This window comes from Battus philenor, unplaced genomic scaffold, assembly GCF_028537555.1.
Source record: "Battus philenor isolate CCGP_79_NKW_IND1 unplaced genomic scaffold, ilBatPhil1.0.hap1 SCAF_12, whole genome shotgun sequence".
Lineage (NCBI taxonomy): Eukaryota > Metazoa > Arthropoda > Insecta > Lepidoptera > Papilionidae > Battus > Battus philenor.
The window spans coordinates 9,181,375-9,287,352 of record NW_027181674.1 but is presented as its reverse complement, the minus strand read 5'-3'; the positions used below and the strand labels follow the sequence as shown (position 1 = coordinate 9,287,352).

General features: G+C 33.0%; 8 protein-coding genes and 1 long non-coding RNA gene across 12 annotated transcripts; 5 read left to right on the top strand and 4 right to left on the bottom strand.

The window, feature by feature from the left end:
- Nucleotides 1–17,470: 17,470 nt before the first annotated feature.
- LOC137932799 (uncharacterized) lies at nucleotides 17,471–21,780 on the bottom strand. Of its 2 annotated transcripts, XR_011109110.1 has the most exons (4): nucleotides 19,726–21,780; nucleotides 18,785–19,035; nucleotides 18,077–18,250; nucleotides 17,471–17,789 (listed from the first exon to the last, which is right to left on the bottom strand). It is a non-coding gene; the product is annotated as an uncharacterized lncRNA (long non-coding RNA). The 2 variants fall into 2 exon arrangements; XR_011109109.1 differs by lacking the exon at nucleotides 18,785–19,035.
- A 215-nt stretch (nucleotides 21,781–21,995) lies between these two features.
- mRpL48 (mitochondrial ribosomal protein L48) lies at nucleotides 21,996–23,655 on the bottom strand. The gene is made up of 5 exons (XM_068776660.1): nucleotides 23,518–23,655; nucleotides 23,330–23,434; nucleotides 23,129–23,262; nucleotides 22,905–23,007; nucleotides 21,996–22,449 (listed from the first exon to the last, which is right to left on the bottom strand). Exons 1-5 carry the CDS (start codon nucleotides 23,542–23,544, stop codon nucleotides 22,246–22,248), a joined length of 573 nt encoding a protein of 190 aa, XP_068632761.1. The 5' UTR covers nucleotides 23,545–23,655; the 3' UTR covers nucleotides 21,996–22,245.
- A 471-nt stretch (nucleotides 23,656–24,126) lies between these two features.
- Tom70 (translocase of outer membrane 70) lies at nucleotides 24,127–29,392 on the top strand. Its single transcript, XM_068776221.1, has 2 exons — nucleotides 24,127–25,754; nucleotides 26,382–29,392. The coding sequence occupies exons 1-2, from the start codon at nucleotides 24,262–24,264 to the stop codon at nucleotides 26,533–26,535; spliced, it is 1,647 nt and encodes a 548-aa protein (XP_068632322.1). The 5' UTR covers nucleotides 24,127–24,261; the 3' UTR covers nucleotides 26,536–29,392.
- Nucleotides 29,393–31,806: 2,414 nt separating this feature from the next.
- Nucleotides 31,807–40,833, top strand: LOC137932911 (zonadhesin-like). Of its 2 annotated transcripts, none has more exons than XM_068776596.1 (3): nucleotides 31,807–31,931; nucleotides 38,370–38,463; nucleotides 38,553–40,833. In XM_068776596.1, the coding sequence occupies exons 1-3, from the start codon at nucleotides 31,923–31,925 to the stop codon at nucleotides 40,472–40,474; spliced, it is 2,025 nt and encodes a 674-aa protein (XP_068632697.1). In that variant the 5' UTR covers nucleotides 31,807–31,922; the 3' UTR covers nucleotides 40,475–40,833. The 2 variants fall into 2 exon arrangements, with proteins under 2 accessions (XP_068632697.1, XP_068632698.1); XM_068776597.1 differs by having other exon boundaries at nucleotides 31,830–31,884.
- A 3,346-nt stretch (nucleotides 40,834–44,179) lies between these two features.
- LOC137932967 (coiled-coil domain-containing protein 97) lies at nucleotides 44,180–45,442 on the bottom strand. Its single transcript, XM_068776661.1, has one exon. The coding sequence runs from the start codon at nucleotides 45,276–45,278 to the stop codon at nucleotides 44,241–44,243; it is 1,038 nt and encodes a 345-aa protein (XP_068632762.1). The 5' UTR covers nucleotides 45,279–45,442; the 3' UTR covers nucleotides 44,180–44,240.
- A 614-nt stretch (nucleotides 45,443–46,056) lies between these two features.
- Nucleotides 46,057–64,182, top strand: LOC137932705 (ATP-binding cassette sub-family C member 10). Its single transcript, XM_068776355.1, has 22 exons — nucleotides 46,057–46,813; nucleotides 46,891–47,008; nucleotides 47,085–47,243; nucleotides 49,804–50,053; nucleotides 50,577–50,841; nucleotides 51,245–51,482; nucleotides 51,869–52,017; nucleotides 52,440–52,559; nucleotides 52,638–53,019; nucleotides 53,614–53,736; nucleotides 53,814–53,927; nucleotides 55,033–55,212; nucleotides 55,806–55,951; nucleotides 56,407–56,922; nucleotides 57,300–57,432; nucleotides 58,346–58,519; nucleotides 59,169–59,375; nucleotides 59,944–60,071; nucleotides 60,238–60,329; nucleotides 61,321–61,515; nucleotides 62,383–62,614; nucleotides 62,920–64,182. Exons 1-22 carry the CDS (start codon nucleotides 46,202–46,204, stop codon nucleotides 63,166–63,168), a joined length of 4,782 nt encoding a protein of 1,593 aa, XP_068632456.1. The 5' UTR covers nucleotides 46,057–46,201; the 3' UTR covers nucleotides 63,169–64,182.
- Nucleotides 64,183–69,034: 4,852 nt separating this feature from the next.
- LOC137932795 (ATP-dependent DNA helicase Q5-like) lies at nucleotides 69,035–80,427 on the top strand. Of its 2 annotated transcripts, none has more exons than XM_068776469.1 (11): nucleotides 69,035–69,289; nucleotides 70,065–70,711; nucleotides 70,784–70,889; nucleotides 72,258–72,418; nucleotides 73,415–73,605; nucleotides 75,031–75,243; nucleotides 76,142–76,343; nucleotides 76,869–77,078; nucleotides 77,626–77,776; nucleotides 78,146–79,501; nucleotides 80,223–80,427. In XM_068776469.1, exons 1-11 carry the CDS (start codon nucleotides 69,196–69,198, stop codon nucleotides 80,324–80,326), a joined length of 3,435 nt encoding a protein of 1,144 aa, XP_068632570.1. In that variant the 5' UTR covers nucleotides 69,035–69,195; the 3' UTR covers nucleotides 80,327–80,427. The 2 variants fall into 2 exon arrangements, with proteins under 2 accessions (XP_068632570.1, XP_068632569.1); XM_068776468.1 differs by having other exon boundaries at nucleotides 80,220–80,427.
- Nucleotides 80,428–81,493: 1,066 nt separating this feature from the next.
- On the bottom strand, nucleotides 81,494–102,786 carry Cap-D3 (Chromosome associated protein D3). The gene is made up of 21 exons (XM_068776301.1): nucleotides 102,055–102,786; nucleotides 101,807–101,967; nucleotides 101,487–101,606; nucleotides 100,988–101,131; nucleotides 100,668–100,752; nucleotides 100,186–100,316; nucleotides 97,848–98,048; nucleotides 97,491–97,640; nucleotides 96,126–96,278; nucleotides 95,200–95,381; nucleotides 93,245–93,404; nucleotides 91,626–91,764; nucleotides 91,208–91,288; nucleotides 90,322–90,456; nucleotides 89,380–89,554; nucleotides 87,720–87,869; nucleotides 86,715–86,848; nucleotides 85,568–85,786; nucleotides 85,231–85,307; nucleotides 83,683–83,820; nucleotides 81,494–82,503 (listed from the first exon to the last, which is right to left on the bottom strand). The coding sequence occupies exons 1-21, from the start codon at nucleotides 102,704–102,706 to the stop codon at nucleotides 82,300–82,302; spliced, it is 3,591 nt and encodes a 1,196-aa protein (XP_068632402.1). The 5' UTR covers nucleotides 102,707–102,786; the 3' UTR covers nucleotides 81,494–82,299.
- Nucleotides 102,787–103,504: 718 nt separating this feature from the next.
- Nucleotides 103,505–104,861, top strand: LOC137932974 (transmembrane protein 177). Its single transcript, XM_068776669.1, has 4 exons — nucleotides 103,505–103,767; nucleotides 103,859–103,995; nucleotides 104,081–104,172; nucleotides 104,246–104,861. The coding sequence occupies exons 1-4, from the start codon at nucleotides 103,610–103,612 to the stop codon at nucleotides 104,828–104,830; spliced, it is 972 nt and encodes a 323-aa protein (XP_068632770.1). The 5' UTR covers nucleotides 103,505–103,609; the 3' UTR covers nucleotides 104,831–104,861.
- The last annotated feature ends 1,117 nt before the right edge of the window (nucleotides 104,862–105,978 follow it).

The window sequence follows — 105,978 nt, the reverse complement described above, 5'->3', positions numbered from 1 at the left end:
AGCTTTGTAAAGCAGCATTACAAAACTTTACAGTGGCGAGGTTTTGTAATAACAAGCATTAATATATTTAAATAGGAGTTCTCAGTAGTATAAAAATCTTAATGAATTGCATGAAATGACACCAAAAATATAGTTTGAATCAAGAAAATGTATTTAAAAAATCCAAAACGAATGTTTATTTTACTGTTTGTAACATTTTCCGGTTTGAAGGCGCCATCGCTTATATACTTACTTGGCTAATGAGATGTACCTAGCCATGTCTTAAGATGATGAATGCAGATGTCGCGTTGCATAGGTTCTATTTGACAAAGTGCTGTGCAGCATCGCGTGAACGTGATGGTGACTGCATAGAATGTCTTTTATACCTGTAGGATATCGCTCAGCACGCCTAATCACATTCTAGTTTTTTTTTTAATGCTTCATGACTTAATGACCATTATATTAATTCATAGTTAGTACACTAATAAAAAAAAGATTTGTTCTTTTTCTTTAGTCTTTACTTCAACAAACATAGTGATTAAACTACACGTGTGAATAAATGCGTAAAAAAGGCAATTGAATAACGCACCGAAACCTAGTAATATAAAAAGTGAAATTAGATAAGTTATACGTAAAGGCGTAAATATAACTGTAACAATCAGCATATTGTTTCGCACAAGTACTGTGCGTAATAGTCATTACCATATATTATAATTGGTAATAATGTTTTGTTTTTAGAATGTTGTTTATTCATCGTTGTCTAGATGTCTAGTTGTAGAGACGAGATTGGCATTTTCAGAGCGGCCGGTGACGAAATAATTTTCATTGTTTTAGATTCTCAGATATATCTTAAAATATTTGATCTTTGCGAAATCACTATCGTTTACTCAATTTTAGAATTAGCTTACAAAGCAAACACTGGACAATTTTTTTTTCATTTCGTGGATAGCTTTATATAAGAGTTCGCATTTTTATATAGGAAGTACGAGAAATTTTATGAATTTAAAAAAAAACAAAATGTTTATTGGTTAACCGAACATCACTTTAATTGTATAAATGCAAGATAAACCATTTCTTTTCTCGATGTACAAAGGAAATAAAAAGTTTTATGGAATTTAAAATATTATATTTATAAAATCAGAATGATTTAACTCTCTCGTATTTCCATTATATTCAATATTCGCTATAATGCAGCCCCGAAAAGGAATCTGACATTTAATGTACCGACCAACCTATAATCGATTTTTGTTTTTTAATTTTACGTACTACATCGTAGGTATAATCGAGACAACGCAATTAATTATACTATAACTGTTAGTAAATTCTATTATTTATATTTAGATCTTTTCTTAGCCACATCAAGTGTGGAATATATAAGTTCCACAATTATTACCTACCTAAAAGCTCATGTTTTATCTGCGTTATAAATAACTATTATTTTTTTAGTCTATCATATTATTTGCATTTTTAAGAAGATTCGACATTTTAAATTTTGCACCTTTTATCATAATACTCGTCTTATTTACATTATAAAAACGTTTAGAGTGTTATTACGATAATAGAAATTATAACCTAATATTAAGTAAAGCTAACTATGGGTGTTAAGGCTATAAATTTTTTTCCCGTTTGATTAGATTATTATATTTCCATATGTAAGTGTTAAATCACGATATTTTTAACACGGATAGATTACGCTCACAATTTTTTAAAATTTATATTAAAAAGATATCTTTTGGTAGATGATCTACCCTATCAAACATAATATGTTGCAAGCTGGTTTGCGAAACGTATAATCCTGCTTTGCACGGTGTTAGCGCTCATCGCTTGGAACTTTAGGACAAGACTGTTCAGTACGCCTTATTAGTCCGATAGTGCCGACGGTTATATTTGTCGGCTGATTTTTAGGTCTGTTCTCATTAGGGCGAAAACGTCTAGCCCAGATTTCATTAAGAACTCTTTAATATTAACAGTGTCATTCGCAAAACGTTCTTTTTTCTTGACTGAGAACTAGGAAACAACGTTTTGAATCTGTTGTAATAATTACGTAACAAGATACACCTCTAATACTCAAGCTGACGTAAGACTGAGTCTCGTACTTAGCATGAAGTCTACGAGTCGTGTTTTCAACTCGGAGGTCTGCTAATCAAAACATTAAAATTGTATGAGGTCACAATTACAAAAAACTCTACCATCTTACATTAATTATGATGTTCAGACGTTTTAAATGCACTTATAAATTAAAAACTTTAGTGTTCCTAAACGAATTTTTTCTGTGTTTAATTATAGTGCAGTAAAATTACAAATAAATTCCTTGCATTGCTTTACATCAACTTTAGTAATTTACTTTAGATCAACTTTCTGTTGTACTTATGAAGTTAAGTAATACAGTGACTGGCATGTTTGTTCCTATAAACATTTCTAAAATATTAATTGTAAATCACTTATATAAATAAAGTCTCTTTCAGTTCGTTTTTATCATACATTAGTACTTTATTGTAACATTAATAACATTCATTTCATTCATTAATACCTGCTAAAGTATAATATTTTTAATAACACTATTTCACCTGCGCTAATTTTTTTAACGTTTTTGCTATATCGGTTGTTGTTAATAAAATATACTCCGTAATCTTTGTTCGGAATGTAAATTCGTAGAGATTAAGCAGGTGTTTATTTAAGAAGGTGAAAGTGTCACCTTGTCTGTTGTTTATATCTACCTAAGTAGGTGATTGGACCTCATTTCTAACTTCATTACTAAAGAGGGTGATATATTGAATTTTAATATAAAAAGTATTCTACTGTTTCCCCTTGTAAAGTTGAGATAACACAAATATAAACAGTACGTGTCAACCCAATGTTTGCTTATGCACCATCAAGACGATTTTTATTAAACAGACCTATAACCATACAATAAGTAAAAAGGATTTAATGAGATTAGAAATGTATTAATATTGATTTACTAATAAACAAAATTATTCATAATTAAGTTACTGTAAAGTTTCAGGTTAAAACAGGCGCACATCGAGGTTCAATATTGGGCCTTTTTTATTCATTTATATCACTGACTTGTTTTACTTTGTAAGGGACAACTGAGTCATATTATTGTTTTTAGAAGATACATCTTTAATTTTTAAGCCTGAAATTCGACTACTAAGACCAGACGTTGTAGACGATACTCATTGGTTCACTTATAATAATTTATTAAGGAACAAGAAATAAAACTAAATTCGAAAAGTTTGCTTTGTCTAAAATTAAAATTATTGAAATCTATGTACATCTCAATAATGAAGTAAATATTGTATTCAATAACGAAGTTTTTTTTTGAGTTAAAATTACACGCAAATTTACAACGGTATTCCCATAATTATGATTTATCGAACAAGCTTAGTTCTGCTATGAATGCTATTAAGTAAATCCGTTAATTGTTAACACAATTCAAATATGTATTTTTTAATTATTTTCACAAGCTTTTGTCCAATGAGATACTTGAATACCTCATGATTATAAATAATAGTAGGTACAAATTTTGTTTTTGGCATGGTCGTGTTTTTCGTACTATCTACAATATGAGATTTAGAGAATCTCTTGGAGAAAAAAATAGTGTAGAAAATATGGTACATAGTCGAATATGACAATTTGACAATTTGGTCTATGGGCATAAATGTAAATAAATAAAAAAATTGCAATATAAATAGTGTTAACACTAGGATAATAAGCTAGTTAGGTTAAAAAATATTTCGTTAGTAAGTGTGTAGGGTATTACAATATTACAATAGACTCCCATGGACCTCTAATTACTTCATCTTCATCATTTTAGGTGAAGGACGTCGATTGTTGGACATAAGCCTCCGCCATTGGTTTTCAACTCTCAAAATGATCTTGTTATAAATTGAACAAGCACACTATAACAAATTTTAAAAAAAAATATTTTTATAGTATGCAGGATTTCATGAATATTGTAAAAGTGACTTTAAAAAACCGACTGAGTTTTATGTGGACTCTTTTGCGACGAGATTGCTTTTGGAACCCTCGTAGGTAGGAAGGCAAAAAAATTGATTCTATCAACATGTACTCTCCCGGCATTGTTCACATGATGTACACAAGCAGTCACTTTAAATATTTTCATATAGATAATAATATGGACGACAACACCATTTATAACGATTGCTGAAGACAGTCTAATAAACATGGTAAACGCTATTCTTCACATATAATTAAGTGTTTCATCTCAGTGTGAATGTTGTGCTCTACTGCGAAAGATTGCACTAATCTTAATGTGATGGTGTAATTGCCAGCAGCGTAACTCAAGATCGCAATGACGGTGATTTACTACGGACATGGCAATATCCTAGCAGTTTTACTCGATTCGATTACTGTAGTAATAAAATCCTTACACGGTTTTACATTTTCATCATATCAGTTCATTTATATATGTATATTACAATTTATAGTTAAAAAACAATTATTTAACCAATTTGTCTAAATTAATTTTAAAATTTTAATCGATCCTCGGTCGGTCGGTCTTATGTGCAAATACTTTAAAAAAAAATTAGTCAATATACCCCATTATTGAAAATACTACGTTGTTACTTTCCACCTGTCAATTTTGCTGTTAAGCTATTGTTTAACGTAATTTATTATTTTATTTACTATTACTATGATTTCTACTATAAATTTTAGCATAAATTAAAAAGCCCGAAAAAGACTTTGACTTACCGTTTTTACCATTTATTTCAAAATAGAATTAAATAAAAAAAAGATATTATTAAAAGGTTGAGCGAAATCTTTCTAAAACTAGTATATTCTGGCCTTGATTCTTATTCCTACACAAAGTTTAAGAAATTATCAAAAGCCACGGTCGTGACTGATTCAAGTCCAACGTCTTCTTAAAAGATTACGACTATGTTGAAGGTTTGCCATGCATGTTAGATAATTATTATGGCGAAAACCATGATAAAATCGTTAAGAAAACAATAAAATCTTCAAATGATTTTAATCCTGAAATTAATTAAATTATAAAACTTAGATATCGACAATTTTTAAATTTTTTCGGATATCGATATTATAATTATAGACATTTTTATGTTATAGTAAATTAAAATCAATACTTTAAACTTAAACATAATTTATATTATCTTTCGTTGATCCTCTGTAACGTCGATTATGTTGCGTGACATCACCTATGCGGAAGCACATGTTTGCCCTGTGAATTGAGTTTAACGAGCCTTTTTAGAGCGACCTCCTCGTGACAGCTATACACCTCGAGTCATGTAGGTATCTTTTAACTTCTTCTCTTCCCATTGGGTGACCAGGCCACGGCTACTGTCTTAGGCGAACAATGGACATTCCGAAGTACCAATCAAATACAGGTCATTCTCAACCCTATGCTGCGGGTGTAATCAAAGATCAGCTCTACCGCTAGCTATAATGGAGCAGGAGATAGTTATTATACCTCACAGTAATCTAAACGATTATTGAAGTTGCAGAGGGTAAGGAGTGTGGAGTATCGCATAAACGCTATTCCTCTCCTTTTGCGACATCGCCTCCAGTACCAGTTCAAGAGGCCGTATTAGCTTCCGCCATTTGAATGTATCGGTTTCATATACGGTCCAACCAGTTTAAGGAATGTTGGATCGCATTTACTTATGGGTATGAGATATCCTGGCTATTCACAATATGACATTATCCAGATCTTTAAAATATTCTGTGTCGTTTGTACTTTATATCAGGAGAAACAGAATTGCATTTCACTTAAGTTCAATATTTGCACTAGCTACTATATTCTTCTTCGTTCCGTCAGACCAGAGACATGACATTGACAGCAGTGAAATGGTTACTATCAATTAAATGCTGATATGTGTATCAATAAGAAAGACTTACATCCAGCAGTAGACATCCTACGGCTGAAATGATGCTATAGATGATATTTAATCAACTCCAAAATAAAAATTGTTTAGTGCTTTGTTCTGTATGACAAACAAGTATTGGCCTGAAAAATTCGAGCGATAATATTGCTAAGAAATTATGGCAACAATACTAGATAAAATAAAACTCAAAGGTTGATGTTTCAGTCCATAGACATGTTCTGCAAGGCCCTCCCGCAAATATTTATGGGGGATATAAATAATGGCCACGCTTAGCAGACCGGTTGTCGATCTCAGTGTGGTATTACAAAGTCCTTATGATCGCGAGTCTTAGTTCTCAATCGCTGGGTTACTACTTGCTCGTAGGTGTACGTATATGTGCAATGATAACATATATACGTATATACGATATGCATACAAACTATGTTTTAAGATTTTGTAAGGCGTTATGTAACAGTAAGTGTTAGAGAAAGGCTCGCGTACGCACGAACTTTACATTAGAATGATCGAGAATAATTCTAAAAATCTATATTTATGTCTGTTTAAAAATCGGAAACTATTCAGATTAACATTTACAATTTACTTTAATGAATCTTAACTTTTAAAAAAACAACTAGACGTTATCTAAAATAACATATTTTTGTATACACAAAATTAAATTTTAGTTCACTACAACTATTCTTATTTATTTTTTTCATAACCTTCGTCTAAGATTTTGATGCAACTTCGGAACGTTTAAAATATATGTGAACGGGAGGTCGCGAACAAGTCGATAACCAATAATTACTGTGTTCAGTCCCCAAAACTTATTCATAATTCGAGTCATCTACAACTAAAGAAGGTCAAGTTTTTATTAATAAAAACTTCGATAATAACCGCAATAATGTTGATTCGAATGGTATTAAGTGCTTATGTCATATTTACAGAAAATCTTAATAATGTTATTAAAAAACAGTTTTCACTTAACTTGTTAAAGTAAACAAATTATTTTCAATTACATTTTATTTAGAATACTACGATATATATATATATATATATATATATATATATATATATATATATATATATATATATATATATATATATATATATATATATATATATATATATATATATATATATATATATATATATATATATATATATATATATATATATATATATATATATCAACAGATCAGAGTTTTGAAACGGTGGTAGCTTACTATTGAAGAAAGAAATAAAAATTGAAAAAAAATTAATATATTTTAATATTTTAACACCGACGGAGTTTGTATCTAAAATAACTAGATATTGAGTTAATCCCGTTTCGTAATGACATCCATAAATGCGACGCATTTTGTTCAAAGTTATACTAAAAATTAATCAAAGTATTGGTAGAACTGTGTAAAGAAGAAAAAGTTAAAGATAATAAAATAAAGATTATGTTCATGTATAACTTTTCTACATTATGTACAGTTAATTGTGAACAGACACAAGTCGTCACTCTATACGGAACTCATACGATTTAAGTTATTGCCTGTTTGTAACTTTGAGTAGCTTGACGTAATTGGTTTTACTATAAATCATCACCATAAATGTGGATGTTTTAGTAAAGTAAAAATGTTTTTCGTAAAGCGTTTAACAAGCTTTAAAGAGCGGGCCGCGTTATGTCATTGATTGTAATAAGATACGAAACTATCTGCTTTTTTTTTACCGGACTGTCACTTCTGCCCAAATGGCATTTGCAGATTTCGCGGGTCTGAGGTGATAGGGCAGGGTGCCTAAGATCTCTTTAAAGTAGCTAAGGTCATGGGCTCCCGGGGGAGCCTTGGCTCGTACCGGTTTATATTACTATTTTACCAGAATGAAATTCCGCCGAGCTCTTAGATCGCTTCGGTAAACGCTCTATGGAGTGACTAGGCATAAGACCTCGGTTTAGGCTGTCACTTGTCGATGAAACTCGCTTAATATGTCGACACAAGTGCGTCCGAAAGGGCAGAACCTCAACCAAATCCGTTTGCTTTTGGCTAATATCACTGCTACTACTATTGGGGAAAGCGTTACTGGGAGAAGTGGCAGAAGAAACCAGCAAAGCTTCTATCTAGCATGATCGGGGCTAGGCGTCCCCTGCGATATACGATCCGACCTCATTTCCGACGAGACCGGTTGGTTATCGAATGGCGACGATGACGATGTGCAGAGTAGGTGGCTTGACTTATAGAATTTTTATAGAATTAAAGAAAATGAATTGATGCCCGTTTAAGGAACTGGACGATTGCTGGCAGTTCTATATCAACACGTAGGTCTTCATTGCGTATGTATCACGGCGCACCCGTTGTCCTAAGCATAGACCTGCGCTGTACGCCTTGGAGTCTGTGAACTACAGGCGGATTAACATGAGTGAAGCACCGACTCTTTTATTTTATTTAATGGCTCTATCATATTTAAGGGACAGGGCATTACAATCTAATTATATAATATAACATCGTTAATTAAAATACTTATTTACTTTCACAATTAAGCAATTTTTACATATTTACATAGGTTTCTGTTTTGTTTATTTATTTTATCTTTATTTATTTCACATTAGTGTTTTACTTTTCCTCGTATTCCTTTAATTTTTTACCCAACCTGTACTATTTTCTTTTATTCCTATTAATTATGTCTTCAATTATCGCTCTGTAACATTTGAGGAACGCAGGCCTGTCTTCGTCACTGTTTATCAGTGAGGCGACGCTGTCCTCACTAATCTTGTTTCCTAGCAGAAGCTCGGAATCGCATCGGAGTCCCCCGAATGCGGAACAGTTGGCCAACAGGTGCACCACAGTCTCGGAGTACCTTCACAGGCTTTTAAACCTGTGAAGGTACTCCGAGAACCCCCCGTGTCCCGTGTGCATCTGGGCCAAGACAAGCCGGCGTCAAATTTTGAGGATACCAGTAAAAAAAATTGTGTTAATGTTTGAATTTTTGTTAAATACTTTTACAAAAAAAAATTGTATGTCACACTTATATAACATACGTGTTCTCTTGGTACAGTATATCACATTTTTAAATACGCTCTTTAATTATTCCATATGTTATACCAATTTAAGTTTATAACTATAGTATTATTATTTTAATAAATATTTGTTTTACAAAGTTCTTTATTGTACAAATTTGATATTTTGCCTTTTTTTACTTTTTTTAACATTGCAGTTAAAGTATAAAAAGTTTAAGTGCAAAAGGGTCAAATTTTATTTGACGTGGCGCTTATAACCCCAGAACCGGCATTGTGTGCATTATTATGTTTTAGACAGAAAGGTTCTGTAGCTCGTGAAACTTAGTAATTCATATAGTAGTGTATACTACATCTCAATAATTAGGGACACTTAACGAGATGTATATCTTTGGAACGGACAGCACAAGGTTATATATACAAACGTTGTGTAGTGTAGCTGCTATAAGCGTGCCATTCACCGCCAAATAAAAAGTCCACATAAAAACACAAGATTTCGGTTTCATTCAGGATGTTTGCATTACAAAAAAAAGGATTAGTCTTTATTTTTTTTAATGTATTCATCAGCACCGAGTCACAAAACCACTTTATAATAAGATGAAGTAACAAAATTTTAATAGAACAAATAGTCGAAATCGTCGAGGTCGCGGTAAGTCACTGGATACGAATACCGCAAAAAGCCGATGACCGTATCGTGGCGAATTTTGGGGGATACTTTGCTATTATGACTCGCTACATCTGTATGCTGTGTGTTCCTAATGGTTTCAAAACGGTATAATATACTAGGAGCTTGTTGTTCATAAAAAGCAATCAATTTCTATCAACCTAGAAAATCTTTTTGCTTTTGTTGTATATACTCATGCTTCACAATATCTGGAATTCTATCTTCTCACTTCTTCCACATTTTCTTTCATTCTTATTGCTTTTGCTATGCATCGCCATCCATCCTTCGCCACATTCCTTAGAATATTAAATTTTTTACACATTTTATATTATGTCCTTATTTACATCTTTTACAATTCTCATTTTATTTTTCTTTAAAAGCATTCACTTACAATTCTAGATTTTGAATATGTCTTACTTCTATATCACAATTATTTTATTATATATACCTGTTAATTTCTTTGTCTGGCCTTATTTTTTATTTATTTTTTTCTGCCATTATTTCAATTCTTGGATCTTGTAAGAAAGTGTGACGGTATCCTGCGTCCCTCGTCAGGGAGGCGATGCTGCGACTATCTATTTTGACTCCTTATTCTATTCCCAGATCTGTTTTCATGCCGCAAAATACGGGACAGTAAGCGGTTACGCGATTTGCAGACCGTGGCCTGGTCCACCGCAGAGTCACAGATGCACGAAGGACTTTGTTCGGTTTAAGCCTATGCAGGTACTCGGAGAATTCCTTGTGCCCCGTGAACACTAGGACTAGAACTGTGTCCAGCTGGATTGTCCGGAGTGCGCTGTAGGCCGACTCGAAAAATATACTGGTTACTGAAGCCGTCTCATCTTCTAAGTACCTTTTGGGATTTACTCATGTTAGACTATTATTCGAGTGGAGACAGAGGTATTTCAAGCACTTATTCTTTGTGTCAATATAATATTTTTTAAGCGAATAGGAGGACACTCTCCTGCCCCAAAGTGAAAGTTATGAGGTAGGACTTTTGCGCTCTAACTTGTTATGCGCCATTTTTGAAGCCAGTCCAGGGTAATAAAATATGAGAAAACTATTAGTGCGAATTAAGAAAAACAGACTATATATATACTTAGTAAATATATTCGACAGCTTTCCATGTACATATGTACTGACTTATCGCTGTATCTTAGGAACCTCGAGGCGAAGAGGCTCAAAATTTGGTAGAAACATGCCTTTCGCCGAGTAGAGGTCAAGTAACAATTTTACGAAATTCCACCCGCAAAAAGAGTTAATGGGACGCGTGATTAGGCAGCTAGATAACAAAATTTAATGATCCTCACTGTATTTCACCATGTTTTCTCTGTGCTAAAAATATTATTTATGTCAGAAAAATAGCGATGTATATGACAATACATGTACCCTTAGCAAATGAATACCGCCATACTGGCTACATTGCAAATATTCTTAAAGTAAAGATAGACCAAGAAATAAAAATAAGCTGGTAATACTCCATGGTTCATAACACTAGTAATTCTTGTGGGTTACTGTGTACGGTTTAACAATACACTCACGTGAAATTCTCTGAAGTGTCTTGTAATTAATTTTAAATATTACTATTTTAATTTTTAATTAAAACTTGATAAAAATCCTATAACAATGTGAAGATTTCTGAAGTGATTATAAAACTTAGGAATACTTCGCTCTACTACAGGATAAAGGTTATTGTGAAAGTAATGACAAAAAAATGATGTCTTTTGATATGGGCAGTTTGGAAGTATAGATATTGCACAGTACAAGTTCCAGTACCTAACCTTGTGGTACACCTGATTTAATATGAAAGAGCGTGAATCTAATCGAAATAGTCTTTAAATTAGTTTAATTTTTTTTTCTTGACGAACCAACGCGAACTCACCTGGAACGACGACATCATTATGGTCGCGGAAAGTCTTTGGATTAGTATAGTTCACAGACACTTCCGCTCCGTAAACTCGTCGAAGTCAGACGAAGCTGTAAAAGCCTTAGGGCTAACAGTATTAACACCTTCGAAACAATAAAATACGATGACCCGGACAGCGCAAGATCGGTCGTCTGACATCGTCAGCTGACATGATAATAAAATCTTCAAATTATTTAAAAAGCGGGTATTATTTAAATGCATGAGTGTGCTCCAATTATAATGTATACATAACATAATCTTTTTACGGGGTTTAAGGAATGTAATTCTCACTGCTAGAGCACTTATCCTTTCGGCTAAACATGAATTATTGAATATTACCATACATTTATACATAATAATGGGTATCTGTATAAGCCTCTGTATAAGCTACACGCAAAACCGTAACTGTTAACCCGCAAGTCCTAAAAGATGGCACGGTTTGAGCGAAGAGAGACGACCTGCCTTGTTTCATATGCGACTCACATTCAAGATCATCGCCGCAATGGCAAGGCACTTCGAGCACCGCCGCCACAATAGGACACCGCATTTACCAAAGTCGCCATGCCATTCTATACGCCGCGCGACTGTTGGCACTCTTCATAATAATATTTTCGCGAATGTATATTTATACATAATTTTCGGAACACAGAATGCTTGTATTGATAAAATTAAAGTGTTATTTAGCCATAAATAGCATACAAAATTGAGTGGTTTATTTTAGTTAGTATATATATTGTATGCCTAAACATATTAATCATGTTTTTACGCTGAACTTATCGAAATTGCAAAATGCAATGTCTGATATAAGGAGATGTGTAGAACGTCTTATGAACTTCCGTTATGTGGTTAAAGTGACTAGCTTGCACTTTTAAAGTTAGTAGGTCAAAAAGTTACCGCAGATTACTTCAAAGCGATTGAGCAACAGTGGCGAAATGGTTTCCCCGTTGTTCTTTGGTCGTTGTCTGCTATCATAAAATATGAGGTACCCGTCTAAAAAATAATGAAGAAAAAAATGTCTTCATATTCTATTGATAATATAATTACGATTTTTTGCCTACATTTTACAAATGATTTCTCTTTAATTACGGCAAATTTATTTCAAGCTTATACTAATCGTTTCCTTCTAATGCTTCGACGAGTGCGCTGCAATTTCCACAAGAGTATTAAAATAAATTAGAATCGGTGCATGACCAAATTTTTACCACAAATGGCATAGATGATTCATATTTTTATTCTACCTTTAATAATCATATTTTTGACAAACGTTCGATGCAAATAAAAGTATCAATGTGGCATAAATGTATGTACATTTATAAGAATTTAAGATAGTATAAATGTATTGAAATAATATAACATTACGTAAAATTATATTTTGATTATAGTTAATCGTTGCCGAGTTGAGTTTCAAATATAAAAGTTGCTTCTTTTGGAGCAATAGCTACACAATCAATATTTATAAACAGAAAATATTAAAAAGTCAAAAATATTACAATATTTAAATTAACATAAAATATTTTTATGCATGTTAGAAAATCGATGCGATGTCATAATCAGTAAGAGGTAAAAGCTTTGTTTGCAAGATTTTTGCAATAAATGATTGTTCCGTAGCACAAGTGAAAGTATCACAGAGCTGATATAAAAGATATAATTAATACGTAAGGATATACGGTGTCCAATTTTAAAACCAAAACGGAGTATACAAAATGAAAATGTAATGAAAAACTTACTCATGTATAATTTATACATAAACTAGACGTAGCCAATTATGTGTATTGTGAATATCATTTAAGTTATATTTAGGTACCTGGAAATACTCTATCAGATAGATTTGTTATAATCATTAGTAAAAAAAAATTAAATTCCGATAAAACAAAGAGTTCATCGACAAAATGGATTCATTTTCTTGCTTGCGCTTTCAATCTAAAGAAATAACAAGCACACATAAATTACGAGATATATTCTCAAGGTAGGGCGCAAACCTAGTAATAATATTTTTAAGATTACAAAACAGACGCCGCGGTAATCCAATCACCTGAACGGTTTCATGTTATAGAAAACTAGTAGAGTATAAGCAAATTAAAGTAAGATATTTAAATTGTTCAACAAATTCACGCAAAGTTTTCAATAGATAGAGTGTTAAGATTTTACGACTTAATGATTAATTTATACTCGAAATTTCAAAATAAATTACTCCGCTGTCTAGCAAACGTTTAGGTTGTAGAAGTTGCTACCAATTAGATTATACATACTGTGAGACGTGCGAAACAACAGGGACACTAATAATACCATAAAGTTTCTTCGATTTTGAGACAGTCCTTTTGCTAAAAAGTTTTTAATTTTTAACATAACCTAATTTATTTTAACACTTCTTACACAATTTATAACGGCGAACTTAAATACTCAAGAATTTTATTAATAAACAACGTTTTTAAAATGTCATATTCTGTCAATTATTACCGAAGGTGGTATGCATCAAATAAGGTACAAAAATCCTAAACATTAGTCGCATAATAACTTAGTGAACTCATTTTAATATAAAAACTCTACATTTAGTTAGATATTGTAATAGTTAGGTCCTATATATTTTATAAATAAAACGTCCTCCTAACGTACTGATGTTAATGGTTAACTCACATCGAATAGGGTGTGCCTAACGCAATAAAGCAGGTGCGCGTCCTGAATATGTATAGGTTTAAGATACCTACGGCTATTTCGAAATCTCTCTAAACACACATTATTTTACATTGTCAACTAACGCAGGTCATGGACATTAGTGTTTAATTTCTTAATAGATGTTTAATACTTAATCATTTAGTGACCTGTATAAATATTTGGCGAAAAATGTAACTGGTAAACAAACTGTTCCCGAAACAAGAAAACAGTAATAAGGTAGTGATTCTTATTCAAAATATCTCGCACTTTGAAATCGTCAATTATTATTTTAAGAATGTAACTAGTAAGCTACCACAAAATCTAAATATTCATCTGCTGACTAAAGCCGGTCAGAAATTCAACAGATACACAGTAAGATTTGTTTATCTGTTGTTTTAAGGAAAAGTACGATAACAACAACAAACAACGAAAACCAGCGGAACAAGAATAGCGCAATAAATTTTTTTTGCGTCATGTTAATAAATTATATTTATCCGTCACCTCTGTATTAATATACTTCGTGTTTCCCGCTATTTGTTGCAAGCAAAAATTAGTTCATTTGAAGCCGGGAAAGGGATACTAGTGAGTTATTGCAAAAGTACAATATCGGTGCGCTAATCTTGATTCACCTCGTATTAAAAGTGGTGAAATCAGTTCAGTTCATACTACGTTAATTTTAAAGTCCGCAGATACCATTATATTATGTGATTATCATTTTACACAACGTTCTAACCATTCCCTTGAATAGTTATTTACACAGAATTTACGTTCACAAATTTTACTTTTCAATGCACTCGATAAATTCGATACCGCTACAAAAACTATAAAATATTTTGTTATTATTAAATTTTTAACGACAAAACTTTGTTAATTTTTTTTCATATCTTAATTTGTTCTTTTTTCGGCAAAGCCAAAGATCACACCATCTTTTATAAGAAATTTTGCATAATGTAGAAAATTAATTACGTGAAATTGTTTTATCAAAAAACACTGATTATGATCCCCTCCTCACAGAAATGTACTTCAGTAGCCCCAGAAATAACCCAACCGTCATTAATGACGAGTGATGACCACACTAACTTTTTAAAAAAGGTGTCGAGGGCCTCCGTACAGCTAGTAGCGTACACTACATGATTCTGAGGGTTGAAAGATTATTTGGTATCGATTTTATTTTATCTTTTTTCATCATCTTCGCAAACAAGATGTCACGGTGCCTGTTTCCAACATACGGTTTCAAGAACACTGGTTCTTTTCCCTTATTGTCTTCAATCGCTGGTTGAGAATGCGATCTATTTTTCTTGAGTAAGTTTGTAAAACTTACCTTAATTTATCTAAAGACCCAATAACTTCTGCTTGCGGATAGAATTTGCGCCTTTTTCGCTTTGATAATTGCTGGTGTTCTAACAGATCGAAGTCCTAGGCAGATCTTTTATCGTTTGAAACTGCATTATACCTCTTAGTAACGCAATAAACTTACAATATTCGCAAAAATGCCGAGTATAATTACTTTTTTTACAAGTTATGAAAATCATAAATTGTTGAGTATTCGCAAGGGTATTTTTGGAATAAACTCCTGCCTAAGTGGCATTTGCAGTTTCTGCGGGTCGGTGAGAGGGTCCCCTGTCTCAGGTGCAGATAGTGCTTAGCCTAAAACTTTTTAACAGGTAGCAAATTTCTGATATAACTTCTAAGGACTATCAATTTAATATTTATTACATAAAATATAAAGCTTTTGAGATTGAAAGACAAAATAGATGTAAAAAAGTAAATACAGATAATAATGGATAATAGTATAAGACAAAGGGCAAAGAGTTTTCGAAATTTTAATATAACCTTAGCCAAAAGACAATAATTTTAACGAGTCTGTTGTAAATTCAGAAAAAAAAATGGAACTGAGTTATTTTATACATAAATCAAATTCTAATCGGTCAAGATCTACCAATCCTTCAAACATAATCGAAAACAAAAGCTTTGAATCTAATGTTCATAGTTCTAGCGTAAGCCACAAATCTTTAGGTAATAACAAACAAAAATAATCACTTATAAGTTATAGAAGAACCTCTTATGAATCTTTCGATTTTATTTCCAAAAATGTTGATAATGATTCTGCAAACAATTCAAGAAGCTTGACAGTCTTTCTATAACAAACAATTTTGGTTTAAGTCAAAAACTTGCTACAGTTAACAACAGTAATCAGTATCAGTATTACAGAATGATTATAATACCTGAACCCTCTGCAAGTAAAAGCAGCTTAAAAGACTAATTTAAATCCTTTTGAAACTAAAAACGAGATGGGTCTAGAAAATTGAGGTTTCCAAATAGAAACATTAAATTTATTTCCCCAGATGGCAAATATCTTTACTACAATGATGATGTTAAAGAAAATTTTTATAGTGAGGTTAAAATAATGTACATAATCTTTATGTAGAAAAGCCAACATTTCACACCACACTTGCTGGACTGGATTTTGGAATTTTCAGAATAAACAAATTGTCAAAATATATTTTCTAACATAATTATATTAAGTAAGATATCACAAACCGCATGGGTTTCGTGTGGTTTTAAGTTCTTACTCAAAAAACATTTTAGTACTGCTTGAAACATAAACACTTCTTTATAGCACAAACTCATTTTGATATGTTATATGCTTGTTGAAAAGTATTCTTTATGGATATAAAAAAATATCTCAATTTTCCGGATAATGTGATTTAAATTTAATTTAATTTAATTACTAATCTACTGAAAAATATGCATGGCTTATGCTTAAGTTACATTAAGAGTTAAGATGTAATTTGTGAATAAAAAAGAGAACAAGTATGTTCTTTTAAAATTATAGATAATTTTTTGATTAATAATGTTATAATCAAATAGTTTTTTTTCAGTGGTCAAGTAGAAAAATGGTACAAAGATAGTTCTTCCGAAATTCGTTTGCCCAATGGCAGTGTGCGATAATTTGACCCAAAGAATGAGCATGTGCGCGAGGAATGACGTTTTCCTGACGGTGCCACTCTCATAATCGCTGCAAATGGTGAAAAGCTTGTCATTATTAGTAATTGGCAAGTTGAAGTACGTACCCGTGACTGTAAGTAATACTTATTTTTATTATATTATTTTTTGAATTTTTCAAGTGTGCATTTGGATGCATGTTTATTTAATGTTTGTTTGGAAAGCATTTTGTTTAAAAATAGAGAATTAAATTTATAAAATATAACTTTGAACAATTTTTTAATTTATATTATTTAATTTTTTCAGCGTCTCGAATTTCTCGATGGAACCGTGAATTAGATTATAATGATGGAACTGCAGAAACACGTTAATCTTCCGGCAAAGTTCACATCAAGGACAAACATGGAAACCTTATAATAAAATAAAATAACAGATTTTCTTTATATTTCTTTTTTGCATCAATTTAAAAGTGATTTATTTCTTTTAATGAATTTAGTGTTAATGTGTAAATGTTGTTGTTGACATATTATGATTTGTATGAATTTTATTATTGAATGTTTGTAATTTAGAATTCATGAAAGAAAAAAAACTTTTTTAATACATTTAATACTTTGTTAATTCTGTGACTAAGACTTAAGAATTATATTTAACTCGCAGAAATGTTTTTGCATTTTCGGTCCCAATTTTGGGAATTTTTGGGGTTTAAAGTTAATAGGAGCCAATTATCTTAAATGCTAAAAATTTTCTTCAATCGTTCAATTGCAGCCCTTTCTTTAGCTCGTGTAACAGTTTCACTAAATTCTGAAAATTTTAAGATTTTGTAGAATTATTACCTGTTATTGTATAAAAAGTACAAAATTACTGGTTAAGCGACTGTCAACCATAAGTAAACAAATTTTAGAAAACGTAAAGTCATAGTATACTGACTATATAATGATGCGTTAAATATGTTTCAATAAATTAAGTTTATTTTCTTAAGCTGGCGTGACATAGTAAGCTACACACCTTCTAAAGAGGGTCAATATACTCAACAGTAAGAGGCAAAACTTAGAAAGGAGGATGAAGTTTATATTTATAGCTCACAATACCTGAAGCAAACATATTATTTTTAACACACATCCCAAATCTATAGCAGGCTAATAATGTACTCCTCTCAACTTCTCCAATAAGTCTGGGTGCTGGTTTGGCCCCTTGCTTCTCCATTGTCCCCACAAGCACAGCTTAGGGATCTTCTATCTTCTAATACTGATCAACATCCTTTCCTGAAATTTAACAATTTACATATTATTGATAACATTTAAAAAATAAACAGAGAATGTAACCTAACATTTATTTTGGTTGGTTTTGATTTCAATAGTACACCTTGGCAAATACTAGAAAAGATGAATAAATAAATATACCTAGCAATTGTGTTATAACAAAAACTCTCTTTCTCTCTTGACCAGATGACATTAAAAGTGCTAGCTAATAACTCTAGGGCTGTAGCCAAGTACAGCCCTAGAGTTATTAGCTAAAATAAAGTTGTCAACTGGATATTCCTGAAATTTAATTCTATATACATTTCTTAACTATTTTATAGGTATAAACAGATGCATTAAAGGTAAATATTAAATTCATCATGTATATTTCTATATCAACATAATATTGTCAACATTAATTGAGAGTATCAAACATTGTTTTTATTTGTCTTTACTACTACATAAGCATTCAGTTTTGTAAATTAAAGATGATTATCTTGCATTATAAGATCCAACAAAGGTTTTGGATAAATTAAAGATATTATCTTTAATTCTTACCACAGATCAAATTTCCAAATAAAACATAATTTTATTTCTTTATGTTTGATTATACTTTACAGTTAACACAAAAGAAAATAAATAAATATTTTACAGATGCCAAAATATTGTCCTTCATGCAAAGATGTCGATATAATTGCTAGTCTCCACCCTTGTCAGAAGTTTCTTAATTTCTGCTACTCCCTTTTATGGGTATTTTGGTAGAAAATTTTCTTAATACAATTGAACATAGTGGTATATAAATTGGTCACCTAAAAACAAAACAATTGTGGAGAAAAATATGTGAAATAGTAATATATAACCACCCAGAACATGGTGTTCTTGAAGTAAACAAGAAGAGAAACAGATTATCTAGAATGTTTTTGGTGTGACAGAAATGCATTAATGTTAACATGTTAGGTCATATGGGCATTTACCTCAATGTGTTTTAAACAGATCAGATATTTAAATGCAAATTTAGCTTAAGCTGAAATGTTGGCTAAATAAAGAAAAAATCTTTAAAAAAATTCTCTGTTATTTAAATGGGTGAGTGAGATATACTTATAACTGCTTGTCCATAAGTAGGTTTTTTAGGTTCATTTATCTCACTCATCATTTACTGACTCTTTGAATCCACTTATAAAGCTTCTTGTTAAAAAAATTACTTCAGGTATTTATGCATCTGTATATCAAATCATTGGTTATATAATAAGTTTTAATAAGTAAAAGATATTTCGATTGATAAAAGGACCTAAATATATTTATTACTACATATCAATACAATTGAGACTTGTTGGTTAACTTTCAGTTTCACTTTACCTATGAAAAATACAAATCCATTATCATTTCAGTCCACATGTCCGCTGCTTGATCTCCTCTCTCATAAATTTCTAATAGGATCGGTAAGAGGTCTGTATCTAACGAACAACAAAACAAATTAAAGAAAAAATATTAAAAGGTACCTTCTTGTGCTAACTCATTATTATCCTCCATTTTTATGTTCATTTCCATTTCCATCTGTTTCATTCCCCTTTTTATCTCATAGGATCTATGAGTAATATTTTGTAACTATAAATCAGTCGATTTCTTTACCAAGTCTTTAACCCGAAAGCAAATAATTGAGCCTCTAAATTCCATTCCAGGAAAGTATTTCTGGGGTTGATTCTTTTACCTCCTAACTTGTCTCTTCGCCGTTTACGTTCCATTAATGTCGGCGCCATCCATCGGTGGATTTTCTGTGCTAAAATAAAAAGTATTTAAATTTATGTTAACAAATATTGCTATAATTGAAAAATATTTATGGAAATGTTTAGCTGTCTTGAATATTCACAGGAAAATATCAGACATTTCGTAAAAAGAAGGTGTAGGTTTTCTTAAAAGAGACATCGGTTTTTATAACAATATCTTAGTATACGCAAAAGTATTATGCATGTTTTCCGACGACTTTAAGAAACTCGTCTGTCTACCTTGTGGGTAGACAACCGACGCTGTACTGGCCGGACTATAGTCTCCACTACAAAACCTTTAGCGAGCCAACATCGCCGACACAACTGCTGGCAGGAAAAGGTCCTGTCAGATCTCATCCGCCAGGATCTGCCGCTCCGACTACCACGCCGGGCAATCCGACTACCACGCCGGGCACCGAAGCAACGGTGCCCGATGATCACCTGCCTAAGTCTGTAGGTGAGCCTTCCATCACGTCGCTGCATCTAGGCCTCGAAGATGGGCAGAATCGTTCCAACGCTCTTCAGAGAGTTTAGCGCTCCTCGTTGCGAGCGCCCCGCGCTGTACTCGGTCCGACTTGATACCGCCGCCCCGGCGAAGGGTGCGGATTCGGTCGTAGACCCTCGCATCCATATCCGCCAGAAGTCACTGCCTCGAACGATATCGTACGATCCGTATGGCCACCCTCCGCTAGACGCTGATCTTACTTCTGGAGCGTCGAATGGCCAGCCTTTTCGCCCGTGTGGGCCATTTGACGATCCGTAGCTTTGTATGTACGACCCTTGCATAGAGGCGGCGAACTTTCTCCATGGGTCCTCCGAGATTAGGCAGCAGTCTGTGCATGGCACCCGTTATCCTCTCAATCGGGGGACGAGGCTATCGAAGTTCTCTTTGGAGACTCGGCGACTGTCTAGAGTTAGGCCAAGGTACTTCATGTACCGCCCTACTGCGACATCGTGCCTACCAAAGCGAACGCGCGAGTCAGGTGGTTCCCTCATTCGAGGCAACCTGTGCAACCATAGCGCCTCGATCTTGTTCGGTGCTATTTCCAACCCCAACCCGCGTGTTTTAACGACGACTTCTGTCTCAAGTTGGCGAGCTCCCTGGGCCTCACGAAGTTGTCCCCGCTGGCGACTACCAGCGTGTCGTTGGCATGTTGCAACAGACGACGCTTACGTCGGCGTGGGGACAGACTCGCAGAACTGCATCGTACGCAAGGTTCCCCGGGAGTGGTCCAAAGACCGAACCCTGAGGCACCCCTTGCTGTGTAATAAAAGGACCAATATTTAGCCACTTCAACAATCACACAACCGCCACCACCAAATTACTCAACACGTGTTTCACCCCTCCACGGGGCATCTTCAGGAGTTATGTTACACCGATTAGTGCCAAACACAGAGACTCTGTTGTGTGATTCGCATTGTTTGCCGCATACGCATTTATCAGCAGGCTGGCGGGCGGTGCATTTCATTGCACGACTACCACTGCATGTGCGGAAATGGCTAAATATTGGTCCTTTTCTTACTTAGGATGGACTTCCGCGAGGTAACGCTTTTTTCCATTAAATACCCCTTGCTGTATCTCCCTCCGATTCCCCCTTCCGTCTTGGTCCATGTATAAGATGCACTTGTCCTGCAAATAGCCGATGATCGACCAATGACGCCTCGCAAGCAGGGAGGGACCTTGTGCGGGACCAGTCCCTCCCTTATTGCACCCCAAGGCAGTGAATTGAAAGTGTACCAAGATTTATTTAATTTAAATCCCATATTAGCAGAGTTCAGAAGTAACAATTCTCAGGCAGTATAATAAATCATTCTAATTATCCTTCATCATTATTTGAATTTGTTAATAAATAGAATAAATAAAATGTATAGAAGAATAACAATTTTATAATGAATTCTTAATTCCATCTACTTACTACAAAGAACTAACACAAACTACACATAAAAGGTTTTTGGTTAAAAAATTTTAGAAATTCAAACAATCTTATTTATATGACCAAACTTGAAATACATTTAGTTGTGATAAGTAACATAAGTGTGTCTGACATTTATAAAACTCATTAGTATATATCTTTTATGAATATATTTATTTGGTAACTTTAAATTCGCCTATGGTCAGTAGAACATTAATAATCCTACTTTAGATTTCATTGACATTTATGAAAATGTGTGTTATTTTCTCAAATTATAACAATCATAAGACTATTATCTTTATATTGACTAATATAAGTATTAATATAATCCAAACATTAGAATTTATTTCTTCTTTTTCTTCTCTTCACGGCTACCTCCCATGTCTTCCAGTTGTTGTTTGAGATCTAAAAGTTCATTATCAGGCACATATCTTATTTCTTCATGATCTATTGTATGTTCATGGACATTCAAAGTGCAGCCTTCTGGTAAAATGGCCCTTCCCACTCGTAACAAAGTACCCAAGGCCCATGAAGGAACATCCACAACCTATCAATAACGAGAAATTACATTGTGAGTATCATAATGCACTTGTTAAGTATTTTTAATAAAATAGAAAGGTGAGATCTTAAGTTAAGAGTACACTATTTTAATAATAAAACAACACACTTGTCAAAAAAAGTATCATTTGATCATGTTTGAAGTAATTTTTAACTACATCAAGCAGTATAGTTAATGTTTCATAAATTTATTAATTTCTCTATTTCACACTCCATATCTTTATTATATACAGTTTACAATGTTATATTTTTGCTAGACACATAGAGCTTTATAAATGGCTACAAAGCTATTTAATAATTCATATTCCTTAACAAATTATGTTAAAAATAACTGAGGAAAAAACTTATACAATATTTCAAGCTGATGGTATTTTATTGTACATTATTTTCTGGAACCATAAACTTTTAATAAATAAAAAAAGATAAATTATTAAATCAACTTACTTGTACATTTCTCTCATAAACTTTAAGATTGTATTCAGCATCCACCACAGTACCTTTGGGTTTATATCTTTGTACTTTCAGCTGTTGTGCTGGTGTTGCCCAACTAACAAACATTGTTTTAATTATTATTATATAAAAGTTTTGATAAATATGAACTGTTATAAGAATGTGGTACATTATTATTATTACATAAACATACACATTATAAGAAAATGACCACCCACCATTCATCAACTTGTATTCCCATTATATCTGCATAACGATGAATTTCAGCCTGGCATGCTTCTAGCACTGCATAGTCGTATCCCTTTAATTGCAGATTTAAGCAGTCATACACAGGTTCGTCTGGTTCCATACTCTGTAATAAGGTTGTTGTGTTACATGTGTAAACTCTATATAAACATTAAAACGTAATAGGTACTTACTACGAGATAATTAGGTTCATACAAATCGTTTTTGAAACGCTTATGATTTTGAATAACAGCTGTTAAACCAGACATTTTAAGAGGTTTCGTCTCGAATAATTTACCCTGGAAGAATTCCAAAAGTGGTTAAAAATGTTCAATAAAAAGTTAAAAAAAAAATTATTTTCGAATCCACTAAATATACATACGAGAAATAAGAGCCTAGAACAAAACATTTTATTTTTATATATACACACAGAGATTGAAGATCAATAATATAACAATTTAATAACTTGTTTATTTTTAAATAAGAACCCAATTACAATACTGAACCTAATACAGTAGTACGTAACTTATATGACAGTGTCAATGTCATTTTACATAAACTTTATAATGACAGTCATAAGGATTCGACCGTTTAATGTTGTCATATTATTGATTATAAACATAAATAGTTCAATAGCTAATATTTTATTATGGAGTTATTAAATTATTTATGAAATTGTCTATATTTCGTAATATAGGCGCTATCATAAAACTGTTCGAAAACAATTTATTGATTATATGTTGTTATTTCCTGACAATTATTTTCGAAATTATCAGTATATCCAAAATACATCTAATACTTGTAATTAAATATGAAAATATATTTTTTTGACTGTCATAGTTTTTATCTTTTCCAATTAGTTTGTGATTTTTCGATGCATCGAAGCAGGACAACTATGATTTAGTTCCATAGACCAAGTATAGTGACTCATTATGGCAACAAAGGGTTTAATTTTTTTTTTCTGGTAATATACTTTACAGTGTCAGATGATGGTTAGTGTAATACTCATAGGTATTTTCAGCCTTTGTAAAAGCATTCAATTTTAAATACCACATTTTAATCACTTTTATTTCGTATTGACGAAATAAATGGTGTTACATTAACGTTTCCATTTTCTTCCGAGACAATGGCGTCAACAGGCAGCACCCCATTTCCTAAATGGCAATTGGCTATCCTTCTTGGTGCGCCTTTAGCTATCGGTCTAGGTTACCTATATCTAAGAAACAGACTAGAAGATTCTGAAAAGAAGAAAATTGCAGATTTAAAAACGAAAACTACTATTTCCTTGGATAACGAAGAGAATAATGTAAAAGCTTCAGAAAGTGCTATCGACAGAGCAATGAAGTTAAAAGGTGCCGGGAACCGAGCTTTCCATGCCGGAGAATATGATAAAGCGATTGCACTTTACAACGAAGCAATCGAGGCCTGCCCTCCGGACCGTCCCGTTGATTTGGCAACTTTTTATCAAAATCGCTCAGCCTGTTACGAGAAGCGTGAAATGTGGGAGCAGGTAAAAGAAGACTGTACATTTGCTTTAAAATTAAATGAAAAATATGTAAAAGCATTTCTGCGCCGCTCACGCGCAGCCGAAAAGAGTGGTGATCTGGTGCTTGCTTTGGAGGATGTAACTTCAGCATGTATTCTTGAAAGATTCCAAGTACAGAGTTCTCTTGTAAACGCAGATCGTATTCTTAAGGCTTTAGGAAGACAACATGCAAGGGAAGCACTTGCCAAACGACGTCCTGTTATGCCATCTAAACATTTTATCAAGACATATTTCTCAGCCTTTTCTGAAGATCCTATAGCAAAACTTCAATTAAATGAAAATGTTACTGGTGGTTTTGCTAAAGCAAAAAAAGCACTTGAGTCTCAAGATTATGATTCAGTTGTAGATGCTTGCACAGAAGAGTTGGAAGCTGATGGAAAGTACAAATATGAAGCCTTGCTCCTTCGTGCCACTTTCTACTTGCTTCTTGGTAGGCATGATGAAGCACAGGCTGATCTTGCTAAAGTTATTGAGAGTGATACTTCAATAAAAGTCAAAGTTAATGCTTTAATTAAAAGGGCATCTCTATTTACTCAGTTAGAAAACACTGAACATTGTCTGGAAGATTTTGCAAATGCTGCTAAACTTGATCCCAATAATTCTGATATATATCATCACAGGGGTCAGGTTTATTTGCTGTTAGAGCGCATGGATGAAGCTACTGCTGAATTTGCCAAGGCAGTGGAACTGAATCCTGATTTTTCAATTGCATATATACAAAAATGTTATGCTGACTATAGACATGCACAATTACATAAAAATGTTGGTGCCCTAAATCAAGTTCGATCTGATTTTGAGCGTGCATTAGAGAGATTTCCAAGATGTGCAGAAGCTTATATCTTATTTGCTCAAGTATTGTCAGATCAGCAAGAGTGGGGTCGTGCTGAATCGCTATTTGATTCAGCCTTATCAGTGGATCCAAATAATGCTACATTGTATGTACACAAGGGTCTTGTCCAGTTGCAAAAAAGTACAGATTTTGATAAAGCTGTAAAGTTAATTAACAAAGCTATTGAAATGGATGACAAGTGTGACTTTGCATATGAAACTCTAGGAACCATTGAAGTACAACGGTAAGGAAAATGCAAATTTATGTATAAAACTAATTATTATATATTATTTATAAATTATACCGTATGAATTCTTAAAAAACTCATTTCTTGAAAATAATTGTTTTATGTAATTAATTACAGTAATTTTTAATTTTTCTCCATTTGGCAGGATGCGGCATATAAGTAATGAACATAATTTAATTTGTAAAATTTAAATTCAGTTTAATTTAACTATACCATTATGTTTATCTATCTCGCATATGAGCCACTCCGTCTGTATTTAGAGAGCATTAAATCATTGTCTTATAAATTTCTACTACGTTCATTTTTTATTACTCGAGATCTGAAACTAACATGTATTGCACATTTCTGTGTTTCTAATACATATATATATATATATATATATATATAAATATATATTTATCACATAAACGTTTTTATAGCTTACTGAATTTGTTACTTGTTACTGCAAAATAAACTTATGTTAGTCAAAAATACTTACAGTTATATTATCACATCACAGGTGAGATTGTTACTAAGATAAACGTTATCAACTGTCACTTTTTTAACCATATCATATCTATCTGTGTTCACAAAAATTGTTGCACTAATCTATTATGTTGCTCGGTGATTATAAAATTATTTCAGAGGAAACCTGAAGCGGTCATTGGAACTTTTTGAAAAAGCAATCGCCTTGGCCAAGACAGAATTGGAAATGACACACTTGTTTTCTCTCAAGGATGCTGCTGCTGCTCAACTAAAAGTTTCTGAGCGCTGGGGTCTTGATTGGACTGTGAGCTAGACCTGCCATTTATCCTGCCATAATACAAAGTTAATGAGACTATTTTTTCATGTTCCAAAATTATACTTCATATAAAATTAAAAACTGATTGCAATTTTTAATTTCTGTTCAATCAAATTAATATTATTTTGAACAAAATTGTAATTGCATTGTGTTTAACTATTCAACTCAATGTCAAAATGTAGGTGTTTTTTTAATGTAACATTTTCAAGAGGCTTATTGGATCAATAATTATTTAGTTACAAAAATTTGTAACTAAGTGTTTAAGGTTTAGCTAAAACAGTAATTCAAAATTATCATTATCATCAACAAAAGCAGATAACAATTATAATGACTCAACATCGCCTTATTGAAAAATTCCACAGTTTTGTTTATGATTAATGTTAGTTTAAAAAAGTATTAAGAGAAATTTTTAAAATTCAATTGAAAGCTCTTTTAAAATCAATTGACTTCATGTAAGTAGTTACAAAATAAACATACATAAATGCATATAAAAAATTCTGTAACAAAATTGAAAATAGTCTTATTCTCATTGTGATAACTGTCAGGTCACTTTAGCTTGCATAGCCGCCGTCAATTCACCACCATGTTTGCAAATTGTGTCATAAAATTGAGGTTGTTTCATTATATTGTCTAAAAATTGTACCTGTTTGTTCCAAGTATGTATGAATAAATAAGCAAATGTTTAATAAAAATGACAATATGTTATTTTAAAATAATTCCATATTTTGTTAAAGTTTTACTAATATCTTAGGATCATTTTTAATTACAAATACCTTGCCCAATAAAATTTCAATTTTTTTTTGTAAATTTGACTATTAAATTATTGTGTACTATTTACTTATACAAGTTACTAATTGACATTACAAATTCTAATCATACAATACAGTTTCACTTAAGGAGCTAGTTATTTAGCTTCATCTCCAAAATTAAAACTAAGCTAAGTAAAAAACATTTGAACATTTTGTTTGGGTATGTTGAAACTGATTAGCTCAAATTTTTATTATTCATACAAATATGTGATTGTAATCTTTTAATTTTTATATTTTATTTGCTATCATGTATATAATAATTAAAGTTTGTATGATATCACATTTTAAATTCAGAGTGGTCAAAACAAAGATTAGTATGTTATTAATAGTAATAATACATTTTCATTGTTGTGTTAGCAGTAGTCCAAATGCTTATCTTATACCTTTATTAAAATGTTAATATATTAATAATTTACAAAAGTGTACTTATGCAGAATGAAAAATTAACTTTTGGTTTAGGGCATTTAATTTTCTATTTTAAGTTTCATTGGTAGTCTTTCTCGTTAAAAAAATATGTGGGTGAAGTCCATAAGCTATGAATATTTTAATTGGTACTTTATTTTAGGTTTTGACCACTGTATACTTGTACATATATATTCACATTTACATGATTATATGTGTATATATGTGTATAGGTATATTTATTTCACTTAATTTGACACATTGATGAAAGAAGTTTGGTATAATTTTGGGTAATTATCTGTCTTTAAACATTTGAGTGGAACTATGTAAATGCTCTGGAACTAAGCACAGGATTGCATTTATACTGCCAGTTTTTGCCCTTTGTGGAGTGTGTTTATTTCAAATTAAATAATTAGTGTATGTGGTATGTATATTGGATTTAACATATTCATAGAAAAATTGATTTTAGAAGTGAGATGAATATTATGATTTGGCAAAAGAAAACATATATATCTGTAGATAATTTGTGTATATATGTAAACCCAAATATTTTCGTAATAAAGATACCTATTGTTTAGCTTAAAGTAGTATGTTGTAATAGTTGTAGGATGAATTGGTCATTTGTAGGATTTCACAATTAAAGTATGTTGTTACTAGTAAAGTTTTTTTTAACTTGCTTTAACTTTTTCATTAATCTTTGAGTCTAGTTATATTAAAAGCCCTAGCTCTATTAAATTCTGTCAAAAAAAATTAATATTTTTTATATCATTCTGATACTTATGTCAGAAATCTCTACTTGTTTTAACATAATGCAGGAACATTTTTTTCTATTTTGTTTTTTTGTTATTGCTTTAATTTCATAACATTGCATGGTCACATGCAGCTAGTCTAAAATAATATTTACGTCGCAGAATTTTCCATTTTCATTCCTTTCAAAATTGCCCCCTACAGAGGTTTAAAAAACTAATTTTCATGGAGGTGCTATGTAACAAAACATTTGTTTAATGTAATATACTTTGCACAGGTAGTAGAGCGACTTGTGCTCGCGGGAAAGAATTTAATACTCCAGATATATCCTTGATACGGTGTTAATAATCAATAGTCGATAAATTAATTTTGCCTTGAAAGAATTAACTTATCTCTTTAATTAATAAATTGTCGAAACAGATACGTACATTTGTAACACTCAGAATCGTTACAAATATTTGCGCATTAGTATGTGTTAGTTCTTAGCGTATTAAGAGGGTGATTTTTTTCTGGTGAATGATTATGTCTTACGATAATATTTTTAAACGTTAAAACGCTACAACTCAATGCTTATTTTTTCTTTAATGCGTTGAGCGGCGGCTAATGCACGCATCTGGAATGTCTCCAATTTATGCAAATTCCTGGTGTATAATGTAGTGAAATAAACAATCTTTAGTCATAGTATTTTATTATATTTGATCAAGTTTTCTAGTGTGTTTTGGATATATATATAAGTATATCCTTAAATTGTCAGTTACATTGTAAAATTAGAATTATAGCGTGACGAAATGGTTCTACAAGTGTTATTAATACCTCACCGATAGCGAATAGTTAATAATTTACGAAATATATATGAAAAATAAAATTGTTTTATTGTTTATCTCGTTTCGCCATTGTTGTTCTTGCACGGGAGCCCTTATCGGCTATCATTCGACGGTTATATCTCATCGGGAAACAAAAAAATCTAATATTTAAAAAGATTTTTACTATATTCATGAAATTCATTAAAGACGTCAGGTTCATCACGTCTTGCCGTCGAAAATTTCAGAGAATTTATTTTTAATTTAAAAACATTAAAATTATTATTTTTTCCAGTTTGTCATTGAAAAAAATAGAACGTTTGTTAGCATTTGTATATACTCGAAAGCCAGGTATTAAATAATGATGGTCTTGTCAAATCAGTTAATTAAAAAAATTTAAAGAGATGGCTTATTTGTTGCTAGCCTCATTAGAACGTAGACGACATAAAGTCGTAATGCAAAAAACTCAATACAAGCCTTACGGATCGTAGAATTGCGATCGGATATGTGTCATTGTGTCGGAGAAATTGGCCGGAAATTACATGAGTGTTTTTCACTAAATAAAATTACTGTATATAATAAATAATAATACTACTGTATAATAATATATAAAATATTTACTTTAATGTATACTGTCCTCTCTTCATTCCCTTATATTATTTACGATCAAATCTCAACGGTGCTAATACGAGAAGCATATACAGTTCTTTATATTAATTTCATGATAGTAATAACCAAATAGATTTCAGCATAACCTATCAATTAGTTTAATACCTGTTTAGATCATGAAATTAATTAGTTTGAAAAAATAGCGAAAACGTAGCAATCATTTATTTTACCAGTATACGTAACGAAACCAACACGTAAAGTGCAATAGCATTCCCTAGGAATCCGAAAGTATTTTGAATGTGAAAATAGTGCTTTTGTTGTCACCGTGTTACAACATACAATTACAGTACTGTAATAAATAATATTGTTTCTCGTTATGTAAGTATAATGGATTTCAATACTAATAAGGTACTGTTAACTAATGAAATAGCTATCCACATTAGGCGGACGAATAGATAATCATGGTTACTTAAGTTGATCGTCTTCCAAATTTAAAAGAGTTGTTTTGTAATTATTTATTTTTATAGCGTGCATAATTATCATATATTAAAAACCAAGAAATGCATTTTAAAATGTGACTTATCAAAATGCAAGCGATGCTATCTTCTCACAGTCATCACCTGCCTCAGCTAAAACCAAGCTTGCAATTTTTTTTTTTTTTGATTACTGTCATTCGAGTATGTTCAATTACTATAAAAAGTATTTATTTGAAATTATCCGCGCCATCTCTATCGTCCGAAGACAAAGGGAATAAAAAAGCAAAGTACGAATAATAAAGCAAAGCACCCGTTCTTAGTAAATAGTTCATTTATCAGTACATAAACAAAAATTAACTAATATCTCCAAATAATTATCTTAACGGTAAAATCGTTTGTAACACCATGTTTTATTATAAAGACAATTTATTGAAATAAACCGTAGAGAAAAATGTGTTCAAAAAAGGCAAAATTGTATATTTAATATTGCAAATAAAAATGTTACTAACCGCATGTATATAAATATTTATTTACATTAAGTTATTAAAAGTAAACGTCTGAGAGTTCGGAATGGTGACAACGATTTTAAATACAGATTTAGATATAAGATGTACTGCCTGCTAACGTACGACAAAATCTGACGAAAATATATTTGAATGCGTAAATAAATACTTATATTCATTGCGTACATTAAACGTTCCTAAAGTGTTTGTATTTAATAGTCCATTGCCTTTTTATATATAGCAGCTTTCAGAAATTTGTATATAATTTTATTTAACATATGACATTTAAAAATAAGATAATTCTAAAAACCGTATGATCGGGAAGTAGGAATTGTATTAAATCAGTCGTAAATCTAATGTAAAAGGTATAAGTATTATTTTATACAAATACGTTTGGTAGATATATATGCTAGTAAAGTTAATGTCTTTGATGACTATGTTTCATTGAAAACTATCTGTTCCTGACTATGCGGTATCGATAAAAATAAATTAGAAAGCGCACATTTTTTTAACTTGCTTTAGAATTCGCCAACTTTTTAATATTCTTCTATTTTGTAATGTTTATGATATAATTTAAAATATTTTTAATATTAGTAACTTGATTATAAATTCCTTAGAAATCAAAGATACAAACAGACAATCTCATAATTATCAAAACATGTTCATAATAAAATGTATGAAATTCAAAAAGTTAAAAGATGCGATCGTTAACAAATGATACTACGTATATTGCAAGACTGCATATTTCAAGAGCCAAATCGTATCGATACGCTTAAATTTTGAAGCAGATCTTTAATCCATTTAACTTATGAGCCGGGCAGCTTATTTGTATGGTGGGAAAACGAGTTGGGTGCCCAACGCGTGCTCTATGGGTGTCAGAAGCCTGCTACTGATACAGTGGTGTGGTCAGACGTGTAGCAGACATCGTACGAGTAACTTGTTGTCTTTGCGCTTCTCAATTCTTAGCAATAGCCGCAGTTATCCATGTTGTGTTGCAGATGTACGTAATTATTTTATGAATTATCCAACAACGTTAAGATGGTTTTGGTAAGTGTTTTTGTTACTCATAACCCATTAAAATTTAAAAGAGCTAGAATTCAAACGTTATTTAAAATATGTAACTAATTTTGCCAACACCATTTTCTAAACTTTCGATATTTTGGAAATAAAGAATTTATGTGTTTAATTTACGTTCCAATTTGGTTAGGAGCACCTGTAGATTACAGATATTTGCCATCTTTAATATTCAAGAACGATCATTCAATATGATATTTTTCTCGTATTTTCTTTTGATCTCCTCTCAGATCGTCTGAACTTGCATATGCTTGTTTTAAAATAAATAGATTTTTTAAACATTAAATACAAGAAATATTTGAATAAGCATATAGAGGCACACTTACGGTAAATTGAAAAGTGTGCTCAATTGTTCCGCATTAAATATTTACACCAGTTCCCGAGAAGGTACTAAGAAATTCTGTTACTTTTAAGAATTAGAATAATTAAACATAATAGAAGATGGTGCCAGAAATCTACTTTATGGCTACGACATAAAAAACAAAACAAATTTACATTAACCCTAAACTATGTTTTTGAATTTAATATTTGATGATCCCTTTGCTGAATTCTCGTATTTTAAGAAGGACATGGAAATCAAACATTTATATCCTAAATAATTTAGATCGTTTTCGAACATGTAGGTACATCTTAGTTTAGAGTTATACGAATAATTTATGTATATCTATAAAGGCGTTATACATAACAAAGCTATTTCCGAATCCAGATCATTTTACATGATGTACCGTGGTAGTTGCGATTTTGCGTGTGCACAAACAATTAATCTGTAAGCTTTCCGTTTCGTGTCGTAATATATACCATTATGTAACACGAATTAAAATATTGTATTAATTAAAAGAAAAGTTTATACTCAGGGTCAATGGACTTTACTCCATGTGTCAATAGTCTGAATTAATTAAACACCGGTGCTGTCGTAGTCAAAGATATCAATCTACTATTAAAACATTGTTTTATTTACTTAGAAATTTCAGTAGATAAACAATTTTCACCAGCTGGACTTTAACCTGACAAAGGAAAATTTTTCGGCCCTACTAACTACTCGCAAATATGTTAACACTATTGTTATTATGTATATTATTGAATCATTTTTAAAATTATATTTCTGCGTTTCATTTGATTAAAAAAAAACCTTTTGGCTGTAATTGTGTAGATATTACATACAATTTATTATATAAATCTATAATTTATTTAACTAAATTTTTAGATACACCAAAGATCAAAAGACTTATCATCAAAACTGGAAGCACACTGCCGAACGAATAATGAAACGTGTTTATTTATAAGATTGGTTTATGATGAAAAAATATTTTTTTTTCTTTCATTGTGGTGTTATTATAAATTTGTTCGATAAATAATTGAAAAAACTGGCGGGAGTAATGTTGAAATGCATGCATGAATAATTTTTTCGAATATCCTTAATTAATAATATTTGCACCATGAAGCTTTACAACCCATTAAAGCGTGAAATAAATACGAGATACTACAAATTGTACACGACAATAAGATGACAAATATTTTTATACTGTCTTATGAAAATAAAAATTTCGTCATCAATTATTTTCACAGAAGTAAAGGAATCCTCCACCACATTTTTGTTTCTTTAATTATTACTTGGAAAAATTTGAAAAAATGTATGAATACTTCGATAAACTAATTTTACGTAATTACTAAGCAAACATTTGCCTATGTTGTTGCGTAGTTTTTTTTTGTAATATTTAGTTGGTATTTAAGTTTCAAAATGTGTGCGATATTAAAATTTAAAAGGATAGTGGATGTGGATAAATAGTTTGCCTCTAAAATTTATGGAAAACGTATAACAAATTGTGGCAAATCGGCGATAGACTATTGCGTGGGTTCGTCTTTACCTTGACAGTGCCAGCTGGTCATCGACACATAAAACTTGTGAAAGTGTTAATATTTCTTTCCTTGCGCACCCACACGGCTAATCTGCTGGAAGTGTCTAATTTTTAACCAGACATATCAAGCACAATCAAATCAATCCTTTTGATTTCGGATTAAATAATTGAAGTCATATTTTATGCAACATGTTATGTTTACTATTAATTATAATAAATATTTGAAATAACGGGTACGTCATAAAAACTAATTTTTAATTTTTATTTCAATTTATCAATTTGGTCCAAAAAATTGTCTAAATAGACTTATACAGTACTTCCTATAATTTTCTTCCGATAGCTGCGCATATATTCTCCAGTGTATTTTTAAAGTCAATTTTTTGTTAAATAAAGTTCATACTAATTTCTTATTCCATATAAATGTTCAGTTGACAAAATTATGAGGCGGAATTAAAATAATATTTTTTTCATTTCTGTCGAGTTGAATCAGCAGTCGCTTTGTGGTGGGCGACAGTGCCTCGGGCGTCAATCAGTCTGTCCGGTGCTTGTGTGTGTAGGTCATATATACGTGTAGTAAACCATAAAGTAACTATCTATTTATTTTAATAGCCAGATTGGTTCCCACGCGATGGTCCCCTCGCGTACTTTATTAATTCAATAATTTATCAATAAATACCAAAGAAACTTTCTCTTCAATAAAGCTAAGCTAATAAGATTTTCGGAAGAATCTAAATAATACTTTTGAACTTTTTTTATAATAAGCGAAGAAACAGTTTTTGGCTATATACTAAAGAAAATATTAAATGAGATCTTATATGCTGTCTTATTTTTTGTTAAAATGGGCTATACGTAAGTGTGAGGTAAAAAGCATTTTCGGTTAAAAACTTTTTTTTTGTTTATGTAAAGGTATAATATAAATAACAAAATATATTAACATTTTATAGACTACCTAGATCTATTATTTTTGCCTTTACATAGGTTAGCAAAATTTACATAATACGTTGGAATGAATAAATCAATTTGTATTGAATTTTTACACTATTCTATTAATAATGCCGCAATTTATAATTGTCATTCGCTAGTTCATAGCTGGAGACTTGCCATAGATACAAAGTTTACGTTAATTAATATTATATCGAGATCACTTTAGCAAACATCTTCGTTTTGCTATTTTGACCTTTTTAAACAAAAAAATTAGGAACTGAACAATGAGTTCTAATATTGTTTGTATTGTTGCACTTTTAGAGCAGTAGTTCGGTAAGAATACTAAGTATCCACCTACTGACCACTGTAACCTACGACTGTAACTGGCACATGAACAGAGCACGGCATTCTTTAGTCGTTTTCACTGGCATGCACATACATCTCATGGTCAGTGGTGTATGCTTTTCAATATGCTTGTAAAACTAGAGGATCGGGTTAACCACAATAGCTTATAAACTTAGAAATGGAAAGTCTGTGCGTAGTCGTACAAATGTTTGTCGAACGTGAAATTTAAGAACGTTGTCGTCAAGGTCATACTTTAATCGTGATAAGCAGGTTACTTTATTCTATAATATATGTAATGGTGATATGCTATTTTTGTCTGTGAAAAGTGTTTTGATCCGAAGGCTTTTACTCCATAATTTTTAAAATCCAAGATTTTTAAGTGCTGAAAGCGCTTAGTCTAGACTTTCAACCGTAACTAAGTCCGAGAGCTTCCTCGCTTCGGCTCAGGCTATTGCTTTATATATATTACAAGATTGGGATGGCACAAAACTTCACGGAGTGACTAGATGCAAGGGTCCCCAACAGTGTAACTCGATTTGGGAGGCCATTCAAAACGTTTAGCATTACGATTAGAAATTAATGTTCACCAAACCTCGGCACGATTATCTGCTATATTCTAATTAACGGAAGAACTAAGCTAACGTTACTATCACTTTGGAAAACGTTAGCCCTGGGAGAGGAATTGACAGAATAAACTCAAGTGTTGTTTTTATCTCACATTATATAAAAATTTACCTGTTAGGCTGTACACGACATCGAGGAGGACGATCGATCTATCTGCAAAGGGTGCGCAGGATTAATTACTCTAACTGCATGAGTTTGTACGTGGCTGTGCCTACAATTAAAGTGATATGCAAGGCAATATCCAATTTATACGGGAAAGGCAGTATAATGTAATAAATCCAAAATATAGCATAATGTACACGTATAGTTAAGATAAAAATGGAAAAGCCATAAGGAAAGAGAAAAAAAAGACAGGCCAGCAAAACGGTGGGGTGATGATATCGTGGAAAAAGTGGGACAAATTTGGGAGACCATCGCTAAAGATGAGGGGCCTGAAAGGGAAAAGAGGCGACCTTCACCAAAATGGGACGCACAACTCAAGAAGTTAACTAACCATACTAACATTAGATTCGCCAGTAAGTAAACTGTATTAACACGACTAACAAACATGTGAAATCTAAGGTATGTTGATTCTGGAATATAAATGCTTCATTGTTATTATTATTACAAGACAAATATTTATGTACCGAGATAAATCTAATTGTTTCCAGAAACGGCACTTTGCTTTTGATTTTATCAAACAAAATAGTATAAAAATCGATTAACAAGAGTGGCCACGTGATTGCGACTAATTTTGAAATACACGGAAAGATTATCCTTCATGAAACAGCCTGAAGTTGACACAGTACTCAATAATTTGTAATAAAAGACTTATCTTTATTCTTTTAGAGTAATAATGATCTGAAACTCAACCGATAGACAGTAAAACTGATACTGTCAGATCCCCAATTTTGCTTTCTATTGTTAAAAATAACCATTACAATCCCTAGTTAAAGCGTGCCGTTTTAATATAAAAGATTCTTAAGATTCTTGATAGATTTCTTGAAGAGAATACTTGCAATATAAATGCGGAAAGTTCAATTCAAATTATATCTCAAGGTGCATCAGACACCACATTTTACCACTTCAAGAAAGAAGGACAATTACAGACATTGTTTTTCTAGTGAATATTGCACAGAGTTTAGTAGATACTCCGCACTTGCTAACTCATGTTTACTTAGTTGTTCCAAGTAGGACAATTAGACAGCCTATGTATCTTAACATTCCCAAATGTACATCAAATTACAAACAAAATTCCTTCTTTATAAGATCAGCGAGAGAGATGAACAAACTAGCTTGGTACCCCGAACTAGATTTGTTTGTCTCTAACACGCATAATTTTAAACAAACTTTATCGAAGGCGTGGTTTGACAGTTCTGGAGCGATGATAGCTTCATATTAACTTTAGTGTATTCGCTCAACTTAAAGGCCATAATGTATTTTTTATTGTTTTTTACTTTCTGCGTTTTTTATGTTTGTGTATAAATGTGCGAAAACATGTAATTGGTGTATAGTTTTTATTTAGGTTTTTATTTGTAGTTATAAGACACTGTTTGTTTTCCGAATAAAATAAAATAAAATAAAATTCAATGTATTCAGGGCAAACACTGTCAAGAGTCACAGATATATTTTTGCTATTCGTATTATTCAGGCAATTATATTAGAAATATTGATAATATAAATATTATCTAACGTGCTTAACTAAATTGTGATTTATTAATACTTGACCGTATTCTTATTCTTATTATTATTGTTTAAGTAACATTTAAAAACATTTGATTTCTTTAATATTATTTATCAATGTATTTCATTTGCCAAAAAAATTAAAAAGCTTATTTTATAACTATATTTAGTAACGTTATAACTTGATGATATAAGAGTGAAAGGACTAATACACTAAGGCTGAAGAAGACGAATTGGATGCAAATCAACGCCTCGTCATTCTTGTCAGGTAGCGCCTGAGTAACAATTCGCAGCACGCACTGCTTTCACTACGTCGTATCCTGATGCTCTAAAATACGTTCAAGACATATTACCACGTACGCTTATACCAGAATTACGTGTTAAGGGAAAAAATCCCTAAAATTAATAATGAATATAAATATGTTACACAACACTACCGTTAACTTAAAAATACTAATATTTTATAAAAGCATAAAAATATTTAATCACCGCATTGCGGAAATTCTTTTGCTCGTTAACGCAGATTTTTGACCATTACAATCTACAATTTTCCATAACGAGCAAAAAGGGTCGTTGCATTTACATGTGAAAGAAGAATGGTTAAATTATTAAATTAACTCGTGTTTCATCCTGCCATGCCGCTAGGTATTTTAACGAGCGCCATGCACGCCTAAAAAATTACAAACATCTCAACAGCACTCATATTGCAGCCGAAGACCGTGCTAATTGCCTGATACATCATATGTCCAAAAAAGAAAGTTTTTTTTATTTATATACATAAAGTTTAAGGTTATTTATCACTACTAAGGTTTGATGAACCCTTGCCCTCGTAAGATCCTGATTACGATAATTCTTTCTTCTGAACATAATTATATGCAGATCCTGAAGAGATTACATTTAAGGTTTATTTCATTGTTTTATATAATAAAAATATTATAACATGTTCAACTGCATAAAAATGTATTGTTACATACAACTGTATTTATGTTTTTTTTAACAGAAATGGATCGTGATGCTGTTCATATTTTTTTTGGCTTCAGCGAACTCAAGTCCGGTACCTTTAGGTGCGGTCCAGCATTCAAGCAATATTTCAAGTACGTAATACGCTATTGATTTTTATTTTATATTTATAAGGTCTAATTATTCATTTCTAATAGTATTTTGTATTGCATAATTTTTGCAGATTTAATGGGAGATTCCAATCCTTCAGCAGGAGGGTCAAACTTTTCTCCACGAATGGACTTTGCTCAATGGAAACCTCTAACCGGCCGTGGTGATCCACTACGAAACGATCCAACTTATGACTACGAACCTCCTGTCTTGGAGCGAGTTCATTATTGGGCCGATGAACCACGTCAGGAACAAGAACGTATACCAGAGAGAAAATCAGAGGTTCTGGTGTTAGGTGTATCTTCACGAAAACCTAGTGTGGTTCCTCGTCCACCTCCCATTTTACCGCAACGCACATATCGTCCACTTCCACCAAAATTTGAAGATTTTACGTATAAGTACAGCGAGTATTACCCAATGACGATACTTGTACCCCCGCCGCCACCACCGCTCGTACACCAGCCTTCACATTTTGTGATGCCTGAGGATAAATTACCGGCCCTGATTCCTACTCAGAAGCAACCGGATAGACAAATACTTATTAAAAGACCGACAGTATCCCCGGAACACTTATCGTCTTTTGCTGTTCAAGAAGCAAATTTGATTTATCAATCTTCAACGACAAATCAAAACTGGTTTTTAAATTACAATCAAACAAAAGTTTTACCTAATAGTCCTGTGACAAGTGATTACGCCGGTTGGGGACCAACGACACCATTCGACGAAAACGATATTATTAACGAAACGCATAATTTTATAACAAATGACCACTCTATTGAGATTTCAAAACCTTATCTGTTTTACAAACCCTTACCAGATTCTCCAAAGGCTGTAGATCTATCTGAGCAGGAAGTTATGTCATCACTTGCACCGACTACTGTGCCACCAGTAGATACTACCACTCTAAGTACTACTAAATTGACACTGCCACCAACCGAATCTACGTATGATGTTGCTACAGAGAAACACGAGACATATAAAGCAACTACTGCTGCACCTAAAACTACAAATAATTATTTCACAACAACAGCTTTGTCAAGAAAACCAAAACCAACGCTTTTTGACATGTTAGGTCCAATGATGTCAATGCCAATAGTGGCGGATCCAGATAGACCAGAAGACAATTTGTACGCTCACGCTTCAGAAAATATACAAATTTTTAAAGTACAAAGCACAGAAGAAAATGATGACATAATACATATGCAAAGTATGCAGCCACCATCTTCTGTGAAATTTCCAGACATTACTACAGTTTCGGAGAGACAACCATTTCATGTAAATCCTCACGTCCTAAATAATTTGCTTAATGCAAAACCATCGGTTCATACTCATGATCCATATTTGCATATGCGCTTTACTACACCCATGACAACATCTACAGCTCAGACTATCGCCTCTGAAGAATTCAAATTTACTACAGAAGTTCCGAATATACCTATGTATTTAATTATACAAGGTCATTCGAAAGTAAAAACTTACAGTTCAAAGACAAAAATTAATCCTGATGACACAGCACACAACGATATTTCAAAAAAAATAACAAATGAGGTTAAACACTTACATCCATTGAAAGAAAAAAAGTCAAAAAACGTACAAATATTTAATAATACAAAGAGGGCAGGTAAAGCACAGGATTTGAAGTCTTTAATTGATAATGGATTAGGGTCAATAGAATTACAAGAGACTGATTTAGGAATTAAGTACGATGTAAGCGATGGCAGTGAAGTCCCAGTGGAATTGTATAAAAAAGGCATAGTAGACAGTGATGAAAACGGCTACGATTCTCACAATAAAAATAAGCGGATTAAGAAACAAATTGAGTTACAGGATTCGTTGAATTTCGATGACGAAACGATAGACGAATATGTTGAAGACTCGTTTAAGAGGCAACAAAAGGAATCTGGAACAAAGCATTTATCAGCGGAATCTCAGATCAATGATATAACTAGAAGAAATAAGATTTTTTATGATAAACAAAACGTCCCTGATAGATAAAAAATGCTAACAAGTGATTTCTGAATACATTATTTGAAATTCATAAAATGTTTTTTACCTTTGCCTAAAACGAAAAGATACCGAGATAGAGCCTGCGGATTTATTTATTATATATTAAACTTTGAACATGCACTACAGTAACAAAAAAATAATTTATTTTCAGCATGGACCGCGCAATGCAATTGGTCAATATCTAATTAAATAACAATTGCTTTTATTCAGTAAAAATAATTAGAATTCAAAGGTCAAAGCTGCTGCCCATTGCTGTTAAAATATAAAATGTAATAAAAGAATCAAACTATATATTACATATACATTGAATGATAGGTAAAATACAGAAAAAAACGCTCTTAAGACTGATAAATGTAAAGTTATAATTTCAAACTTACATCATTATATAAGATGTGAAATAAAGTACGCATGATAGCAGTTTATGTGGTAAATTGCATAAGTCAATAAATTATTAATTAACGATATAAAAAGAGAACATCGCGATATCGTAAATTTGATTCACCATTCGATTTTAATATTTTTTGCAACGCTTAATCAAATTTTATAATTTAATAAGTTCTTTTCGATTTTAACTTAATTAAGGATAACATTAATAATTTAAGAATATTTCAATATTTTACGGATAATACATTACATTACCTTTTACCATTGTAACCATAAGTAATACTGCCAATATCGTATTACATTATTGCTGGTTCTTTTTATCATAAAAAGTATTATTTAATGTGAAAAATAAGAAAATTCTATTACATTTTATAGAAAGCTAATTCAACAATGAAAAATGTTATTACATAAATAAAAAAAATATCATTAATTAACGCAATCTCGATTTTATTTTAAAATGAAATGTTATTCTTTGGTTTTAAGTTTTTCAATTAAAGAAATGACGAAAAAGAAAATTGTTTATTTTTCTAATTATGTAGGTTTAGTTACATTGATGCGTATCTACAAAAAGTAATGTGCGCGACGCAACGGACGCGGCCTACTAACACACACTTTTCTTACCGTCCTTTTCGTAGAAATAGACAGGCAGCTCAGATAAAGTGAAAGCTGCTTATAAACCGATAAAGTCAATGTTCATTGGTATCCAAACAAACGAATTGCATGAGTTCCTTAGCAATCATCAATATTTAAATAGCTTGAAATTAGTTACAAGCACTTGTAAAATTTATAATACGTCAAAAGTACTAAATCTATTGGTAAGTAAAAGAATCGAAATTTGGATGCTCCATTACATCGATCCCCTTGGCACAAACATACATTGTATTCAGCATCTGGCAACCTGTAAATAACTTAAGCTTAAAGAAATGATTTTTTTATTAATTTCAGATTTCTTAATAGTATTAAATTACCTATGGCGCTTGCATGTCATAAATCTTGTGTTTTCAGAAAAGCTTGTAGGCAGAGTGCTATCTGTAAGCTCATAACAACCTCGCTGAACAATCCAGGCGTGTTTTGCACGAGCACTCCACGAGCGAACGAAACACCACGCATTATCTAAAATTGGTACAATGTTTAAAATTATAGCAAAAAGAATTCCATTTTATATTTTCACTCTTATCATATAATTGTTAGAAAGTTAAAAAATAGCAAATATTTTTTTACGAACAAATCTGTAAAATTATTTTATAATTACAGTAAAATATGTGACTCCTCGAGGTGCTAAGAAAATAAATAAATATTTCAAAGAATTTTCCTATACCGTATTTAAAAAAACTTGACTACGAAAATTACTCATGAAGTAAAAAATAGTAACCATCAACACATTTAACTACATTGTTATCACTTCTGTTAAGAGCGTGAACGTTTTCTATGGCATCTACGCAACGAGTCCAACTACGATGAGTCGAAGTACAATTTAAGCATAAAATTCCCAATGCTTCTTTCGCGGACAGTAAATTTATCACACAAATAAAAATAAAATTATGGCTATTAAAATTCATTTATTAAACAACACATCTGTTATATAAACAATTTGAACAAAACATTATTTTAACATTAAGACGTCCTAATTGTCATTTGGATTCAGGTAAAAATAATAAACTTCGTTCTCTATGCTTTTAGAAGAATTTAGGGTTGAATACGAATTAACTATTTTAATGAATTGCAAGAAGCAATAATCCTGTTACCCCTACGTTTAATGACATTAAATTTGTTCATAAGAGCAAAAGCCAATCGCTTAGTAACTAAGCTAGTACTACATTAAGCCTTTTAACGGTACCACTTTCAACAGTTGTTTAGAAAAAGAATGAAACATACAGTTCTCTGGAAAAATTGTTTATAAGTGTAATTATTATTTTTGCGTATAATTGAATTGACGCTATGCAGTTCTGTTACCACTTTATTAATTTTTTGAATTATTACCTACGGACAATATTATCTCATTTAAATAACAAAAAACGTTTCATAGTAAAATTGCATAAAACTTAACATTTGTAACTATAATTTAATACACATCAGAAAATAAAACTAATTTATAGTATGTCTCATACTGATGAAAAGAATTAATTATAATTATCAAAAAGCTTTATGGTTTACCCAGGCATCGAAGAGTCAAAGAACACCGCAATTTAGCTTCAAATCTACGATCTATTGTAAATAAGTTTTTACGTAGCAAAGGATCTTCGCCAAATTGTAAATTAGAAATAGTACCATTATAACATAATAAACCGTTGCTAGAATAATATAAATTGTGGAATGCAATGATATAAAATATATTAATGACATGAATCTCCATAAGCGACATTGCCTACTAGATTACATAATTAATCTCAATTGATAAGTATATAATTACATTAAATCTAACCATATAGGATTAAAATGTGACAGTCAAACAAACAACGTTCAATAAAATCATTTTTTGAAAAAAATATTTTATTTCAAATTACATACGTTTATTAAAAATTTTCTATAACTCAAGTCAATTTTATACCATAAGTTTTAATAATAACAATTTTTAGTTGTCGTACGTATTTTATAAAGCGTATCAATACAGAGTTGCTGACATGAATGTTTTCATTATCTGTGCGCTTTAATATACAGAGTAAATATTTACAGGTGTAAACGCTTTAAAGGGGTAAATGTATGGCTCATTTGCTGTCAAAGAATGTATAACATACATGTACAGCCTATATGAATAGAAATAATAATGACGTAATATGAAAAAGCGTTTTCGTAATTCAGATTACTACCTTCAATTATTTTTAACTATCTGTCCCCGCAGACCAGACTTTGTACTACCAGTTGTATTTAAATGATGTTTCAAAATGATCCCTTTATGTGGGGTAAAATTGGTGTAAAAGCTTTAAAGCTTTTTCGCGAGAAATAAACCTATATATATATATAAGTATCTATAACTGATCATTATGTAAAATAAACATGCAATACTAAAAGATTAATGAAATTGTGATCTTTGTTTTTCCCAAATTTTACATTTTTAAACCTTCGAATACCGCCGAACCTGCTCAATGTTTTCCAAGCTTAAGAAAATGAGTCTTATGCTTTTTTCTACAATACCTACAATTTTTATTAAGTCTTATACTTTCTATGCATGTTATGTGTTAAAATATAATGTTAGAGTAATCTTAATGAAAATGGGAAAAAGAATTTACTCTTTAAAATTAACAGCAACTTCAGGTAAACAAAAATTAAAATACAAGACAGTAAGAGTAGTATATTAAAAATAGGTCACTTTGAAATCAGGTGTTACATACTCATGTAATGGTAATCTAATGCAAAATAATAGATTTATTTTTTAAATACTATTTATTTTATTATCTATATGTTTCATATAAACATCTAATGAATCAGTAGATTGATCTATTGACAATTTTTTTCCATACTCTTGAACAAGTTCCATATGTTCTTCCAAATTATCAACATCATTATTTTCCGAATCAAAATACTTATCTTCAGCATCTTGTGAAATTTGTTGCAAATCATCATACTGGTCATTGTTGTCAATGGAGTCATAATCAATATCCACATCTCTGCCATCTAGAAAACTACTATACATTTCCTGGAAAAACTCTTCTCTGAGCAAAGCCATTTCATTACTATTTATTGGGGCATCTGCTCTTAAAGTCTTTAACTTTATTGAAGGTAGAGGGTCTGGTACATCAAAATCTCCCCACATTTTTTTTCCCCTTTGTTCTTTCTCTTTAAGCTTCACCTTGTCACTTTCCTCTGTTTCTAAACTTTCTGCAAGCATTTGTCTGTGTTTTGCCTCATTCATTTCATTCATGTCTACAGTATTGAGTATAATATTTACAAAAGTAAGATCTTTCATGTCACCTGTATCTCGGTGTAATATTTCTTCGTCACTCAAATACTGTCCAATGAGTTGCTCATACAAAAGGGGGTTACGAAACATCATTTGTTTTTCAGTAAAATAGTCAGTTTCATTTTGCATCTTCTGCAGAGCTCTGTATCTTCGATTCCTAATTCTTTTATATGTGTTCCTTTCAGAATGGAATATCTTCAAATTCTTTAAACACTCAACAAAAGCAGGGTCTTCAACATTTCTATTTTCGACTAAGTTCTCAAAGTAAGGTAAATGATGAGGAGAAAGATATTTACCAAATTGAAGTAAAAAATATGTAGGTGATTTATGAAAAATCTCATGTGCAATTTTAATCTTATCTGACGTTTTAATTTGAGATTCATTAACATGTGAACCTTTAAGAGATATGTTGGCACATCTAACCAAGTAGTCAATAATATCTGTGATTGGATCGACGTCTTCATTTCCATTTTCCGAAAAGCTTTTATTTTGATCAGCGTCTTGTTCCATTATTTAAGTTAATTATAAATTAGTGTTCTTGCGATAATTAATATATGTCATGAAATAATTATTATAAGATAGCAATTACGGTCCAAAAAGATTAAAATAGGTAAGTAAAGGTAAACAAGATATGAATATATTACCGAAAAAAAAATGTATATTAAAGGTGTTACTTTAATGTGACATTTAGTAGAACCAATTTTTTCTATAAAAAAGCAGAGTCATCTGTGAACGTGTAATATAACTCTTGCTTGTTGAAACATTAATATATTTTTTTTGTTTTAGTTTTACAATTATTCGAATTGAAGGAAGAGGTGAAAATCTAGAATATTCTATAATCAATAAAGATACTACCCATGTTATTTTTTTTAATATAGTACATTCACACACATTATAAAAATAAATGTATATCATGTAAAAACTGTAAGCAATAACTAAATCTGTAACAAAAATAGTCAATTTCAAATTCACAATCCAGTTTGAAAATGATATGGTGTTTGTTATTATTATAAAATATGAAAGGTTCAATATCAATTGACGATATTAAATATGTATTTTAATTTCAAATAAAATATTACAAGCTATTCAAATTATTTAAATATTTATCAAATTATTACATTCACTTAATTTTTATGTCTTGTACTTACTAAGAAAATAAATATCTTTATGAATAATTAAATAACTTTGGTATGTCATATGTCACTGTATAAGCTGTCTTTGACAGACCTTATATTTTTGTCAAATAATTGAGTCATAACATTGTGTATTTTTGAATGAATCTTTTCAATTATTAACCTTAACCCTTTGATCAAATTTTTACTGTACAGATGATAATCCATATTCAAATAAAATACTGTATGCTCTTTAAACTTTGTGTTTTCAAAGTCGCAAGTTTGACAATAATTACATGTATAAACAATTTTTAATCCACCATGGATTTATTAAAAAGTTTGCAATGGAACTGGGAAGATATGTGCGGACCGCAAGGTTTTCAACCATGGATCGACGAGAGAAATGATTTTGGACAGTGCTTCCAAAAACTTTGTTTACAAATACCTGTTTTGTTTATCACATCTATATTATCAGGATACTACATTGGATACAGGAAAGATTGGGTTATACGTGAAAAAACACAAGAGCGAGCAATCATTTTACGTAGCCTTATTGTTTTTGCTTTAATATTCATTCCAATTCTTGAACTGTATATGTTTATAACAAATAACAAGCTTAATCTATTTCCAATTGATTATTTTACTGCTGGTGCATCATCTTTTTCATGGTTAGTGCACTTTGGATACATTCTGGCGTTAAAACATCGACTAGGTTTAAGTAGCAGAGGACCAAAAAGCCTTATACTTTTATGGAGTATATTAGTGGTCCTTAATCTGATTTCTCTTCGCACAAGCATTATCACTAGAACCATTATCAGATTCAACATTGCAAACCTATGTTGCCACACTCTCTATTTTTTGACACTTTTACCAGCAAGTCACTCTAGACCAACTTTTTATTCATCTCATCTTGTGGGATCCCAACATATAGATGTAAGTACTTTGTATTAAAGCAACTATAACATGTTATATTTATTTAGAAAAGTTAACAAATTTATTATTCTTTTTAGACTGAGTATACACCATTACTACCTCATGTAGATGAAGGTATTTTAGGTACAGCAATGCAAGGCTCAAACTGGTTTTCAAAATTAACCTTTTTATGGGTAAATCCACTTCTTGGAAAAGGTAACTAATAAATATGAATATGATATAACATAAATAATATGTTATTTAAATGAATGTTTTTGTCATATTATTCAAGGTTTAGAAAATAAATTAAATGATACCGAAGATTTATATGACATACCTGTTCGATATAGATGTTCATATGTTGGTGCTAAAATGGACAAAGCATTAATTGGAAATGTTGACCACTTTCAGCAATTTGCTGAAATACCTCATGAACCTTTTATAGGATCAGGTAATTTATTTTACAATGTACTGTATACTTTTTTTATGATTCCCTACTAGAAATATGCACTTACCATAATCATAAAAACATCTAAAATGGGAAAATCAATAATATTATGTAGATAATAATAATAAGTGAAGTGTGAGAAATAGTAGTTTTCAAAGAAAAATTCACTTAATTTTACTTTGAAAACTACTATTTTTACCAGTTGCAGTACTTTAGGTACTAGGCACATCTTACTTTACTTTTGCAAAATAACTGAAATTTGTGATCATAATTTCAAAATATTAATAATAGCAGAGGCCATGGACCCAGAATACAGTAGTAATTAAGTACTGAGTTTGGTCATTGTGTATAAAAAACATAAATCAAAAGTCTTAATTTCCAGTTGCAGAGGAAAATTATGTTTGCTCCTTGCATTTTTATTTTTGTAGGAGAGATATTTGTAAATCATTGTAGAAATTGTTGAGTCTACAGCAGATATTTTTAAATGTTCTTGGTATTGAGTATTCCTGCAACATAGACACTTTTAAATCTATATAAAAGTTGGTATCCCTATAGTGTACACATATTTAAAACTCTGTGGAAGCCGGTTTCCTCTCAACAAAGACATTTTAAATCAATCTCGGCAGAACAATCTAAATATGGCAAAAATTATAATATTTCACAGTTTTTATGGACACACGTGCTAAAATCTCTGAACTATAATATTATAGATCAGAAAATATACAGGCGGTATATTTCAGTATATTTTAATTAACATATTAGGTCTTTTTGCAAATAGTATATAGAAACTTGTAATAATCTTTGACTGTTGTATTTGCATCTGGCTGGGTTCAATCACATAAAAAGGGTCAATTTTAAGAAATAAAAACAGGCAGTAAAATTTTATGTTAAATTATTTTTCATTTGTTTTTCTTGACTAAATGATTAAAGCAAATAAAGGAATTTGATACTTATTAAATATTTCCTTTTTTAATAAGGAAAACAATGCAAGCTGCTAAAATAATTAGTGACGTTTAAGTCCATAAATATAATTCAGTGTCAGTAAGAAAAGAACAAAGTTAGTTAAGGCATATTCAGTCCAGGAGTTTTAATGTAAAAGTTGCACCTCACTCTGGTCGGACATAAATGACCTAAATTTTGAAAATGAGGATCAACATTAGCATATCTGTGTTAATTATGCAGCTAAAGAATTGAAAATTGATTACAAAACAGTCTTTTGACCCTCTTGACAAAAGATGGATACACAAAAATTTTCAAACATTGAGCCGTGTACTTGGCGATTCTTTTTTGAAACGTGATAAAGAGTGGATCACAGGATGGTGGTAGAAGATAGGTCACACTTCAGACTGTAACAAATGAGACTTGTAATAAGGCGATACAGTGTATGTGGTGGAATTGTAAGAACATTGTTTATAATGAGCTTTTATTGTAGGGCAGAACCCTTGATACGGATGAAAAAGAGAAGTTGGGAGAAAATGGCCGGAATTAATCAATAAAAGGGGTCTTGAAGGGGAATTGGTCTTTCATCATGATAATGCTAGCCCACATACATCTTTAACCCACTCTCCAAAAATTAAGAGAGTTCGGGTAGGTGATGACATTGAATCCGCCTTACAGACCTAACCTGCCACCATTAGATTTTCACCTGTTTCAACCTGTTAACAATTTTTTTAGCCTGTGCCATCAAGTGAGCGCTGCCAAACTACTTGTCACATTTTTTGATTAGAAACTCGAAATTTCTATAGCAACGGCACCATGCACCTACAATATAAAAAAAAATCAATTATCAAACAAAATGGCACTCGTATACTACATTAATAAATTGAAGAAAATATGTTACGAATTTTCATATGAAATATGGAGATTCTAATTCCTCGACCTAATATTGAATTTAAATCCTCTTCGGAAATGTGTGATCCGTTGGTTTTCTTCTAAACCGCTTGTACCCACCCAAAGGTTTAATTATTGACAGCATCATACTTTTTTTGTGCAGTATAACATATATTTTTGTACAGACAATTTTATCACTTTCAATATTTAGTTATAAAAAACAAGAGATAATTCATAGGACTTTCTACAAATTAATGCATAGACTAAACAACGGATAATACGTCTCAATTCTTAGATATTAACGCACGGGGTAAGCATTATACGAATTATATTATCAACACCCATTGTTCTCGGAGCTCATATCTCAAAATAACACGTAGGCGATGATGAGAACATTGTATGAAGGTGACAGCAATCGCAACACGATTCACGTGGAATCGGATCTCAACTAAAAAAAATTACTCAAACTCATTTGTAAGTGAAACATCGAAAAGCTTTACAAAATAACATTTGGTAACCAAAAAATCTCAAGATAAGGAGAGAATAATGATTTGTTTATTACAAGAGTGAAGCATAATGATGATATTCAAATTCACCATTTAAAAGTCCTAAAATTAGTTAAGAGTTAAATAATCTTTTAAAATAACGATTGTATACTTTAAAAACGTATTAAATTATGAGTAAGTTATTTTTAATTTTTCGTGTTAAAATTTAAAATTGTATCCATTTACAGGTTACGGATCGTTAGACCGAAACACACCACAAGCCTCAACTCCGGTGACGCCCACTTCTAGAGTGCTGTTAAGGCCACAACGACGACAAAATGTTTCTCTATTTCGGGCATTGCACAAATGTTTTGCTTTAGAGTTTTACTGCATAGGACTGTTAAAGCTCATATCTGACATGGCTGGATTTGCTGGGCCAATTTTACTAAATAATTTAATAAAGTTTGTTGAAGACGAAAGTATTGATCAAAATCTAGGGTGGGTAAATATTTTTGTAATCTTTTATTGAATTGGTTAATGTCGTGATTTTTAAATTGCTTAAGGTCATGCGCTACCCGCATTCAGTGATTTCTCGCGACATTGACTATGTCGTCGGTACACATAGTGGGGAGGCCTATCCAAGTCGCGTCCACCGGCTTGTTGTCAACACTTAACAAAGGGTCTCAAGAATCGTCGGTAGCATGAGGGATGTGCCCTCACTGCCACTTCGGAGGAGTAATTCTTTCGTTTTCATACTAGTTTTTTTAAGTTACAGTTTTTGTTGTTTCTTGTTAGAGATAATCAAGGTAGATACCATAGCGACACAATGTAGGTTATATTTGGCTTCTCTTAGCTGCATATGGTGTGCGAATTCCTGATTATTAGCGCACTGTTAGTTTGTTATATACTAATGTATGTATATATACATATATATATATATATATATATTAGTATATAACAAATATATATATATATATACATGCATATACATATTATTCATTTCTATATTTCTTTTTTTAAGATACTCATATGCGGCTGGGCTTCTGATAGCTACAATTACGGGCGCTGTTTTTAATGTCCATTTTAATTGGCTTATGTCACTGATAGGAATTAAAATGCGGGGAGCAATGGTTTCTATAATTTTGCGAAAGACTCTTAGCGTTACTTCTACAGAACTTTCAAAGTCATTTTCTGTTGGAGAAATAACTAATTTTATGTCAACGGACACAGACAGAATTGTAAATTCATGTCCAAGTTTTCATGCGGTCTGGAGTATACCTTTACAGGTTAGTTTTGTATCTTATACCATATGGGTCATAGATGTCCAATTAATTTGATTCTAAAATATTATTAATTTTAGCTGATTATCCATTATTACCTATGCTCTCCAGAGACATTTTTATTATCTAACTTTAATTATGTTATTTAACATAGATATTTAAAACATTATTGTTAAACTATGGTTTAATAGATTTGTTGTTATAGAGTTTCTTCCTGCTTCTTCTCTAAAATTATACGCCTTCCGAAGCGTCAAAAATAAAATAGAGTTAAAAAATTGACTTTCAATAAGAGCCCTGTTAAAAGTTACAATATTTAATAAATGAATTTTTATCTTTTATCTTTACCTATGTTATTTTAACATTAATTTATTTTATATAAAAACTTACCTACTACTTATTCTACTTCCAGCTGATCATTACATTGTTCCTTTTGTACCAACAAGTAGGAATATCATTTCTGGCTGGAGTCGCGTTTTCAGTGATTCTGATACCGATAAACAAAGTAATAGCTAACAAAATAGGACAACTCAGTACAAAGCTCATGACACATAAAGACTCTCGGGTTAGTCTGATCAGTGATATGCTCAAAGGCATCAGAACTGTCAAGATTCATGTGTGGGAGGATTATTTTATGGGCAAAGTATTAGGTGAGTTATTAAATGATTATTACTTAAAAGTAATTTTCATACTGTTGGCTTATTAGTGTACAGGTGTCATTACCGCAATAACAGACAAAGTGTATACAGATCAACTTCGAGATAAACATTAAAATATAGTAACTTGACATTTTATAAATCTTAATACTTTTTAGAAAGAACATTCCATTGTCTATTACATAAAGCAGATTTATCTATCTCTATACTAAATTTGTTACGAAAAAAGATCTCTTAAAATTTTGTTATTTTATACCTTTATTTACTATATATATATATATATATATATATATATATATATATATATATATATATATTAAAAGGTCGTCTATCTACAAATAAGTTATATTATGTTTAATGAATTGTTAACATTTATACAGAGGCTCGGTTCAAAGAGTTACGCTACTTACGGGGACGCAAGTACCTCGATGCGATATGTGTAGTGTTATGGGCCACTACACCGGTGTTAGTAGCAGCTTTGACTCTGGGGACTCATGCGCTGCGCGGGCAGACACTCAGCGCTCCGGTGGTACGGATATTTTATAATTACTGATTGTTTGGTTACAAAAAATACGTTACATGGAATTCTATTGCTCTTAACCCCTCCTTTCGTTGTCACAAATGTCCCACCTACAAATATTACATCGCAAAAGTTAGAAGTTTCACTACCGCCTGAAAATGGTGGATAATAGAAAATTTAGACTTTTTATAATCGTTTAACTCAATTTTAAAATATATCTGTTCCTTAAATATTGGGGGTACCTTTAATTGGCACAGAATTACCTAATGGTGGTCAATAAATTGATAGCTAAGACAATGAGACGTGAGTAATAAAAATTTTAAACGTGTTAATCCATAGTCGTATGTTATGAGTATAAACGGTTTGTTAAAAGATCATTTTTAATTTATTACAGGTATTTTGAACGTTTCTTTTTATGACTACTTTTATAGGTCTTTACCACGGTGGCTTTGATCAACATGCTGATAGCACCATTGAACGCGTTCCCTTGGGTACTCAATGGACTTACTGAAGCGTGGGTCTCAATCAAAAGGATACAAAAACTATTAGATGTAGGTTAAATTTAACTTTATTGCACAAAGCTACATATGGCAGTGTATTACGTTATAATTTTCTATCATTATTTTTAGCTTACGGATATGGATTCAGATATATATTATGATAAGCTTAATACAAATCACGACGAAGATAAAATAATTATATTTAAAAATGCCTCGTTTACATGGGCCAAAACTGACACACGAGGTCCTCAGAAAAAATCAAGAAAAAATAAAGGTAAATCTAAAAAACGACTGTCGAAGATGAATATTCAACAAGAGGATTCTACTTCATCATCCGACATACACAACCCGGAGGCTTTCATGCTAAGAGATATTTCATTAGAGATTGGGAAAGGCGAGTTGATAGGTATAGCCGGGAATGTTGGCAGTGGAAAAACCTCTCTTCTTCATGCAATCATCGGAGAAATGATAAAAGTTAACGGAGATTTACAGATACCTGAAAATTTAAATAGTAAGTTTCACTTACGATTAAGTGTCTTCGCATCTAACTTGCACCAAAATTAAACACACATTCCATAAATTACATATTATATGTCAAATTTCATACGCGCAACATATCTTTTACTGTAATAAAGATTTTCTTAAATAGTAGTTAAAAACGAATTATTGAAATGTAACTTTGTCACAATTCCTTTTTTTTTCAAGTTAGATATATACACCTACATAATCCTAAAAAAGATATTCTGATTAAAAAAAAAAGAAATATGGCAAAAAGTATTGATGCTCAACTTTTTGTTTATTATAAATTAAATTTATTTTTGACTCAAGAATAACGGATCATTTAAAAAAGTTTAACAACACCGATTCATAATACAATACTTTCTGTCAGATATGGCTTAAATGAAAACAAAATCATCCGATACTAAACTACGCTAAGGATTATTGTCATTGTATATCGTTCATTGAATAATATGCCTTTCATCAATTTACTTTTAATATGTGTTCTGAGATTTTTTAAGGGCGGTCCATTAATGCTTTGCGGAATTTCATTAAACAATTTTATTCAGTAATTGTAAATTTGGAATAAAAAAGGTGTTTCTTTTAGGTTTTGGATATGTGTCTCAACAATCATGGTTAATACGTGGCACCATACGTGACAATATTCTCTTTGGCAAACCATACGATGAGACCAAGTTTCGTGCCGTAGTTGATGCTTGCGCGCTCACAGGTAAACTAAGGTCTCTAACGATATGAGATATATCACACGCGAAAGAAAAAAAATATTAAAAGTCTTTCTTCATTCAGACGATCTGAACATTCTCGGTTGGAACGCACACGTCGGCGAAGGAGGCTGTACACTCAGCGGTGGTCAACGCACCCGAATAGCTCTAGCTCGCGCTGTTTATCAAGAGAAACAAGGTTTGTTCTTATTTCTGAAATATATCTGTTTCTTTTACTTTATATACTACGGTTTAATTAAAACAAAAATTTGCCTTAAATTGTACTCAAAAAAAATCTTTAATTATTAAACGGTTTTATATAGTTCGACCCGTAAGGAATTTATTTGTTTATTTGGGTCAAAATTAGAAATTGAAATTTAAGCACCTTCCCGTTGTCAGATTGATCTGAAATTTGGTACACACATTTAATTTAGATGACAATACAATGTAATAAAATTAATAAAATTATAAATCTAATATTGCCGCCGATACAAAATGGCGGATTATATATTTTTCCTTAACCCCCTCAATATGGGTATCAAATGAAAGGGCTACACTAATTAAATACGATGATTATGTCAAAATTTTAAATTCAAGATGGACGCCGTTCCAATATGGCGGACTAGGTACATATTTTTCCACAACCAGTACAATATGGGTACCAAAAAACCGTTTAACTTAAAAGTTTTTTAAATGTATATATATTATATAAATAGCTATACTGGAATACGTAATAAGTAAATATAACTTATATAGCAAACTTTTATTGATTATAGCCTTCTGACGACAAGGCTAAGCTTGCGTCCATGTAATGTGAATAATGCTGTGACTTTACTATTTTTCTATACTTATAGAATTTTAAATTTCTTAAAAATTGTCATTAATTCTTTTAAAAAAATCTACGTTGTTTTTAAATGTAAATCAAATCTGTATCTGACAATATAACGTAGAGACGAAATCGGTCGATAATGCATCTAGTTAAACCCTGAGAAAGAGAAAATCTTGAAAATTTTCGTTGAGGGTGGTTAAAATTGTACATTACAATGATTTTGTGTACATGGTATGGATATGGATGTATAAAGAGGATAAACTTGGCTGGAACGGTCATCACTGGTAACGGTCACGTAACAAATAGACAATTTATGACTGGAAAAATTATAACATTATCTTCACTTTTGGAAAGTGTTTGTCAAAGCCTATTAGAAAGATTACATGTTTGTTAAATTGTAAATCGGCCCGTAACTGAAGCATTGGCAGCGGCGTTGCAACTACTTTCAAAACTGAATCAATATTTGTTCGTGCAGTGTACTTGCTGGATGATGTGCTGTCGGGCGTGGACGCACGCGTGGCGGCGCATATCATGCAACGCTGCGTGCTGGGCCTGCTGCGACGTACCACGCGACTGCTGGTGACGCATTCGCCTCGACACCTCGCCCGCGCCTCCCGCCTGCTGCTGCTGGCCGACGGCCGCCTGCTCGCACAGGGTGCGTCCTCTTCCACGGCTTTTGCCTCCATTCATCATCATCATGTCAGCTCATAGACGTGCAGTAATACATAACCCTCCCCTAAGATCACCAGAATGACCGGTCTTGCGAAGAATGCGATTCGGCAACGTACCGCCACCTTCACTATTTTGTCGGTCCACCTAATGGGGGTATACACCCGCCATTTATTTTATTATAACTGTCAAATGTAATAAAAACGCAACAAATAAGATTAGCTGACTTACTAGACATGTTCGCTACTGACTTGAGCTCCTTGATAAAACATTAACTTTATATTTACGATAAGTATATAGAATATTCTTAAATACTTTTTGTAAATTTCTTATTACCTATAACATCACGGTAACCAAAGTATAATTTAACATACAAAAAGTCGTTTGCGTCTTGGTTTTATATGATTTTAAAAACCATTTAATAATATTTTTAAATTATTTCGTCATTAATGATATAAGCTAACATTATTATGGCCAGGGCTGTTGTATGGCTACAATAGAAGAATATATTTTAAACTTTGTCAAATGAAGCTAACCCTATTTGAAATAAATAAATAAAAACAGTATGATTATTTTTAGGGCCGCCAGAGCTAGTACTAAATGAAATCGACGAATTCTTGCCCAGTGAAAACGAATCACTAGGAGAAGAATCTATCACGGAGAGGGAACATCGTCCTATTGAAGATTCGGTGGATACTGTTAGCAGACAAAGCCTGAACAACGAGGTAGTACAAAACAAGTAATAATGTAATTCACTTTATATAAGTATTAATAAAATGAAAACAATATATTTTTATTACAAAAAAATTTAATTAGTGTACAGCAAAAATTCAATCTATAAGTTAAAGGTAATAAAATAAACACGAATAAAAATCAACTTCGCAACTATTCATCGTTATTTCATAAAAAAGCGTGTGCCTTTATTACGAATTGGACCGAAACCGGAGGTTGTGGTATTCCCCAGATTGTAATTTGTTGCTGATTGTATGTTTCTGTAAGCACTCAATGATGGATGAAAAATGGAAATAAACTAATAAGAAAAAATAAAATAATAAAAAAAAATGGAATTAAACAAATAAGATTTATGGTAGAACCGTGTTATTTCAAAACCGCGTGAAAATAATTTTTTTGTACAGTTTTCCGTCTCTTATTTATAACACAAATCGTTCATTTATTACAGGAAACGATGTCGACAGGAACCGTAGGATGGTGGGTGCTGAGTTTATACGTGCGTTCCGTGGGAATTTCCCTTTCAGTGGCGATCATATTATCGCTTGTACTCATGCAGTTATCCCAAAATTACACATTTCTTTGGCTAACTTTCTGGATTAAAAACACGCCTACAAATTCTACGAATTTAACAAACGACGCTTTACTGAGCGAAAGCAATAAAAGTCTAACAGTTTTAGAAAATAAATTCAAATTTATGGACAATATCATACATAGTGTTTTGAATACGTCGTTGCCTATACTGAATAGCCTTACCGGGAATAGCCCGATAACGCCAAAAGCCACCAGAGATGTACTAGTGTCGAATAGCACGCCAGGATACAGTGATAATTATTATTTAGAAATATACTTCTCTCTGGCGGGGTTAAACATGATATTTACTATAATGAGAGCATTTTTGTTCGCGTATGGAGGCGTGCAGGCTGCCGGAAGGATACACAAAATACTTTTAAAAACGATTGTCGAAGTAAGTATATTTTTTCCTTAGGAATTTTTTTTTAATTCTTTCGAGTTTTTTTTTACAACGAATTAACTATTATTCCTGCCTTTTATAATATATTCGACAAGTCATATAATGTTGAATAAAGTTTTATTTCGTCGAAATTGAATATTTAGTACGTTTTGATAATATAGTAAAAATTTAGTTGCAGGCGGTTCACTCGAACCGGCTAAATAATTTATTACAAAATAAAGTCTGGGAACAATTATTTATATCGGGAAACGCGCCAACTTAGAAGAAATAAAAACGTAATCTTGTAAAAATTCTATTTTATGAATTATTACGTATAAAAATTAATTTCAATGCTCTCCACTACTAATGCTTTCTTTTTTGTTTATTTTTAGGCGAAAGTGAAGTTTTTCGATGTAACACCCACGGGCCGAATCATAAACCGTTTTTCATCTGACACGTACACTGTGGACGATTCGTTGCCTTTTATTTTAAACATTTTACTAGCTCAAGTGTTCTCTTTAATCGGTAAGACCAAAATTATTAGTTAATTATAATGATTGTTTTAAATAAATACTATAATGATTGTAAAGTGTTAAACCTATAAATGTTCTGGAAGAACTAAGTAAACGTTTAAAGGAGATTGAAAAACAAAATGTTTTTTTGATCCTTATAAACGCTAAAATTAATTTTTTGCTTAGAATATTTGTACATGGCATTCCTTTCAAAGATTGTTTTACATGTCCTCTTTCTTTACATTGCAATCATTTTCCTAACTATAAAATAATTTTTGTATTGCCAATTTCTCAATAATTTCCCCTACTACTTATATATATGAATTTCTATTAATAGTTTGTAAGTAGTTTTATTTATGGCAAGTCTCGCAAAGCTACCGAAACTGCTGTGGCTTCCACCTCGTTTCGATTTCCTAAGGTGATACAGTGGTTTCCATTGCACTATAATTAACTAGTTTTGTAGCATTTCTGCAAATAACTCATATTAACGAGTCTTTCCTTAACAAGTTACACTATGCTTTTCAGAACATCCTCGTAGAAATCGTAATTTATATATATATATATATATATATATATATATATATATATATATGTATATATATATATATATATATATATATATATATATGTATATATATATATGTGTCCGGGATAATATGAGTGAAGGCTTAATGACTTTTAACGACCTTTGGTTTTATTTTAAGTAAATAATTAACAACACAAGAGTGATCTTTACTTCCGACCACTAGATTAACTCTGTATAGATATAGTATAAAATAGTTTCTTCTTACTACATACAAAATTTGAAAAAATACAAAAATTAATGTTGAAAAAAGTAACAGTCTTAAAAATTATTAGGTACGTATTCACCTATATACCAAACAACGCACATACACCCACATAAATATTCATTTGTATGTTTATAGGAGCCGTAGCAGTAGCAGTATACGGGCTGCCGTGGTTGTTGGTCTGCGTGGTGCCAATTTCAATTATCTACTACCAGCTGCAGCGTCGCTACCGCGTCACTTCGCGGCAACTGAGGAGGTTGCAGAGCGTCGCGCTCTCGCCCGTTTATGTGCATTTTAATGATACACTAGAAGGTAGAAGAACTTTTTTATCTTGTTTTTGGTATTCGTTTTCTTGGTCTTTTCCACTGAAGCGTTTTGGTCTCATTCCTTTTTTTTTGTATGATCGCAAGTTTTGGATCTGATTTCGTGAGGGCTTTCATTTGATTTTCCCATCGTAAAATGAAGTGACGTCGAAGAATGTCAAAAGTCGAGTCCTCATTCCAAAACCTGAAGGCTGCCACCTGTTCCACGTGCTTTAACTCTTCAAGCCGGTTACTTTCATTCATCTAAGAATCTACTCATTTGTGATTCGATCTCGAATAGGAATCTTAATCATAGCTCTCTCCATGACTCGTTTAGTTACTTTGAACAGCTCAATGAAACCCGCTTCGGTGATCTCAGGAAGGCATGTCAGTGATTCTAGTCGGGTAGCTGTAAAGATCCCTGTCACCAGACCCAGTCGCGTCAGCCGGAGGTATGGAGAGGTGCCAGCTTATGAGTGATTATTAACCTGCAGAAACCGAGGTTCCTCACACAGGGCGAACAACTAAGAGGTTTTAGTTGATGGTAATCCCACATAACCCTGTCGTCCCCCTCGAAACAAAAAAAGACATTGGTTTTTTAGTTTATTAGCATTTCCCATGGTGCTGTATATAATGATTTATAAGCGTTGGTGTGACAGGGCTGCGAACGGTACGCGCGCTGGGCGGATGTGGGCGTTGGGCGGAGCGCGGTGAGGAGTTGGTGGAGGCGTGGCAGCGCGCGGCACTATGCGGCGCGGCGGCCGGGCAGTGGCTAGCGCTACGGCTGCAGGCCACGGCCGGCGCCGCCGTCACCGTCGCCGCTTTGCTGGCCGTGCTGCAGCGCACCCTGCACGCTGCCGACCCTGGTCACTATCAACAATTATTGCAATATCTGATAAACTACTAATCTCGCTTGCTTTCTTTCTAATTCTCGCTTTCTTTCTTTCTGTTACTAATACCATACTCTTACCAGTAAAGCATCATTACCATACTATACCTACTTATAAAATAGCTTGGTGGAATATGAAAAAAAAATCTTGTTACGACGGCAAAGTTAATAGTTATGGACGTGGGGGTTGGTGGGGAGGCAGGCCTAGGGCGCGCCAGGGTTTTATTGCACACGGGCGCTACACGAGCTAGAGCCGCCCCTGCGCGTAAAAGGAAAATTAGTATGCTATGGAATGCTAGAAAAATTATAGAACGTAAGACGAAAAAAGAAAGATCATAGGACGAATAAAACATAAGTAAAGAAATAAAAGATTATGTGAAAAAATTAATAAGATTGTAATGCCCTGTTCTATAAATATAGGTACGATAGGGGAGAACGAGATGCTCCTAATAGTGGGGGTTATTTAAACAAAAAAATATTGAAATGTTAGATATAGAGCGCTGCTTTGAACATAGTTTTGTAACAAAACAATTTGTTTGTAACAGGACTCGTCGGCTTGGCCATATCGTACGCGCTGTCAATGACGTCAATGCTGAGTAATGTTCTAAACTCCTTCACCGAGACCGAACGCGAAATGATCGCCGTTGAACGCATTGGAGAATACATTACACAGGTGTAGTAAATTAAATAAATAATACTTATTAAAATATTATTAATATTACTTAAATTGTATTTTAGATAATCCAAGGGTATTTTTATCTGGAGGTTTTAATGTTTTATTTTTCAAACCCTGGCATATTTTTTAATGAAATGGGCGATAAATTATATTTATTTTACAGGTCGAAAGCGAAAAATTAGACGGAGACCCACCGCCATACGGTTGGCCTTCGCATGGGGTGATTAGTTTTGAAGATGTATATCTTAACTACAAGTAAGTTCAAGATTTACTTGCTTATGTTTTTATTTACTGGTTTTGCAGTTTACAGATGATTTTTTCCCATCATTGCATATTGGCTTATTTTTACAAAAATATAGAATTGAACACTTAACATGTAAGAGGTATGTAACAAGTACCGAGATGAAAGGACAAAGAGTGCTTTTTTTTAAAAGATTACAACGTCATGCGTCATTTCTGACGAAGGTTTTTTTTAACTCACGCACACGGATCCGGATACGCGAGCCCTGAGTCCGAAGAAACTGTAAAATTAAAAAACCTAACAACCCCAACACCAATCTAATGTAGGACATTCAAATTTTGTATTAGAAATATTACAAATTGCAATGTTTTAAATTGATTCAGTGTGGGAAGGAATTTTGTAAGACATTTAAATATTATGCTAAGGGATCCTACAGCGTATATGACATGTCCGCACATATAATGGGGTGATTCGCCGCGAGTTGAGTGCGAGGACCATGTGTACCATATTTACGTATCGACGTAAATATGGTACCCGGAATAGATAGGATTTAAGTATAGTCATGGCATATAGGCATACTTAAATCTTATCTATTCCGAGGCATGTCTTAGTCGTCCCAAATCCGGTGAAATGGTAGTATGTAGTAGCCCGAGTCCGAGCTTCTCCTGGAACCCTCGCGCACCGCTATCTTAAAAGTGATGTTAGTCTAGGCGCCCTCTGCGCCCTGCCGCCTCGAACAAATGAAATCTGCAAATGCCACTAGAGCATTAGTGAAGATCCGATATTACATTGTATAAATACAACATTGGTTATTTTCCTTTAATAAGAGCAATTGTCGAGCTTCTCTACAAATTTTCTCAGCAGATCAGCATTCTGAGCCGGTGGTAGCAAACAACTTATAATGTAAAATTATTGACGATTTATAAGCTTCTGTAAATGCCTACTTAAATAAATATTTAGAATTGTAGAGAAATAGGTAAATATGAGAGTAAATGTGTGCGACAGCGGGGAGCACGCGCCCGCGGCGCTGAGCGGCGTGCAGTTCGCGTGCCGGCCGGGCGAGCGGCTGGCGGTGGTGGGGCGCACGGGCGCGGGCAAGAGCTCGCTGGTGCGCGCGCTGCTGCGTCTCACGCCGCCCACCGCCGGCCGGGTGCTCGTCGACGGCGTCGACGTCGCCACGCTGCACCTGCATGCGCTTAGGTTACCACTCCCTCTCCACGGAACTCTACTCGTTTCATCACATATAAAGACACGCTAACATGACATTATTTAATTACTTAGTATTTCATATAAAAATTCGAGACATTTAATAATCTTTTACTAATTGATTGAATAAGACATCACAAAACTTTCACTAACCTGGCAATCTCTTCTTGAGACTTTCTCTGTTCACTTAGCATCTGGATTATCGTAGTTTCCATACATACTAAGCTCTCGTTGTTTTATCATTTCGTATCCCAAACTACTTCTACTTCATAAATAAATAACACTCAATAGTTTCTTGTAAGTACGGGAGTCAAAATAAGACTGAGAAACATATCGTTTTTTTAATTTTCCGAAAGAATAGTTTTTCAAATTTTGCGTACCAGGTGTTATATGGATACCAAAAAAACTCTTATCAAGTGTTTTAAATAGCAGTTTATTATAATAAATAACGTAACAATAACAAAAGAGGAAAAAGCGTTTCGAAAAATCGTATTACTACATATTAAAATTGATTATTTTATTATCTAACTGCAGACTTTACACTGCTAGAATTTATTTGTTTGACGCATTGAAATAAAAAAAAAATAATGTAACAAATTTAAAAAGATCACCTTATTCTTGGTGATCAAAAATAGCATGGATAATTTTTTGCTGCCAAATTAGTTATATATTAATCCTTTAGATATTTTACACCTATGACCAGTACGTATTTATGGATATATATATATATACATACGTATATATGTGTGTATATATGTATATTTATATATATGGGTATGTATATATATTATATCATTTTAATGCATCTACGTCTAGTTTGCTTTTCTGAATAAATAAATAAGAGATGTTAATACGTAACAGATCGCGCATGGGCGTAATACCGCAGGAGCCGTTCATTTTTTGTGGAAGCGTGCTCGAGAACGTGGATCCGTTGCGGCAGTATGGCGAGGCTGACGTGTGGCGGGCGCTGGAGGCCTGCGGTGCTTGTACCGCGGTCACAGCTCGCGGGGGACTCCACGCGCCCGCCACGGGCCTGGCTCGCGGACACGCGCAGCTCCTGTGCCTAGCGCGAGCCTTGCTGCAACGATCTAAGGTACCCACCATTCCCATTAATCCATCATACCTCATATTGAAGTGGTTAAAGTTCACTTCTTTTTGCTTTTTTTATTGAGTTTGAAATTAAACGACTTGCGATTACTTTAGTTTTTATTGATTATTTTATATTGGACACTGAACTGATACTGAACGATTTTGTTTAAACTACAAATTCGTAAAAGTCTTTAAATTTACTTATATGATTTAATGTAAATGAGAATTGATATTTCCCAAGACTATTGTATACATTTGTATGTCCGTTGCTACAATTGAATAATTGTTTTAAATTGTAATATATTTCAGATATTATTAGTGGACGAGGCAACGGCTAATCTGGACCAGGAGGCAGAACGGCTGATACTGGACACGATCCGATGCTCGTTCAGCAGCAGCACCGTTGTCTTCATAGCACACCGAATAGCTGGCGTGCTAGAGTGCGACCGAGTGCTAGTGATGGGTGGAGGTCGTGCACTAGAGCTGAGGGAACCCGATGAAGCTCTTTCAGATCCCACCTCGCATCTCTATAAGCTCATAAATCCAGATCAAAATTAATATACATGTTTTTAAACTAGTCAAAGGAAATGTGATCATATTGTTATCCACATATGATCGTTTAAAGTGACCATATGTGTAAGTCATGGGAAGAATGTCAGATAAGATAAAAGAAGCGAAAGAGTAGAAGAAAGAAGAGAAAAAGAATCAGATTCCTCTTCTTTTCAGCCAATACACGCCCACTGCAAGACGTAGGCTTCTCCCAAAGATTGCCACAATGACTGACCCTGCGCTGCTGACATCCAGCGGCTTCCCTCGGACATAAAAATGTCGTCGCTCCACCTGATGGAGAGTCTACCCTTAAAGAGTGTTTTGTAATACCGTAAACAGTTGCCTTCAAAAGGGTTACATGAAGCCTAGAGGAATGTATATCAAACATTTTTTTATATCTAGTGCTAACCTTACATACATCGCTATTTTGCTTTTTATTTATAGATTTAATTAATATTTTACTTTATATTTTGATCTCAAAGAATAGTATCGAATCGTTTGGCCAACTAATACTTCGTTAACAAGGTCAATTTCTTTAATGACTGCTTTTTAAGTCTCCTTCTTTATTTATTGCTTGTAAACGTGCCGCAATATTCAAATGGATAACCAAAATTATTAATGTGAGTTTATTTGCGTGGTATAACAGGGATGTGACTTGTAATGGTCTTTCAAAGATTCGATTCACGATGGGTGCTGAACAATGAGTGTGTCATTAAACTCTCGTTATGGGGGTATCTACTTCCCTTAAAAATCTAAGAGATGTATATATTAATATATAAACTCTATACCGATATACCGAAAATTATCATTTGACTTTTATAGATAACAAAAAAATTAATGTGACAGTTTTTTACCAAACACCTTTACAGCAATCAGAAGATCGTATAGAGTTATTTTAAGAGACAGACAAAGAACATCGATTAAAATTAGCATAGACTGAGAATTTAAGAAATTTCAAGAATTTTGAAGGATATTAAATGACAATGCAGAAGTGTCTGCTTAGCCACTAAGTCAAAAAATGTGAGATTACTTGTGGGGTCCACTTGTGGGGGTTTACCCACGCCGCATCTAAACTGCTATGTCCTTATAGATATTTTTTGACCTATTGACGTAAATCATCCAGATAAATTTAAACAGTAGCGTAAATGTTCAGGCTGTGTATTTCTAAACAGAGGAAGGATCGCAGCTTTGTGTATGATGCTATTTACAATATCTAACAGTCTCGTAAAATCTACTTTGGCCATTTTCTAGACGCTGTCACAAACCAAACAAAAGTCGAAATTATAACAATAATTAAATTACTATTTAGTGTTCCTTTTTAAAAATGTTTATTTTATAATGACCTAATTTAAAATGTAACTCATGAACTACTATATAAAATTTGAGTTTTTTCATTATATATCTAATTATTAAACATTCATTCCTAACTAAGTATAACTATGTACATATATAAGTTTTAGTTAGTTTTCAAATGTCAGACCCTTATTTCCATAGTGCGCTATTCGCACAATGAACATATCTAAAACATTTATCCATCTTTAGCAACAGGACATTTTTGAATATGAGCAATTACAATATTTAATAACTTAATAATTGAGTTACCATTTCATGGTTGATATTAGAAGCGATTCCAAAGTTATGAAAGTTTAATTTATATGTACGTTATATTAGTATAATTTTTTAATATGAAACATTAAATTTATTTCCTGTTGTCAAAAACTTAGATTATTAGTATGGGTTATATGACCGACTTTTTAAGCAATAAAAGTCTTGTGTATTATATTAGAAAATATATTTATTTTTGGAATTAAAAAATGCTCTATTATTTCGAATAAATGCATTCGCTCGAAATTTAATAATAAACTTAATTATTGTTTTAATTGAATGAAAAATTTTGCGCTATGTTATACTTAGAAATAGGAATATCTTTGCAGTTGGACTGACTTGCTTGACTAGGTCAAGCATTAAATGTTGCATTATTTCACAGGCAAGTCTTTTATGTGCCTTAAGAAATATTTGTTAAGGCTAAAACCTTTTCTTAACGCGCGCAAAGTTTGTCCAAAAACATCATTCCACTTAAAATACAGAACTGCGAAACTAAAAAAAATACAGACAAGTGCGCTTGAATTAAATTGCAAATAAACTATACGTTTTGTAGTAGTGAGGCCGTGCACTTTAAATGTCTAATTTATTTATTTGAATATGAAAAACGTGGTCTTTTATGATGGGCCAATTGAGAAAACTCAATGCCACCCAGAGCACAATGGAGAGGACTGTTCTCAGAGCTTCGCTCCGAAATAAAATCAGCCGAAAAACCAAGGTCGCCCACGAATCTCGAAGAATTGTTTGTCTGAAGTGGCAATGGCTGGGCACATCGCTCGTACAAGCGACGGTCATTGGGGCCGAATGGCTTCAAGAACCTTTTGGCAAAAATGACCACGGGTCGATAGACACGTGGGTAGGCGACCTACTAGGTGACCCACAACAGTCAAGGTCGCGCGAAGGCGATCTCTTAGGAAGGCCTATGTCTTGCAGTGAGCTTCTTTTTGTACATATAAATATATACTGTACGTGTAAATATAGAACATAATTATAAGCCACACAATGTTCCTAAAGCTGGGACACCAGGTGCTTTTAACTCCCTTAAACGGGCCGTAATTATTCTGCGGCTCGGGGACGGACTGGTGAATGTCTAATGCGTTTTGGGTTTTGGTCGCCTAAAACGAGAAATAAAAAATTGTGGTTAAATATTGTCAATCCAGCATAAAAGTAAGTTCTATTTAAACTTTAAATCATTTTAAGTATTACATATTCAAGTTTATATTAAAAATTATGCTTTTTCAATAAATTCAAAACATAGATATTGTTCCAAATTAATTGAAGCATTAACTAATGTTCCGACCACGTCAAAACGTTGAAGGTTTCATGCTTTAAAATGTATCTATTGTTTGTTAAACACATTCTCTTTGCGTTATATTCTACAAGGGTATACTGACAACCGCGATCTCTTTTGGAAAGTTTGTCGCGGACTATGTTACCAAATGTATTATTACACAAATAAATATATTATTGTCTCTTTTTATTAATTTTGTGCTATCAATGGAAAGAGTTTTAGCGATAAGACCTCTGAGACCGTCAACTATGTTTTTTAAATAGCTTATTCCTTCTCCTTGTCTTTCTACTTCTTTAACGAAGGTGTTATATAAACTTCATACATTATATAAAATGTCGATATAACAGTAATTTCTAATTTGTCTTATTTAAAATCGTTGAATAGGAAAAATAATTTAATTTAAATCTGCCGCAGTTCATTAACGAATTATAAAAAATTCTATCGATTAATTGAGTGAATCTTGTGTCCGTTTATTTCTTATTTTACATTAATCTGCCACAAGAAGTATTGCGGTAATAGATATGTGTCTAATAAAAATTGTTAAAAAGATCTGTCACATATTTTTTAAATTACTGTCATTTAAAAAGCTAATGAATTTTATGCTCCCTATGACGCATATTTTAACCACAGATAAAAATACTATAATGCGATTTTGAACAAAAAAATTAAACTGTCGAACCATATCCTCAAAATTATTACATTAAACTTTAACAGGCTGTGCCGAAACAAAATTGCCATATTGGTAAGTGACATCAAAAGATGGCGCGATTAGTCCATACTTCGAAATGGTAAACCACTTGCTGTACTATAATTTATTTTCCTATTATTATTACGTATCGCTTAGTTAAGTAATTGTATTTGTATTCAATTTATTTCACTCACTGACTACTTCAGCGTTAGAATTTGTACTGTTAGGTATACCGTTAGGAATATATACTGTGATTTTCTACATTAAAAATAAACTTTAATGAAACATTTATTTGCTAATTTTACAAGTACTAGTAATGTTCAAATGCAACCTTTACATCCTCTTATAAATTATCTTGTTGACGTTGACGTTGACGAGAATTTTCGCCAAAGGACATCCGCCAAATCCCATATAAAATTACCCCGGCCCGGCGCCAAAGCAATGTATCTCAGTTTATAGATTAATTATAGAAAAAATGTTATATATTTTCGGTATTGCTAAATTCACAATCACAACATATTTATTTTTGCTCGTTGAATTTTTATAGGCGCCCTATGTAAAAATTAATTTTTAAGAGAAAAGTTTTTATTAATTGTACATTAACATTGTAACGAGTGATTACAGCATATAGACATGTAAATACATATTTCATTCGCAATTATCTTTTATTTAGAAAAAAAAATGGTTGACAAAAACCTTTGACGTAACTTGGCTACGTTTAATGTTTTTTCAGATCGCTCCTTTGGAAAGTACGTAAAGGATTTAAATCAAAAACTATCTGCGTTGAAATTGTGTTCAAGATTCTTGAACTAGCGAGTAGTGGGCGACTCAGCCGTCCTATTGAATCATCATATTGCTACAAGTGCCAAGTGGCAAATTAACCAATAAATTTGACAAACTATTCTCCAATATGTAAGATACTATGAAATTAACACGTAAAGAAACTAATTTCTTTAATAACTCTATTTTGTATTGTGACGCGCTTATAAAATGTCGGTAAAGTAGTAGCTGTTCGACTTAATGGCGTTATTTATGATAGCATCCATTGGGGTCGCCGGTCGGTAAAGCAGTTGGTATTTGAGATGTCAAAATGATAATTTAAAATATATTGCAGAATAAACTTTTAAAAGGAATCGACAATTTAAAAAATAACTTTAAATGTCGTTTCTTTGTTTTCAGAACAACGCATTATTGTTTATTTTGAAACATACACCTACATAGTCGAGAGAAATTGTCTTATAAACATTTAATATTTGTAAAAGATTAAAAAAACCCAATGCACATTTACAATTACTCGATGATCCGGATGACGCTCAGAATTTGGATATCTTCCACCGTAAAGTTTCGCCGCAGCGCTAGCGACGCATTTACATTACCCCTATATAATGTGCATAATAATATATTCTTGCGTAGCGTATCGAGATGGCATGATGGTCGTCAGAGTGCACCGCTATGAATAATCACAGACGTCAGAAATCATTTTTAATAACCAATCTAAGTTACAATGCAGTCGAGTCCAATAAATAAATTTAAAGTTATAAATACGACTACAAAGGAAACACAATAGATGAAAAACGAATACGTATTAAATTGTTTTACAGTATTGCACATTGGTTAGCTACGACAGCGTCACTGCCTGTCTCACTTTTACTATATGATAAACGTTCGAGCTTATGAACATTGCGATGTTAAAGTTCGCGAACTTTTCCAGCTCAACGTTTGGGCGACATACTGGAAAAAAATAGCTGATTAGTAAATATAGTTCATTAATATTATCAAATTTTATACTTATTGAATAGGTAGTTTATGTTTTTTATTTATCTATTTAGATTTAGAACCTGTAATAATTCTAATTTTGTATTAGTTTTTTATGGATTCTGCATTTTTTTCTTTTTTTAGACATAACATATCAATTTACGAAGTATTTATTTTAAACCGGTTGATTGCTAACGAAATTATGGAGCGATTTTAATGTACGCTTACTTGAGGTGACACACAGGTGAATTAAGTGGCCGAGCCACAAGTATGCGTACTTACTCGAACGTCTGTCAACCTAATAACAATGCTCATTCGGTTTTTTAGAAAATGAATAACGGTGAACCTGATAACTTTATCACATCAGAATTTTAAGATATTGACATATATTCACTTATTTTAAAGATGTAATAATGATTTTATAATTATTTAATTATATAATTGTAAAATCGAATGTATCTTGATTATTATTTTTAAACTATATTGGTAATCATCACTCCGAGAATGTTTTTTTTACATTCTTTAAATGTCAAAGATGAAATAATAATAAGAATTCTATTTTGAGGTTGTTTTGATGTTTGGATTGTAAGTTTTAAAGTTTTGAATTGAACAATGTGTTACGATATGTATGTATTTCGTAGTATAAATAAGTGTAATGAAATAAGAATACCCGTAATGCCGTAGTGAAAAGACATTCGTCATGGATAACATAACCGATAAACTCTTGGAATGTTTTGGCCATCGAAAGTTTAAAAGTGAGCTTCAAGAGAGAGCTGTTCGAGCAATAGCCAGAGGTGAGTTTAATTAAATAAGGCGCTTCAAAAACTTTATCAGACGGTTAATTCCACGACTCTCTTATAAAAAAATCCATTTGAATACGAAAATACGTAGGAGAATTTGACAGCTGAAGTGGTATTTTTAATTTGGTTGTATAGCAGTAGCGCTATCACAATTGCGGTACTGATATCATTCTTTCCAATAAACACTTCTAGAAATGTATGATGTTAAAAGAAAGCGACTATGCATTTTATAAAATTAAAGGATTAAACTATCCATTTCCCTAATGTATATTGTTTATGTAATTTTAATTTATAATTTAAGTTTATTTAACTATAATTTTATTAGCTATCACTAACTAAATGCGTTAATATAAATATTTTATATCTGTGTTACTATCAGATAACTTCCATGTTAATGTATATTTTGTACAACTATTCTATATGTATGTAAATATTACTTTTCGTAAATCCTCATTTGAAAATCAATGAGCAATAAATATGATGTAGTTTACTTAAATCTTAAATAATAATAAGTCATCCTCATATTCATTACCAGAATATATTCAAGGGATTTTATTTAAATAAGTTAAGTTTAGGCTACATTATCATTTGATAATTACTTTGTTTTGATGACATTTTGATAATTTTGTTATTTAAATAAGGTCCATTAAATGGTAAAAAAAAACAGTTTTATTAATCCATTAGTATTTAAGTAGGAACTTATTGAATAAGTTCAATCCTGCAATTATGATTTTATTGTCACTAAGGTAACCATGTTATATATTTTCAGGTGTCCATGATGTTTATGTTTCAATGCCTACGGGCTCTGGAAAGTCCTTGTGCTTCCAGTTGCCAGCAATTTTACAAGATAATAAAGTGTGTATTGTATTTTCACCCCTACTGGCACTCATCAAAGACCAAATTGATCATCTAACAAAATATAAAATACAAGCTGAATCGATCAACTCTAAGATGACAACAAAAGAGAGGGAAAGAGTGATCAATGATCTCAGAAGCATGAAGCCTACCACAAAATTTTTATATGTTACACCTGAACAAGCTTGTACAAGCACATTTAGGAGTTTAATAGAACATCTAGTCAAGTATAAAAAAGTTTCTTACATAGTTGTTGATGAAGCTCATTGTGTTAGTGAATGGGGACATGACTTTCGTCCTGATTATTTAAAACTGGGTAATTTGAGAGAAACTTATAAGGGTATACCTTGGGTAGCCCTCACTGCTACAGCAAGTGCAGAGGTTGCAAAAGACATCCTTTCCAATTTGAAGTTATTACATCCAGTTGCTCAGTATAAAACACCAAGTTTCCGTAAAAATCTTTACTATGATGTGGTGTATCAGAATTGCATTGAAGATGAAGTTGGAGACCTCTGTGAATTTTTGAAGAAGAGCTTAAAAGAAGAGGAAAGTGTTAAACCAGTAAGTAAAATACATTAATATATTTTTTTGTAATACCCCAATTGTCCATCATTCTTACTTTTTTTTTTTCAGAAAGACAAAAATGCAGTTATTGTCTATTGCAGAACCCGTGAACAAACTGAAGAACTAGCACATATGTTGAATAAAAAGGGCCTTAAATCCTTGGCATATCATGGAGGTATTGAAACTTTAAACTTTTAGTATATAATATTTATTATTTTGTTTGTTTCTCTCTATGAATCATTTATATAGATCACTCAAAAGTGTTCTGATTAGACTGCCAAAAAAGCTTAATTTTATAAAAAATAAAATTTCACTCCTATAATAGTATCTTTCAACATGAAATAAAGGTATGAGGGTTCCAAACAACCAAACAAAAACAAAAACCTTGACCTGGGACAAACTCACATCCAACTTTTTTTTACTTTTACCACCAACAATTTTTTTTCCGTTTTTACAAGCATAATCCACTCCTTACCATTATAATCAATTAAAAGTCCTTTTCCTTTTTATGAGATCTTTATGCGTTCTATAGAATGTTAAATCTTACACAGTTGCCCACTAAAGGCTTGCTAATTTTAAAGAGCCAAAGAAAGGCGAACACACTTTTTTTATTTATCATTTATATTTATCATTAACGTCATGTTCATCTTTATTTTCCTTACATTCGTTAATATTCTTGTGCACATAGACAAGATTATAATATAGGGTGAGCCATAAAATAGTTAACATTTGAAAAATTGTTATAAAAATACCATTACACATTTTTAAAATTTGTTTATTTACAGGAAAGGTAATAAGTTGGAATTTATATTTTTTAAAATTATTTTATCTAGCGAGTGTAGAAATTACCAAATACTCTTCGGCAAAGAGACCGCGAGATCGCCGAAAACTCTTCGCTAATTTTTTATTTCATTTAATGAGGCGTATTTGGTTTATGGATGTAGACACAACTATTTAAATCCATAAAAAAAGTCTCCTGGGGATAGATCTGGGCTATTTGGTGACTATGGGATGTCGCCTCGTCCAGAAATTAGCAATTCTGGAAACATTACTTTCAACACCAGCAGGCACTTGAAGGATGTGTAACACTGGCCTCACTTTACTTTTTAATTTAGTAAAATACTAAAACCGCCCGTGCACCAGCAAATTCTAGAAGCGTTGGTATCAAACACCTCTTTTGTTGTATTTACTTTAAATGTTACCAGGTGTGGGACTCAAATGTTAGCGAGTTCTAAGCCCACCTAATATATACAATATTGACTATGTATTGCATATCTTTTTTTCACAAGACTTCTCTAACACAGCTTTTATTGTGGTTTGTGGTGCAAAATTTAAAATAAGCATATATGAATTGTCGAACCCAGGATTTTATTTGTTAAACTTACTTTTAAAACATTTTTTTTATTTTTTCATTCTTTGCAAAAGTAAAGACTTTTGATGGGTAATTATGGTGGTCCCCGTACTAGCTCTTGCGCTGTCCTAATTTAAATTCCCTTGTAATGGAATTATATTATTAGGTAGTATAATTTAAATTGTTCTACAGGTCTTAAATCATCTGAACGTATCTCCGTGCAAGAACAATGGTCCGGGGGCGAGTGTCCTTGTGTTTGTGCGACAGTTTCCTTTGGCATGGGCGTCGACAAGGCAACTGTACGCGCTGTGGCACATTGGGGACTTGCGCAGAATGTTGCAGCTTACTATCAGGTGACGGAAGTTTTAAGAAAGCCACAATACAACAAATGTATGTTTTATCGTATGTTTTACATATATATACATGTAAAACATACGATAAAACACGGAAAACGAGCAAAAAGTATTCTTATAGCGCATTTGTGTCACAAACATAGCTTGACAGATAGTCATAATTGTTGCAATATCCCGATCTTTACGCATCTTAATCAGTGTATCATCTGTAGATTCCAGTTCGTGCAGAACTAGTTCATGCACAAAGATCACGGGAGCACCGCGGTAAATGAAGACTTGCTTGTATGTAGATGTATAGCTCCCAAAAATAGCCCAGCTCATTAAATGAGATTCAATCCTTAATTGCATGTGCCGCCACCTACAAAACAATCTGTGCTGAAGCTGAGACACACAGTTGACTATCGGAAAAACACTATAATAATAAGATAGATAGCTAACAAAGTATTTCATAGTCAATGATCCGTTTTCGCAGGCAAGGTAGGTTAAGAACGTATAGGGAGGGATTGATAATCCAAGATCATCCTAGATAGTAGATAGTAATACACGTGCTAAGTTACATAAACGAGGTTTAGTTTAAACGCACTTTACGCTCTTTAAAATAGTTATAAGCTTGCAGAAACGCTGATATACTCCAGACATGTTATTTTTTAGAAATATCATATTCGGCTGTAATATAAACTAGTTTTTAATTGATTTACAAAGTCGAATTTAACATTACTCTTAAACTACCCTGTAAATCCAAATATGTTGCATTTTGGTTGAGATCTAGAACTAACCAGCATGAGATTGGATGGTCAATATAACTTTCTGCATGTGTTTAGTGACATTCAGAGAGTCACAGTGTCACATCTTTAGCATGAACTATTATATAAGACTTATTCGTTAACGAAACGATTTGTTTAAAATACGCGGAGTAATAATGTAACAAAAATAGTTATGTATATATTGTATATATATAATTACATGAAATATTTATACAACAACAAACATTTTCAGGAATCCGGTAGAGCCGGCCGTGATGGTAAACCGGCTTTTTGTCGCATTTATTATAGCCGAAATGAACGCAATGCCATCGACTTTCTTCTGAAGAGCGAAATGGCGCGTGCGCAAACTCCTGAACAAAAGCAACGCTGCAAAAATTCTTATAAAAGTTTCGAAATTATGGTCAAATACTGTGAGGAAGTTAAGTAAGTATGTATGTATGATAAAAACATTGTTTTTGATTTCTTAGAGATGATATAATGCGGACGAGTGGGTTCCGAAGCAGAGAACTTAATCTAGAAGCAGACTTGTTTCTAGATTAAATAAGACGGTTCCGGTGCAAGGTTATATGAGTTCAACCTCAAATAGTAGGTAATTTTAAGTGTAAAACTCGCACCTGTGAATAAATGTCACAGTTATGATGTACATATATAAGTATATGTACAATTTGCTCCGCTGACAGTAAACCCGGAGATGGCTTGCGATGAAGGTAGGGCAGAAACTGAAAGCAGTTGATGTGATTGTTTACTGTCAGAACGGAGTTACAAAATGTAAAGCATGTAAAACAAGAATAGGAGAGATAAACAAATAAACAAATTGAAAAATAATTATGAATACATAATGATGGAACTATGGACACAGATAAAATGTTGAACTCTAACTTATAGATAAATGCTACTTAATAATGATGTCTTTATAATATTTATTCAACACTTACCCTTTTGGGGTGCGAGGCGATGTAAAGGTTGTGGCGTGAATTAAATAATGCCCAGAGAAAGAAAAGGACCAAGACGTGAATTTATAACGTAAATTCTTATTGGCTTGACCCCGGCGCGTGAGACGACACGTAGCTGGTGAACGCAACCGACACAAAGAGTGTGCGTTGGTGCGTGAGACAACACCTAGTTAGTGAACGCGACCGAGGCCAGGATCCTTCTGCCGAGCACTCATGTAAACTGCTCTGGCTGGTGCGTGGGCGCATTGGAATTTGTTATCAAAACAAAAGATCCGCTAAACCAATAGCACTTTTCCACGACCCCACGCCAATTGAGATGTACCGTTACCAGCTAAGGGTTGAACAATTTTTTGCTGTATTGCGATTTATGAAATGTTTCTCGTGTTTATTTTTTTTTGGTTAAAATTTTAATTAAGATTTATGGGGCGTTAACTTGCAACGTTACAAGCGTCTTCGCCATTAGGTCGGGATTGCGGTCACTACTTTCGGAGTGAAAAGAGTTTTTCTGTCCTAAACATAATAAACGACTGTTCCATACGAATAGAATACTTTTATTTGACTTAACTATTCGTAAACCTGCAGGAATTATATAATAGAAAGTTCCTGTAGATTTGCGCATAAGTTATACGTCTGATTGCTTATATATATATGATACTTCATGTCATTTCACTTGCTCGAAGTCTGACACTTGTCAAAATACGATTATTTTGGCGTCAGTTAATAACTCGGGTTAGTAAATGGCCGGCAAAATATGAAGGTTCAAGTGGCAGTTATAGGTTTCTGGTCAGCTCTCAGCAGATCAGCATATAGAGTACCTTACTATAAATGTTAAAATAATTGATGATTTTAAAATCTACTCGTAAAGATATTTTGAATTTAAAATTGATGTGTATAGGTGCCGCCACAAGCGATTCGCGGAGTACTTCGGCGAGGAGGCTCCGCGTTGTGCAGGGCGCTGCGACGTTTGCGCCGACGAGCGTGCCGTACGTCGCGCGCTGGAACAGCACCAGCGCCGGGCCATGAGCGCTCGCCTCGAGCGCGGCGGCTTCATCTCACACGACCACAACGACCACCACGACCTCTACGAAAACGGCCGCGCCGGGCTCAGGTTTCTGATTTTTTTTATTATGTCTTATTTGCGCCATCTATCGCTGAATTATGGGACTAGTGCGTGCGCTCATGCTAATAACAAATATTCAATCTTGCGAATAGGCTTCGATAAGCACTCAAGTGAAAATACTTATACAACATACATTAAAATATGTTTTAATAAAAAATACTACTGCCTGGTATTGTATATTTTTTCAAAAAGTACCTGGCAATAAATACGGTAGTTCTATTTCAAAGCCAATTTTACAATTTTTTTATTATTTAATAGTACTGCTTTATTAATAAATCGCGACCTAACATAACCTTTGTATTTTAGTTCTTTTATTTTTAATAGTTTCATTATTTAAAGGTCTCTCCGTTTTTCTTTAGGCGACCTGGCCTTCTTATACGGACTTCCGTAAACGATCACGTCGCAGGTCCATAAATCATTACCGGCAACACACACTTCTTTAGGCTTTTAATTTTCAATGATATATAATATATTGCTGAAAACTAGACTTTTTTAAGCTCTGAGTTACTTTAGCAAGAATAAAATTAAAGGGTATGTCTAACCGTTTTTTTTCTTGACACTGATTTCTGTCGTCAAAGCATAAAAGTTAGTACCCAGCGTTTCGCAGCTGGCGTAACTACTGAAATGAGATCTATGGCATAACAAGTTCACGACAGAGGATTGCTCAAGATTATGATGAGGCTAAAGAAAAAAGACGGAATCTTGCGATCAAGTTCCGGTGATAGAGATCTTCATTTATTAGTAGAATTTATGAATTATGGAAGGGTCGAGTTCTGCACCTTGATTCAAAAGCCATTTTGTAGATTTTTAAGGTTGTAGATGGACCCCTCTATAAAGTTTCAAGTTTGTTAGTATTACATGGTCTTATTAATACTTTATTTTTAAGAGACATGGAATCGTATTATAACGATGACAGTGGAGAATCAGACGGAGACGGTAATCGCCGCATAGCCGAGGAAACTAAGTCGCTTATAATGAAAGAATTTGCGGAGAGAAAAAAACGGGTGACGGATAACGAAAGAAAAAGTTCTGACGCCGTTGCCGCCGTCAATTCGAAATGTCGAGCCGCTCAAAGTACGAACACCAAGGTAACTTTAATTCGAACAAGTTTAGTTATAATCTTTATGTTATAGTCATAACGATGCTTACCCAAGGTTTTAGGATTTTTTGCGTGTGTAACCATCAGATCAGAAAATAGTAACTTTATACACTTTGGGTTAACTTATTAATGATTCTTCTTTTTGGGTCATTCTTCTTAATTCTAAGGATAGTAACCTTTATCCACTCCCTGGCTTTAAGGCTGTATGGTGTATCCAGCGGTATCTAGTGTGGTAGGGATTAGAATATTATCATATTGGGCTGTGTCAACATGCTCTTTTGTCCTCTAGTTCTATTAAACCCTTAATTTCTCCAAGTCGTTGCTCGTCTTCCTGGCCATGTAACAATAATACAGCACTTATTTGAGATGGCAGAGAATCTAGTAGATTTAAAATTGATTAAGTAGCAAGTAATGGACAATAACATTATAAAAATGTTGGGATAAGATTAATTTAGATTTCTCAACAGCTAACCTGGTTAACTTATTAGGTAAATTAAATGGTTTTTGTTCACAGGTGAATGGGCTAACTGTAGCCAGTCGAGAGAGCTATCTCTCACTCTTGGTGGACGCACTCAGCACAAACTTAACTAACATGAAGGGTGTGGATGAACCAGAAAAACCCTTGAAACGAAAAGATATAGAGCAGTGTGCGGTTGATTTAGAATATGAGGCCTTTTCGAGCAGCACTGTTACCAGTCTGTACAGAAGAGCGGTCACGAAACTGGTGGGAAATTATATTAATCAAATTCGAAATTCTATTTCTTTTTTTGTATTGTTGTTTATATTTGTTGCCACAAAAATTTTTACGTACTGTGAGCAATGTTCGCATTTAAGTAAAATGCATGTTGTCATAGAAACATGTACTTTGTGTGTTACAACAGAAATTAAGAGGAAAACTTTCAGTTGTGAGCAGACTCTTTTACAAGTGTTCCTCTTACCAAAACGACCTAGAATTTTTACAACAAATTATGTATAACGACGTTGTCAAATCACTGTATACAATGTGTAAAAGAACATATTTGAGATTTTGTAAAATTTCAACATTTTTCAGATGTAAAAAATTTATTATAAAATTTTAACATTTTAAAATTTTACAAAATTATTTGTTTACTTTCAAAATCTCCAATCTTTTTTCTTCAATATCTTTACAAAGATGTGTTTTTTTTAAACTTTGATGGATTTAAGGTAGTTCGTTTAGACGGGTTTGAATATTCTCATGTATGTCAAAAGCATTTAGCAGTGTTAATAATAATTTAAATAATTACTTTCAGATAACTTCTGTGAAAAGCAGTGAAACGTTGTTTCCACGTTTGAAAACATTTGAGCCGCGGATAGGGGAGACCCTTGGCGATTTTGTACGGGATTTTGAAATTAAAAAACAAACCCAATATGGTTTCATAACTGCCAAGCAGCTAGATGAGTGTAAGATTTTGTTTATATTTTTATAGTTGGTTAATCTGGGTCCGAAATCGGATTTACTGTTTAATTCATAGTATAGAACTACCAAATAAGCAAGATAAGTTATTTTGCGTCTTGCATATACACATCTCATTAATTCCAACTGCTCGAAATATACTATACGACTTGGATTCTGCAAAATAGATTCGCCACTGGGTAAAACTCATTTTGATAATTCATTACAAATATTTTTTATCAACCTTAATTTACCTTACTTCGTATTTTCAATCAATAAACCTCAGAATCGTTTATCAACAACCGTAATTCTTATTTATACGGTATACCATAACAGGTGCACATATAATTTATCAACCAACCTCTTTAATTTTGTAGCCAACAAGGAGAGAAACAGTACAGTGCGAGAATTATCAAAAGCTGATAAAGAGAACAAGAGAAAAGCTAGCTCTTTCAAACGTGATTCTTTAAAACAAACCAAACTTAAGAGTTTTTTTACAACACAATCGTCAACTGAGGAGGTGAATTCTGTTTCTGAAGAGAGTGGAGATGAAAGTACATTGATAATAGACGAAGCAGCTGGAGGCAATTATGACGACACTACTCTGAAGTTAGAGGAAACAAATGACGTTTCTGACGTAAATGCTAATAATGCAACTTCTCAAATAATCAAAAAGGAAAAAGATGATCCGGTTTCAAGAAGTTCGTCAAAAACATTGGTGATAAATATTACTTTACAAGGTGTACCCAGTAAAGAATCTCAAAATAAAAATGACAAGAAAGTGAATATTAAATCAGAAACTATGAAAGAAGACAAATCTGTAAATAAACTTAAGCCTACTGCAAAAAGAAAAATCAAAGCGTTATTTGGAGAATCTTCTGACAGTGAAGCCGAGCTAGAGATAAATGCTAAACATATCACCAAAGGAAAGCATAAAGATAGTAAAACCCACAAGGATAAAAAACGGAAATTGTCCAAAAGCAATAAAACTAATATTAAAGACACTGAGCTATTCGGCGACTTATCCAATAGTGACACTGAGAAAGAGTTCATAATTGATAAAAATACCTATCGAAAAGAAAGTGCCGAAGAAAAGTACCATTCTAAGGAAAATAGTCATAATGAAGAGGTTGGCTTAAACCAACTGGAAATCAAATACCAAAATAATAAGACAAATACAAATAATGTTGCAACAGTAAATACTGCAGGGGAAGAGGATCAAGGAAAGTGTGAATTGGAACTGGACAGCTCGGATTTGCCTCTCGGCGAGGATAGAACTCTCGTAAAAGCACACAAACTTAGCATTGAAGCAGATAAAATTTTACTTGAATTAAAACAATTTTCAGAATTACCGCAAGAAAACAGTGAGGCTTTGAAAATAGATACACCTCTTATAGAAACGAAAACAATCGATCCGATATCGCCAAAAATTAAAAGTAAAATAAAAGACAAACATAAACCGAAACATAAATTAAGCTCCAACAAGGAAATCGAACAGAAGCATGTAGAAAAACAGACACCAGGTGACCATCGGAAAGAAAAAAGAGATAACGAAGGCGAGAAAAATATACCGCGACAAAAAGAACAAAAGAAATCAGAAAAAGTAGATGTCGCAAGTCTAGTGGTCAAACTACTTATGCCTTATTATAAGAAAAAAAGAATAAGTACCAGGGACTTGTTTAAAATTACTGCTAGGCATATAGTACACCAACTGCTGGCGATTCAAGTTACAGGTCAGTTATAAAAACCAGTGTCTAAATTACACTATCAAAAACATTAAGACGTAAAATGCATGCTATACAAAATACACATAATATAACTACTAGAGCCATATATCGACGCCGTCCAATGTTTCAGCGTTCCGACATATTGCACAATACTGCCCAATATGTTATAGATGTATAAGCTTTTAAGGGGTGAATGTATATCACATTGGTCAGCAAAAATCTTTAAAGATGTATCCAATCATCCTGTATAATGTGATTACATTCAAATATGTTACATTAATTAATTTTTCCTACAGGGATGCAACTGACCAATATTTTCTGGCAATATAGTCTGCACGATAGGAACGGATAGGAAACCATAATTAATTTTATTCTAATTTTAGAAACGCTATTTTTTACTGTTTTATCATTACATTATATCTGGTACCATTGATTTTGTATACCATACAATAATTAACTGCAAATGAGCTGGCACACTCAGTTTGTATACCTTAAACCAATTGTTAGTGGTTGGTAAAAGGTGTAAAAATGTTAAGTTCTGTTTCTGTTTTGAAAAAATTTTGAAAATTTTGTTGATCCATTTCTCCGTTAAACATTCATCCAACAATGTTCATCAGCTACACATATTCAATGTATATTTATAATGAAACCCAACTTAAGTTCCTTTATTAAATTGTTACAAATCTTACTATGAAAAATTTCATGAAATGTACTAATTTTTCAGAAGAAGCAGCAATCAATATGTTACTCAAAAAAACCTTTACAAAAGAAGTCAAAATTGAAACGGAGAGTGATTTGCCCAAGAAAATAGATTTAAGTAAAGTTATTTAAATATTATTTTTATGTATTTGCGTTTTTATTTATTAGAATATGTTTAAGGCCTTTTATCATTATATTACAGAATCCTGTTCAATAAAGAAATATTATTTTAATTTTGTTTCAATTTTAGATGATAGAACATGCTGTCGACATAGTGTATCCCCATATCGAATATGATTTTAGTGGATACCGTAATGTCTAAAAGGTGTTTTGTTTAATGATTTTTTTTAATATATATATATATATATATCTATTATTGGTGTCTTGTGTCAGATTTATGTTTTTAAACTTAAAAAAATGTTTTATTTGAGACATAGTTTTAATAAAAGCATTGAACGATAGAACAGAATAGTTGATTTTATTTTTTAAAAAGTATGTCATCCAAACGTCTTCACACACACTGTTGAAAACGGAGCTTTATGTTCTGCAGTAAACTTTATTCTGTTGAGCTGGTTTTTCGACGAATATTTTCTTTTAAATTTACAAGAGTTGGGTGTAGAAAAATCCATGAGTTGAGGTGACTTCGGTGAAAGCAAAGCGACTGATCAGTATTTGAGAGGAAGCTTCCCGAAGCGAATTCATCGAAACTGACGCCTCTCTCTGACGAAGGCCCACCAAACGGGGACAACGCATTATTTTGTTGCAATGCATGGCTTATTATTAATGTTTAATAGAGGCTTGCTGGAGCGCTGCTTGAGCTTAAAGGCAGGTAGACAGAGAATCCCCCCTGCCCCCTGAACGTCTGCATCAGAAACGTGTCCAGCTGGACTTTCCGTAGTACGCGGTAGGCTGATAAAGCGTCCGGGAACAAGTTCCTCGTTATAGTTGCCGTAGTCGGCTACGTATACCTCCTAATCCATTCTCCAAGTGTGACCAGTCTGAGCTGTCGCTTGACGAAGGAAGTGGAGCATCTCTTGTGAGAATGTGAAAGTGTAAACAAAAATGTCGACGAGCGGTTACGTAAGAATTCGTTATTGTTAAAAAAAGACTCGGGGCCAACCCGCGATGCGCACGCGACCACTGAAACATCGTGACGGAGAAATCCGCGCGGTCAGTGCTTCCGAAAACACTTTTCCCTCGCAGTTAATTACATCTTGGACATAGTCTTATTTAAACAATAAAATTATATGTAGTGGGATGTTATATTAAATTATATTTATTCAAAGAGTGAAAAATGAAAACGAAAATCTTTATTAAATAGAAGCCATAATTCTATATGTATATCAATGACAACACAAATATAATAAACAAAACAAAATTTTTCCACCACGTGGACGACAATTTTACTTGCAGTGCTTGTATCGTTATTATTTCATCAGAACGATACAAACGAAAAGCTAATTCTAAGAATTAAGTTATCACATACTTTTGGCTAACACTATTTTACGCGATATTAATTTATTTACTCTTTTTAAGATTCATGTAATTGTGGACATGGGACATTTATACAAGCTCTCTCAATCAACCCATGATATCTAACGTGTTCAAAATATCTTTATTTAGATAAAAATTTTCTTTTCAATAATCAATTACTTAAAGATTATAAGTAGTTAGCTACCACCGGCTCGGAACGCTGATCTGATGAAAACAGTCCACCAAAACTCAACAGTTGCTCTTTTCAAATAAATTTTAACAATTTTTTATGCATATGTAACATCAGCCATCTACATGAGCCGAGGATCCAAGTTCGACATTTAGATCAACTAAAAACTCTTGAATGCTATAAATAAATTACATTAATATATAATATGCTTTTAATTTTAGATTTTATATATAAAAAATGAAGATGTAGGAAAAGTTGTGTAACTTTACCATTTTTGCAATGTACAGACCCACCGGATTTCTTAATTTTTTCAAGATGAAATTTAGATGTTACGCGTTATTTATCTATTCTAAATATGACATTACAACCTGAAAAATATACAGGACTTTGTAGTGATTAAAGGAGAGTTAAAAATTGTACATAGTTTGTGTTCGCAGTAGAGTTACAGTTTAAGCGCACGTTTGCGGTGGGAGTCGGTGGTGCGCGCGTGGCGCTTCCGCGGTTGCCGAGGTGTCTCCGGGTCCATCGGAGCAGAAGTTGTCACCAGATTGCGCGCATTTCCAAACGATGACTCCAAGCCGATCGTCTGCTGGAAATGCCGGATGCGCTCTACCAGCTCTTCGTCATTCTCTATCAACTCCTCGATCTGGAATTACGATATATACGGCTGTACAGACCGTTTACAAATAACGCGGTTACTTTTTTATTAGCTGCTATCGTTTTGTTTTTTTAAGTTATACATGATGGATTTTATAGCCACGGTTCCTAGTATCAATGTAAATTCGTAAACTAATACGTGATTGTATTACTAACTACATATCTAAATAGTCTGGCCAAAAATACTGTTACTTTTTAATTTGAAATCTGTCATATTTATTATCGTTAATGTTTTTTTTATTTTTGCTCAAAAAATATTGTAGAATATTTCGTGTTAACAAAATAAAGTGGGATGATAAAGATAACCGCATCACATTATATAAGGTTACTTGGTGCCAAATATAATTTTTATAATCCTCCATACGCTTGGTGCTAGTAAAATATTTGTGTACTTGGATATTGATAGGTACAATGAAACCTGCTTTGTTTGAAACGAAAAACGCCGTTCACATTGTGTTTATACGAAAAGGGCGATCAAAGCGGTAAAGGAAAGAATTACAAGAAATCCTTTTCGAAAGCAAAAGATTTTATCTCGGGAGATGGGAGAGCACCATGAATTATGTCGAGTATTTAAAAAGTTGGCTCAGGACATGCAGGCTGTAAATGCACTGGTCATTACTTAAATAATAATTTAAAAAAGAATAGGGTGGTAACATTAAAACAATTACTTAAACGGTACGCAAAGGGATGTCGGAGAAAAATTTTGATTAGGGATGATAATTTTTTTACAATTGTAGTATAGCATCATTATATATTTATATAGCAATATTTTTAATAAACAAAATGGTCGTATTTAAGCTAAAAGCTCCAAAGCTTCCCAATTAGTCAACAGAGTGCAATGTTGGATTTCCTGACTTCAGTGGTGGTTGGATGGGGTAAGTGACTGGACCAAATTTTTGTAAAAAATGTATCAAAACGTCGGATGAACAGCTGCGTCCTCTGCGTGCCACATACAACACTGCAATCGCCAAGCAGCGGCCCAAGGGTGCGATCATCGAGTTTGTTGTGGGCTCTTCTCAGATCAGAGCGCGTTTGAAATCCTGTCAACTAGAATATCTCAATGTGGTTCTAGTTTCTATCAAATTGTGTTTTTCTTGCATTCTTCTCATATAAACAAGTGGTCACTTTAAATGATCGTATGTTGATAATAATATGGGCGGGGGCTCACCTCCTGGCGGTAGTCTGCGAGCAAGTCGGTGGCAATGCGCACGAGATAGGCCGCTAGCTGCCCGCCGCGCGACCTCAAACGCGCATACAGCCTCAACACCGCCGGCACCAGCACCTCCGCCACCGTGCGCTTCATTTTCTAGGTTTGCGTTCGTGTAACATCCGATATAAGAACGAGTCCATCTTAACGCATATACTTAGATTATAATTATATAGGTCATAGATTAGTTTTCGCTCGTGCACGGACATTATATGACATTCAATGAAATAAAATGAAACCGAAGTGTATAATCTCAAGTTAAACAGTGATTAGTTAAATTTTCTTAAACAAACCTTTTAAAAATCCAAAGCAGGTTAACAGTACTGTTTATTTTAATATTATTTTATGTATGTGACTTAGCTCGGAGAATTGCTTTACTACTGCCGCAATTTTATTACTAACTACTATAACATTCATTTTTATAAAAAGCACTAAAATAAAAATAAAAAAACGATACTAAAAATAAAAATGTGAATGTGATTCTTGTATGTGAACATTAACATTGGCCACAAAAATAACAAAACTTAATATTATTTAACAATGGGATAGTAACATAAATAGTATGAAAAGTAAATCAAAAGAAACGTTTTCAAATTATTCATTATAAAGCGTTTCAACTAGAATATCAAATTGAGCTTACTTTGCATCTGGGATCCTCGGGCACCTTAGCGTTAAGCATTAAAATTTAAATAATTTATTTTGTTGGGAAAAAAAACATTTCTTCATTTTAACATATATATTTTTTTCTATAAGAATAACTATATTACCATTATTTTGATTATTTTTTTTAATAATTTGCGTCTACTTTAAAGTAAAGTATTATAAACCGAAAAAACTTTAGACAAACAATTGAAAAATGGCGTGAAACCGTTTCTATTTTCTTTTTTCATGTTAATAAATTGTATTTTTTTTTTCAAATTTTAATAAATTAACATATGTTTAAAAATACGCATAAACTTGTTTCCCCATTTTTTTACTTATATATCGCACCGTTCGATTAAATATTCGATGTAGTGATTGAAATCAATTTCTCCTCTGTCTTGGCTAAAACTGGGATGATCCTGAGTGTACCAAAGACACTGTCATATAATGATCTAAGTAAACTGCTTTATATGATCCTGGTAATTTAAAACATACGAAACAGAATAACCAAAAATAAGAAATTATTCCCAGTTTTAGTCTATTTTAAAAATGCAATTGATATTTCAAACACGAGGTATATTATTATATTAGTTACCGGTGTAAGAGTGAAAGGTTTTGCTGCCCTATTGATAAATTACTCCTTCCAGATTTTTTTAACTTTCGCGTAATTATAACAGTAGCCATTTTGTATTTTTAGACCGATCGAGACATAATGCTTGTACAAATTTAGCCATATCTACTCACATAAATACTACAGAAACAAAATATATTACGTTTGACAGCTTAACATATGTAATTGAATAATAATTCGCAGAAACGCTCTGATACCAATGACAAATAAGACTTAAAACTTTAAACTAGACTTACGTGGGAAACGATGTTGGTTGTTACTCTCTCCTGAAGGTCGTCTATGTCGGCTGTCTCACCTGTATTCTGTGGTTTTTCTGTTAAATGAGACTTTAATTATTATAACAAAATATTTGATTTAAAATTTTGTGAACGCTAATTTAATTTTAAACAAGACAATATAAGGAACAAAGTACACTATTATTAGAGAACTTCCGTACAATCCCATAAATAATACCTCAATCAGATAACAATACATAATGATATGGAACTTGTTATGAATTAAACAATATGTATTTTAGTAAGCAATGTGATTAGAAAGCAAAGCAGTGATTTTGTAAAAAAGACACAAACTCACTGGGTAGCCTCATCCGCGGTCCGCATAGCAACGTGATAGTGTCGAGTAACGCGGCGTTTAGAGAAGGCGGGAGTTCCCCGTCGCCCTCGTCGGTGAGGTCCGCGGCGTGTTGCAACACTTGGCGCGCCAAGCGGCATTGCACGTTTAACTTCTGCACGAGCGACAGCCGCTGCAGCATTACGTCGTAGATAAGCTGACGTGCGTCGAAAGATATGTTCTCTGCGAACAGATGAAGTTAAATCTGTTTTAATTTCAATTTATATAAGTACACGATGGTTCTGAAAGGTTCTCTAGTGGCGAGCACGAGTCCATGGATGCTGCCTGGATAGGCTCCTCACTAAGTATTATATTATATGTATTTTACCTTTCTATTACAAGTATACATATGTATGTTTGTATATAAGTATGTTTTGTACCCATTATTTATATTTATACTATTTCGCCCATTGTACTTTTTTGTTTTTTTTTTTTTTTATTATGAAACTATTTAAATGTATCCTTGCGTATACAATAAACAATATTAAATAAAATTGAATAAATAAATGGGTGAACCAACAATAAAGTCACTAGATGCGTGCAGCCCACGACCTGTCATTTTTGCGATCTTTGTGAGTGTCCTATGCCTTCCAGCAGGTGTTTATCGGCTGACATGATAATGTGGATGGTGAACTAACCGACACAGCCCAGTAGATTGGCAATTAAAGTGGCAGTAAACTGATAATAGCGCGCACCGATGGACGCAGAGGCGTTAAGGTTCTGGAGTAGAGACCATGGACTAGTTAATAAAGAATGTTCACCCACAAGTTGGACAAACTAGAACTAGTTCCGACAGGTCCTAATGGAACCGTCGTTAAACGACGATGAATATGTTTACATTAACATATAACTACCCTACTATTTAACATATAACTACCCTAGTACCCTAACAAATATATATGTCCAGAAAATATACAATTAAATAGTTTTCTCTGGAAAAACTTTGTTTTTTTATGTATATATCTAATATTTTATACTCGTATATCGCCAAGCTGTTATTTTTTTAATAGGAAAAATATTTACTAAGTATATTTCAAAACATAATTACGACAATATGTCTTAAAAAAACATTGAAATTAATTAAAAGAAAAATATTGATATAATCACTTACCGCCCTCGTTGTTGTAGTGCAAAACGCAGTCAACGAAGTGGTGGTAGATGGCGTCTGTAGTGAGACAACTGCTAACGTAGTACTCGGCCGGTTCGCGAACGTCATGGTCCTCGTCGGCAATCAGCGCACAATACCTGAAACCGACATTTTTATAAAGAATAACGATTCTGTTATCGCTTAGGCACGCCCTTTCACCAAAGTGTCTAGGAGACAAACCACTTCGAAACGAGTTCCATGAAAATGACTGTTCTGCCATGAGGATATTACTGTTGGTAATTTACCGTGATATTGAACGGAAAGTCCCTTAATACCCTCAACAAAAATATCTTACTCGTACACGAGAACTTAACAGAGGTCACAAAATATCACTAGAAATATGGAAAGAAACATACGCTATACGATGCAGCGAATTAGGTAAAACCGGAAAATGATTTTTTTTTAAAAAATACTGTCATTTGTGGCCACCGCCATCGTGTTAGGGTCAAAATTGGAAATTTTATACACAAAATATATCTAAATACACCGCGATTACTCCCGGCATCACTTCCTCTTGCACAATTTCTTGATTTAGCTCCACAAGTTAAACGCGCGAATACGAAATAGTATATATATAAATATATATGTAAAATGGTGTATATATAGTAGATATTTGAGGAACGAGGTGAAGAAAGAGGCGATGCATGAAAGGGCATGCATGGTATGAAGGGGATGCATGGTATGTAGAGGTATGCTAGACAATTATAGAATGAAAGCAGAGGAAATAAAAAAAAACATCTGAAAAGTAGAAAAAAAAGTAAATGTTAATGCCCTGTCCCAAAATCAGATAGGGAAGCACGAAAGGTGTCCAATAACGGGACCATATTATCAAAAAAAACTCGTTAAATGAGTACATATAAATATTGAATTAAAAATATACTAATATAATTAATATAAGTATTTGCGATTTTTACACTACTAAGAAAAAAAATGAGCGAGGTTGGTGGATCAAAACAAAGATAAGGTTACCGAAAGTAAAGTGGTGTGCGGAGACGCAGGTAGCCGGCGAGCAGCAGGCGGGTGAGCGCGCGCGCCGCGGCCCGTCGCAGCGGCGGCGCCGTCTCCGCGTTCACGCACTCGCAGATCGAGTCCAGTAGCGGCTCCACGATACATGTAAACCTGTGAGATACCCGTCCAACACACAATTATTCCTCCAATATCCACTCTACCGAGACATCTCTAACATTGGATATACACAATGCAATTTAAACCTCCTTGGAATGTAACTGCTTGCTGTGACTCGTAATTATTAGTTTGTTCTGGAGAATGCGCTGGATCATTGATCCCTGTTTGGTAATGTTTTTATTTTGATTTATTATTGTTTGACTTTGATTCATTAAATGTTATTAGTGAGATAGTTGTAAGGTAACAATTTTATATTTAATTAAGCTTGTAATTTATAAATGCCTTTTGTTATCTCTAATAAAATGAAATAGAAATAAAAATATCTCTAGTTTACGTCAAGTAGAGTCTACCACCTCGGATAAAATGTTTCAAATTAAGGAGTAGACGAAAGAAATTCGGCGAGATTGATTTAGTGTTAAAACTAAGTGAAAAAGAATAAAAAAATATGATTCCTGCCGTGTAATGGTAGGGGATTTTTAGGTGTAACTAATAAAAAAAAGACAATCGTAATTCCACAGTGAACACGTATAGACTTAGCTATATGTGGCCACCCCGAAACCAACCCGAAGTGTGACAAGGCTGTTGAAAACATTGAAAGTGAAATATAGTATACTATGAATGAGTAAGGTGAACGGATTCATGTTTAAATATCGGTCTGAGCTGAGTCGACATCCAATCGGAAATCCAATCAGAAATGGCGAAAGTTGACATGATGTCGAAAAAAATCTATATGGCACAAATAGTTCGACATCACTATGTCAACCGACGGACGCCCACTGCATAGGCCATCCAAATATCGCCACAATGACAAGTCTTGCTTTACCCGTGTCCAGCTACTTTCTCCGTCCTTGACTACGTCGCCGGTAGTGGAGAGGGCTCTACGAACCTTTCAGCACCCAAAGCCGTCGTTTACACGAGCGAAGTACCTCGCTCATTGCTACCTTAGACGAGCAATTCTTCGAGCTACGTCGGTGACCTTGGTTCTTCTCTAAATCTCATTTCTGGTTCGACCTCTCAGCGAAGCTCTGAGCATAGCCCTTTCTATTGCTCTCTGGGGGTCATTGAGCTCGCTTTTATTTCCCATCTTGAAGGATCAGATTCATAAGTCATCACCGGCTATGCACACTGGTCAAACACCTCTGTCTTTAAACATTTAATCCACGTCGATATACGCCCACTGCAAGGAATGGGGCTCCCTCAAAGATCGCCACGATGACATGACTTGCGCTGCTCGCATCCAGCGACTTCCCGCGACCTAATAATCTCGTTGGTCCACTTAGCCACACATTTAATGTTCAATGACATATCGCTGAAAACTAGACTTGATACTTAAAAACTCATATAAGAATTAATGCCTATATTTTAGCAAGGTTAAAATTAAAGAATGTAAAAAATTGGTTTTTCACCGTTTTACAGTTTATGGTACATATTTTGAATGAGATGTTTCGGAGCGTTCCTAAAACTCCCCATCATAGTCGGATGATAAAATTGGTTAATTTGTTACCTGACACAAATGTCGGTGAGCGCAAGCAGAGCATTGAGGCGCGCGGGCAGAGGCGCAGCGTGGTCGCGGAGCAGCGCGGCGAGCGTCGGCGCGGCGACGGCGGCGGCGGCCCGCGACCGCACGCAGACGCGCCCCGCGCCCGCCACGCGCACGCCCAAAGCCCGACCCTCCATCTCTGCAACCCATCTCCGCCATTACCCACGTATCTTTTTTGGGACCGGACAATACTGAGATAAGATTCCGTTTCCTGAGGTAGATCGTCGATTCGTTTTCGATAGCACTATTCTCAATTGTAAGGAACCTTGGAATTATGTGTTGACACGTGGCATCTTTTTTGAAAAAAGTACAACAAGTGACGTTATTTTTTAAATGAAGACGTTACACTATTAGTTGAATAATATAAATTCTCCGAACCTGGGTTGTATCGGAGGTTTGCTCTCACCGAAATCACTAATAATAGGACTTTCTTAGACTCAAATAAAAATCTAAAGTCATATCAACGCTACTCACATAATGCGACGTAAGCAAAAATTGGTTAAAAAGATCAATTCAGCAAAACCCTACTTTGCGTCGTGGTTACGTTTCAAAAAAATACGACACAAAGTAAGTTAAGATTTTCTATAGCAACATATATAAAAATCGAAGGTAGGAACCCTGGAAGGGTTACGAAAATGCGACAAGTAAATATATGCTGTGAGATAAGAACCAATTTGATTAGAATGTACACGAGGAAAGAAAGGCGACGTATGAAGGAAGGCGTAAAGAAATTAAAGATTTTGTGAAGGATGTGTGGAACGGAGAGAAGGAATTTGTGAGAAAAGAAAGGAGAGAGAGCAATAGAAATTAAAAAAATAACATATTTGCATTAACAACGCATTGAAACCTCCCCCTCCAAACAAAGCAAGGGAAACGAGTAATATTTCCGTTAAATAAAATATGTACCGGGAGGTGGGTTTCCCAGAGGCGCGAGCAGCAGCCGCAGCAGATCGGCAGAGGGCGGCACGGGCGCCACAAGCGAGAGATCAGCCGCCAGCAGGCAATCCGCCACGCCTTCCTCGCTCACCGCGCGACGCTCCGCTATACGCGCGGACATTGTTCACATTATTATTTTTCAGCAACAGCATAGAAGAGGGTTATTTATTTATTTATTTCACCTTTGTGGACCTCCATAAGGCCTTCGACACTGAGGACTTTTATATGGGACAGACTGTGAGGTTGATGTTCGAAAGAAAATAATTAACATGGGAAAAATTCTAGTAAAATTACACACGAAAGTCTCGTTTCGGAGGATATGAGATGCTGGCGTGCGGCAGAGGTATCTTCTTTCGCCTCTTCTCTTTGTCGTCGTCCAGGACGCTGTCACGTTACAACACGATCGGCTGTAAGCGTCGCGAAATAAAGTCGAGACCCTTCAATATCCTGGAGGACTTAAACTATATTGGATGAGCCACACGTGCCAAGGTATGCAAACCAAAGTGGAAGACCTTGGGCAAGAGCCGATGAAGACTAGTCTGATAAACAAAGGGAAGACCCAGTAGGTGAGGTGCAGGGCAATTAGTTTTTTCATTACTGATCGGTACAGAGGTTGTGGAGTAGGTCCCTCAATTTAAGTACCTCTAGAGTGTATGAAAATAAGATTCGAATACGGGAATCGAATACTACGGGAATCTAAAAGGCGTGGGCAACCTTCGCGAAGCTCCACCTCGTTTGACAATTTTTAAAAAAATAATTTGTAGAGGTAAGCTCAAAATATCCGAACTAATGTTCATGTCAATGACAACTATAAGCCTGTTCAGAGATATGCCGAATAATCAAATGTTTAACATACCAATTTGCATAAGATCCGTCGCCCATTGCAGATTCTCCGGATCCAAGTGCGCTGCCAGAGATGCACAGGCAGTTCTGCAACCTAAAAATCGAGTTTATTTTTAAATATGGTCCATATGTTATAACTAGAGAATAAAAATCCAAGTGACATGGACAAACATTCACAAATTGTTCTGCTCCACCGGTGAACAACTTAGAAACTCTTAATTAAAGATAGTACTATTCAATTAAGAGTAAATTATAACAAACTTAAATGTAAGGTCATGCAATTCAATTTTAGAATTCTACAAAGCGAACAAATGTTTTTTTTTTTTTAATTCTCAATTTATAGATTTTAAAGTTAACTTTAGTTCCAGCTTTTAAATAACAGGGGGATGCGAAAGACTATAAGTTACAAGTGCACTTCCTAACTAATATACCATCATTAACAGGGTTCGAAGCGGACGCAAGTCTTCGAATTAAATTTGTTCTGAGTGCCTCCCGGTCCGTGTCCGTCAGCCATCTTGACCATAAAGTCAACATTTCAAGCGTCAGTGCTAGCAACCGCACATCTCGTTTCTGTAAGAAAATTAGTACATATTTTTTTGTATGAGAAGAGTGGACGATAACAAGAGTTCAATGTTTTTGTAGTGTTTCGAGCGCTCATCGATAAGAGCTCGGCAGTCTTCTAATCAGGTAAAATAAATGTTATATAAATATATGTCATTTATAAATTGATTTCTTTCCGCTGCACATACTTCGTTTACACAGGGTGTAACACGACCGATAAATCAAACGTGGCCCAGGGGTAATAACTCAGGCCTGTTCAGCAATTATCAATTGTTGCTCATTTTGAGAAGTATTGATTTTGATAATGAAATGTTTTTAAAGAAAACTTTATAAAATAATATAACTGTTAGATCTAAACTTGTGATTTTTGACTCAAATAAACTAATTGTCTTCCGCATCTTACAACTGCAGCATTGCTGTATAACATTTTAAATAACATAGAGATAATTGTTTTTAAAGAGTTAAATGTCGACATCATTTTTGAGGTGATGTATAGTAAAAAAAAAATGAAATACTATTCCCAAATCGACGCTACCACCGAATAAATCCGTGTTATGCGATTTCGGGTCTTTTTCGTTTCTGTCAAATTCGGTATCTACAGGTAGTATTACACTTTGTGATTTTTTTGCGGATTTTTTTTTTAATATAAAAGGATATTTTTTAGTACCAGTTTATTCCACCATTAATGCTTTCTACGACAAAATTAGTACAGTCTTTTACGAAAATAGTTTAATGAAACCATATAACAGACGGAACTAAATTCTTGCAAGTAGAACTCAGTTATTCGCGGGAAAAATGTTCGATAAGTTTTTCATTCATTTTTCAGTAATGGATATTACTGGCTACTTTTGGACTTTTTTATGAATTTATTTATATTATTTTTTTTTTATGAATAAATAAGAATCGATCACGAATAAAGCCAATGTGACTGAAATGAACTGAAAAAACTTACGAGGAAAGAATTGGCAGAAATGTACTCATGAATAATATAGTATTGCAACCTCACTAATGACGGTCAATATCAGATTTCGTTCGAATAACATCGTAAAGGAAATTGCTCTAAAATACGTTTAAATTTAATTCCTGTAAAATCCGTTTACCGTAATAATTCAAATAATTTTGAGAATATCTGAATATAAATAAGATACACGAATGCAGAAAAAAAATAGCTTTGATTTGGTATATAAATAACACTACAAGGATTTGGTATAATGAAAGTTATTAAAAAATCGGGTTCTTATTTCTCCTGTAAAAATTGATTATTGCGGTTACGGGTTTATTCAATATTATCTCAGAAAAAATAATTTGGCTAGCATAGCACGATTCAACGCAAGCAGTACAAAAGTAAAAGTAAAAATGGGTAATATACTTTTTATACAGTAGCAGTGGAGATTGGTACACTTGAAAAAAAGGTCAAAGAATGTCGTCGAAAACCGAAGAACCTCTTTTTAACACATTTAAATACTAGCCTATACAATGAGAATGTCACCTCCGTATCTTTGTCGAAATTGTAGTAATACTGGAGTAAGAACGCCAGGTCCGAGTAGTCGACGTGGCGCGCGATGCTCGTCAGAAGCGTCAGGCACTGCAGGTCGCGTGCGTCGCTCACGGCGCCCATGTGCGTGCTCAAAACCTCCACAACGCGATTACTAGAAACATAATGTTCTATAATTTCATTGTAAACACAGATAACACAAGTCACTTACTGTTTATTCGGTTCTTAACATATTTTCAAAGAATTAAGGAGAGGCACAAGACGTTAATGATAAACGTTACACATAAGTAGTGTGTATTGCTTACTTATGCAATTTTTTTCTATTAGAGTATTGAAATACAAAAGCAGCACTTTATACAAATAAGATCATCACCGTCATCATAACCAATTCAGCCGTAAGACGTCCACTGCAGAACATAGGACTTCAATCTCTCTTTCCAATATGAATGGTTGGAAGCGGCCTGCGTCGTACGACCTTAACTAGGTGGTCTGTCCTATGCCACGCTTGCCAGTCCGTGGTCTTTATTTCAAAACCTTAAAGCCCGAGCGGACTTCGTTTTGCACGCTGTTCAACTTCAACGCACTTCAACTCCAACTTGCTAATTCAGTTAAACTTGGCCAAATCATATTACCGACCTGAATTACAACAGTTCTCTAGAGTAGAATAAATAAGATAACGTTTTTTTTATCAATTTATTATAAGTAAACAATCAGTGACAAGAAATTAATGTAAAAATGAGAGATACTATATATTACTTACACGCATCCACCAAAAGAAAAATAAGAAAATGAAGTATACGAGTTTTAACCTTTTGGTTTCTATGAATGCATATATGCGTTTGGCGAATATCATAAAAGCTGTGGACAAAGAATGCAGATACATACATATATTTTAGTCTAGGTTCCCAGCGTGGACCAAAAACGTGTAATACCTCTGTTGATTTTTTCAAATTTCGAATTCAAGTTTGGTTCTTAAATACGTTGCGCTAAACGACTAAAACGCCGTGATATACAAAAACTTGGTTACAGACGGTTAAAGAGGTATCTCCATTAAAGAAAGGAAAAAGGTATCTCTCAGTGCGGCTCAGAGAGAGAATAAGGCAGCTTAGACTAAAAATATATTCCTTATTCATTCGGTTTTTTTAGCCTAGAAAATCTTTTCAGAACGTATCCGTGCGTGTACAGAACAAAAGTAATGAAAGTGAGCATTGAATGTGAATAAACGAATCATCGTTCGCGAATTGGTGAGCTTTTTTGGTTGTATTTGCTTCCTATTAAACATTTTATGTCCTTGTCATAAAGTACAAAAAAGCTAAATGCACGCGCATGTGATGTTATCGTTCCTAAAATCCATAGTTTACGTTTTTAAAACAAACATACAACGGCTCTCTCTCATTTACGTGTAAATTGCTATATAAGCGCATCTCTTTCTCTCTAACTCTGAACGAGCCGTAACTGGTCACGAAAATTGACTCGTTAAGTATAAAGATATAATTGAAATACGTGCTAGCTAGAGAGTAATTATTTCTTTTGCAAAGGTATATATACCTTTCTTGTCTTTAGCTCGCGAGCTACCCATCTCTAATCTCCAGCTAAGAAGCGCCTTAATCATGATAAAGGACAAGAAACAAATCAGCTTATAGTCCGAGGCTAGTTGCATCGAATGAATGAATGTATGATTCGAAAATTATATGGTTTATATTGAAAAACAATATTCAAAATGACACTTTTTAATAACAGCAAATAGATTATTTTTTATATTGTTTAATGAACACGCTAGAAAATATATGCATAGTTTAAAATTTATTACTGTTTGCGATGTAAATACTCAGTTCAGTGTAGCATCAAAATATTCTATTCAGGAACCGTAAGAGTCAGCTGGTGGCTGTCTCTACAGGCTGTTTGGGCCGCAATTATTTCGAGTCCAAAATGTTTAAAAAATTACATACTTAATACATTGTGATGACTTGAGGAGCAACGTGCAAGCTTTTTGCAAGTGTCGGCGCATGTTATGGCGGACGATCGCACCGAGGAATAACCAAGGAAGATGGTCTTCTTGTTCACCGTCGACATACACACGTAGCCTCTCAAACAGTATTTGTTGAATTTGCGTCACCACTTGTTCTTGGATCTTAAGGGTCATAAAACATATTCCGACCATCATTATAACAAAAAAGATTATTTTTGTGATTTCAGTAATAATTACATACCAATGTCTAATGTAAAAATTAAATACAATTTAAAATTATTTGAAAAACAAAGTAAAGTTGCTAAGGAATAGACAAGATAAAAATATTTCATCTTATTGTATTACTGTATATATCTCTGAAAAAATACTTTGTTACAAAGGTAACGACCAAACTACTAAAAAATAGATTGTAATTAGTCATAGACAGGGCTAGTCTATGAAAAATATAAATTAGTTTGAAATTAAAACAATCTAGTGCAACAAATAGTATTTATGTTACGTTAAAGTTAAAAAAAGGTTTTTTTTTTAAATACATATTGAACCAGTTTGAAAACATTAAATCGAGAACAATGATGTACTCCATCACCATCATCATTTCAGCCGTATTATGTCCACAGCTGGACATGGGCCTCTTTCAGAGATTTCCGATAGAATCTGTCGGAAGTTGCCTGCAACCAGACTACCTTAATAAGCCTTACTTAATACTTTAATATATTTTTTTTGAGATAATATAATTTTTACTCCGGCCTTTGGGCGGAGAGAGCTTTTGCCCTCTCTGTATATAAGTCTAAATACGTGATTTTACTATTTCGATGTAATTTTTAATTGCTTTTAAGATTAAATTAGCCAACATCTACCCGTAATCATGTTTATTATTATTGTAATAATTAATAAAATCGGGTCTACCTTGGCTTCAGGATCAGAGAGTTGATGCATGGGTCCGGTAAGAAAGGCGTCGAGTAATGCTTCGCTGGGCTGTTGCATTACGAGCTCGCTTAGACCCGTAATAGCTGTCGTTCGAACAATAATGCTCGCATCACGGCACATGCCGACCAGAATCTGAAAAGTTTTACTTTATTAGCATGACACAAAACGGTGACATCATGATTCAGTTGGCTGAACTAGATTGTTCATAATCATCATATTACATAGGCCCCTTGCGCTGTCCACATCCGCGTCTTCCCGTAACTTTAAGTATATGCGTAGTGGAGAGCTTACCAACGCTGCATCTACTGCCTTATGGCCGACGGTTGAACGAGTGATCTTTGTCTATATTAGTCGGACGGAGTTTTCACTAGTGAAAGAGACATGAGAATTACGTGTTTACATGTTGCTTCAATTTGGAAATGTTTTTATACTCCGATATATTAATTTTATCGCATGCTTTCACTAATTGCATAGTGAATATAATAAAAACATTAAATTTCTTTAGCATATTAAAATTTCAAATAAATATTTTTTAAGTTATAAAACTATAAAAGTTATATTTTTCCTTGACACAGATTGATATTTTACCCTCCATGTAAACGTATCTTGACGTCATTACGACCAAGCAAAGTTGTGCATTTACTGGTATTAAGTATTTTTTTGGATCGGATTTTCACTGATGCCTAAGTGGCATTTGCAGATTTCACTTTTGAGGCGGCAGGGCCTTAAGAGTGCTTCATCTAAGACCTATTTTAAGGCAGCGAAGTTTCATCGGATTAGAATGCCGCTGAGCTTTTAAATAGCTTCGGGGGCAAGAGAGGACGACCTAGGCTTAACCTGTCACTCTTCGATAATATCCGTCTAGTACTCATGTACAATACATATTACACGAGGTCGATTTGTCTCCTTGATATTTCGATTTCTGTCGAATAAGAATCATTTTCCAAAATTGCGTTGTTTTAAAAATTTGTAATCACCGAAATGGTGATGAGACTATTTCTCGTGTTTAAATCCAAAGTCATATTAACGTCATTTATATAACGCGACAGCAGTAAAAGTTTATTAAAAATTGTCGATTGTCGATACTACATGGAATGTAGTGTAGTGTTGTTTGTATTACGACAACTACTGGCTGTCCGCCGACCACTTCGCGAACACAACGAATGCCCCATTAACCTTCCTTGCGGGTGGGATTTCATAAAATTCTTTGGGATTTCATAAAGTTCTTAGCTGATTTCTACTCGGTGAAGGAGGAAATGTGATCTCTGAAGACTAGAAAAGTTTTCAGTTTTTAAAGTTAATTAATGTTATTTTTTAAAATTTGGTGGTTTTTCTTAGAGTTACCGCGAGGTCGTTGGGCGTGTGACGCTGCGCGTTGGCGAGTAAACGGTGCACGAGCGCTGCAGCGGCCCTGCGTACCACAGCTCGCTCGTCGCAAACGCAGCGCGCGGCCACCGCCACTAGCCGCGGCACCTCGCTTTGCCCGTTCAAATCCTGTAACCGTTAATATTAACTGTTACTGTACAAACATGCGACAAAGTGTTATGCCCATTCATTACAATAATTTGAATACATAATCAAATAACTCGTTTATCCTTAAAAAGGTCTGAATAGCAACCTGACTGTCAAAGAGCGAAAGCGCTGTTTGGGATTCTCAGACAATGATTTTTCATGATCAATGCATGAACTTTTAATACTGACTTTTATAGCGTCTTGTGTGGGAGGGTGCGCGCTGTCTACGCACTCGGTGAGTATGGTGAGCGCACGCATGCGCAGCGCACTGGAGGCATCGTGTACACGCTCGTACACCGCACGGACGATCGCTTTGTGCGGCGCCGTGTGCGCTTTTTGATTCAAAACGCCCATCATTTCCTCTTCTATTACCTCCTGCTCTTGTTCTGTCTGGTTTCAAAATAAAAAAGGCTTTAACAACTTGAACACTCTAAAAAACCGAGTATTTCCATATGCAATGGAAAGGATTTATATAAATCACAAGTAATTCATCTCTAATTGAATCATTTAAGCCACCAGAGTCACCCGTAAACCACGTATAAGGTTCATCTGAAACCACACAAGCCACATATTGCATTTATAAAATAAAACACACAGAAGTGTGCCGCGTGGCTTGTTGCCCAACTAGACGGTGTGGTTTTCAAACCTAATAAAAAACTTAGGTCTTAGACCTTTTATGATATCGCTAAAAGTCGACGGTTTTTTATTTCATGTATAAATAACCGCATTTTATGTACTTTAAATCGATAAATCATCCGATTTCTAGAATATATAATTTAAATTTAAATTATCAATATCAAATTTAATGTATTATTAGTTACATGTGTTAGGACAGTTTTGAATTAATTTAAATTATATTTTTGGTGTTATGTAGTATTGAAAGTACAATAGAATTATTTCGATCTTGAATAAAGAAGCCAAATGTATCATTAGTTTTACAGTATTTCCGCCAATAAAGTGCTAGAATTCATCATATATTGTAATTAATAATAAACATTTATAATAATATTTTTAAACGTCGTCATCTATCTCGCTCCAGACTAACTAACTTATATATACTTATAAACGAGATCGAAGTTTATAGTCTGCGCGAAGGTGCTAGTGACTACTTTTGGTATGTGACCGTTGAGATATGGAGGGCGAGAAGTGTTGTACAAAACGCACACGATATATTTTAGAACAGACAGTTTGCCCTTAATTCTTTCTTTTTTATGACTGGACTGTTACTGTTGTCCAAATAGATTTTGCCGATTCCGTGGTTTTGAAGAGGCAAAACGATGAACGCTCCATGGAGTGACTAAGATCAAGGTCCCCCACGAGAGGACCTCGGCTTGGGCCGTCACTTAAATAAATATACAATAATACCCGGTTAGCATTCCGACACAAGAGCGGCCGTAAGTGTCGAAACTTGGCCGGCTTCTGTCGCCTGGCTAAGACCACCACTACCAATTCGGAAAGAGTGTTGCTTCTACCTTGCTCAAAATACATGTATATATTTTTTTTCTTTTCAGTTCAGGTATGAAAATAAAGGTATATCAACGGCACAAAAATACAATAAAACAATTATGACTTGTCATTTTATTGATAGTGCATGATAATAATAATAATCTTTTTTTCTTCATAAATATAGGTATAAAAATTTGTGGGGACATGGCTTCTAAACAGGTGTTCACTGATTGAAGCCATGGACTTCCCAATTGGACTACATAATAATTATTTTTTAAGAGAATACAGAGAAAATGTACAAGAGAAATAAATGTAAAAAGGCATAACGCGCTTGCTTTTGATGACTATGAGTGTCCATTTCTCTATGAACGCGTGTGCATGTATACAGGTTCGTGAGTGTCCGTTCTAGCATGTGTAAGCGCGGTACTCGCGTGTAGTATATATGATTCAATGTTTTAAAATGCGCATGTATATAAATGGTATCTTACAGAGCGTGCATTATAGATCAACCTTGGGCTTTTTAATGACCTCATTATTGGGAACCTCTCGTACACCCGCCTGGTTTTGGACAGGGCTTTGCATTTTTAATATGATTCCATCATCATTTATACTACAATTCTCTAGCATATATCACAGTTTATCGCTTTTGCTTTTATTAATACCATGCTGTTTATTTCCTTATAATTGTTATCACATTACTTACAGCAACTTTTCAAATTTATTACATTATTTTTTTAAATATATTCTTTTTGTTATGTTCATATTTTGTTCACAATTCTAGTTTTACTTTTATGTTTATTACCTCCTGTTTTACAGCTACGGGCTTTAGGTTGACCAACAATGCTATTGATTATAATTTTCTGGGTCTGTATCATCTGGACTGATTGAATACTTTTGACTATGGTGATTACCTATTATTTAAAGTGATTAGTCAAAATAATGCAGTGCATCCAATAACCTTTAATATTAGGCAATTGAGTAATAATTTTATCTAATATTTTTATTCGATTCTAATAGATTGAGCCAAAACTTTGTATCCTTCGATTTAATATATCTTGTTATTTTGTAAAAGCCACTTTACCTGTACATTTAGATTTTCTGTGGTATCATTGTCGCCAGAGGCAACATTTGGTTCCATGACATTTGAATCAAGTGTCTCGTTTTCATTTTCATTTATAGTTGGAACTGGATCAGAATCTACAATGTCTGGATCTAGAACAATTCAATAGTTTATAATAATAATAATATTTCTGATAGAAATTATTTGTTATAAGAATAAGTAATAAGTAATAACTAAAACTTTGCTAACTTTACTAGAATGGGTTATATTGTAAATTAAAGAAAATTTTAAATAATGAGAATTGGAATCTTAATACTGAATAAACATTAAAACACATTTCCCACATTGTTAAGCTCTTAACTCCTCCGTGCAGTGCAAATTATAGTCTATTAAAATATATTTTCATCCTTATAGCTTTTCATTTCCATTTTTTATTTAATGCATCTTTTATAAATTGTTAAGTATTAATGAATTAAGTAGTAATAATATTATTAGAGAAGTACCTGGCTCCTTGTGGTTATTTTTTTCTAAAGCTTCATTTGTTTGCACATCCTCAGAATCATTACTTAAAAGCTTACTTAATATCTCCTGTGAATTACCATCAATTTATTTAATTTAGCAAACATATATTAACAAAGACACATTTTTTTCAATACATATAAATTTGTTAGATTATAAAAATATATTGAAAGTAGTGTAAGGTACTAAAGGTAGCAAAGACATGCAAGGAAAATATTACACAGAGAAAATATTTCCATTTTTACTGTAAATATATATTTAATTCACATTTATGATAACATCAATAAAACCATTGTTGACTTACTATGGCAATTTGTCTATGTGATACTTTTGAGGTTGTTGATAACTTCAGAATCCATTTGATTACTTCCTTATATGATTTTTTAGGTAGAAGACTCATTAAGCCTACCACCAAAGACATACGAGAAGTGCGGACTTCAGCCTTCTCCTAAAAATAAAAGTTGCAATTTTTAATACATGCCACTCTATGAAAGTAAATAAATCTTCTAGTTTGAAAGTGTATAGAAAAACAAAAACAATAAAAGGCAATAATCATTTTGCTGGTCCACTCATAATCACTCAGCAATCATCGTTTGAACTCCACACGGCAGAACATATACATACATATGTAATTATATGTGTGTAATAATATGTATATTTCTTAGGTAACACATTACTAATTAAAATCATCAAAAATCTGTGATGAATGGTACTTCAATATTAGTTTTAAATTTAGCTCATTAAACGTTACATTGATATCATTTAAAGACAGTAGAATGTGTAATTAAGAATTAGTCACATACCATCCCATCCAATGTGTAACAAAGATGTTGCAAAAGAACAATGTATCCTGATAATGCAACTTTTCCATATTTACTTAGAAGTAGTGCAGAATATTTTACATATGATGCTCTCACAAGTTGCTGAAACAATTTTAAGTTTCTCATTATACTAATAACAATACATTATATAATTGTATTGTTAATGAAATTGAAATGTGGATAAAAACTGTGTGTAAACTCTATTTTTAAAACAATAAAATTTTCTTTGTTTCTATTATTAAAGTATTATAAAAGTGTGTCAATAAGCAAAGATCACCATGTCTTTTTCTGACAATAATTACATTAGCATTTCGATTGTCCATAGATGCAGCAACCAGTTTAGGAAGAAGGCATTTAAAGAGAAAATGAAGGGCTTCAGAGCTAGGACTCCCTTTTTTTCCACAAATTAATATATCAATTATTTCATGTTTACTTGCAGAGAGATTTTCCAATTCAAATTTATCTATAACCAAAATAAATTATTATTTTGAATTTATTAAAATACTGAAATTTATTTTACTTCCATCTAAAAGGAGAGAGAACAACAAACCTATATTTAATTTATTTAAAAAAGAACCACCAGTTACGTCAACCAAACAACCCAAGATGTCCTCAAAATTCATATCAGTGGGTCTTATTTGTAATGTCAACATGACTCTTTTTAAATTTACAATAAAATCTTTAAGAGTCTTTAACATTAAGTTGACTTCTTTAACCAGTTCACGACTATTGAAGTAATTATCTTCATTATCACACATTGCTTTTGGAAAACTGAGACAGCTTAAAGTATGTACAAAAAGTTGAGAGTGATATATATTATATGCATTGTATCCAGGAATAGAAAGAAGCTTATAATACAAATGCGAAGCCAATACGGCATTATTGCGGTGTTCCTTATTAATTACATTTTTGTTTCCATAATCAATGTAATAAGCAAGTATTCCTAACAGTTTTTGATGTTGTATTTCTTGTGACAATCTGGCCCACGACTTCTCTTCACTAATATCTGTATCTAACCAGTAATCAATAGACTCAATTATTCCTATTAACACCGTTTTTAATTCATAACTATCCAAAACGTTCTCAAAGTCTGGCGGTAAATCAGCAAATTCAAGAAATTCGGAATCGAAAATTGCTTGCGCCCATTCTTCATTTACGTTATCTAAACGTAATTGTTCTAATTTATCTACAACTTCCATCATTTTATATCTTGGTATCAATACTTATTTCAAACAAAACTATCCTAAAAAAGTTCTACTTAAATTTTTTGAAAAATTTTGACTTTTCTGAAAGTACTTGGAGCATTGTATACATGAATGACAGTGACATTCGATAATACATTCTAGGTTGATACAAAAAAATCAATAAATGTTTATAATGTTTGAATTATTACTCTTTTATTAAATGTTCTTAAAGTAACATGTCAGCTAAAATATCACGTCTAAATTTGTTAAAAGATATCACGAATTCATTAAAATTGAAAAACAAGCGGAAAACAAATTATCTGCGTTATTTTTATGGTTTAGGAGGCATTTCTAGATTTAGATCTCTCTAGTTCACTTTCAAGGATGTTCAGGGATAAATTAATAGTTCAACTGACATAGCAATTAGTTGGTTACGATAAATTCTTTAGCAATGCCGTAATTTATTTAAAAAACCTATTAAACCTCTTTATTATGAACTTATTAGCTTATGAATATTAAAGTCTCATAAATATCCAAAAAAAAAAAATTAATAAAATGTAGAAATATATAAAAAGTGTTCCTTTTAGAATAATTAGTACCTGATGATTTTAAATAAATTTTAAATATCAAGAGCATCTTGTGATTAACTGCTAAAAATAGGTAAAGCGTTCACCCAACTACCATTTTAAATAAACTTAGAACTTTTACGAAAAGTATTTTTGGTTTTTTTTTACCTTAGGTCAAAATCAAATAAAAGAAACTTGGCAGTATGTAATTGATTTCATTGCCTTTCGTATTAAAAAAAGAAAAGAAATGGCCTGTAAGAAAAAGTCAATATAGTAAATATGCTCAGGACTACTCAGGCCTGTTTATGTAACTAAAAAAATAATTTATTCAGGGTCTGTAACATAGGCAAATAAAATGACAACTAGACGACCGATTTCTTGGTTCTTAACCGATCAGGGACGAAAATTATCATTTTTAGTGGTTACTGGCACTGGAATAGCTTTGAGCTCTGCGAGGTTTATGCCACACACCTTTTTTCTAGAAAAATACAAAAGTTTTGTGCATTACTATAAGTAAGTCATAAAAATGAAATCCGTTTATTTAATTTTTTAATGCTTATTAAATATATGCAATTTTTATTTAAAAGTGGTTATATTATTGCAGAAATGGTCAACCGGCCGAATTTCCGAAAGAACTAACTTTACGTTATGAAAGATGCCTTGATATACTAAAATTAAATGATGTTCACAGAAAACTAATTCAACCCTTCAGTGTATATGGTTATGATTTATTTCATGCTGGTAATTCAACTTTTAACTAACTAGAAATCTGGGAATACCACAAAATAACGTTAAAAAACTTATCTAATTTGTATTTACTCTTCAGGTAGTACTAGCTCAAAATTCGGAGCTGCAATAGGGGTTCCTGTGAACTTTACTTATAAATCACTTCAAGATATAGAAAAAGATGATATTCAGGTACTTAAATATATGTACTTAAAAGTCATTAAAGTATTAAAATGTGTCCTTTAATGGAATTAATTTCTTTTAGGTCAACCAAAAAAAAGTGGATTGGAATACAGAAATCGGAAATAAATTAGCTAATGCTCTAATCCTGCCAGAAAAAGTACAAGAATTTGCCATTTGTAGAGAAATATTGATGACTATGAGTAATAAAGTGGTTTTTGAATCTTGCTATCCATTTATATGCATATTTTTTGCTTATAATTTTTGTCAATACTTTAACAAAAAACTTAACTTGTATGTGGCACATCCTGTGGTTAGAGGTACAATGTATTTTATTGTAGGATTATTTGGATTAGGGACATATTTTCTCATGAAAGATTTAACAGAAGTATATTATGAGACATTTGTTGACCGAAAGCTGTGTGATCTTGATCCAGATTTTATTAAATGTGGTGTTACATTCTATGACAAACTTCTACAGCGAAATCAAGCTTTAAGAGAACTAATGGGTAAAGAAGGTGAAAGAAAGTATAGTAAATTGGGTAATGTTAACTATGGTATAAGGCAACCTCATGTTGCATTAATACACAGAAAACAATTCTTTGAGGATAAAATAAAAGAAAATAGTGATTCTAAAGATTCAGAAACTCATAATGATTTAACTGAATAATGTTCTACACTAGTCAAAAGTTATGAATAAACCATATACAACAATTATTCAATGCTTTAATTTGTGAATATCAATATTACCTGTCCTACAGAAAAATGAAAAAGTTTTGAATCATGTGAACTTATTAGTGGTCAGTTATAAAAATTTGAGTGTTTATATTAAATTGCTTATTAAAATCTCTAGATGTCCTTTTTTAAATACTGGCTCTAAATTCTGAAAGAATGTTTTAGGTATCCTAACAAAATCAAACTATTTTGTACAGTAGTCTGAATGGTCTTCCTGGTTGAAATCTTATACTTGTCAACAAGACAGTTCAAATAATTTTTATTGAGTTGTATTATTTACTTTCTATATTAGCAAGTTTAAAATGGAGAAAGGCCATCAATATTGTTGCACTTTTTGAGGTCAGTTATAACCAATGCTTTGTGGCTCAAAGGGCGTGCATGAATTCTTTAAAGTTCCAAACTACAGCTATCGAGAGATCTTTTTCCAGAGAAGACCTTATAACAGAATAAAGCTTTTTACTGAACCGCAGGATGATCAGTTTCTGGTGAATTAAGCCCACAGAAATTGCAATCTACAAATGTAAACCTCTAGAGCAACCCTGAAAATGTGAAATATGTCAGGAAAGTCTATGGAAGGTCACAAGCAGACTTCTTCCTGCTGATAACCGCAGTTATCGCGCAGCCGTCAGCCCTAAATAACTCCGAAAGCAACAAATTGTAAGGTTGAGTGTTAGCTTCTCACGTCGCTCTTAATGAAAACTTCATTTTTATAGACAACACTTGGAATCCACCAGTCTGATAATGGGGATGGGTATATGCTAGAGTTCGAATTTTTTGTTTGGGTTTGCTAGGTTGGAATCCCGTCCTCAAACGGGTAGAACATGTCGGGGAGATTTCTCAGAGGTTTAAACATGCTTAAACTACCCGCACCGCAGACTATCAGACAGCTAAAGAATACGATTAGCGCCAAGTGGGAACATAAATCAATATGAAACCATAAACTAATATACTCGCCAGCATACAGAGACGGAGAAAAGCTGTGATTATAGGTGTTCATACTAAAATACGCTAGTTTTATTTTATTAAACGAAATAATAACTTTTTTCTCTTTTACTTTAATCGAAATATATGGAAATTAATGTA

What these genes read in the sequence shown, in the direction of transcription:
- mRpL48 (XM_068776660.1), bottom strand. Translation starts at nt 23,544, where the DNA reads ATGTTTTGTTCTAGGCTCTTATTTCTC. An exon ending in ATGAACCTAATTATCTCGTA is followed by an intron (nt 23,263 to 23,329) that starts GTAAGTACCTAT and finishes ACCTTATTACAG; the next exon opens with AGTATGGAACCAGACGAACC. An exon ending in GGAATACAAGTTGATGAATG is followed by an intron (nt 23,008 to 23,128) that starts GTGGGTGGTCAT and finishes AATGTTTGTTAG; the next exon opens with TTGGGCAACACCAGCACAAC.
- Tom70 (XM_068776221.1), top strand. Translation starts at nt 24,262, where the DNA reads ATGGCGTCAACAGGCAGCACCCCATTTCCTAAATGGCAATTGGCTATC. An exon ending in GGAACCATTGAAGTACAACG is followed by an intron (nt 25,755 to 26,381) that starts GTAAGGAAAATG and finishes AAATTATTTCAG; the next exon opens with AGGAAACCTGAAGCGGTCAT.
- LOC137932911 (XM_068776596.1), top strand. An exon ending in GCATTCAAGCAATATTTCAA is followed by an intron (nt 38,464 to 38,552) that starts GTACGTAATACG and finishes TAATTTTTGCAG; the next exon opens with ATTTAATGGGAGATTCCAAT.
- LOC137932967 (XM_068776661.1), bottom strand. Translation starts at nt 45,278, where the DNA reads ATGGAACAAGACGCTGATCAAAATAAAAGCTTTTCGGAAAATGGAAAT.
- LOC137932705 (XM_068776355.1), top strand. Translation starts at nt 46,202, where the DNA reads ATGGATTTATTAAAAAGTTTGCAATGGAACTGGGAAGATATGTGCGGA. An exon ending in TGGGATCCCAACATATAGAT is followed by an intron (nt 46,814 to 46,890) that starts GTAAGTACTTTG and finishes TATTCTTTTTAG; the next exon opens with ACTGAGTATACACCATTACT. An exon ending in TTTTATGGGCAAAGTATTAG is followed by an intron (nt 51,483 to 51,868) that starts GTGAGTTATTAA and finishes ACATTTATACAG; the next exon opens with AGGCTCGGTTCAAAGAGTTA.
- LOC137932795 (XM_068776468.1), top strand. Translation starts at nt 69,196, where the DNA reads ATGGATAACATAACCGATAAACTCTTGGAATGTTTTGGCCATCGAAAG. An exon ending in AAATACTGTGAGGAAGTTAA is followed by an intron (nt 73,606 to 75,030) that starts GTAAGTATGTAT and finishes TGATGTGTATAG; the next exon opens with GTGCCGCCACAAGCGATTCG. An exon ending in GAAGAGCGGTCACGAAACTG is followed by an intron (nt 77,079 to 77,625) that starts GTGGGAAATTAT and finishes AATTACTTTCAG; the next exon opens with ATAACTTCTGTGAAAAGCAG.
- Cap-D3 (XM_068776301.1), bottom strand. Translation starts at nt 102,706, where the DNA reads ATGATGGAAGTTGTAGATAAATTAGAACAATTACGTTTAGATAACGTA. An exon ending in ATTTCGACAAAGATACGGAG is followed by an intron (nt 91,765 to 93,244) that starts GTGACATTCTCA and finishes ATTTTCTTACAG; the next exon opens with AAACGAGATGTGCGGTTGCT. An exon ending in TCGCAGACTACCGCCAGGAG is followed by an intron (nt 82,504 to 83,682) that starts GTGAGCCCCCGC and finishes TCGTAATTCCAG; the next exon opens with ATCGAGGAGTTGATAGAGAA.
- LOC137932974 (XM_068776669.1), top strand. Translation starts at nt 103,610, where the DNA reads ATGACAACTAGACGACCGATTTCTTGGTTCTTAACCGATCAGGGACGA. An exon ending in AGTTTTGTGCATTACTATAA is followed by an intron (nt 103,768 to 103,858) that starts GTAAGTCATAAA and finishes ATATTATTGCAG; the next exon opens with AAATGGTCAACCGGCCGAAT. An exon ending in TAGAAAAAGATGATATTCAG is followed by an intron (nt 104,173 to 104,245) that starts GTACTTAAATAT and finishes AATTTCTTTTAG; the next exon opens with GTCAACCAAAAAAAAGTGGA.